Source organism: Theobroma cacao, chromosome 6, assembly GCF_000208745.1.
Source record: "Theobroma cacao cultivar B97-61/B2 chromosome 6, Criollo_cocoa_genome_V2, whole genome shotgun sequence".
NCBI classification, from domain to species: Eukaryota; Viridiplantae; Streptophyta; class Magnoliopsida; order Malvales; family Malvaceae; genus Theobroma; species Theobroma cacao.
The window spans coordinates 21,750,154-21,872,038 of NC_030855.1; the positions used below are offsets into that span (position 1 = coordinate 21,750,154).

The following is a 121,885-nucleotide window of genomic DNA, read 5'->3' on the forward strand; positions in this document are numbered from 1 at the left end:
AGGCAGTGAAGGAGGCTTTGTGGCTTAAAGGCTTGGTTAGTGATCTTGGTTTTGAACAAACACAAACAGTTGTGTTTTGTGATAGTCAAAGTGCTATACATTTGACTAAAAATCAGATGTTTCATGAGAGAACCAAACACATCCAAGTAAAGTGTAACTTCGTTCGAGAGATTATTTCTAAAGGTGAGATTGTAGTAAAGAAAATAGCTACAGAAGAAAATCCGGTAAATATGCTAACTAAGTCAGTTTCTGGAATAAAGTTCAAGCATTGCTTGGACTTGATCGGTGTTCGTAGTGCTTGAGGCCCTTTGGGGCATTGGCGGTGTTGACAGAGATTGGTTCGTAAGGTGGAGCTTGGTAAATTCAAGCCTAAGGTGGAGATTTGTTAGGATAGTCTTGAATTGTGTTTTAATTAGGATTGTTTAATTCTAATTAAATTAGTATACCTTGTTAAGATAGTCTTTAAATCTAGTTAGATTAGAATAACAATTCCTAATTCTATTAGGATAAGATTCCTAATTATATTAGTATAAGGTTATTGTATTTGATACTATAAAAGGACCCTATGGGTTAAAGAATAATAATCACCTAGATTTAGAGAGAGTGATTTAGGTGTACGTGGGATAGGGGTTATGAGTTTGAGACTGTTTCTTGTAATCTCCTGATTTTTTCTCTTAGTGAATCTTTCTCTATTGTTGTGCCCGTGAACGTAGGTCATCAAAAGACCGAACCACGTAAATTCTTGTGTTATTGTGGTGTGCTTGATTTCTTTCTTTTTTTATTCTATTGATTGGGTTAGATCTTGGGCAATTCTTTAGAGACAATTCCGTAATTTCCCAACACCAACTCAGATGAGCAAAAACAAACAAGTACTCAAAAAGAAAGAAGGAAGAAAAAAAAGAAAACCCCAGAAAAAGAATTCACAGAGATTGAAAGTGAAAGTCAAAATGAAAATGAGAAAGGCTGGCAGGAGGGGAGTGGGTACGTTACAAATGAAGTAAAGGCAAATGAAAATGGCCATTGCGGGGGACAAGTACACAGGACAAAAAAAAGAAAAAGGAAATGAAAGAAAGACTGGGTAGTACAAAAGCAACAGTAAGAAGTGAAATAATGATTTCATTTCATGGGGGCTGAAAATTGCTGACAGAAAGAAAGCTCTCAATTACTGCTTACAGTTAGCTTTTCCTTCTTGATATTTATTTTTGTTTTTTATTTTTTGGCTTTCCCCTTCACGAAGACCATGACACGTGCTATGGTCTGGAGAGTGGAGAGACTCTCATCAAAAATATCCTCTCTTTCTCTCATCGAGAAGTCAGCCAACGCATTGATAGATTACACGCCCTCTCTTTCCCTTCAGACCATGACACGTGCCTTTGCCTCACTCCTCTCTCTCGAGCCTGTCACGAAAAAACTCTGTCATCACCACGACCCACTTGCCCCCCTCCCCCTCTCTTTCTTTGCATAGAACAACTCAAAACTACACGGAACTTTTTCTTAAATTTTTTATTTCTGATTTTGCCATTTTTCATGATGGTAGTTGTAGAGTACTACTGTCTACTCACCCATTTTATTCGCTTCTCTTTTGTAATTTTTGTTTAGTTTAATGTTAGATTAGAGGAAGTGGGGCAGAACGGGTGATTACATTAAGGCTTGGCTTCTTTTTAACCGGCAAGTGATTGAACGTTGGATTGCGAGAACACGCCTTTGGGTTAGAGTTTTTTGCCTTTATATGGTAACAGGAGATGTTTTTTTTTTCTTTTCAGATTTGTTTTTGGTATTTGGGGGTCGTAAGGGGAGACATTACTATGATTTGGATAAGAATCATGGTACAAGGCCACGACCATCATTTCCTCTTTTCCCTTAATCTCCCTCACAAATCCTTTGGCCTTAAAATAAGACTAAAAAAATCTATTTATTTTTGAACTCTAGCGCATGTGCTGGCTCCTCTGTGTCCTTTGCTTAGCCAACTTCCATGCCCTACTCATTTTTATATGGAAAAACAAGATAGTAAAATGGACCTGGGGTCGTACTCAGTACAGAAATAATGGAGGCCATCATCTTTTGCCTTAGTTGGATACAATATGTGTGGCTTTTGGTTTGAGGATTTTCTATCCCACTATCGATTTTTATGCACTTTCAAGTTTTTGGAGCATTCACCCTAAGCTAACTCAAAAGTTTCTTCACCTTTTAGAGGATCCATTTTGTGGTTGGTTGGTTGGTTTCAACTTTATGGGGTTTTTAATTATCCTGTTTGATTCATGTATCACTAATACAAGACCAAACTCCAGCACAAAGGATTGCCAATTTCACATTCCTTTTCCATCATGGGATCTTCCCTTCCATGGAAATTACGTATATAAGATATACAAAAGCTAACAAATCAGTACAATTAGGAAAAATGTTAACATAATTGGTTCCATAAAAGGAGATTTAAAATGGGATCCCATAGCTTAATCATCACCAGAGCTTCAACATGGAAGAAAGTTGGATAATCATTTGTACGTCTATTGTCCAAATGAGAGTTTCAGATGATACAAAATGATCTCAATCCAACTTGGCTGGTTTCTCTTAGCTTTTATAAGTACCATTTCGTTGCCAAAATCAAGAGCTGGTACGTGTATTAATTGTTCCTTAGATTCCAAATTACGATCTTGAAAAGGTCAATGAGGAGAAATGAAGGGTACAGAGAAAAAGACGAGACAGGTTAACTTCTTCAGCTAGCATTCTTTAGTCCAAGTGGGAGTCCAATATATCTGCTAGAGAACCCTTTTTTTTGTTTTTTTCTATTTTTTAACCTTAAATTGACATTAACTTTTTGAAATATTAACAGACTGTACAAGCATGTTGTGCCCATATATCATGCATGTGTGAGATAATATTTCTTTTTATCTAGTTATTTGTTTATAATAAACCAAACACATAAAGTATAATATAGATAATATATAAGTCTTAAGGTGTAAAATTAAATTACGAAAGGAAGCCTTAATTAAACACGAAAAGAAGGCCCAAAACAAAACAATTTCCCTTTTTTAATTATATATATAGAGAACAAATGAAAGATCCATCTTTTTCCTTTAAAATGGTGAATCAACACAATCGTTTACTTTTATTTTTGCTTCAAATAGAACTGAGATTGACTCTGAAAGAGACGAAGGACAATCTACTGTTAACGAAAATGTTAATAAATACTTATATCAATGTCTAATGTAGTCCTCGAATTGAAAATTTGTTTAATCATCTTATATAACATGATTATACAACTTAATTAATTTAATTTACGTTGATTAATAGACTTATTACTATCGCCATTGAGTGAATTTTTTTTCTTTTTTAAGGTTACACACACATTTATATAAATAAAAAGTACAATTAATAAAATAGATATGTATTTATGACATAATTATTATGATAATAAATGAACGATTGAATAAAGAAAATGAATCAACAAACCATCATAAATTTGGAGAGACTTTAATTTAGATTAAATTCATACATAATGAAATTTTAACAGATGATCTTAAAGTTTCAACCTCTTTTTGTTAAAAACCTCATTTAGGAAATGTATATCTTTATGCTTATTTAAACATATATACGTAAGTGCTTACATATGTATTATCATTCATTAGCATATGCCAGGTCATTGAATGTATTGATATATTATAAATTATTAATTCTATTAATAATTTGATCCATCGTGTTGCACAAAGCTAGAAAGTTTGGATACTAAATTGACAAATTTTCCAATTAAAATTGCACCTAAGACATAAGTTCGTCCCCACTAATGCTTTTAGCTTGTATGATAATCAGTTTCTATTGCATATATACGTTTTTCTTTCATATAAATCAATCATTTTTATTGATATACGGATCCACTTGTATATATTCACATGATCATTCATATTTTACATTAAAAAAAAGCCAAAATATATAGTTTCCAACCCAGAGGTGCCCAGACAGAAAAATGTTGGGGTGCCTGGATCAACTGGTCTCCCATGCTGCTGCTATTTTGTTTGCCAGCAAAGGGATCATAGTGGGTTTTGCCTGCTTCCATGACCCATCAAAATTGCTTACCTTCCTTATTATTATTATTATTAACATATAAAGAGTTGGAGGCAAAAGAGTCGCATCATTACTGGTACGGACAGATAGGTTTAATCACATTAATTAAATCCTTAATGCCCTCAAATCTTTGCTTTCAAAATGTTTAAGAGGCTTTTTAAGTGACCCACAAAAACATCTCTTTTTTTGTTAAAAGTTTTTGGTTAGTTGGGACAGTGAGTGAAGTTCGCAAGTCGACATTTGGGGTAGTGGGGGGAAGAAGACCTTTTATTTTTACATAAGCTTTAGGAAGCTTAGCTTTGTGCTGCTCTACTTTCCATTATCCTAAACATTAATCCCTGAGTCTTATCATAATTACTAATACGACCATCACAACAGTCAATTAGGGTTTCAAGGTTCTAATTATTAATTAATATATTTTTATTTTTATTTTATGATTTTAAAACTAGGTAATATGCTATTTTGGCCCTACATTTATTTATTTTATTTTTGTTTTAGCTTTGTTGATACTAAGTTGTTTGAATTTGGGTCACCTTGGCATAGTTTAACTTTATTTTTTCACTAGGCAAAGGCAAATTTTGTTAAAGGAAAATTGAGAAAAAAGTTTCCAACCAAGTGGGAATGGATGAATTACGACCAACATAGAAACATCCCCTCCCAAAAAGGAATTAGGTGCCAAAATCAGAACCCCAATCTTTACCAACCAAAGTTGTCTAATATTTTTCCATCCATTTGAGTGATTTTTTTTTTTTGCTTTTTTATTTGTGAATATTAACGATGAGGCGTGAGTAGAGTTTTTAGAAGAAATTCATGAAAGTTTCAATGAAAATAATTAATAAAACATTAAAATTGTATTGAAAAATTAAACAGACAGATCACTTGAGTAAATGAGTAAGTATTAACTAAAAAAGATATTTGTATACACCGAATATATTTAATTGTTTTATAACAAAAATTGACACTTTGTAGAAAGCTTTTGAGGTATGCTTTGTATCACATGTCGACAAATGTATATCTTCACGAATAAATTCAGAACTATCTCTCATTTTATGTCAAATATTAAACTAAATACCCAGATTTCCACCCCAACACCATTTTAACTCTAGTTGAGATTCAATTAGACATGGCGAATAACACTGGTAAGATTATAATTAAGAAAGTTCAGAAAATTTTAATAAATAATATCACCCATTTAATCGTTTGTAGAGTACAGCTTTTAATTTTCCACCAGCATTTTGTATTTTCTGACATCAACTTTCATTTAAAGCACGGAAAAAGCCAAGCCTCAAACTTAAATCTTAGCCAGAAGGAAGAACCAGGGATCAAATATTCGCCTTAATTCTTTCAAAAGAAAAAATTTTGCCTTAATTATATTGGTTGGGCAAGGTATATTCCCCCCTTTCCAGTTGTGCGTTAATAATTTGTCTGTCTCAAACAGCCTTATCGCACACAATAATGAGAGTTATATATATGCGAGCTACATATCTAAGTATATCTGCATAATTTGAATGTGGTGGCAATTTTTTATGACCTTCAATTCGACCTTGTACCAAAGTTGAAGCATGATATTTAATCTGACTATAACTCTTACTTATCTGCAAACAATTGTTTTCATGTGTCCTCTCTCTGAAAACTGTGATGCCATGGGAAACCTGCAAGCAAATCTGCAAATCTCTTGAAAGAACCGGCTGGTTTCTGTTTTTTTTTTTTGTAAATCTCGTCAGTCTCTTTTATTATCTTTTGATTCCTCAGAAGGTCCTATCGGTTTCCTTTTGGGAATAAGAAATTGACTTGTCATTTGGAATTGCCAAAAATAAGGTGAGGGAGCATACACGACTAGGAATTTATTTTTTCAGAGAAAGCAGTTAAATTCAGGCTTTACTGAAGGATATCAGATAATCGCTGGGGAAATTAAAAGCAAAGTCTGTGGGTACATAGTTACTGTATATGCAGAGTTGACAGCTGAGATATATATCTGCAGTTCATACTTCTCATCAGTTCACGGTTCACAGTCCACGTATACTTAATTTGTATTGTTGGGGTTGGCCAAAATATATGATATACTTGGAAATTTAATTCCTACGGCGCTGAATTCAATTTTGATCAGTCAAAGACGGTGAAGATAATTAATCAATATGCAAGTGTTTTTATAACTGTACCTAAGACTTTCATAGATGATCGTCCATCATTCATAGATTTCTACTAGGGTAAATCATGCAATTTCGAAGGCTTCTAAATCGGAGAAGATGCATATGTGTTTGATGTGTGACGATCGATCCATATGTTATCTTCTTAACTTAGTTGATGCATTATTCATCTTTCACTGCACTAAATCAGTAATTTAATGGTATATTTGAAACTTATTTTTCTATATTATCAGGCATGGCCTTCATCATGAGTAATACTGCATGGTTTTCCATGCAATGAATTTCTGCTGTGTGTTTAAAGGGTTAAAAATAATAATAAAAAAGAAAAAAGCAACTAAACATGCACATTATCATGTTCATGGTTAGGTACACGATAAAGGATTTTTTTTTTTTTGATTAAGTTTCAATTCTTCACTTTCTTCTCCTTTGATATTCCTATTTCAATTTTTTTCAAGAGATAAAAACAATAGCATGGAATTCATCTAAAAAAAAACATATCTCATTGGCATATAAGATTATCTGTGCTTCTTTTCTCTCTATTTTTTTTTTTTTTGCTTTTATGAAAATTAGTTGTGTTTAGGTGAAGGAGAAGATTTATGGCTGTTTGTATAATGACTCTTGACATTGAAATAAGTGAGAAATATTTAGAGATACCATCAAACCAAAACTGCAGTGCCTGCCCTCAACATTTTGAGACTCTTAAAACAAATTGCTACTTATCTTTATATGTGATTCACCTCTTTTTTTTTTTATTGTTGGTTACAAGAAGGAAGCAATGCTATATATATCTAAAACTAATGTTCAAACAATTATCAATGTCTATATATTTAGACAGTTTACAAGTATAGACTTTCTCAAAAGAAAAACAAAAATGAAAGTAATTAACAAAGGCAAGCCATCAATTTATTGGTACGTATTCCTCCTTAATTTGCTTTTAACACTGAAAATCTTAATGGGAGATAGGTTATTGCCTCATCAATGGTGTCTCAGCCAATTTATATATAAATATATTAAATCAAATGTATATGGTGAAGAAAGAGCCTTTGCAAAAGACAAAAATTCATATTGCAACTTCTGTTTCACCTTTCAATTCATAAATAGAAAATTTATTGTTGTCATCATCAAAAAGAAAAACGAAATAAGAGAAATAAAAGGTGGGTTAGATATAAACCTTACAAAAAAAAAAAAGAAAAATAAAATTGATGTTGATAACACAGAGTTATCCAAGAACCCTGTACCCCAATGATGTGTTAATATAGTGAGAAAAAAAATAAAATTAAGATGATGAAAAGTATTCTTCAATTCTCAAACTTCTCAATATCAACATGTGGTATTGTTTGTTTTTTTTTTGAAAAGCATGTGGTATTGTATTTTATTATATCTTTTTAATATGAGAGGAGACATTATGGTTTTAAAATTAATTATCATTTTTATTTGAATTTCACAATTCATTGTTGTTACTTAAATAGTGTAAGAAATTTATGTAATTAAAGGAAAATAAAGGGAGAAAAAAAAATGAAGTATGTAATAATAATAAAATAAATAAATTTATAAAATGGAAAAGAATGAAGGGAATGGCAAATGAGTAAAATGAAGGAGGGAAAAGGGGCAAAGTGTGGAGAGGAAGGACACATATTAAAGATTGGAACGGCGCAGTGTCCGTCCTTTCCCGATAAGCCCGGTGATTTGCTCGAATGGGGATGAAATGAAAGCCTTTGTTGTTCTCTTTCTCTTATTTTTCTCTTCTTCACTTTAAACCTCATATACACAGCAACCCCCACTGCCAAATATCTTCTTCTTTTTCTTACCTTACCAATTCCCATTTTCTGGGATTTTTTTTCTCTCTTTTTGTCTGAGGTCTCTCTTACCAAACTGCTCAACCCTAGCTTAGCTGTAAGTTTTTGTGCAATAAATTTCTTTGTATGAAAATTCAAGTGAATTCAAGAGCTTGGGTACTAATGAAAGTTTAGTTTTTTATCTATTCCTTTTTTTGTTTCACAACTTTGTAGGGAGCTTAAAGGAGATGTGAGACTAAGGGAAAAATATAAAGAACAAAAAAGAGAAAGCCAAAGAAGCTAGCTACCCCATTTTTTTTATTAGTTGGAAGCCCAAAGAAATTCTACTCCAAGGTTCTTTCTTTCTTTCTGTCTCCTTCTCTCTCTAGATATAGCAATTTTGTTACTTTGGGTGTTTATTAAACTTTGTTAATTTTCTCTTTCGTTTTTTTTTTTGAAGCGAAAATGGACTTTGATTTGTAAAGCTTGTGTTTTTGGAAAATTGTCCTATGTATAAAAATGAAATCTTTCTTTCTTTTTTTTTCTTTGCTTGTTTTGAGATTCAGGAGCTGATCTAAAGTTGCTATCTTTTTAAATGAGCTGAAAATTACAGGTACAAAAGGCTTTAGCTTTTGTATGAGGATTTAATTGGAGATGGGAATTGATAATACAGTTGACATTTATTGAGAAGCTAATTACTATAATTACTCAGGAGTTTCTATTCGTCTTGGTATTTTGTTGTTGTTGTTGCAGGTACTGATCTGTTTAGAGCTGAAGCTTCTTCAAAGTAGCTAGCTGTGAAGAGTTGCAGATCTGTGTGGCTTTGGATTCTAAGTTGTACCATGGTCTATAAAGATCTGCTTCACTTCAATCAGTGAAGGGAAAGAAAGAGAGAGAGAATAAAAATAACAAGTACCCCTATTCATTGTCTGAGAACTCGACACCTGTAACAACAGCCAACATTGTTCAAAGTGAGCAAAAAATTTTATTTTTTGTTTTGCTTTTATTCTTTGTTGGCAATTTCAGAAACAGCTTATTTATTAATGGGGTTTGCCATTTACTAGTCCTTTTTTAAGCTAAATAGTGGTGGTGGTGTCTGCCATTTTTAGGGTCAGCTGCAAGGAAAAGCTTTAAATAAGTGAAGGAAGAGAAGGAAGAAAGGAAAGAAAGAAAAAGGGTTGGCTCAGATCGGCGAATACTGCTTTCTTTAGCTTACTTGTGAAGCAGAAAAGAGAGTGTCTCAGATTCAAGGTATAGAGCAGGCTATACCACATGCAAGGAGCTTTCTATTTTCAACTTTTGTTAAGGGCTTAAAGTCTTCAAAAAGATTTTAGGTTTTTATAAGGTCTTTTAGCCCCTTAAGCGCATATAACAACCGATATAGCAGAAGTCAGATCTCTCTTAGGATCTCAGGCAGGCCTTAGCTGTTGTGTTGCAATGTCCAATGAGTTACTACTTACCACTACTCTAAGTTTTATCTGTGCGGTTAAACTTAAAACTTGTAACAAAAAGCAGTTTGTCAAATGTATATTGTACGTATATTTGAAGCATCAGATGCTTTTACCTTATCTAATTTTATTTTTAATTTTTTTTACTTTTCTTTGCAGGCTGTGGCTGCCATTTTTCAGGCTTTGCTTTTGAAAGCACTGCAAAAAGGTTGAACGAGAGAGAGAGAGGGTAGTCTCCTGACTTAGACCGTGATATATCAAAGCGTAAAAAAAGGCCTTTTATCACTATATAGCCAAAGTACTCTCTGTGTAATCGTCATCAATGCATAGGACATCTCAACCCCACCTTCACTTCTTCCCTCACACCACCACCATCTCCTCCTCTTCTTACTCCTTCTAACATTACTCCAAAACTTCAGATTTTCTCTCTTCCTCTTTAGAAGTGCAACAAACAAAAAAGGAAAAAAATAAAAGAAGAAAAAGGTAGGGGGGTTGTTGTGGGGGGAGGTTTTGCGTTCTTGGTTTGTGAAGAAAGGAATGAAAGTGGTATGGAGGTGGAGGAGATTCAGACACAAGCCTGTAAGTTCTCAAGAGTTGGAAATGGAAGAAATGACTCAAGCAAGATAGGTCAGAAAGTTAGTGACAACTACCCTGATGATGAAGAAGACGGAGAACTGAACAAAAGGGCCGGTGCCAATGGAGGAGGAGGAGGTGGTGGTGGTGGTGGAGCTGACACTGCTGGTACTAATCGGCTTCGAGGTTGGCATCATTCTTCAAGAATTATTAGGGTTTCTCGAGCCTCGGGTGGCAAAGATCGTCACAGCAAGGTTTGGACTTCAAAAGGGTTAAGAGACAGGAGGGTAAGGTTATCTGTCACCACAGCTATACAATTTTATGATCTACAAGATCGATTGGGCTATGATCAGCCTAGTAAAGCTGTAGAGTGGCTAATTAAAGCTGCTTCTGATGCAATTGCGGAGCTTCCTTCACTTAACAGTTCATTTCCTGATACACCAAAGCAATTGAGTGATGAGAAAAGGGCAAGTGGGGGAAATGAACAAGGGTTTGACTCAGCTGAAGTAGAGCTGGATGGTGATCCAAACAATTACCAACAAAATCAAAGTCAACACCTTTCTTTGTCCAAATCAGCTTGCAGTAGCACGTCCGAGACTAGCAGAAACTCGGGTTTATCCCTTTCAAGGTCTGAGATCCGTGTAAAGGCCCGGGAACGAGCCAGGGAAAGAGCAGCTAAAGAAAAGGAGAAAGAGCAGGAGTCCCGCATTGCACATCACCAAAATGTGAACCCTATTTCTCAAAACTCTTCCTTCACTGAGTTACTTACCGGTGGTATTGGCAGTGTTGGCAACAATAATGCTAGTCCTACAGCTTCAGCACATCAAAACCCCAATGGGGAGCCTGATTTTTTCCACAAGGCTAATACTGCCAGGCAGTGGCCTGGAACTCCAATGGATTACTTTACCTCGGGGCTCCTTGCACCATCTTCTTCTTCAAGAAGTCATCATTCTTCAGGATTTCCAGGACAAATCCAACTAGGAAACTCTTTGCCACAATCAATATCAATATCACCATTCAATGTGTCGGGTGAAAATCATCAAGAGTTGCAGCATTTTTCGTTTGTTCCAAATCCTGATCATCTGATCCCGGTGGCAACAACACAGCCGGGGCCAGGGGGTGACTACAACCTTAACTTCACAATCTCTTCCGGCCTTGCTGGTTTCAATAGGGGGACCCTTCAGTCCAATTCTCCGTCTTTTTCGCCTCACCTCCTCCAGAGGTTTTCTTCTATAGACGGATCATCACCCTTCTACATTGGTACACCACCAGTGGAGAATCATCACCACCATCAGTTCCCAGCTGGATTAGATGGCCGCTTGCAGCTCTGCTATGGGGATGGAAGCAGGAGCTCAGACCAGAAGGGAAAAGGAAAGAACTAATCAGTTTCCTGAAAACGTCTCCTCTAGGCACCATCTTTTCTCTGGTAAGCTGAACAAACAACCTCATTTAATTGAAGTTCTCTACTACTAGCATTTGCCATTCGAATCTATTTCCTTACATTAGCTTTAGTTTTATTAATTAGGGTCTCTATTTTTGTGCTTGTTTAGCTCTATAGCTGCACTCTTGACAAGGGTTATTTTTCATTTTCCCTCTCATTTGCTGATGTGTAACAGTTGCTTTTTGTATTTGTTTTAGCTTGCTTTTTTGGATTTACGTGTTGTGCTTGTGCATAGTACCATGAATCGCTTCACTTTCTTGGTATGCATAAAGAAGTCTGCCAATGGGGCCTTTTTTTTTTTGTGGGTGTTACGTATTTTATTGTCCTTTTATGATTCCTGCATGGATTGCTGTGAATAAGGATCGGCTGGTTGTCCCCTTGCTTGTTCTCTTCCTGGTTCCCTTCTCCCTAACATCTGCGAGTCCATGCCAGGTGTTAGTTTCTTGGTGGCTAAACCTTGCTGGGCACTGAATAGAACAATTAAAGTTTACTTTTGAAATACGTGTGACTTTGGTATAGCTTCAGAACCTTAATTTATTTTTGCCTCAACAGCAACCACATGGCAACGGATCAGCTAACTGTCAGGTTTTTGAGTTGTTAAATTGTCTAGATGATTAGGAGTAAATTAGATCTGGAAAAATGGAAAAAATCCATGCACGTAAGACCTCGAGCTCTCAAACTTCAAGAAACAATGGCTGCCTCCAAGGTAAGTGTTTTTCTATGTTTAGAAAGGATGAATGCAGATTTTAATTTTATATTGTTCTAAATGAGCTGTCACTGTTCTTACAGTAAAACTTAGTACTAAAACAGTGACAAACAGACAGAAATTATCTGTAGTTTGAATTCAATTAAAACAGTAAGCTTGAATTTCAAGTTGCAAAATGATAATTATGCTTCACTTGATATCCAAAATACATCTTTACTCTAAGGTCTAATTAAATTTGTAAGATCTACTGTCAAATCAAAATTAATAATGACCAAAAAGTTTAATGACAGAAATCAATTACCAAAAACTTTCTTTTAGGCCCCCCCCCCCCAAAAAAAAAAAAAAAAAAAACGGATCAACATAAGAAAACAATGATAAATTGTACTACTAGAAAAGAAAATCTCACCTGATAAAGAAATTTGTAAATAAGTTTCTATTGAAGCTAATTAAGAAATTCTGCAGATAAAGAATTGTAACAGAAGCTGAAATTCATCATCAAGTAAAATGTTTGAGTTTAGGGAATGTATGTGGTACATATAAAAGACTAAGAGTCACTCCTTTTCCCTACTTCTATGTGTCTATTACTGTTTATCTCTACACTTACTTTATAATAGACCGCTAAAGATTTAGGAGTGAAAATTGTTGAAATAAAATGTAAAATGCTTCCTATTCTAGTATCAGGTTTATGGTAGAGGACAGAAATGAGAATGGTGATGGACATAAAAGGTAAGATAATTTAGCTATTACAGCTTATGTCCACAACATGCTCTTCCCAGCAAGTTTATATAGTTTTAGTTCCCACAATTAATAGCACTAAAACAATACAATCTCACTCATACTTGTAGTGGATATTACAAAAAAAATAAAAAAAATAAAAATTCTATGCTAGTAACTATGGATAAAGGAAATTAGAAATTACTACTAGCAGTAAAAATATGCCAAGTTTTCTATTTTAAAATCTTTATTCAGATGAATCCCTTAAATTGCTTCCACCATTCTTAACTTTATTCAAGAATTTCCTTGACCAAGAAAGAAAAAAGGATTACTTCTTTTGAGAACACATTCCACTCAAATTTAAAAGTTGTCTTTACAAGGGTAACTTAGAGTGCTAGCTAGGGTTGTTTCTTTTTCAATTTTTGAGGCTATAAAGGAAAATAGTAAGACTTTAGATTGAGATTAGGAACTTGAGGTTATTGATTTATCTTACATGCATCATCTTCTTGATGTTTTAGATGTTCACATTCTATTGATTTGGCTATATTTTCCAAGGGAAAAGAAACAAAGTGATGCACTTTCTTGAAATGGAAGAAGACCATAAAAGCTCTTTTGGTCTTAGGCATTTGTGTGTTGTGTTTTGTAGCTTTTGAATAAGGCTGAACAAGGTTTTCTTCTTCCTTTTTTTTTTGTTTCAGAGAAAGACTTTCTTCCAAATTAGCATGTGGTTTTAGGTATATATTTCACATTCTACTAGCTTAATATTTTTAGCAGAAGCTTTACTGAATTGTATGTACATATGTGGGTGTTGTAATTAGAAACATGAACATTTTGTGCAGCCATAGCTCAATGCATTATGCAAAACAAGTTTGCTTAAACTAGTAGTAGTAGTTCCATTATTGTCTGAGTCACAGCAGCAAAGCTGAAAATTCAAACAATTGAAATGGAATCATAGTTAATTAGCCCCTTTCCTTGGTGTTACATGCAATAGAACCAAAAAAAATAAATAAATAAAATAAAATAAAATGCTAGCTTACCCCATAACTTCGAAAATATTGTGACAGCAAAAAAATAGAAAATCATATGGAGAAATACTTGTATCATTGTTTCTGGGGTAGAATGGAATGAGTCTATGTAAGAAGCATTTCAGATATACATAATCAATCAAAAGTTCTTGAATTCTATTACTGGTATTCATTCTCTTAACATCTATTATTCTTGACATCTATTAGGAAAGTCATTAACTTTACATGTGTTAGGAGCATAATATTTGTCCTACATATTGCACATAGCTTATGCTCAAGACTCCTAATATATGAAAAACTATAAAAGGAGAGGGATTGCTTGTTATCATCTACTTTTGAATTTGATTTTCAGTTAATAACTTAATAAGTTCAAGAGTAGCAAGAGATTAATAATTCATTTAAAATAAAAAAGCGTCCAAACTTCACAAGCGCTAGCTGAAGTCACTCTTAGGGTCAATGGAGTTAACTTATGCAATATAAAATCTCCCCATTATGTTATCAAAGTTAGATGCTAGTCAAGGCACATTATGTGAAGACTAATCAAATGCTTTTTCCATAGCTAGAGTATTTAACCTTGGATAATGCGATTGAACCATGGAATTCTAGCTTTAATGGACCTTCTGTCGAGTTGAGAATAACTTAAATTCAATGTAGACGGATCAATTAGAGATAAATCAAGCCCTACGGAATGTGGAGAAGTGTTAAAGAGATTCTAATGACTCTGTGTCATTGGATTACAAGACTTTAATTTTGCAAAATTGATGACTATTAAGAATACACTTCCAACTTTTTTCTTTTCATCTTGGGTTAATATTCAAAGTCTAATTATTCAATTTGATTCCAAGGTAGCAATTTCCTAAGTGTGATGAAAAGCTTAGGTCATGGAATAAATGACTCATCTTTAATGAATTAATAGCTTGTGAAAATTTATTGGAGATATTATTTTGGTGCATACCATTCGAGAAGTCAATGTTTATGTTGACCCTCCTACTAAATTTGGTGTTGATTCGAACAGAGGATTAGTTATAATAGGGTTATAACTAACGTTCGACACTTATCAAGGGTACATTCTCAAGTTTGTCCAAACACTTTGTACCATTGGGAAAGTCCCACTTTCTGATACAAACTGTCGATAATTAACTACTGATACATTTTAAAAGAAAATGATGATGGAAACACATTCCAAATTATTGCTTGACGTGCACCAAGATTCCTCTTTTCTAGGAGTTTAATTCTCTTTTTCTTCTTCTTTGTACCACGTACTACTTTTGCCCAAAAGACCTTAGCAATTTTGGTTGTTGGAGAAGAGAAAGAAACCTTTTTTGTTGCCAAGAATATTTAATCTTGGACACCCAAATGAAACAAATCAAGTCACATGAAAGGCAAGTTTAGATAGAAGTGGGGTTGGACCAAATGGAAATCTTCTACTCTTTTTTTGTGCCTTCATTGGTGTCATGTTTATATCATCATGCCAAGTGTCCTGTGATTTGTGATTGGATAAAGCTCATTAGGTAACAATGTGCAATAGTTGCAGCCGGATGGGATTGGGACCCAAAGAGAGAAATGACCTTTCCTTTTTCTATTGTTTTAAGTTTAAGAACCTTGATTGAATGACACATTCTCTTCCGCTCTTATTTGCATGAAGACATCTTCACTGATCACCATCACCAAAGAAAAGAAGCCAAACAAATAGTGAAACGAATTATTCTCCTTTGAATCTTTGTTGCAACTTGTAAAGAAGAAAACAACAAAATCTTTACTACTTACCCCTAGTCATCAAAGTTAAAAGAGTAGTTGGTGCCAAAAATACTTAGAAATTCCATTTCCAGCACCAAAAGGTTCTTTCAAAAAATGTTACAAAGTTTCAAGTCTTTATTTTTGAGTGGTGTTAATTATCAACAGCTATCCAAAACCTCTCCTGACAATCCCTATTTTTTCAGTATTACTTCCAAATATGATATCATGTTTGGGATAAGTTTCTGCTTTAGGGTTTGGGGTTGTTATCGTTGGGGATATGTTCCTGCACACAACTGGATGGGATCGGTTTTGTATATTTGGGATATATTGCACGTAGTATTGGCAAAGTTTTGAAGGCCTATGTAGAGTTGCAACATTTGCCACCGCAAGTTGGCAATTTTTTTTCAAATTTAGTATAGTAATGAACATCATAACTTTTCAAAAAAAAAAAATCAAACATTTCACTGCAACAACATTCACATTTATTTATTACTAAACAAAAAAAATATAACTCTTTATTGTTATTATTATTGCAACATTTCACTTGCACTAGGTCATCCAGCATGGGTCGACCTACATGCAAAAAAGTAGTGTCACGACACCACCTATTCATTGAAGGGTAAAAGTTTTCTTCTTGTTATATTATTTATACTAGAGTTTTATGTAATTAATCATACTAATGAACTCACCAAGTTTTTTACAATTTTATGGGGGTGGGTCAAAGATTCCAAGTCAAAGTAGATTTATCAAAAAATAATCTATATACTAATACTTGAGTACTACCTGGAAAGATAAAAAAATTTCCTTTTATAATTTAAGATTTTATTAAAAATGTCCAAACTTAAACTACGCTTTCTAAAAATTCAAGTCTTTTGAGATCCGTAGTGATGCTTCTTTTTCTCGGTCCTTAGATGCGTTTTTCACTTTCTCAAAACAGCTCGTCTGGACAAACTTCACTTTAATTATGACACCACTTAGAGAAATTCTTGAATCCACCCCAGCTCATCCATAGCAACATTTCACTTACACCAATGGCTATGATGAGTTCATGGTTGGCGGAGAGGAAGGTAGCATTGAAGTGTTGATTTGCTCAGCTTGCAATTGCAATAGAAATTTCCAAAGAAAAGAGGTTGAAGGTGAGCCTTCACCCTCTTCTTGTGACTGTTACTCATCATATAGTCCTCATTTGAGCAGGGTTGGGAGGAAACTCTTCTTAGGTCACCACGAGTATTTAGTCCTCATTTTACCCTAAAAGAATAACTTCTATTACCCTACTACAACCCTATTGCATGTCGTTACTTGGCGTGTTTCATCCAATTAACAAGGTTGTAGGATATTTGACATGATAATATAAACAAGGCACTAATGGGACACAAAAAGAAACAAGGGATTTCATTCAGGTTGGATCCACATGGACCAAATGCCAAGTCTCTCTCTAATGCCGTTTAGGAGAAGATTCATCATAAATAAAAATACTATCGACATCTTGTGATACCTCATCTCAAATAAGATGTGAATGTAATTTTTAAGACTTATACAAAAATTTAAATCAATCATTATTAATGATTGGAGCTTAAGATTTTTAAGGTGGTATGGTTTTAAGCTTGAAAAGTTCTTGGATTAGTGGTGTTTGGACCCAAGTCCTTACAATTGATATCAAAGTATGTGCCAGCTTAATGTGGGCTTGCACATTACATTGGTGAGATCTTAATCTTGTGGAGTGAATTGTGATGTGTGGTCTTGATGAAGACATCAAGTATTGGAGTAAGTGAAATTGTGATACCATATCCCATCTTAAGACTCGAAAAGTTATTTACTTAGTAGTGTTTGGACTTGAGTCGTTATAGAAATTGACTAAAATGCCTTATAGGAAGAAGCTTGAGTTATGCATTAAATTTTGGGTGAGTTAAATTCCTTGGCCAAAGTGAACTTCAAAGTGAGAGGTTGTGTGATGCATCTCCTCTTAATGGGATGGGAAGGGAGATCGTTGGGCACATGGTTCATGTTGATCCAGCTTATGGCATTTCAAATTGACTTTCACGTGATGAGGGTTTGGTTGTTACTTGGTTTTGTGTTTTGGTGGCTAAGATTGTGTCAAAAATCTTACAAGTGCGATTATGAATAAGAAAAAGAAAGAAATTACCGAGAACGTTGGTAATTTGATGTGATTGGCCACACAAAGGAAACATTCCAAGTGATGTGAAAGTCAAATTATGCGAGTGGATTGGACCCATATGGGTCACGTGCTCAACAATCTCCTCCTCCGACCTTATTACGTGTTTTGTTGAAAGGTAGGTATTTCATTACATGTTGACTAAGATATTGCTCAAGAATAAGCTTGAATTATGCAGTGACTTAGTGTAGACTCCTAGGACAAGTTGAACTGCAAAGTGAGAGGTTGTGTAATGGATTTTCACCTAATGAGACTGGAAAGGAGATTGTCGAGCCCGTGGCCATGCGAAACCAACCCCACGGCAGTTCAAATTAGCTTTCATGTGATGTAAACTTTGCCTGTTACTTGGTTTCGTTGTTGAATGGCCAAGATTGTGCCCTTAATATTCTTGGCAACAAGGGTTTCTTTCTTTTTCTCTTGATCATAGTCAAAATTGTAAGGGACTTTTGCAAGCTTGTTTTGTGGCACTAGGGAAAAGAGAAGGAGATAAAAACTAAACATCTAGGGAGGGCTATTTTTGACACTCGACAAGCAGTAATTTGGAAGGAGTTTGTTAAAGTGATTTAGGAGTGCATTAATTACATAGAATTAATGTGTTCAGCCTCCTGGTAGTTTGATCTAACAACGCAATCTCAAGAGGTAAAATTCTAACATTGTTTGAAATTATTGTGGGTTTCAAAGTTTGGATAAAAATTTGTAATAAGAATATCGTATCAATTTTTTGATGGTGGACATATAATCAGCTTATCTTGTGATTTTTTCTTTTACGTCGAAATATTATTCACATAAATTTAATGTAATCTCTTTATTTTTGTTGTTATTGATGCGTAATTAATTTATTTACTTGTCACTTGGCAAGTTCATATTTTGCTTGTTTGTGTTGCTTAGCTGCTTGGTTATCTTAATGGTATCATGTGAGTTAGTTGGATGTAAAGTATACTATTACATCTAGGGGGACTCAAATTTGAATTAATTGTCCGAGCCGCTTTCTGTTACTCTAAATGGGCAGGATTCCAGTTTTAATTGTATAAGTTCCTTTTCTTTTCGAGGAAAGGCAGGAGTATGGACGCAATAGACAGTTGACAGTTATAATAACTAATTTTGTGCGACATGTTGCTTAGCGTTTCATTGTGCAGCTTTGGAAGTTGTGCAAGGTTAGTAGTGTACTTTACCAGTTGACATCTTATGCAAGTAGGCGTGTGGAAAGTGCTGTTTTATTCCGTTAGACATGCCCTCTATGATATTGAAGAGGTCAAAGGATTTATTCTTGGAAAAGTGTGTCAGGTGTAGTGAGGAAACTTTGAAGCATGATTTTCCTGTACTTTACATGAGAGTATAAAGAGTCATAGCATAGTGGCTTATGTGGGTTGGTTTGGGTGAATGATATGCTTCGTTCCGAAATTTAGCGTATCAATTAAAGGCCAGAAGATGTTTTGGGGGATCAATTATCTTGAGAATGAGCGTGCAGTAATTCTTTAGACTGCTGCAAAAATTGAACAGGAAAGGCAAGCCATTTTGCAAAATTCTGAAGGGGCAAGAAGGTTAATATTTTCCTGTAAATTTTCTTTGTATGGTTTGCAGCTATGCAAAGATCCCAAGAGTGGATTGTTCGATTTAGAGAGGAAGTTTATTGGTGATAGTAGTTGCTTTTGCAAAGGGGGTGGTTAAACTGAAGAATCTTACTGTCTAGTGAAGTGGGGACTTGTATACTATTTCATCTTTCACCTATTTAGTGTGAACTAGGTTTTCCCAAGTTCATTTCTAAATTTTCTTAGGTGCTGGTGTGTGTTTGGCGTGGAGGAATGGAATAAAAAGCAGCCCCTTTGAGTTAAATGTGAAATACTTGGGATGAAAGAAATAGGCAAGTCTATGTCTTCCTTTTTCCTCTCTGCTGATGCAATAGCTAGGTTTATACATTGAGTGCTGACACTGTTCTATTCATTTTCTCCTTACTTCAATGTGGATTCAAGGCGTAGTAAGTCCCCAAGACAATTAGTGAAATGGAATTTCAGTACGTGTTCCTATGCTTATGCTAAGATTTTATTTATTTATTCATCTGTTTGTGCTTTCCTTCACAAGATCGTTTGCAAACTCCATGGTTTTGCTGCAATTAGTCCCTCAATTGACTATTAACTATAGAAAGAGGTCATATTGAAACTAGAACTGGTTTAAGGTTATGAGACTGAAACTTATCTTTGTTTGTTGGGGAGGAAGGAAACTTAACTCATACAATGGCTACCAGACGATGTAGAAATGGAAATGGCACCATTGAACAAACACTGCCAGAAACATATTGACTTCACTCTGTCTTTCTCATGCACACTTAGCTTAGCTTACCTTTTTGAATGCAGTTGTAAATGTTTTACATAGGCAAACTGTTTACCTGCATAAATGCAAGATTGTGATAAGGAGGAATATATAGAAATCTATGTTGATTTCAGTGTAGTTTATTTAGAGGGAATACTGGTTGAAAGTCATAGTATCAATTCTTTATGAAATTCTATTTAACCTATCCAAAATGTAGCCATCTTATTTCAGCTTATGATTCCACTTCACGTCATAAAATGGCCAAAGCATTAAGCTTGGTGTTGAGCAGAGAGCAATGTATGTAAACTACCAATTTATTGAACATCATGCATGTTTATTTTCACGGTTCCAGTCCAAAGATTGCGCCTTGCCAAGTAGCTCCAGTTTCTGATAATGAAACAGTGTCACAAGCACCTTGCAGTTCCTTTCTCTTCCCTATTTCTACCATGCATGCTAACTTTTGGTGCAAAATTTTTGGATGCAGGAAAAGCAAAGATGGAGGAAGCAGTGGCAAGCTGTGAGCGAAAGCATTCCTTCCTTCCTTGCATTGGGTGATACCTTTGTTATTGTGCTTCTAAAATTGTTAGTGTTTCTGGTTTATCCGTTTTGAAGTCATTCCGCTGGCACTGGCGTATTGGGATATATTTGTCTATGCGTGCAAAAAGCATTGTGTGTTTCCAACAAGTATAACAAAAAACAATTCGATTGAAGTTAATTCTTTTTTTTTACCTTTATCTTACAATTATTCTGATGAAACTGCCTTATATATTCGTTGAGAAAAGTGGCCTTGTCAATGAATCTGCCAGCAGTCACAAACCGTTCTTCCTTCACACTTGTTTCTTCAAAACATTAAAACCTTATTTCTCTCGTGGTAGCTAGCCACAAAATGGCAGCTCCCATTTGGAGACATGCTTGAAGACATTAACAACTGTTTTGGTGATTTTATGTATGTATATAAGAAGAGTTATTTGTGCTTCTGTTGATAGATTGGACATGCAGTTATTAGATCAAGTACAAGCTTTTTTCCTTGCTTGTAGAGCAATACCAATTACCAAGAATGACTTTTCCCTTTGGAAGCAGTATAATTGTTGCCAAAAATACCATCTTAGGCATTTGTTGATGCTGGGGAGCAGCCATTTTCCCAGGCTTAAGCCCGAGCCCAAACACAGGGTCTTCCTATTGAACCACAAGCCCATTCTCTATGTTGCTCGTTTAGACGATTAGAGTTTTTTAAGTAAGGAATTTGACGCGCAGAGTATGGATTTTGATGTTTTGAACAGAAAATTCATGTGTTTATCATTGAATTAAATATTCATATATGACAATTAGACGTTTCATAAATTTGTCGTATACTTGTATTTAAGAGGCAACCCCACCTGTCCATCCCTTACCCTGGTTGTGAAACAGCTTTCTTAGCTGCTAAATTAATGCAATATATGTATGTCCATCTGATAGCAGTTCTGAATGTTTGAGCTCCATAATATGTCATAATTCATTATGGTCGACTGGATATCACATGAGCTTGTACTGAAATTGGGAGCTGCCATCATTGCAGTTACTGAATTTCACGTGAGCCCAGTGAGCACTGAGCAGTGACCATAGATTCTTGCTTCGACTAGCTCGGCCTCTTTCAAGTACCAATTCCTTTAATCCTACGCTCGTGAAAGTGACGTCTCCTTTAATTCATAAAAGCAAGTAGCAGTCACTACTAAAATTGTTGTCATTCCATTTGATATACGAAACTTCACAATTATGACCTACCGGTAAACAATGAAATGAAGAGCAAAAAAACAAAACAAAACAGGGTTATTTTCACTTTTCAGTTCTCCTTTCACCGTTTCCAAATCTTTTTCTCAATTTACCCCTCAAATTTTTTCTTTGGGTTCATTGAGTTTGAGTTGATATTTTTGGTACCCATTTTTAGTATATTGAACTTTTACCTTCTTTGAGGAGATTGTGAAAGATTATAGACTTAGCTGGTAAGCAATTTCATTTTGGACAAGGATTGATGCTCGCTTGTGCACATAAGAATACATGAGGAAATACTTCCTAAAAAGCTGAAGAAGCGAGCATGACCTGTCTAGAAACGCTGTCGATGTTACCATTTCATTGCATTTGACAACAGCCTTTCAGGCGAAACAGCTCCCATTCAACAACATACTTTTTTTTTGTCTTTGTTTTTCCTTTTGATAAGCCTTTGGTAAGTAGCATTTCTTTTCGTGCTTTTGAAAGAGCTAAAGCAACTTGCTTTTGCATAAGCAGCAAAAGTGCTTGAAAAAAGAATTATTTTATACGTGACAAAGGACCAGGTGCCATTCTAGCTCTTAATTTCTTTTGTAGATTTGCTAATGAAAAATGAGAAGAATCGTGGAGACTAAAGCTCATTATTTAGCATTTGCTGAAGGATTTGTACACATGGAGTGTGACTTTTGCATGTAAAAGGGACATGTTACAAGGAGGGGAGGAGAGGGAGATCGTGTATGAGAAAAAGGTGAAAATCAGGAGGCACACTGTATAATAATAAGAACCCACCTCTAATTCAGTGAGAAGCAGTGATTCAAAGTGATGCTCACTTTATAATTATATGTTTCCAGAAAAGAAAGTGGGGTGCGTGAGGGAGGGACTGATCATAGAATAAATTATCAACTATTTTACAAAATAAAATAAAATTACGTGTGCATTTTCAATGCGCGTGAGAATTGTTTTCCTTAGTGTGTTTTTATTGTTAATTATGATGATTTCCACTACTTTTACCTCCCTTACAAAGCACAACCACTGCCGGCTGAAAAACGAGCACGTGGGCCGTGATATGCCATACCTGTTTCTGATGTGATAATTTCCCCACTTCCAGGCCTTTGTCCATTAATTGGGGAATATATATATATAGATTAAGCCCACTATGACATCTTCATCAATTCTGTCAAGGCTTTGCTTTCCATTTAGAATTTGTTCTTTTGCCAACATAAATTAAAAAACAAATAACAATGCAGAGATATATGTGTATAAAAAACATGAAGGAAGGATAGGATGAGGAAGAAAGAAAGAAATAATATATATATATATATATATATATATATATATATATATATATTTATGTGAAGGCCCAAGTCAAAGGGGGGATGGGATGTGAGTTTGTAGCTGAGTGCAAGAGTCCAGAGTTCATTCACGTGGATTGTTAAGTATGCAAGGGGAAGAAAGGTCATGTGATAAACAGATAAAGGAAGAAGCAGAACCAGCTAATTAAATGAACAAAAAAATTATAAAACAAAACAAAGGGCAATCCAAGTTTTAAAGCAAGTGGTGAATGGCAACTGATGGTTTGGGTACAGCCTCACCCCCAATCTTTATTGCAACAGATGAAATAATATTCATCTGTCTCTTTCTCTCTCATGTATGATAAGGAAAATGTGGAAGACTATTGGCTGCTTCTAGAACTGTTAACAATATTCGACTGTTCAACTAGTATAAAATCATGGTGGTCTTCTGAGAGAAAAATCTGATGGGTGGAAAGTGGAAACCCAAAAAGAAAATAAGAGTTGGCTAGTGAATGCCGGCTGGAGAGTAGACTTTGCCCACTACCAGATGATATTTTCTCAACTGATACGTTATCTCTTTTCCTGCTTGAAATGGTTCTCAACTAATAAAATGAGACTCCCAAATTCCTCTTATGTTTTTGCGCCAGATTGCTCTGTGTTTTATACATAAATGACTTTGATTGTGCTAATAAATGGAAGCATTTAGGGTACCTAGAATCTGTTTTGAACGAATTTATGTTCTGGCCTTCTCCTTTTGGGATGATGGGTTCTGGCCGTTTAATAAATTGCTTTGAGTTTGACCAACAATGATTTGGGCAAAAATTACTAAACGATTTCTATTAAAAGTAACGAGTAACAGCTTTCCTGGGTAAAAAACATATCTAGATGCATTCCTGAATAATAGTCAATCAACAACTGCCATTAGCATGATCAAGATGAAACTATCTCTTCTTGACCCTCTTTCCTGGATTAGTTTGGGCAAACATTGAACTTGAAATGACTGATAGGATAAAAAGGTTGTACCACCTTGGCGGTTTTACCTGATTATTTAATCTCATAGTCCACGCTGCAATAAGATATATTGGCAATTAAAGCTTCAAGAATTATTGATAGCGAACTTCGTTGAAACAACCATGAACAGAACTGTATCAAAGTGCACATCATATATCTCTCATACACTTATTTTCTAAATTCGATGACTTTTCAATCGCCATAATGGAGTAAACAAAAACAAACATCAAATCCAGTTTGACTATATCATACCACAACTTATCATCATCTAAACAGTTGTCCACCCACTGTTTCATTATCACCAGTTTTATATCACAACTAATGCAATGATAAACCTTGCAACAACATCACAGTTCCGACCTATACCAGACTACCACACATCCACAACATCTGGTTAAAGTTAAACCCCCTAAAGAGTTAGCAAAGATAAGACTAAAGTATCCATGACACTTTGACAAAAGTATAACAAATTTATCAAGACATATTAAAAGCTAAGTGCAAACTACATTTCTTGATGAACTTCATAAGTATAGAACATAAAGCATGACATCTTCATACCTACAATATTCACATATAGAGGGATTGTAAATAAAAAGTAAAAGACTCCAAACTCGAAGCTCTTACAACATCAATCTAGTTGCAGGTGTGCACTCTTACAAGCATATGCCTGAAATAAAAACAACCAGCAGATGCATTTTCGGCTATCAGTTGAAGCACAGAAGCTAAAACTCTTGCAGTGCATTATCAACATGCATGTATTGCTTTCAATGGCGGTCCAAAGCAGAGTTTGGCTTTCATAGGACACTGCCCTGAGATTAAGCTCCAACACAAAACAAAATTGTTGTCTGATCATCAGCTTTCCAAGAGCATGCTATCCCCTCTTCCCTTTGACCATTGTGTTTGACTGCTTTCCCTGAAAAATGCAAAATGAACTTTAAATTCATAAGAGATACATAAATAAAATGGTAATGCAAGCAGATCCAAAAACTAAAAACAGCAGGAAAATGTCAGGCATGTGAATGTTGGGGTACCACATGCATTCCGTGATGTATCCTTACACACCTGTTTCAAGCAAAAGATTTCTCACAACTCAAATGCAAATGGAAATCTAAACCCCTATTCACCACCAAATACAATTATGCTTGCTTTCCCCTCTAATCACATTAAAAAATCATACTAATCAAAATGATCAAGAAAAGGGTAATTTCAGCTCATACATATGCATTACCAAAAGCCAACAAGAGCATATTTATAGCTTAAAACCATATAAAAAAGGTCTAATGATGAATGAGTAAATGCCTACTAACAGCATACATATGCAAACAACTTAACCTCTTAAGTATAACCGAAACATGGAATCAATTCATATGAGGCATTAAAACAATTTTCATAGCAGCATAAACAATTGAAACGTCAAAGCACTTTTCGAAGAAATTAATCAGCATAGTCCAGTATATCCGGAATTTGAGACTTTTACCTTCACAGATCAGTAAGCGGACATCAAAACGAGTTCATCTCCAAACAATAAGTCCTTCTCTTAACTAGCATCTTAGCCGCAGTCCCATACGGCTCTTCAAAAGCAGTTGATAACCAAGAAGCATCTGAGACCTCTTTTTTTGAAGCAGATTGTTCACTAGGCCTAATAGCAACCAAAGTAGCACCTTTCAAAACAACCCCATCAGGCAATTCCAAATATGGAGCATACCATAGCCTCATATTCAACGCAGGCACCAGCGTCCTTTTCGAAGCAGAAGAAGCTGATAATGGCTTCACTCTCAACTCCTCAAGCTGATCCCTATTCATACAAAGCACCCCTTGTCCATCCGCATCGGTTAAAACCAAGCTATCCAGCGTCTTATGATCCGCAATTATCGGTTGAAGCAAATAGTGCCTTGCTGACGCTGCGATTAACGAGCTAATCGTCCAAACAACCCTTAATTTCAAGCCTCCGTTAGTATAAAACGACTCAGGAATACTCCCATTATCATCGCTGTTGCCAACATTTGAACCGCTGGTAATGTTATTGTTGATGCAAAACCCATCGTTTCCACACTCTGACACTTGCAAATGCACGTTGTTAATAACGGAGGCAGCTCCAAGGATAACGCAGTTATCAAGAGTTGATCCGAAATCGGCTCTCCATTTCAACAGAACTCCGTCATCAATCCCTAGCTCACCGCTGGGCAATTCGATTCGGAGAAAACGAATCTCGTTGAAATTTCTAAGTACTTGCGTCGGGGAATGATGGGTGACCCCACCTTGGTCCATTTCCCCATCGTCATCACCACCGGGACCGACGGATAAGGAAGAAGATGAAGGGGTGTTAAGAGTTTCGTTGAGGGTGGGCCGTTTTGGGCCGAGGAATTGGCCCAAAGCTTGGAGGGGCTTGACAATGCCTCCGAAAACGAGACGGAAGAGGTTGGAAAAGGGACCGGTAGCACGGGATTTGTCGGAGGAGGAGGAAGAAGAGGAACAATCGTCGTCGGAGATGACGCAATCGACACGAACGACGACGTTTTCCACTTGCGGGACGAGGGAGTGGAAACGGCGCGAGACAACGCAGCATCGGCCGAGAGCTTTGACGTCGCCGATCTTGTTAAAGACGAGAAGGAGAAGAGAGTCAGGAAGACGGTCGACGTGATCGATTGGCTCCGGATGGATCCTATGGATCGGATCTGAACGAACGGAAGACATTTTTTCCCCTTTTTTCTCTTTTGGATTAAGTTTCTGTCTAACGGGAATTCTTAAATTATCGTTTGGGAGAGGAAAGGGCAGAGGAGTGGAGTGGTTAGTTGGGGGTAGATCTAGGGGGACGGGATAGTGGAGGAAAAGTGGTTTTAAAAGAAAGGGGAAACGGGTGCTTCGATAGGGAAGAAATTTGATTGAGAAGAGGCAAGGGAAAGAGACGGAGAGAGGGAAGGAGGGAGGGAGGTGAGGGTGTGATGTCGTTGTTTGTAGGTGGAGGAGGGAATGCTAGGATGAGATAGATCCACGGTTTTTGTCTTTACACAGAGAGAGAGAGAGAGAGGATGTGAAGGGGGAGATGGGGATAATAAAGAAAATGAAAAAAAAAGGTGTGAGTAAGAAAGGGAGAGAGTGAGGGAGGCAGGAAAAGGCAAGGCCAAAAGAGAAACAAAAACAATTGAATTGAAGCTTCTTTTGCTTCCTTTAATTTTTGGTTTAAGTTTTTCAGATTTAATTAATTTGGTATTATGCTGTTCAATTAATTAGATAAGTACTTTGTATCTATTTGTTGAATATTGAAAATTGGGGAGTGTGGTGAGTAGTAGTAACTCCTCGATTTTTTTTAAACAAAAAAAAAAAAAGGAAGGGGAGGGGTTCATTTATGAAATATATTCACCTCCCCTATCACCATGACGGGGGATGCAGAAGAATCCTGTAATTACTCAATTGCAGGACAAATCGCAATCGATTCCTTATCTTAAAATAAAGTTTTTACTTTGATGGAGCTCTTTCTCTTTTTTTTATTAGATTATTTAAATAAATACTATGTAAAAGCAAATTTCTATATATACTGCTAATCCAAAACCAAACTATTCTCACGTCACATTACCAACAATATCAAGGAATATTATTTTAATGAAATTTACCAAAAATCAAGTGCATTATTGAGGAAAAGGGCATCATAGTATTTAGGGGGTGGTTTATATGACTGTGCTTTCACGAGACAAAGCAAAAGGAAGGTGATAATACATTAAAAAAAACACAAAACAGAGGGAGGAGATCAGTTACCAAACTCCCCTATCGTAAAATTGGAGTTGTTAAGTTGACTTAAAAGGTAATTAAAGTAGTAGTAATGAGATACGGGTAGAGTGGTAGGGGCAGCAAGCCAAGTGAGCAACTTGATTTTTTGTAGGGTATGGCACAAACTAGCTAGGCCAGCCCGATTCTCTTCTTTTTTCTTTTTGCTTTTTTTCTCTTGTTTATAAATACTAAAATTTTAAAAACAAAGTGTTATGTAAAGCCCAGTTTTAAACTCTAAAACGGGCCTAGCCTAACATAAAATTCGAAATTATAAGAAATTCAAATCCCTTTTTTCTTTTTATAATATAATTATTTTCATTTTGCTCTTTTGGTGGGTGGTAATAAGTTCATAAAAAATGGGAATTTTATTCTGTGGGCAATAAATGAAAGACTATTGCCAATACATTTTCTTGTATAAAGGGGAAAAGACTTATTCCCTTTAATGTGAATTCCATAAATCCCATTGCCAGTCTGACCGCTAAATATTCAAACAAGGAAAAGTCTCTTGGTTTATTTATAAAAGACCTCTTCTCTCTGCATGTTTGTTTGAGAAAAAAAAAGGAGGTCAATAAATTGAATATTTGCAAACTGGTCCTTGTAGTTATCTTCGCACTGCTCAATTACGTTGACAATAGGAGTTGGCGAACAAGTTTGACAAAAACACCAAAACAACCTTTTATTGCATCAAGGCCGAGCCTATTACATCCAAAATTTCCTTGTAATTTTATAAAGGGTTTTGGGTGCGTTAAAATTGTTCTATCATATGCCCAGATACAAAGCAGCAGTAACGCACACAAAAGAGGACACAGTACTCTTAAGAATAACAACAAGATTAAGCAACTGCTGCATCGGCATATAATTGGTTGGCGTAGAATTTTGAATCCGTCCGAGGTCAGGTCCTGAAACCTACCGGCACCAGCAGCCAGCCATCAACCCTGTCAAATTCTTGTCAGCCAACTGGACTTAGCAACTCCAGATCATTATTTATATATATATTTCATTGTATAATTTTGTATAGTTATTGCTTAGGTGAACCAAGTAATATTCCCAATCCCAACTATAAGTTCATTAGTTGACGTCCTTAACAGCTACGTACCCAACACAATTTTACTTTGAAATGTCCAAAACTTAGTTTTTTTTTTTTAGAGTAAAGTAATTAAAAACATTGATCTGTGGAATAACTAGACAATATGTTTAGTGTAGTACCAAGAAAATGACGATATATGTTAAGGAACTTGGCAAAAATCGGAGGAGGAAGACGACGGAAAATTTACAAATTGTACAGACAAAAACAAAGAAAAACAATCCACACCAATTCTTTACAAATTAGCTTTATAATTAAGGATGGGATAATGGAATCAAAGCATGAGTAGAATCGGGTTCCATTCTTGAAAGAGAAAAAGAATATATCTATTCCTAATTAAGTTTGAGCATATATTCGAAATTACTTTCAAAGAGATATTTTAATAATTAAAATTTAAAATTCAGATTTAAGAAGAAAAGAAATAAAAATATATATCATTTGGGAATCAGCATATCCTTGCACCTGAGCTATGATTTAGGTGGCAAATTAATAATTAAAAATAATTATGATATATTGATGAACCCATGTAATGATATATATTCTTAAGCATTTTGTATAAAATTTGATGAGTTGGATTTAGATTTGGGTTTCCTAATCATAATCATATAGTACAACCTGTTATTGGTATATTTCCATTAATGTATTTTGTATTTAATTACTGTTTTTTAATTGAACATATCTTAAATAATCAGATTGATGAGTTGGAGTTACATCACTGATGCAATCAAGAGATTTAATCATTTTGTGCGCCAACAGCCAGAATTAAGTGCTTCAAATTCTTCTCTCTCATTTATTGAATTGTCCCCCTTCAAATGAAAAGGAAAATCCATCTAGCTGTGATCAAGAGTGATTTTTTTAAAAAAATGTGGTGAATCTGATCTGGAGGCTTAGATATCATGTGCAATCGTGCATTAGTTTACCACTTTAGATCTGATCTCTTGATTAGAAATAACTAAGTAAAGACCCACACGTTGTGGCACATGTGTTCATGTTTTGCATGCAATGATAAAACCCATAGAGCTTGGGATTTGCCTTTTGTGACTTTTAAAGCGAAGGACGAAATACCGTGATGTTCCGTACAGGTAGAGTTAAATATAATCTGATTTATTAAAATTCACATTCATTACGTGTATTTGGTTTAATAATAAATGTATTATTAGGATGATTGTTTAAAAAAATGTTGATAATTGAAAGTTAAAGTGCTGATAATTGAAAAATAAGAATTATTATATAGAAAACATAATAACCAATAAAAGTGTAAATTATGGGTGAAAATTGCCCCTTTCCAGCAATTGCCTAGCGTCTTGACAAGTGTCACTTTCAAGTTGAGCGAGTCTCCATTTTTCTAAAATTATTGATTATGAGATAATTAACTATCATGATTTTAAATTAGCATAATATATAAAAAAAATTTAAATTATTTTAAAAAAATTTAAATAAATCGTTGTATTTTTATTAAGTTTAATTAAATTTATATATTTTTATTTTGAGTCAAATAAATTTTTAAAATTAATAATTAATTTAATTAAAATATCATTTGTCATTTTTTATCACGTGGTGTTGACATGGAATGCTAATACATCATAATTGATAATGATTTGACATACAAGTATATCATAATTAATGATGACATAACATATTAATTTAACATGATAACATTACTATGTAGTATTTTTCACTCATCATATCAAAGCTATGTTAGTATCATGCGGATATAAAATTACAAGTGACATTTTAACTAATGACAATCAGTCTATCATTAATTATAAATGCTTATTTGATCTAAAATAAAAATATAGAAACTTAATTGAATGCAATAAAGAATAAGAAGTTATTTCAATTTTTTTACATAATTTAAGGACTTATTTGAGTATCATATTTTTTGAATTCCATACTTGTCACATGTTGAAAATATATCTTAGCATGTATGTATACATATTCTTAAAAAGTTGGATTCAATTACCTTTTCGCTGAAGAAAATAATTTAATAAGAACAATTAGTGTCCTTAACCAAGGCATCTGCTTGTAAATTCATACACTATAACATTAATTTAATCACATCCAAAGTACATGGATTACATTTGCTAATCATATTCTTAAGTCTATCAACTTCTAAGATATGCATACAATCACGTCCATATGCTCAACAAGATCTCAATTCATAAAAAAAATTAAATAAAATAAATAGTTGCATGCAAAGTCAAATGTAAAAGATGTGCAGTCAATTTTATATGCACACCAACTTGATCAATCAAACTGTTCATGTCACCAAGTTAATTAGTTCAATTTAATTTGGAGATCTACCAACTTTTTTTGCTTCTACTTATGTATTCTAAAAGCATAACCCAAGTTAGCGAAAGTCAAGTGTAAAGAAAACGAAAGTTTTATATAAACTCTTTCTTTGTTTTAATTCTAATGATCTCTATCATATATATATATAAGCTAAGCAACAACATGATCTCGGCATTAATTTGTTGTTAAGTAACATCTCATTTACTTTCTTCATTTCTTGTTGTTGGCTAATGTGTGATTAAGGATGCTTAAGTGGATGATTAAATCACTGATTCCTCTTTCGGTAGTGCCCATCTCGATCTTTGCAATGTGTAGTTTAGCTAAAAGCGTGATCATTAGTTAACTAATGAAAAGCATGGTCGATTCAACTCCATTTTTTGAGGTACAATTTAACTACCCTTTCGAATAGGGTCAATGATTTCTCTGTTTCCTGTGTCCATTTAGTTCTCCATAAAAGAGATATTGTATGTGTATCTTTCTAAATAAATGTTGCTTTAGTTAACTAAAAGTAAAGTTTGCGCAAACTATCTGTAATCTAAACGCATGTAAATTATCTTTCCCGCAATATGAAGGAAAACATGACACAAGGATTAGGTTTGGCATTGCTTTTGATCTTAAATAGTTCTCAAGTTTTCTGTAGGAAGTCTCTTCACACTGCTACAACACATGAATAAAGTAGGAATCACCAAGAATTAGGTAAAAACACAACCCTTTTCCCTTTTTCTTTTCCTGTTATTTTCTAGTTGAAGTTATCATTCACACACTCATTCACCTACATAAAAAAAAAAAAAAAGAGAGAAGAGAAAACTATTGGTGTCATTTTGCTTGCAAGTGTCTTATATATAAAATAAAAGTTTTCAAATGGATGTTGGAACTCATTAGTAGGATTAATCTGAAACAAATTTATTTTACAAGCATGTGACATCACCATTCATTTGCTATTCTAGGTAATTTTAGTTATTGTTTTGCTAGAGTGAAGGATCAAAGAATTGGGAGCAATGTGTTGCTGTGATCTAGGCTTGGGAAACATATCCTTTCTCTGTATGAAAATATATCATGCTTGATTCATGAAAATCTAAGAGCTTGTTGACAGATGCTTGTGGATTTTATTTAATGATACATATATATCAGGCAAGGAAATATTAACACCAGCCCCATTGCTCAATTAAAAATAGAAAAACCAACCAAAGGGAGACAAAGTTCTCCTTTAAAACCCCACCAAAAGGTTCAAAACCCTCCCACTTGAGTCGATTGATGAGGCCTCTCAGATTGGAAGACATTGAGAGATTATAAAGAGCATTAATGCAAGCAAAGATGGCTAGGGGGAAGGAATTTAATTCATGAGAAAAAACAGTTGAGCAATAAAAGATGTGATAATCAAATCAAAAGCAAGTCGATGGGGGAACAAACTTTGCTATAGCACGGAGAAATAAATAAATAAAACAAACACCCGATTATAAGCTTTGTGTTTGGCATCAAATTGTGGAAATGATAATTTGTGCCCTGCTCCCATTTGATTGCTCCTTAATCTGACTTTTAAGTACTCATCATGTTTCAATGGGTCCCTCTGTCTTTTTGGAATGTATAGTGACCTTAGCCTCCGTAAGGACCTTTAGTTAAGATTTTGGAATGGTTTGCTCACCCCTTGTTTTTTTGACAACATGATGATTATCTTAAATTTGATAAATAAATGTGGCACCCACTTAGCATAATTCTCCTCTATATATGACCATGATAGATTATTAGGTGATGTTACATTGTGCATTTCCTATTATTCATGGCCACAATTTAATCAACAATGATGTGACAATGCCAAGAAGATGTAATACTTCACTTGGAGCCAAATCTACATTCAAAGAAATGACAGAAACATCAAAGATGAAATTAATATTAATACAATCATATATGGACCGTCTCTTAGGAGATTATAATTTAATAGGCAAAAACCTAAATTTGGAAGAATAATAATATTTTCCTAATGGAAATTGTGTTTAGGAATATTGGTCTTATATCTGATTTTGCATTTCTTGGATCCCAACAGCAGAGGCAGATTTCATGAGTATTCCAACTTGCAAATTTGCAATCTCAAGAGATTGGTGCTTTGAGTCCACTGCCATTTACAGGGGAAGTAGCAATGTCCAGAAGAATTAAAGGGGGTTATGGGAAAGACAAGCTAACCCGTTGAGACTGGGAAGAGAAACTTGAAAGAGTGGTCCCCCCTTTCTCTCCGTCTTTTTTAAGATTTAGAAGGGCCCAACCCAAGGATTGTGATGGACCAAATACAGTTTATAATAATATTGTTTCCGTTAAGGCCTTTGTTTTAGTTGCTAACGGCCTCCTCAGAAATGTGTATTGTAATTATTATATTAGCTTTTGGTTGCTTAAAGAATTGGCATCAACTTAGCAATGTTGATTTAAAGGCAGAAAAGAAGTAGAGATTATTGAATGATTGATTAAATTATAAAACTATGGAATGCATTAAGTAGAGTTATGCTGGTCAGTGGTCCTCCATAATTCTCCAGCCCTTAAAATGATGTAACAGCGCAAGGTAATTCCAGGGCCCAGTGTTGGGTGGGAAATCTGATCTCATATTTTATTTCAATTAATTTGGATTTTATTGAAGTGAGTTCTGAAAAAATTTTTGGTGGATGCCACTGAGCAAGATATGAAGGGTAAATCTCTCTGTAATTTTTTATTAAAACTTAGTTAATGAACAAATGAATGTTTACCTCCAGATGGGTTGCAGTGGAGTTTATGAGATGGAAGAAGATTATCTCTCTTATCGTGTAATTCAATATCTTCTTGAAAACTTTGATTATAGTACGCTTGAGATTTTAGACACAGTGACAATTATCGTGTGGGTGGATCAGAATCTCGCCTACCAGACTTCTTGATAACTCTGGCAGTTTGGTAATGGCAACCTGCTTCTCGATTCTGATAAATGGCATCATTGTTGTGAAATTGTGTAGTGCAAGCATATCTGTTGGGTTTTCTCTGTTCATTTGCATGTTTCTCAAGTTTCCAAGTTGGCGGTGAACAAAAGAAAAGGAGGAGAAAGAGGAGGTTGGGATGGGATAGCTTGGATAAAAAATGATATGAAATGATCATATAGGTCCAACTACCAGAAATCCTCTTCATTTGAGTGCAATGAGACATGGATAGACTCAAACTAGAGCTTGTTGGTAAATGTATCAGCAGGGAAATTGCAACTTTGACTGATGATAATTGATAACTAACAAAGATTCTGAAAAGTTCGAGGACGTCAAGCAATATCTTTGATCTTTCCCTGGTGCACCAAAGCCGCAATTTCTGAAAATGATGCAAATATTTGTGTCAACCCCATCACCGACTCCATGCTGCACTGTATTTGGCAAATTCTTGTGCAAGCCAGTGGCAAAAATAGAGCTTCTTGATTTAAATTCCTAATCCATGATAACCTGAAAGATCTGAATATTCTCTGAGAGCAATCTTTCTGAGTGAGTTTTGAGGAGGATTCATTTCTCAGTTCTTGCTTTTCATGATTCACTACCAAGATCTTTTAAGGTAGCTCTTTTCAGTAAGCTTCACCGCTAAACGAGTCCCCACTCATTCATGATCAGAGAAGTCAGTCCCCTCATTCCCACAAGATCAGGTGAAATAATGAGGCTCGTTCCCACATTCATTTCTGTCGTTGTCTGGTAGCTGAATTGAATATTTTCCTGTCACGAACAATTTTGTCAGAAGGAAAAGAGGTCCAAACGTTTTTCCGAGTCTAATGTTACGGCACAAATTTTGTCATGCAAAAGACTGTTGGCTGCCAATGCAAAAGACCTAAAAAGATGCTTGTAAAGTTTAGTTGAATCCATATTCTTGCTCTTTTGTAATGGAAATTCGAAAGGGTTTCTGCTTTCTAGCCATTCAAAGCAAATGCACAGTTGAAGTGAACATATTTGTTCTCGGTTTGAACATGCCTTTGAATATTAGAATCTCCCCACATGACCACTATAGATCAAATGATGAAGAAAGTAAAGAAGCATAGGAGAGCACGTCTCAACTTGCTTCCGAGGCAAAGCCATTCCCACACACGAGAGCAGCATCTAGAGAAATCATTGACACTCACCTACCCGGAGGTGTGGGATCAACACTTTAAATTCCCTATTAATGGTGACGAGTGCAGGGCAGTCTGCTATGTACATTTGCACGCGCCGAAAATGAGTGGATATACCCAAACTAAATCATTACGAACAAGATGGATTTGCCCATTTCACTAGGCAAACCCTCCAACATCCATACCTACAAACAAACAAATTATCCACTTAAACAAGAAGCAAAAGAGGTTGTAATTAAGCAATTGAGGGAATCACAGGATTCAAGTCACTTGAGATCATTTTGTAGGTTTAAATCAACTTATGACATAGCAACAGATTGTGGGCTAACAGAGTTACCCATCCAAGTGAAGCATCCTTGAATGATCTCTACATGGAAATGAATTAAGGCTATTCTTCTCTTTAGTGAGCAAAACTATTACTTAATGGGAAATAGCTCCCAAAAGGAAAGGTTAAATTTGCTACTGTTATGGAGCCTCCATATCAGTGAGATTCCTTTTTGGTTTTGACAATCAGACCAATCTAAGATTCTCCGTCCTTATTTGTGAAGATTTACTCACAAAAGATAATCATCCAGGACCCATCTATCTGACCACTTTAAAGAGTATAAGCAAAGTATTTAATAATATAATCAGAGAGTTATTGAAGGTTTAGTATAAACAAGCAATAAGGGCCAATCAGCTTCTTGAAGACAAATTAATCTGATGATTATGATTTAAAGTAAAGCAACTAGTTCTTCGGCCAGAAAACAGCGAAGACTTATCCAACAGGTGTTGCAGTGTTCACAAAACGATGATGGAAATCCAGCTAAGATTGTTTAAAAAATAATGTGTAAACAATGTTCAGCTACAATATGCTGAGTTTTCAAGGTTCCAGTAGGGTTGATACAACAATGTAGAGTACAAAAACACTATATAGAAAATGCTGTCTTTTGTTTTATAATTACATAACAACCAAGGATTTTGCAATCATTTGTCTCCCTCATGTTTCCCTAAACAAAGAAGAAACATATCTTTGCATAGGTAAATGATAAACGTTTACGGACACACGTGTACACATACATACACAGACAGTTGTAATAAAACATTGCAGCGATACTGGTTCAATAGGAGACCCACAGAAAAGCAAACTCTTGGGGCTACAACTTCTCCAGGGCCAGTATTGATCGCATTATCAGGTGGCTAGCTACTGGTCTTGATGAACTAACCTAGTTCTTAATACATACAGCTACTAAAGAGAAACAGAAATCAAACAACTAGAGATGTCGGCAAACATAGAAATGCTATTTGATTAAACAGTGCCAAGATCTTACATAAACAGATGAGTATAAACAATGGCAGCTGAGCATCGGTTCTGGTCCAGGCTCTGAAAGTGAAAGCCCCTGACTCCAGCTATTTACACCACGCTAGTGCCAAAATTAGGTTCTCATTCTCATCCTAAAGACTGTTCTTACTATCCATATTCTCTGAAGTAACTTATATAGCACATAAAATAAGTAGAAGTTTCACTGCGTAATATGTTCTGCTTGCACATAAGCCTTAAAGAAATAGTTTTTGATCCATATATTAAAGAGCTGTACACATTTTTGAGTATTAAAAAAAAACTTTTATTTTTGTGTTTAAGTCATTTAACAAAAGATATTGCTGATATTAGATAGCATATAATTTTCATTGTGTTGTTGCTAAGCAGTAAAAGATAAATCATTCATCATTATCCAGACTAAGATGAATGATCTCAACGTCTTTAATTTATTTCAAGAAAAAGGGGCACAGGAGAATTGAGAATCCATATCCAGGGATGCACATATAGAAACCCGCATTTAACATATAATTCAGAGATCTTTATCTGAAGAATCATACAAGTTTCGCCCACAACGATAACAAATAGTAGCTGTAGTTGGAGAATCTTTTGGCTTGGTCTTCTGCAAATTTGGTAAATCAAGTTCCAGAACATCTCGCAGCACTTTTGATCCTTCCTGGAGCTCATCCGGACTGAGAATACAGGTTTAGGTCATAAATTATTACACAAATAAAATTAGACAACATTACATGCCGATTAAGGGCTCTTAAAAGGTATCGTTTATCAACATGTTGTTAACAGATAAACTATAGGTTAGGAGAATGATCAGGTCTCAAACCAATGTAAGTAACCAGAAAAGCATTACATCAGAGGTAGTCAAAAATACTTGATCCTATTATTTCACTAAAAATATGAGGTACTCAACAAGCATTCCTCCTTACCTCATGCAAAGCGGAGGAGTCAACCGTACAATCGTGTCATGTGTGGGTTTGGCTAGAACTCCTCTTTCTTTCATCTTTAGACAGATATCATATGCCGAAACAGGGAACAGAGTCCTGCTGTTGAACTCAACAGCAGTGAATAAACCCCTTCCCCGAACTTCCTTAATGTAGTTTGGAAATTGCTCCTGAATCTTAAGCAGCTGATGCAAAAGTTCTTGTCCTAAATGGGCAGATCTGCAGAACAGTATACACAAAAGTAACATAATCCATACATCCGTGGGCAGAAAAGGACAGGGGGAGGGAGGAGAGGAAGAAATAGATGAACAGCAGCTATGTATAGCAAAGCAAGCCAGGTTATTCTTGAAGCAAATTTAATGCTGAAATTCCATTTCCATAAGTCAAATTCAATTTTAATTGACTTATGTGATCTTCATAAATTCTTGAGATATTGATTCTTTTTGGAAATTGACAAAGATAAGAGAAATTTAATCTGCAAAGGATCACAGTGTCTTCTCTCAGATTATGATATTGACAAGACACATCTTGGTTAATGATGCTGCTAAATTAATTCCTGTTATTCAGAATGTTAAGATTTAAATGTCACATGAGATTCAAATCCTTCTTTGCCTGTTGGGTTTTAGTTGTTTTAAGATGTGGAATTCTCTCTACATTTTGATCTAGCCTAAATTTTCATTTATACTAAACTGTAAAAGATCAAATAATTTCCTAAGAAACAGCATGATTTTCAAAATTTTCTTCCTCGTATTTAATCTTCATAATGCAACACTGGGCAGGAATAATTCAATACCTCTCAGCAAGTTTCTCCTCCTGGATTACATCTAGTGAGGCAATGGCCACTGCACTGGCCAAGGGATTTCCCCCAAAGGTGCTGAAAACAAACAACAATAAGAGTGCAGTGAGCCTTTGCAGAACAAAACAATTGTATCACAATTAGCAGAGGGATCCAAAAGAAACTTTTGGCATTGAAGACAGAATTAAAATGGAAAATTAAGAGCTTTTGCAGTCTCACAGTCACACATATCATGAAAGAAAAACCACCAAACCTTTTTGACAATATGCTGTTTAATGATGAAAGTGAGACCATTAAGTGAGGATTACTAGGGATAACTACAAACCTTCCATGTTCTCCAGGTCGAATGCAAAGCATTACATCTTTGTCAGCAAGCACTGCACTTACGGGTATTACCCCACCACCCAAAGCTTTTCCTAGTATCTGAATGAGTCAACCAGTATTAATTGTTCAGAAGCATACTAGAGAAGTTTTATAAAACTCTGGAGTTGGTTACTATAACATCTACATTGTTTAACAAGAAAGGCAGGTAGAAATAAAAATTAAACATGAAATAAAGCATATTCAATACTTCACTTTAGTGGTAACAGTAGCGGCAATATGAGCAATTCCATGCCGGATTGTTATCATTCAACTTGCAAGTTTCAGTAGTAATCTCACCATTCTAATCAACTTAAAAGATTTCTATTTTAAATGCCAAAATTTAATACAAGGGAAGAGAAGAATTAGCTACATAAAACAATCAATCCATAAATGAGCAGAAAATACATCTATATTGATCCTCAGAGTAAGACACTGATGCAATCCTAAAGAAAGGGAAAGAAAATGCTACTAGTTTTAACAACTATAAACAATGTAAGGAAGCCACAGAAAATTTCCATATTCTCAATCACCTGTCCAGTTTAATCAAAGGAATTATGAATTATGTTTTCAATTTTCACAATCTGCATATTACCATGGCTATGTTGTAATTGTTAAATTAGAGAAATCTATTCGAGAAACAATTTATGCATATCAAGTATGTGCATCTGTGTTTGGAAAAGTAAACTTGAGATAGACAGACTGAGTGAGTGCAATAAAATGTGTTTGAGGTGTACAACCATCCTGACTCACATTGCAGCCAAGTGCTGCAACTCCTAAAACAATATACACAAAAGTACATGCAGATATTTGATTTGCAGATCAAAACTTTCAATCAGAATTTCATTACTCAGTTTCAACTCAACCTTCTACAAATTTCAATATTTATTTACTTTTTTCTTCCTAAAATGACAAAAAGGACTAGATATGCTAGATGTGCTGATTGATGGCTGCTTTACTAGAATATCTGCAGAACTCAAACGGCAAAAGGTTGTGGACCCAACACTCAAAAATTAAGTGAACCATAGGAACCAAATAGTGTTATATTCACATGAAATAGTACCGGAATTTCATCAAAACTAAAAGTTAAATATGGCCTTACTACAACATCTGGGCGAACTTCTTCCCAATCACAAGCCAACATTTTTCCTGTCCGTGCTAGGCCACTTTGTATCTCATCAGCAATCATTAGAATATTATATTTTGAGCAAAGTTCTCTGACTGCTTTGAGATACCCTTCTGGAGGTATTATAACCTATCAATGAAAAGGGGGAGAAAGAATAGAACAATATTGTCAAAAGAATGAAGGGATGAAGGCAATAACAACTGAACAAGGCTTTACTTGAAGCAAAGGTTCTCCCACCACCCATCATGAAAAAGGAAAGAAGCTATTGGTTTTTTTTTTTTTTAAATCTCTGTGGTCTCTGAATTAATTGAAGATTGGGTTATAAATCAGTACATTATGTAATATTCTATGTCAAAAAAGACTTAATAAATTTGTAAATTGGACACTTGGTGAAAATTCTAACTTGTTAAATGACTATATGTATCAATGAAAAACCTAATGGTAGAGAGAACTCTCCATGAAAGAGGTCCCAAGTTTAAATCTTCCTTCATTAAATCAACTCTCAACGAACTAATCATGCAACTGTATGAGATAGTTTGGCTCCTAACTATAATCAAGTGGGTAAAAAAACAAAGCTAAAACTCTCATAAGTTGCAAGTTAAAGTTAGCAAGACCAAAAGATGAATAGACTCCTGGCTTACTAAAAGTTCGCAGATCTGCTAAACCAAATGCAGCAAAACCTGGAAAAAACACTCAAGCCCATTCAAAGTACTTCACAGTCCCAACCACAAAACATTTGATTCTAAACTTACACCAGCCTCTCCTTGAATAGGTTCAAATAGAAATCCTGCTATCCTGTGTCCATGTTCTGCACTCATAAAAGGAGTAAGTAATGTGTTAGAATAAAAGATACTTTCATGTTTAGCTTCTTTGTTTTAAGAAGAAACTGTCATCTGCATATTTCAGAACATCAAAGACAGATTATTGAGACGGGGTGAACCATGTAATCCTCCAGAAGAAATGAGGCCTCTTAAGCATCTTGTAAAACATAAACTTAAATAAAAATCTGGAGTATTCAAACCTTCAAAGATCTTCTCAAGGGCAACATCATCACCAAAATCAACTTTAACATGACCAGGCAACAATGGCCCAAATCCTCGAGTAGCCTCATTGTCACAGCTCATAGAGATGACAGCCAATGTACGACCATGGAAGCAGCCACAGCAAGAAACAATGATAGCCTGCATATGCCCAATTTTTTACTCACAGAAAAAAAAAACAAAAAACTCAAAGAGGTCTCATATATCTCCATGTTCCTGGTATGAGTAACTACCCAGAGAGAAGACTAACATTATACCAACATTAGCTGCCATCCAAAATCATGACTGCTTTGTTACTAAATCAGATAGGAAAGGAAAACCTCAAGGTTTCTGTCTCCTAAACTACTTCTACATTTTCTTTACCTTATATATTACAAAAGCAATTGTGCATGAGATCCATCTCCTTATTTTTTTCCTTTTATATTACAAAAGCACTTTTACATGAGATCCATCTCCAATTACAGTCATTGGATGAGTAAAATAGTAAATACATGCAATCAGATGCACCCCACTGCCTACCCCCCTACAACAAGGAAAATAATGTGCTTTTCCAATTAATGGCCTTATATTAGGTAAGGGGGTTTATTTGCAACACAAAGAAACGCCAGTTAACAAGAGTAAAAAGATTTACCTCATCTTTGGGAATTTTTTTCTTCTCATAACCCCATTTCCTTGCCAACTTCAGAGCAGTTTCCACTCCTTCAGCACCAGTATTCATGGGAAGCACCATTTCATAGCCAAACATACTTGTCAGACGCTCTGCGAACACTGGAAATCTGTCATTGTAGAACGCTCTGGAGCTGAGTGTGAGTCTTTCCGCCTGTTCTTGGAATGCTTTGGTGATCTTTGGATGACAATGTCCCTACAGTGGGAGGCTATGACGATTAAACTAAGGAGGAAGTTAAATTCAAAGTGTCAAGTAAATTTGCAAATCTTTAGATTTAGTTTCTTTTAATCCATCTTTTGACTGTATATGGCTTTTGGCATGAGCAACCCCACCCCCGGCACATCTGCTGAATAAGAAGAAATGCTGACTGAAAGGACACAGTAAAGTGGCACTTAAAGGTGTACAGAAACTATAACATAAATTTACATGCTATTATACCTGATTAACAGCTGAGTAAGCTGATAGAAAATCGAGATACTTCTTGCCCTCTGGATCCCATATGCTCGATCCCTTTGCTTGAGAGAATACAACAGGAACTGGGTGGTAACTGTACTTGAACCAGAAAAGTGATTGGCTAAGTCTATCATCAAAAGCAGGCAATAGCCCACAATGTAACATGCCAAAACATCCAGGGATACCTACTCAAAAACTTTGAAAGCATAAAATGACTGCCAAAAACAGAGTGCTTAAATTTCCGTGATATGGTGCAGAATGCCAAAAGGTTAAGATATTCAGCATCCATCTTGCACATTCAACATCTACCTTGAATCTATTTACCAAAATGTAATTACATTAAACAATGAAAAGGACACTTCAAGGAACTCTAAGAGTAATTTCCCAATGAAAACGTTTCACGGCTTTCAATTTTTCACATTGAAACTGAAATTCTCAAAGGTTCTCTATAAAAATTCATTAGTGCAATCAATTCAGTCTGACGTGCCATGGATAACCAGAAGAAAAAAGTTCAAGAATTTCAAGAGAACTATGAATATAAGCAAACTTTACAAACTTGAGCACGCAAACCAATTGAAACAATTATATAAAAGATTCTTCTCCGATATTCAATCGTTCTAACAGGAAAGATCAACCAAGGGAAAAGCTTGAAGCTAACAAAGCAAAACCGACAGACCCAAAAGATGAATATTATAAATTGATAGTAGATATGCTTCAAATCAACATAATTAAAACCAAGAAGCCAGAACAAGGAAGAAAAAAGGGGGCGAATTGCAAGAAGCAGAGAAAGATTAAGCAAACACAGAGTCCTCAAGGGTAAAATTAAATAAAAAGGAGAGAACGAGAGAGAAGAAAGCTAACTTGTGGGCACTATATTCGTATTCAAGGTTGATGAGGTGGTTAGAAGAAGAAGGTGAAGACGAAGTGCTGCCTTCAGCGACAGCACCATAGCTCCTCCTGCTGGCTCTGCTCACTCTGCTTAACAAAGACAGTAACGGTTTCCTCGTTGCAGCCATTTTCCGGTGACACAAAATAAAAATTATGGTTCAACTACTGAGGTTCCTAAGCCAGTGGTCAGTTTAAAAAATATGTTGCCTTTTTGCTTAATACCGAAGTGGAAAAAAACTGGGATTGTGTTAAATTATAGTGCAAAACGCGAACTGGGATTGTCTCTCTCCTCTCTGTTTTCCAGGATTGTCGTTATGCTTAAGGTTTTAAGCCGTGACATTGAAACACAGTTACATACAGCTCTCCCAGCTTTGTAGGAAACCAACAAAACCATCCCATTCTTTTGTTTAGAAAAACTCAAAAAATCATATTTACCCTCCGCATTTACCTGTAAAACAACTCTTGAGAAGGAATTGAAAAAGGAAAAGACTTCGAGAAAAAGAGAAAAAAAATTGAAGGATAAAGTTTTAAGGCAGTTGCAAAGTTTGGAGTTGAATACACGTAAGATTCCATCCCAAATAGTCCACTGAAGTTTTTTATTGGTACAAGTTATCACGTGTACTAAAAGCCAGAGCGGCTGAGCTGAGCCCTCCCTCACGGGCATGCACTGATGGCTTGTCAGTAATTCAAGTGGGCTCATGTTTTAGCTTAAGATCTGGGTTGCTCGAGCCACAATTACACAACGAAAGTGATTGTACCACAAATTGCAATACACATTCAATGTTTGATCAGCTAGGGGCATTTAAACAGATAACCAAAAAGGAAAATCTTTTACAGAAAGCAAAGAATTTTTTAACTTCTGAGAAACCCCTAAAATCTTGACATGAAGAAGGTATGTCTTGACGGTGGAGTAGTGCAGACAACAGAGGATGACATTGGAGTAATTTACCAAAGAAAACACAAGAACCAAACTCTTTGGTTTCAGATGCTAAATGAACAACGCTTCTGAGTCACAATAAGAATGTGGGTGCATGATGCATGGCTAGATTATTCTTTTAGTGCAACTGTTATCAATCAAAGAATGAAGTGAAAAAAAAAAACGCATGAACAATTTCCATCAAAGGATCTTCTTTCCCAAAAGAGCAAAAAGAGCGTTTCATCAAAATTTCTTACATGGCTAATAACTCTTTCATGTGTTCATTTACAAAACATGATCCCAGAACCAAGAAAAACAGCTCTGAATCCAATCATAAACATTCCAGCTGAAGCTACAACCTTGAACAGTACCACTAACATGTCTTGACATATTTACAAAAATTTGTCAATATAACTTAAGACTGCTATCAAAGGGCCCTTAGGGCAGGGGTGGTGTGAACTGCGAATGGTTCTACATACCATCCAGTGGCATCATTTTAGTAGAATGAATATATTCTTGCTAGAAATAACGATCAACCTAAAGAAAGTCCTAGATGACAAAATAATATATAGTATAAAGTTCGGAAAAATATTGATCTTAATATAGGTGGTTCTAAATATAGATGCTAGAGGAGAGTAAGTGATCAGTCCTAAACATAGATGCTGGAGGAGAGCATAAAATACAGACTAAGAAGCCAGCCAATGGTTTAGAACAGAAGAAATAGAAGAAAAGAACTCAGTTGCCTATTATAGCAACCAATCATGCGGTAAAAGATCAATAGCAATATGGTTAATTGACATAGAGCAAACAAACATCACAGAATCATTTGAGATATGGCACCGGCAGCCAGAATTTCAACATGAAACAATGACTAGCAGCCACTAGAAGCCCCAAAGGATTCAAACTGCTGCTGGATGACACCATGAGAAATGGGAGTAGGATGCTGGTGTAGCATCACTGAAATGCTAATGCAATCCTTAAAAATAACTGAACCTTGGAAAACTGGTGCACAACAATAAAAACAGCAATCCACCTCAATTTTATTGTGAAAAATAAAAAGCAGCTTCACTTTGTTATCAATTGCAAGGGGGGTGGGATGAGATCAGTCAGAGGTAGAAAAGAAAGATCGAAAAACACTGCAAAGAAAAATGACATAGAAAGAAGGGAAAATGTGTTGTCTGGGGAAAAAATGTCAGGTCCAGACACAACCAACCACTTATATCCTGTTATATATTCGTGGCATTCTAGGAAATAATGTGATATTTAATGAAGCAAGCATCACTATTGATGCTTGAGCTACGAAACCATTAATATTGGTATCTGACATCCTAATATAAGGAATTTGCAAACAAACTATAAAATGCAGTGATTCCTTAAAGCTAAAGCTCAACTATTTTTCGATTTTAGAAACAAGGTTGATGAAATGTAACCAAGTAATTCTTGGAACAGGAGTTGTGACTTTAGGACCACATGTATTTCCTGTTTGATAGGAAAGGTTCCGCGGAGGGCATCTCTATTCAAGGTGAGGAAATCTCTTCACAAGCCACGTACAAGAGCCAAAAGTAAGATAATGAGATTTCAGTTCACTTTCTCAAGCAGAAAACAGTTCCAGATGCAGGAGTTATGCTGAATTTCCTATCAGACATGCTGTGAAATTCGCAGCAGTAAATGATAATCGAGGTATCAAGAGAAGCCCAGAAATGAAATAGTTGTATGAGATAAAAACACATTCATGGTTCACTATTTTCATGATCCATCCATGAAGCCAGGAACACAGCAAAAGATTCAGAATAGAGAGAAAGGGATGGAGGAAGTGCTTCACGAATTGTCAATAGTCTATTTATTTCCAGGGTATGATTTCCTTTTTCTTTTGAAATTGCACTGCAAACTGACCAAGGAAAAGATGGAGGAATAATCATCAAGGTTTCACACTACCGTCAATAGGAATATCCTTCTATTGAGCAGCTGAGAGAAGAGATGGAAAGGTAGAAATATAATAAATAAACATACTATGAATTCGCCAGTTACGGTCATTGAAATATTTCTTGGCGCAAATATTAAATTCAGAGTATAAAATATTGGAAATAAGAAGGATGCCCATACTAAGAAAAGACAAGATCTGATATAACAGCACCAAGGAAAGAAAGATCCTAAAGCGTTCTAAGATATTGCAGAGAGAGAATAGTTTAAGCAATGAAGATGCAACCTAACTCCCATGAATGTTAAGCCAGCAACACATCTTCCAGAATGATCTTGAAAGGCACTGCTATGGAAGAAAGAAAAGTGGTCCAGTTGAAGAAGACTAGAACAAGAAGCCATCTCCAAAAACCAAACCTAAGGGAACTACCAAGAGGGAACATAGGAGGGAGAAAATTCCAAGATTTTAACTATTCACCTTCAACTACCAAGAATATCTATAAAATTCAGGTGGCCATTATAAATGCCTGAATCAAGTTTTCAGCTTCACGCTTCTGCTGCAGAGTGCCTGTTATAAGAGCAACACGTTCCCCTCGTGAGGATTTGGATTCAGAAATTTCAATCATTGCCCCTGATATCTGAAAGAAGAAAAGGCAGCGTGAGAATGACATTCAATCAAGTAGATTTTTAAAATATTGTGGGGAAAAACATGACAATATCTAATGTCATGGCCACACTTAGGACTAACAGACCAGTGATGCCACATTAATTTTCACAAGGGATAGCGAACAACTTAATCAAAAAGCATCTGCCTGGAAGAATACCGACATAAGCATACATAAGCTATTGAAAGTGACTCCATAAACAGAGATCAGCTTTCCTACTTTATGATATAAGAAGAATTTCAGTAAATGACACAAAATATTCTCAAAACTAAACAAAGCATCCAAATTCAAAACAACAAACCTACCAAATAAAATGTGTAGTTATTCAAATTTTTATCTTCATTCATATCAATATTAGGCTAACTCTTTAGCTAAATGATCAATGTAAAAATATAAGGTTGGAAGGCAGGCTGACAATTGATAAACCAACCTTCCTTATGTTGGTTAAATTGAGCCCTCCTTTGCCCATCACTTTACCGACCGCATTAGCAGGGATCAATATTTCAAGAGTTGAAGATGGATGCAACCTGTATAAAGACAATAAATTAAAGACGCATATTCAAGGAGAAGGTATAGAAGTCACAAGAAAGAACTTTAGGCACAATTTCTAACAAGCATGATATACCCACCCTCCATAGAGCTTCGATGAATATGAGGACATAGACCCATAGCCACTTTCGCCCATCTTTTAGAGAGGAAGAAAACAAACATGTCAAAGAAAAAAAGAAAAGTAAAACTACAAGTAAAGACAAATTCTAATATGGCATTTAAAGAAAAAAAGAACAATAAGAAAATTGCTCAGCAAAACACAAGGGAGATTGTGTGTCAGAAACAGGTAGCCAATACCTAAAAACTAAAATAACCATCACAAAGCTACCCTGAAATCACATCCCAGCTCGAAGCTACCACAAATTCAATAAGGAAATGAGAAGCTGAGAGCAAGCATGAAAGTGAGACAGGGAAACAGATTTTCATTGGTAAAATGAAAGTTCCAAATTCATCACTAACTATTAAATAAAACTCAACCATAAAACATAAAAAGGTAAAATACCCTCAGCCCCTAATTCCATATGGGTTCATTAATTTTCGAAATGGACAGTCCACCCGAAAAGAATATTTTGCGCTGGACACATAAATCCAACCGTAAATGTTTTCGTTAGTTTGATGATGTGACAATTTTGAAAAGATAATTTTACCCTTCATTAATTTTAAAAATTACTACACTACATAAACTTAAATTTTTCATTTTTATTTTTTTTTCCCATTCAAAAAAAAAAAAAACTCTTCCTTACCTCTTGCTGCAGCTGGAGTGCCAGATCTGGCTCCTGCTGGATCTCCCTCCCCTACGCTCCGCACTCCCCTGGGAGCGCAGATCTCACCCAAGGGAGATCTGTGCTCCCAAGGGAGGGGGGAAGGGGAGGGGTGCAGCTCCCCTTGGGAGTGCGGGGATGGGGGGCATGGCTCCCTTGGGGAGCGCAGGGTGTGGCCAGCCGACGTAAGGGGAGTGCCGTCGGCTAGCCTGAAAAAAAGAAAAGGAAAATAGTGAAAAAGGGAGGAGAAAGAAGGGTAATTTTGGCATTTCATATTTGCCCATTAACGTCATTTATATGTTTGAGACAGATTGTCCATTTCGAAAACTAATGGACCTGCATGGAATCATGGCTAAAAGTTATTGGGGTGATAGTATTTTACCCAACATAAAACTAAAGCAGCTTACTACAGGCATGCCTGAATTATAATACAAGAAGAATTGAGGTCTGAACAAGTTATCCTTAGAAAGTGTATCATGCATTTCATTGAACCTCAAGTGAGTATCAATAGATAAAGATGTGAGATCTCAAAAGTAACACTATTATAAAGATGATGCAAAAAGATGTCACCCATGTTGAGCAGGACATGAATAAGGGGGAAAAAACCAGAGTTATGAAGGTAGCAGTAACAACAATTCCACAATTACATACCGGCAAGGTTCCATATCCATAAAGGCTGCTTGTAGGAAGCACACCAAGGCCACTTCCACTTTCAGCTCTTTGATCAAAAGCCAAAGGAGGAACTGGAGGAACAGAAGGCAAGAGAGATGGCACTGCAAGACTGGCACTGCTTGAGTAGAAAGAATCTGCACCTACAGAAGGGTTAGGACCACTGTCCTTTTCTTTCAAAACATCATCTCGGAGCCTTAAAACAATCTGTATAAGCGCATCTCTCACATTATTAACTTTTCCAGCAAGCTACAAGACACAGAGTTAGCATAAAAAACTGTTCCAATAGAAGGAAGAAAAATATCAATCTTCAATATATATATATATATATATATAGAGAGAGAGAGAGAGAGCAAACCTCAACGAGCTCATCATTGGCATCAGCACACTTTGGCTTATTCCCTTTTGATATACGAACATCAGCTTTAGTTCTCTTCCGAATTTCATTTATAATAGAACCACCTTTTCCAATAACACAACCAATAACCTTAGATGGAACAAGGAGCCTCATAGTCACAGAATTATCATCGTCATCATTAATCTTCCCTTGCAGCAACAGAACAGCTTCAACAGCCATGGATTTTAAATCATCAGGTGACTGTCAAGTTAAACAAGGCATATTAACACATGAGAAAACAGAAAATGTCCAACTATTTGATAAATTGCAGATAAATCAGTACTGGAATCCAGACTAGAGAAATTCAACTAGAGGCATACCTCTGTAGCTGTGACAGTGATAATACACTCATCACGATCAGCCTTTGTATCATCAACCTCGATACGAGCACCACTTGCCTGCCTTATACTCTTAATAGTACCCCCTCCCCTGCCAATGACACGCCCAATCTTGTCAAATGGGCATAGTACTCTGATTTTTAACTCTTCAGATCGAGATGCACCACCAAAACCAGAAACCACAGGAAGAGCAGATGAATACACAGGCCAGGTACACCCTGTATCAGCATATCCCTGAAGATCTGGCACATGGGTGGCACCCAATATTGGTGGAACTGATCTAGAAGGTACAGTAGGATCTGGATTAGGATATAAGCCACCTGGTGGATAAATAGGGACATCTGATGGGATTATAATGCTTGGAGCTGGAGGAGCTTCTGCCACAGTCGTCTCAAGAGGAATTTCTTCTCTTGGACTGAACTTGTACATGATTGCAGAAACAGCAAAAAGTGCTTTCTTTACAGCCTCTGGTTCACCAGTTATCTATTCACAGGAGAGAGGAAACACTGTAAACTGATTAATGTAGAAAAAAATAAATAAATAATAAAAAACCGGCATAAAACCACCATGAAGAGTATCATATATGAACATGAAAGCATTGCTTTTACTGCACATCAGAGATCCATTATCTCAATCAGATCTAAACTCAACGAATTTAGCAGTAGAATTGGCTCACACACAAAGCTTTAACATCCACCTAAACAAGCTATTGAACTTAAAAAGTTATTGAGGCTTCAACTGCCACTGCAACAAGGCAAGAAATGAAGGTTAAGGTGCACATGCTGTCAACACTTAAGATGGATTCAATTCTTCATAACAAGTGCAACCTGTCTACGACATTATCTACATTTCTTTTTTAAACTATAGACTGTAGTTGATAAATTGACAAGATCCAACTTTGAGTAACAGAACAGTAAAAAGGAATCTACAACAACCAATTGTTGCTGAATATAAAATAATCCAAATAATCAACAGGAGGCATTCAAACACATCATCAAACATGCCAAAAATAAAATATTTGCAAACAACACAAACCTGAATGAAGTTGTCAAAATCCATGGCACATGAATGATTGGGATCACCAGCATCCTTAGCAGTAACCTTAATGATGGTCCTGGTCTTGCCCCTCAGTTTCTTAATAGTTGTGCCAGCCTTACCAATGATATTAGCAGATTGGCTAGATGGGACGAGAATTTGACATTCCTCCCCATACCTATCTGTCCGTTTCTGATCAGAATCCCCTATGAGAGCCACAGCATTTGCAATTGCAGCGTGAACTCTAAGAAGAGCATCCTGAGCAGCACATAACGGTTCTTTGTCATTGAATTCATCATCTACCTCAACTTCTTCCTTATCCTTAACATAACAATAGATTGTTATAACCCTATCCTTGGCACCAGGATATGGATCAACCACCTTAACCTTTGCCCTCGTCTCCTGCCTAATCGAATTTATGACTTTACCACTTTTACCAATGACACTTCCAATCACTACATCAGGGCAAAGTATTCTATAAACAACCAGTTCATCATTGTTTTTTTCATTTTTATCATTCAATCTTCTCTTCTGATTCCTACTATCCCCATCATTATCTCTTTGTCCTCGATGACGCTTAGCACTCTCACCCATTGTTTTGGAATATAAATCAACTGCTGAAATCATAAACTAAGTCTAAGTCCAAAAGCAATCAAATTGAGTTTCAATACAATGCAAGTAGAAATAGTTAACATTCACAGTTTTTTTTTAACAAATTTTAAGCTTTCTTTTCATATCAAAACTATCAGCTTGAGTTCTCCCGTTGCTTTTCACTTTCTATCAATTCTCAGCTACTATACAAATTAAAATAAAAACCACCAAAAACCTCAAAGAAACATCATCTTAATGAAAAACGAAGATACGCAAAACAAAAAAAGAATCAGCTTTTAACCAAATAATATGGCAACTAGAATATATAACAAAAAAGAAAAAAGAATATATTGATTAAAACTTTGTTCCCATGCGAATAATTTCCATTGAAAATTTAAAGGCTAGACAGACACGAAAGATGGGAAAAAAGTGCAAAACCCTATCCAAAAAATAAAAAGGAAAAGACAAAGGAATGGAGAGAAGCGGAAAAAGGAGATTTGAAGGGAAACCCATTTTGAGGAATGAAGTGAGAATTCGTACCAGAGAGAGATTCAGATAATGAGACAAGAAAAACCCTTTAGAAGCAGAAAAAACAGAGAGGGGATAGACAGAAACAGGGAAACCGGAAGCTGTGCCCTTCAGACGAAGTTTCCTTGGATTCGCAGTTAACAAGAATTTCCCAGTCAACAATTTTTTTGTTACGTTGGTTTTTTTTTTTTTTTGTCAATGCTAAGGAACGGTTTTCTGATTTTTTTTTCTTTTTCTGATTTTTAAAAGAAAAATTTCCCAATTCAGTGGGCCGGGCTTAGATCAGTCAATTGAAATTTTCAAATCCGGAAAGCTAGATGCTCGAGGAGTAATTTGCTCATAAATTTTCAGAATTGATCCAATCCCATTACTGTTGGGCCAATTTACCCATTCAAAGAAGTCCAAAAGCCTCTCCAACAACCCAAAATCTGATGAATCACCTGTCAGTTCCGTCCGTTCCCCCAATCGTCATCTTGTCTTTCCGTCTCTCTGTATATGAAACACCCCCAAACAATCATTCAAGGTGAAGAATTCAATTATTCTTCTTTCAATCTTTTCCTTCTCTCTTTGGTAAGTCACTGCTCCTTGTTCCTTTTGTTGATTTATTTAAAGGGTTATATATATATATATATAGAGAGGAAAGCTATGCTTGTTTTTTATCTTTAGCTTTACCTAAGTAAATTCTTTTCCCATTTTCTGTATCTGGGTTTTGCTTTGATTGAGTGCTAAATAATTGTTCTTTTTCTCTCTTCCTTGGTTTTCATTATATGCTTGTTTCTTTTATTGTTTTGTATGTTATTTAGGTTGGTTATTAGTGTTAGTATATTGTACCGTTGCTTTTTGTAGTTGTGAAGTTGGGCAATCCATAAAGTAATTAAAAGCATCTTTTTTTGGTGGTTTCCATTGATTTTATGAAGTGGGTTTTTGAATTCATCATCATTTTTATTGCATTCCTGTCAAGTTAAAAGTTTGTAGCAAAGCTTGCTCAACTTCCTGCATTGGTTGTATGTATTTAGCATGTAGATGATAACTAAGCGTCTTGAAGTGTCTTTGTTCTTTTGGCTAAAATCTTGAATAGGTGATTATGAAGTATAAGGTCTTCATTCTGTTATCTTCCCCAGATTTTTTACAAATTCCATCCCTGTTCCATCTAAACTGTTTCACTGATTGACACGTTCATTGGTTCCATGGCTAAAATGCACCCTATCCTTGTGCTGTTGCCATCATTGTAGACTTCAAATTTTTTTAAAGAACGCAAGGATTTTCATTTTTCTATATATGCTGTTTAAGGTGCTACCCTTCTTATCAATTATAGCTTCTTGGTGTTTGGTTTATGGTCATTATTATGCTGAAAAGCTGTGAATGATATATAGTTTTATCCGATGAAAGGGTGCTATCAGTCATTAGCTTGTTCGTGCATTTGACTGTCTTACTAAACAAGCTAATAACAAAGATTCATTTTCTATTATTTGCACCTAACAGTTATTTATTCAAGTGCACTAGCATGGAACAAGAAGTAGGGGAATCCTTGATTCAACTGGGGAGCTCAGATGATCCTAACTCAAGCAGCACCGATCCTGTAACTCGAGTAAGGAAGCTGCTGTTTCGCCGTATGCTGGTGGGGATCAAAGATGGAAGGTTTTTCTTGGGCACTTTCCACTGTATTGACAAGCAAGGAAATATCATTCTCCAGGATTCAATAGAGTATCGTAGCACCCGACATTCCTCTCCATCTCCAATGGAGCAACGATGCCTCGGTCTCATTCTCATACCTTTCTCTTGTCGAACATCCTGTCATGTGGATTGCTCCATCAATGAACAATTGTCACTGCTGAAGGTTTAAGGATTGAGACTCTGTGTTTTCATTGAATCTCTGTTTGAAAGAAAACAACAGTTTTTCCTGATTTATGATTATCCTTTTGTTGTTTTCCTGGAGGAGTAATTGTAATTACTTTGTTTTCAATGGAAGGGAATATGATTGGTGCACTATAGGGATTTCATGGTTAATGCTTGAAAATTAGTATTAATTGTCATTACGATTTCTTTCTTAGCATTATGTGTGCACACTCAATCTGTTGATTGGCTTCTACACTCATTTAACCTGCATTTACATTATCTATATGATATCCTTTGGTAGGCCAAAAATGAAATAAAGGAGTGCAGTTATGGTCGGTAATCTAGATAACAAGAACCATAGGCAACTCAGAACAATATAAAAGGAGAGATTTGGAAAACTGGCTAGGGATGGCAAATCATGGATTACAGCCAAAGTAGTAGAGATACATGTCTGTCAAAATGCCCCGAGGTATGGTTTCATCAACCCTATGTCTCGCACTGTACAAATAAATAGATCAGATGAGCTCTTTTTCAGGAAAATCTATGGTATTGAGAAAGAGTCGTTTGAATTGGGATTTTCTTGTGATTCAGTTCATGTCATCATTTGGAGTTAGTGAATTTCGACTGTAAAATTGTTTAGGCTATCTTTTGATCGCCACCATGAATCATATTTGACAGTAGAAATGTCACTGATTCTATGATCGTATTTCTCCAAATCTGAGGCAATATTTTTTGCAATGCAATCAATCAATAGAAATGACTAACCAAAATCTGTAAACGAAATTTTATTCATAAGAAAACCAGAATAAAAGCCATAATTAAACCAGATAAAATAGCAACAGAGAACTTCTCCTAACTATTCCAACCCCATCGTCTTCTTCACCGCCAAAGCAAATTCGTAAATCTTTTCCTGGTCGGCTATAGACTTAGACACACTGTCAATTTCCATGCGCCTTTTCGCCCATTGCAGCAGAATGGGACACTCTGCTTCGATGCTGAATTGGCCACATTTCTCGTAGGCATAGAACCAGCTGTAATGGGACACAAGTGTGACATCTAAGAACCCCATTGTTTCACCTCCAAAGGAAGGCTTCTCTCCAAGCTTTTCTTCCAATAGCTTCAAGCTCTCAATGAACTCCACTGTTGCCTTCTCTTGTTCTTCTCCTTTGTTCATCCATATCATTTTTCCCCAATCATACAACTGCCACACAAATCAAATACTACTATTAATGAACAAAAACGAATGAGAGAAGGCTAAAAAAAAATGAAAAAGATGAACTTAAAAGCCATGAGTAACAGAAACACTTTCTTTTCAACAAACTCAGCCCAAAGCCTGGCTTGAGCTTGCTGGTAAGGATCAGAAGGCATCAAAGGGAACCTGTCCTTCCAAATTGCATCGATGTACTGGATAATGATAAGGGATTCACAAATGGGACGACCCTTGTGAATTAAAACAGGAACCTTTTTATAAACAGGATTGGACTCTACGAGGAGAGGGTTCTTTTGCTCTAGCAAGTTTTCTTCCTTGTACTCGTACTTAATCCCCTTCAGGTCCAGGGCGATTCTCACCCTCATCCCGAAAGGACTAGGCCAAGAGTCCAAAGAGTGACACCTCCTCTGCCATTGTTACAGATTGTTAGAATTCAAAGAATATAAAGAATTAACAAAGCATTGTATGAGGATTAAAGCAGTGAACTGAACGTGTGTGAAAGAGAGTTGGTATCATGCCAATTCTGCATTGCCAACTCAGTCTTTATTTTGATGAAACAAACCTCTTCTGTCTTCTAATTTTTTCTTCTTTTGCCTTTATATTTCTACTTCTATCAGTTTCAAATTTGAAGATTTTGGTTTTAAAACCACATTCTAAATTGAACAACATTTATTGGCTGGGGTTTCCATTGATAACTCTTAGGTCTGGCAAGAGAATCAATAATGGGAAATTTGCTAACGATTGGAAATAAATATGGAAGAGAAGTGTAGGCCTAGTAATCCGCACTTTCCTCCATTCCAAGCTATCATGCAGTCATGCAACATGAATGGAAATTCTTTTGGTAAATGCAATATGAAAGGAAAGGACTAACGCCAGACTGTGTTTTCTTTTAAACGAAAACAAAGGCAATATACACATAGAAAGTACAATTGGAACAAGCTATATATATATTCACAAAAAAATTCACCCTTTGATTCCAATGAAATTACGAGTAATTGTGAGTACTCAACCTATTCAAACTTCAGCTTATCTAGCTCTTCCCTGCAATTACAACAAATCATACAAAACCACAGGATGACACGAATAATATATAAAATGAGTGCATGAAGTTATACAGACCGATTAATTTTCCTTTTAAAACTTTAGAATTGAGTTTGTTGTAGAGGATGAGAAAACTTAGTTTCCAACCCCAGAAATGCATTCATATGATCATATCTTTTCTCATTGTTTTTAAGGATGGTTTTCTTCTTTAATTATTTAATCACACACACAAAACAATTTCACTTGTTTCTAGTCTGCAAATACTGAAAAAGGATGCTTAGTTCCCATATCACTTGTAAAACTGGCCAGGTAGGCTTGCCATGCCATTTGTATGAAATTTAAGTAGAATTGTCATACCATTTGTATTAAAAGAAGTTAATGTTGAGTAGTACTTCTTGGCCTTAATACTTTGGATCTAAAAAACCCAATTATTAACTGCCATAGAACATTATATTTAGTCGATGAAAAGAGAATAAACAGAATATATATTGTAATACCTCTTTAAAAATGTCATTCATCAATTTAAAAATTATGCGTTCATCACAAAATCCAGGCTTGCGACTATATAAAACATTAGAACTTGTAAATGGACCGATGGTTTCTGCCAGATGTCTCAAATTTTAAGACCAATTGGGATATTTTTCCTGCATTGCTTAATTATCCCTGATAATGCTCCAGATAATACCCAGAGCTATTTACAGCATAAGAGATTAATCAATTTACTATCACCTTTTTCAAGCCAAAATATTGCTATCAAACTTGTGCTGCTTGAAGTGTTTGTTTGATTACAGAAGAAAAATTTTGATCAAAACCTGTCACTGTACGGTGTTCCATATACAATAAGATAAGGTACAGTTCGCACGACAGTGTCGATTGGTATTGCAAAGTTCACACCAGAGGAAACTCCTGTCCCTGCAAGATGGTATAAAACCAATAGAATGATTTTCAAACTTTAGGATTGTATCAATCAATTTCTTTGCAAGAAGGAAAACTATGCTTGTCTTGAGATTATCCGTGTTGAGATTCTGCCAAGTGCTCCTTGACCAGCTGCTCCTTTTGTAATTGTACAGAACAGGCTCTTCTCAAGATAGCTTCTATGCCAACAGGAGTCTCCAACTCAACGTTTAAGACTCCCCATGGCATTACAGCTTTTCATTAATAAAAACTCATCTTTCAAAAAAAAAATTCCATTTCATACCAAAGGCATTTCTCTTGGGAAACAAGGACTGGTTCATGTCATTATCTAATGTCTAAGTGTTCTGGAGGATTTTTAAAAAATCATGGCCTTGGATTTTATATCTCAAGACTCAGATTGCTTGCTCCATAGGTCACAAGTTATAAACAGTAGCATGATCTCCTTACCTTTCCGAGTGAAAGTTGCTGTGTTAACTCCGATGACATGGCCATAGGAATCAATCAACGGTCCACCTGAATTGCCTGCACAGACATGGTAAATAACAGCTGAAAAAAACTTAATGACATCTGTATATTTTCTTCAAGAAAATGATTATGAACCAACCAAATTGATGCAAAGTTGAAAGAACCAAAAAATTAAAGAATGGTTTGAGAAATTTATTTTCTTTCTGTAAAATATAGACCACTGTGTAGTTCACCACTTCTTATTGATGTATTATCAAAAGTTGGTTTATTTTAGTAACCTATATCCAATAACAAAGAAGATGCAATTGCAAAGCAAGAGAATAATGCTGTTGAGGGTCTGCAACATAACAGTATGCGGGTATCATGGGTACGTTGAGCTTACAAATGCAGTCATCCATAGAAACCAATACATTACCTGCATTAATAGCAGCATCTGTTTGAATTGCTCCTCGAATAGCCCTTCCATTTGGGGAAGGTATCTCTCTGCCTAATCCACTAACCACCTGCACTATTTGAATATGACAGCAGAAGATTATCACATTTCTGAATCTTTAATTATTCCATATTGTTGCTTTCTAGTAAGCTATCTTCTGTCCCAAGCAAAGGAACTAGATTCAAGATTGTTTTCCTTACATTTTCATAATAAGCAGCAAGTTCAATGGCCTCTTACAATTATGTTGCAAGAACCACCACAAAATTCTTTAATCAACTCAAATTTAATAGGGGATCAACTAATAGAGTAAGGGTTCGTTGTTTTAACAAAAAACAGTTCAACAGCTATGTTGTTTTTGAACAGTTACCCCAGTTGTTAGAGTGTTCTCATATCCAAAGGGATTTCCAATGGCGAAGCAGCTCTGCCCCACACGTAAATCACGAGAAGTACCGAGAACAACAGGCTTTAATTCATAGCCCTCAACATCAACCTGCAGATAAAATTATATTAACCATTTTCCAAACACTTGCTCTTAGAAAAATAACATAATTCAGCATTAGTAAACTATCATTGACAGAAGCACTCTCGGCATTTAACATTAAATAGCTTTAACACAAGTGCCAAGATGAAGCATTCCTACTAAATACCTTTAAAACAGCTATATCATAGGCTGGATCAATACCAACAATTTTCCCTTCTTTGTAAAAGCTAGTGCCTCTAGCGTCAACTAGAAACACCTGAAAAAATAGGCATCAAATTAGACAAGCAGCCATAATACTTGGCAAAGGTACAATGTAGTTCATGCCTTGGCTGACCGAGAAGTGCAATACAACAACGAATTAAAGGATAACTAGGGAAGGACCAAACCTTACAACGTTGTAACCCACTTTGGTCTGTAGCCAATTTATCTACAACATGGTAATTAGTAACCTGTTAAATATAAGGAACAAATAATGTGACAACAGTAGAGTTGACATCTATGTATAGTCTAAAGACATTATAATTCATAGGTAGGAGTAAGTACAATTTATTTTGAACCAGGAATGCATCAGATTATAAAAAAGATATCATCATCAATATTCACATTGTGTATTTCCATCTAATACTGCTCTTGCAGCATCTCAAGCAAGTAATTATAGGACGTTTCATGGTGATAACAACTATGTTTAAGAAGTTAAATGTTTGAATCTAAGTTTTCATGGATTTCTTACATAAATATAGAGGACGCAGTCCATAATCTATAAAGCTATCATTCAACTCAGACCTCGGAATCAAAAGAAAGTGAAGAACTGGGGAAAGGGGGGAATAAAAATAATCACTCTGGTCAGTAAACTATACTGAGAAACCCACAGGATCATCAGCAAAATTATTTACAAAAAAAAAAGAAAATAGCAACCATATGGATATTGTATTACAAAATTAAATGTTACTGACATGAAACTAAAAAAGATGATAAAAACAGTTGTATGAACTGCTCTACGGAGAGAAGAAAAACAGAGAACAAAGGAAGAGGAAAGTTACTTCATTCATCAGTAAACACATAGTATATATACAAATAACACGTGGTTAACCCCTGTTTACAAAGAGGACAAGTGTTACTATCCAAAACATGCACTATGACACATCAGAAGTACTGGCATATCTCTCTTAATAACCAGTACAATGAAGCAAAATACAAAACAAGTCGACAAGTTAACGTCGATGCATGCTTTAACTCTAACAGTTACAAACAAAGGACGGAATACCCACAATGTGGCCAAACTTATCCCAGATAAAGCCCGAACCTGTCCCTTCAACTTTTGCATCTTCATCCTCAGCAAGTGTGACTTCCTGGGAAGAGCTCTTTGGGATTTTTGCTAACTCAAGGTCTTTTATAAAAACAACCGAGGGTGAAGTTTCCTGCAAGAATCCCAGAAATAAAACAAAGTAAAATCAACAAAAGATAATTGACCAAAATGTAGGTCATTTTATGACAGAATTTGAACTGCATTTGACAATTTCTTCAAGCTGCTAGCAGAGATATCCTAAACTACCTACATAACAAATCCAACTGCTAATTCCATGATAATAGAGGCTTGCAATCACCATATCAAATAGGGCAACAATTCAATAAATATATCTATGATAAAGGACCAAAGCAGTGTTCAAAAGCAATTGGAACAAAATTTTGTGCCTTAGGATTAGACTTAACTTCTTTTGAGAATTAAAAATGAAGCTCTTAGTTGGACCAACAGAAATAAGTGAAGTTCATCGCCAAAAGAATCACATAGAAACTTAAAATGGGGTCATCATTCATCAAATTAGCAGAATAGATACAATTTCATAAACATGAGAAAGATCATAGTCAATTTTTCCCATTAGATGCTACACTATTGGTGAGTAAATTAGCAAAGAAACTCAACTAATTACAACCAGAAGGAAAAAGAAAAGAAAATTTTGGGTACCTGAAAGAGACGAACAATTCTATCTTCTTCTTCATCAAGTTCCTCATCTTGTTGTTGGAGGGCAATAGCAGAATATAAAGAAGAAATGGGATTAGACAACTGAAGTAAAGAAGCCACTGCAACAGTTGAACCAGAGACAATGGCTCTTCTTCTTGTAATAACTAGACTCTTATTATCTGAAGATTCTGATGAAGAAGAAGTAGTTGTAGTTGGCAATGGAGATGGGAGCGTGTGCAGAGAAGCCATCACCACCATGTTATTACAAGCTTCCTGTAAAGTTAAAACTGAAAACTGTTTCTATTTTAGCTGTTCTTGGGGGATAAGGTGTGCTTACGTGCAGTCGTTTCAGACAGTTTCATAGTTGGCTTACTTGGCAACTCCAAAAAGGAGAATAATAAAAAAATGTCAAAAAATTTTTTTTAAACAATCCATGAAAAGCTTAGATTCTTTTTAATTTTAATTTATACAAATTTTTTCATCAAAATTTACTATTTGATATTTATCAAAAGTTTATGTAAATTATATATTTTTAAAAAAATTATCTAAAAGGAAAGAAACATAAAAAAGTCAAAAAACAAATAAAAATAATAAAAGAAATTCATATTTCCGTTTTACTTTTTTCCCATTTTAATAAGTATATGATTCCTCCTTATTCCTCTTTTTCTTCTCCCAAAAGAACTCAAAATGTTTTAGTTCACTTTTTTGTTAAAAATAAATAAATTCATTCACTCAATGTATATTCTTAATAGTGCTTTTTCTTAACTCATTTTAAATTAAGTTATTTCTATTTGACGATAATTCAAATAAAAAAATAAAGAATAAAGGAGGAATCAGAAAATTAGAAAAGGTTCAAAAACTAAAACCCTTTTTTTAATTTTGTTTTGATTCCCTTTTTTCTGTTATTTTCTTTTTCTTTTGTTATTTTGTTTTCTTGCCTTTTTTTCAAATTTTTTCTCTTTTTTGCTCTTCCCCTTACTTTTCCTTTTCAAATAAAATCACTAACATATTCATAAAACCATAAATCCCTTTAATCAATATATTACTAGTTGATTACTCGCCCATGATAACGAGATTAAATTTCGTCAAATAAATTTAAAAGATTGTTGTTGTAATTTATTTTTAAAAGTAGTTATATATATTTTTTTAAAATGCTCGAGTGTAGTTATACATATATATTGCATGCATTAACATATTTTATTTTTTTATTTTAAAAATATAAATTGAGAAATTTTTAAATTTGATGATTTTTTATACAAATTAATTTAAATTATAATTTTTTAAAACTAAAATATTTTGGAAAAATAAGCATAAATAAAGAAGAATAAAACAAAAGAGAAAGAGAAAAAATACGATGATAAAAAGGTTTCATACTTTTTTCATTATCCTTTTTCTTCCTCCTTTCTCCCATTGTTTCTTTCACCAAAAATTTAAAACATTTTAATCACATTAAAAATCCAAACATCTAGATGAAATATGTACGTTTGCAAATTTTTTTCAAAAATAATTTTAAATCGCATCTTTTTTTTTAAGTATTTGTTTGAAAATATTTAGGGAAAACAGTAAAAAAATAATGGACGGAGGATACAAAGAAAAAGGTCCAACTTATTTTAAAGGAAAAAATCAATGAAAATATCAAGACATATATTTTTTTAATTATATAAGATATAAATTTGTTTATCACATTGATATTTTTTAAAAGTTTTTTGAAATTATATTTTTTAAAATAAATTAACTAAAAGGAAGAAAACATAAAAAGGTAAAAAAGAAACATGAGAAAACTAATAAGAATTATAGAAGAAATTCGTATTTTCATTTTACTTTGTTTCCCAATTAATAAGTATATTATTCTTCCTTAATCCTCATTTTCTTTTTCCAAAAGAGTTAAAAATATTTTTGATCAATATTTTAAAAAAAATCATTGACTAAATATATATTTTTAATAATTTTTTTAAGTCATTCTAGATTATGTTATTTTTATATAAAAAAAAAGGAGAAATAAAGAATAGAGGAGAGTAAGAAAAATAGAAAAGATTTTTTTATGACCTTCCTTTTCTTAAATTGTTTTCTTTTATTTCCTTTTTATTATTTTTTATTTTGTTTTGTTGCCCTTTTTTTAATTTTTTTCTTCTCTTATTTCCTTTTTTCCTTACTTTTCCTTTTGAGATAGAAAGATCAAAGTACCCTTGATTTTCCTTAATTTCTTTTTTTTATTATATATAGATGCTGAAAAAAACAATGACTCTGTGCGCACAAGCCCAAGCCCAGCTCAACCCAATCATGAACTCAAGTGGAAATGGGCTCGATCCAGCCTGGTTTAGTTCCATCTGCTCCATTAATTAAAATCCCTGTGAAAATCCATTCAAATCCACGCAGCAAGCCAGAAACAACATTCTCTTTTTCGTTTGATACATGTGAAAATCCATTGTTGTTATTAATTTCTTTGGATGGGTAACAATGTACTTTTAATTTCCAACACGTGTCTTACCCCTTACTAACAAAAATAAATGCTCCTATAATTAATGGCACATTGTCCAGCTGGAGAATTTAGATTGTTGTTAACATCCTGAGTTAATTGCATTATTTAGATCGGATGACTACGGATTACCGAACAGGAAGCAGTCAGTGTTGGCATTTTTAATGTTTATGTATGCATCTCGATATTTAGTTCAATATGCTCTCTTATTCAGAATTAAATTCAAATCTTTCTTCTTTCAATATATATATATATATCCTATATTCCTCCATTTGTATGCCGTGTCTTATCCAGCTTTACAGCTTTGCTCCAATTGATTGCTAAAGTGGTAACGCATTGACACATTGCTGAAAGTAGATGATCAGCTTGACCAGAGATTGAAAGGCATCCAAAATTTCAAATGATTGAGTTTACTGTCGTCGACAGCCGTGTGTATGTGTATATAGCAAGTGTAAAATGCTACGTACATTGTCCAAATGAAGAATTATAATAATGTTGTCGGTTGGCAGGTCCAACATTACTTACACAACCCGGATCGCTCTGATTACGCGATCGACACACAATTTGTTGCTATATATCGCCGAAGGCGAAGGTTAATCAGAAATTCTTATAGAAAATGGTTCATGCGACGTGTGAGGTTTGATCACCGCTGCAAAACTGCATCTAGCCGTACCAATCCAATATGGGAAATGATGGAAATTGGCTTCTCGTTTATCTCTTTGCTATACAGCTGACAACGTGCAGAACAAGTTGACCCTTATACAAGCAAATATATACTAGGTTTTAATCTTGACTATAGTGTCAAGCATAAATCATTTTGATGTTGAAACTGCATCGAAAATAGATGAATGGAGAACTATAAGACTAATTTAATTTCCCTTTTTCGTTTAACATGTATTAAATAGCACCAAAGGAAGATTTCAAGAAAAGAATCATTATGTTTTGTTCATGGCTACCTGGAACTTTGCATGTCTTCCCCTTGTTTGCTTCAGTATCGGTCTTGCCAGCAGCCTTGTGTTTTTTCTCTCCAAAAGGTCATAATGATCATTATTAATCTCGTCTTGACCAAGCCTTTCATTTGATTGATAGGAGTGGTTAGCTTCTGTATAAGGACAGCTCCCAAACGGAGAAATAGCCTACATTGTAACGTGTGTTTTTTCCTGCCAAATTAGACTTGTGAGGTGGCGAGAAAATTGCCAATAAAAATTCATTGCTGTAAAGAAAAGTAAATTCTGAGAAAAACCCTGCGTACCGTGAGATTTTAATTTTAGCAGCTGCAGTGGTGTTTGACTTCCATGGCTTTTAAGTCCTGAATAGAAGAAAGCAATCAAATGGGTAATTTAGTTGGTGGATCAGTTTCATCCGGGAACCATGAATTTTTTTACATAAAAAGAAAAGAAAAACCGACAGCAATGAGACAATCAGCTATGGAGAATCTATGAACGTGTTGGAATATTATTGGTGGAACTGATAGTATCTCAATTGTGGTGTAGATTTTCAGTGCCTTTTTCAGTCCAAATCAATTAAGCGACAACAAGGGTACACGTACCAAATCCTCATTCACAAGCCTTTTCTAGGCCCTAGCCACGCCAATGTATAGCCACCGCAGTTTTCTTTGGTTTTACTTTAAGGTAGAGTTTACAATTCGCGTATTATAAATGTGTTAAATATAATTAGATATAAAATATATTAAGATTAAATAAAAATATGACATATTTAATATTTATATTTTAAATTTAAAATATATATATATATATATATATATATTTACTACACGTATAACACCACATAATATAATTAATACGTTTATTAAATATGTCACTATATGATACGACACGTTTAATACGATTAAATAAAAATATTTATAATTAAATATAATTTTATTATTTAAAATTAAAATTTATAATTATAAAAATAATTATAAAATAAAACAAAAATAATAATAATATAAAATAATCACTAAAAGTTAAAAATTAGGGTATAATTACTTATATCCTTTATAAAATTAAAAATTTTATTAAAATAATTATTTAAAATTACTTATATAAGGTTAAAATAGTTTTTAACTATTAATTTTTAATAGATTAATAAATGTGTCACGTATACACGTTTAAACACGATAACACGATTAAACACAATAACACGATTAAGTAAACGTATTTTAAACGTGTTTGTCGTGTCAGACACGTTAAGATACGAAAATTTTTGTATCTTAACGTATCAGACACAAAACACGTTAAGACTAAACTCAAAATCTGTTTAACTCGAGTCTTCTCGTATCGTATTAACATATTGTGTTCAAAATTATCAGGTTTACTTGGAGGCCAGTGCCTGGACAAGTTTTTTCCTTGATTTTTCTTAAACTATGGAAATAATTATAAGGATGATTTCTGTTTTCTTTCTAAGCATATTTTAAACAGTGTTTAGTATTTAATTTAATAATTAATGCATGTACATATATCATTGATTAAGGTATCTTTAATTTTTTTGGTAATAAATTAAATAAATTAAATAAAGGATATTTCATATAGGAATTTTTCGTGACCCATTCTGGCAAAAGGAAGCTGTTATTTTCGTCTAAGATTATCATGTATCCAGCAAATAACATCAATTAAAGGCTACATAGACTCCTTGGCTATACTTTATAGAATTTATTGTTATATTTTTGTTGATTATTATATTGCACCAAGCAAGATTTCAAATCTACTGAGAATCACATCACCAAAACCTAAAGTAGTTGGTGTATCTTTTGAACTTTCGCTTTTCACTTTTTTCTGGGTAAAAAATATTTATGACTCTTTCAACAAATTAATGGGAAGACATCTCTCGGATCTTACTGTAATTGGAATAAAAGCAGTTTCTGTATTGATATTTCTCTTATACTGTAGGGGTAGAAATGGCCTCGCAAATTCATCTTTTTCTCAATTATTTGTAAAGAATATTTTCAACTATTCAGACGTCACAATCATAAGGGCTAAGTTTCAGTTAGCTTTTGAAAAATAAAACCCTACTAAGATTTAGGAGAAATTGGCCGGCTGCATGTTCATACTATAAGACAATTCTGTATTTTCATTTCATAATTATTTTCCTATCAAAAACAGGAAATTGGTTGGCATTAATTAATATCTTGAACTAATTTCCAAACTAGATTCATCCTAATAAAAACTTTAAAATTCACACAATTGAAATAAGTCAACAATTAACTCATTTAATGAACGAATATTAGATAAAATGATCAATTAAGCTTAACTCAAGCTGTAAAAATATTTAATCCGGGCGAAATTACTATCTACTTTCACTTGTACCAAAAAACTATTTTAGAGGAAGAAAAGGGGATAAATAAAATTAACAAGAATGTTTATAACTCAAAGTATAATTAATTAACATCAAAGTTTTCTTTTCCCCGTTCTTTTGCCGAAACCCCCAAAAAGTACTCTCCACCAGACCAATAGCAGAAGAAGTTTAAATAATATATAGGGTTTGACAATGTCCTGTATTCTTCTCATTTTCCAATTGCTGGGAAGGAAAATAATGCAAATGAGATCATGACCTTGCTAAATCTATGTTTTAAATATTTTGAAGCTGCTCTAATCCCATTATTTTAATGTTTTGCGCATGATTTTTTATAAGAGCCTAGCTAGAGAGGAGGAAATATAAATACCTATATATGAACGAATTGATTGATTGCTTTCTTCACACATGTCTTTTCACTATTAATAAATAGAAACTGAAACATGTTATAAAATACAACTGAAAGAATAATTATAAGAGAGATATAAAAAAAGTATTTAGAAAGAGTAAAAAGATTTTATTTAAGTGTGTGTTTACAAATGAAGTGAAGAGGCCTATTTATAAACTAATAACCCCTTATCTATATAATTTATGAGATGAAGATAATATTAAGCGATTAGATGGATTAAATCCTAACATTGATCCAATCTAATTTACATTCAAATCTAGATATAAATAACATAAATAGATATTTACAAAAATATTCTTAATACTCCACTTTGAATATCTATTGTATCAAAAATATACCTCGTTAAAACCTTATAAGGAAAAAACCTTATAGGAAAAAAATTCGAGTGAAGGAAAAATGGTACATAATTCTTTTCAAGAATACGCTTTTGAAATATTGCCTCATTAAAAACTTTATCAAGAAAAACCCAATGGGAAAAACTTTGATGAAGGAAAATAAGATAGTGCGTATTTTATTCCGTCTGATTACTGCATTATAGAGATCTTTGAAATTATGCATTCCAATATTTTATACCAACTTTTCAAATGTTATAATAGGAATGACTTCGGTAAACAAATCTGCTAGATTGTCACTTGTCTGAATTTGTTGAACATTAATATCACCATTTTCTTAGAGATCATGAGTAAAGAAGAATTTTGATGAAATATGTTTTGTTCTATCGCCTTTAACGTATTCTCCTGTTAACTAGACTATTCAAGCAGCGTTATCTTCATATAATGTTGTTAGCATTTCCTTTTTAATTAGCAAGCCACACGTTTCTCAAATATGTTGAGGTACAAATCCAAATACATTCACAACTTGCTTCATGAATTACTAAAATTTCTGCATGGTTAAAAAAAATAACAATTATAGTTTGTTTTACAGAACATTATAAAATAGTCATACCTTCATATGTGAATAAATAATTTGTCTGAGATCGAGCTTTATGTGGATTTGATAAATATTCTGCATCTGCATAACCAATTAAATTTGATTTTAATACGTTTAAAAATTGTAAACTCATATCCATTGTTCCTCGGAGATATCGAAGTATATATATAATTCCGTTTTAATGTCTTTGAGTTGAAGAAGAACTATATCTTACTAATAAATTTACAGCAAATGATATATCAGGTCATATATTGCTAGCAAGATACAGCAGTATTCTAATTGCACTAAGATATGGTATTTCAAGTCAAAAAAGTTCTTCATTATCTTCATAAGGTCGGAAAAGGTCTTTTTTCACATCTAATGACCTTTCAACCATTGGTGAACTTAAGAGATGTGCTTTGTCCATATAAAATCGTTTTAACACATTTGCTATATAATTAGATTGATAGAGAAAAATTTCATTTGTCAATGTTTAATTTGAAAACCCAAACAAAACTTTATTTTTCCAATATCTTTTATTTCAAATTCTTTTTTTAAGTAATCTACGGCTTTTGATAACTTTTTCGAAATTTCAATAATATTCAAGTTATCAACATAAATAACAATTATCACAAATTCAAATCTAAATCCTTTTATAAAAACATTTGTGTATATAGGATCATTTTTGTCACTTTCTTTCAACAAATATTTACTAAAGTGATTATACCACATGTATCAGGATTACTTTAATACATATATATTTATTTAATTTAATTGAATAAATTTTTCAAAAATTCAAATTTTGTACTTCAGGCGATTTAAATCCTTCAAGATTTTTCATATAGATATTGTGTCAAATGAGCCATATAAATAGGTTGTAGCTACATTCATTAAACGTAATTCAATTTTATGATATATTGTCAAACTAATTAATATAAAATTGTAATTACATTCACCACAAAAGAATATATCTATTAATATTTGATATTAGATCTTTGAGTAAAATCTTATGCAACAAGTCGTGTTTTATATCTCATAATCTTAATTTTCTCATATCATATTTGTACTAATACCCATTTATATCCCACTGATTTTACACCATTTGGTGTATGAACTATAAGTCCAAAAACTTCATATTTTGCAAGTGAATTCCACCTTGATTGTGTATTTACACATTGGCCAATCATTTTTATGTCTACATTCTTCAATAGATGTAAATTCAAGATCTTCATTTTTCTTTCATTATATTGAGCGCTATATTATATACAAAAATATCATCGATGTTTATTTCATTCCAGTTGCACTTTTCCTATCATGATATAATTGATTGAGATCTTTTTATTTTCAATGATTTCGAGTATTTGAATTTCTTTTGAAATTTTTATCAATTATATCAAGGGTTTCTTCTAGAGTTTCTACTTTCTTTTTCTAACTATCTTGAATATTTGTTTATTTTTCTTTTTCTAGGATTTTATCTTTGGAACAGATTAGTCTCTACGCTTTTGGCGTTCTTTGTCTTACAAGGACATCAATGCTAATAAGAGTATTTGCAGTTGGTATATAAGATTTAGTTATTCTCTTCAGGTTAGTAAATACGTCTGACAATTGATTTATTATATTTTACAAAAGAATTATCTTTTAAACTTCAAGTTCATATTAATTTGTGCAAGAATCAAAACTAGATAATGATAATTCATTCTGAAAATTTTCTTTTTTCAGTTGCTTATTTTCTCTCCCTAATGTTGAAAAATTGATTTCATCAAAATGATAATCGACAAACTTTACCATGAATAAATCCCTTATTGATAATTTTAAATATTTAATTACAAATAAAAATTCATATTCATCATATATTCCTAACCTTCTTTGAGGACTCGTCTTTTTACATTATGGTGGAGCAATTGAAACATATACCATACACCCTAAAATTCTTTAATGAGAAATATTTGATTTTTGACCATAAACTAATGGTATAAGAGAGCATTTATAATAACTCGTTTAGTCTAATGCATACAAATGCTTCTGTATCCAAAATGGCATGCCCCCAAATAGAAGTTGGGAGTTTAAATTTCATAAGTAATGATCTTACAATCAGTTGGAAGTATAAAGTATTTGATAAATGATTCTACAAGACCATTTATGTATGAGCATAAGCAACAGGTTCCTCAATAGTTATTTCAACTTATATGCAATATTAAAAGTTTAAGGTATAAATTCACCAGTACTGTCAAAACGAATTGTCTTAATTACATAATCAGAAAAATATGCTTTCAAACAAATGATCTGAGCAATTAATCTTGCAAATGTCAAATTGCAAGTTAATAATAAGTACACATTGACCATTTAGTCAATACAACAATTAAAATCGTAAAATATCAAAATGGTTCACATGGTGGATGTATGAATTTACATATAATCTTGAATATATTTAAAAAATGTAAGGGATTCCATCTCAATTTTAACTAGTGATGGACTTATAATTAATTTGCCTTTAAAGCATGTAGCACATGAAAATTCATTAGATTGAAAAATCTTTTAATTTTTTAATAAATGATCGCATTAATTTTTAATAATTTTTTCCATTATTATTGATCTGGGATGATCCAACTAGTCATACCAAACATTAAAATCATTAGTAAACTTCGGGTTTATTATAGTATAAGTTTCAATTATTCTAACATATGTATAATACAATCCATATAACAAAACGGGTAATTTTTTTTTCAACACATACTTTTTACTCGAAATAATAGATGTAATATAAAGATATTAAGTGTCTCTTTCATTTGTTATCTCAATATAATATTTATTCAAACGAATATCTCTAAAATTTAATAAATTTCTTTGAGACATTGAAATAATATATCCTTTATTATAAAATTTATTCTTCAAGGTACCAAAATATTAGCCTTTTTGGAGTCTTCAATTAATCTTATATTATTAGATATTGTATTGACATTGGTTTCTTCAATTCTCAAGTTGAAAAAATATTTCTTGTCTTTAAATATAGTGTGCATTATAGTAATGTCTGCTAGACATATATTGACATCATGGATCTTGAATCTAACAAGGCGAATATTTATATTTTTCTTCAATCAAAAAAATGATATATATAATAAGAAATTCATAAGTTAACATAAAAGAATAGTAAATACATTAATAAAACATATAATAAGAACATATCATTTAAATATAATAAGAACATACAAAAGCATCTTTATAATATAATTATACTAAAATATACCAATTGATATTAAGTTCATTTTCACATATTTTCCTTATCAATAAAATGATCAATTCCTTTTTTAGGATAAGAAAATCAACAATGGATATTCCTATTACTAGTCATATAATTAATTCCTCTTTCAGAGTGAACAAACATCTTGATGTGCTATATCAACTTAGCTATAGTTAAAATCATCACAATATGTTTTAGTCTTCAGTGATGCTTGATAAAATTTAAGACGTATAACAGGTATGTAACCAATAGTCTTTCAAGCCACATCAATGATAATACGTTTTCTATATTCTTTTTATTTTTTTCATTTTTGTCTTTTCATTATTTATTCACTTTTAGTGGGTTGAAAGAATCCATCAACGTTTATTATATTAAAGTATCCATTCACTTTTGGTCTTTTGGTGGGTGATCCAATTATGATGGGTTATCCACTTCTAGTAGATTATCAATTTTTAGTGAGTTAGTGGGTTAAAGCATTCATCTACTTTAAATAGTAAAACTATCTATTTATTTCTGGTGGTAAAATTATTTATTATCTTTAAAATTAAAATAATAATAGTGTGTATTATTATGACGATCTCTTTCATGTTCATGATCATAATTATTAAATGATGTTGCATTTATTTCAAGGAATGGATAGATTCATAACTATAACTATGATTATTAAATGATATCGTATTCACTTTAGGAAATAGACGAATTTATAATTTTTTATTAATATCTCATTTATCGCATTCACTTCAAGGAATGAATTTTCATGATTTGTCATTAATAGCTATATAATAGCAAATTCACATTCCAATCAAGCAACAAAACATAATATATAATACATAATAACAAAATCCATATAAAGGTTGATTTTTAGGAAATTGATATTAAGTCACTTACTTGATTTGCTACAACCAGAAATTAAAGACTAACCATTGAAATCCTTTTAATGCTTTAAGATGATGAAAACAAAATAATACCAACACTTATCTGATTTGCTAAAACTAGAGATTAAAACCTAATTATTGAAATCCTTTTAAAGCTTGAAGATGATGAAACAAAATAATTTTAAAACTTGAGAGATAAAAGGATCATGCATATAACTGAAAGAACAACTATAAGAAAAATATAAGAGAAAATATTTAGAGGTAGAAAAAGTATTTAGAATAAGAAGATCTTATTCAAGTGTATTTACAAATGAAGTGAAAAGGACTATTTATAGGTTAAAAACCCCTTATCTAAATATACTTTACAAGATAAAGATAATACTAAGAGATTAAATAGATTAAATCATAATGTTAATCTAATCTAATTTATATTCAAATCTAGATATAGATAAAATAAATAGATATTCACAAAAATATTCATAACAATATATTGTTATTTAATAATTACTTATATATTAACTAGATATCTATATTATAATTTTATAAAAAAAACCAATAAATTGTAATCAATTGGCTTCCAGTTCTTTGATTTCTCTCTACGCTTTCTTGAGGGCTTTCTTAATTCAACAAATTAAGTTTTACTCCATTGGAGTCATTGTTTCTCATATTTATTTATGCTTATTGAAACTTATTATATTGTCAATTTGCTATATATTTTATCCACCGATCTGCTAAATAGTAAACATTAGTTTTAATGACTCGATAAAATCCATCTCCCAAGGGCCTCACTATTGTGAAGTGTTAAACAGAGAGTAATTATACCGATCTCATTAACACTATATATATTATTTGCTTACCCATGGGTTATACACTTACACTTTTGTGAAAGACAAAATCCAAATAAATCCGTTACTGTATTTTTTATATAAAATAATTGATGACATGTGATATTTATAACAGATCAACAAAGTTATTCTAGAGTCCTCCCTTTCTTAAAAATTAACTTAAGCATTAATTTAGGGATTAGACATAACAAGTATATTGCAATAAAACAATAACGTAACTTTAAATTAGTACAATAATTAAAAAAATCAATGTTAACTACGACTCAACTTAAAATTATCAAAAACAAAGATTTGATATGTTTATATATCACATTTTCCGTTCTTTTTTTCATCATACATTGATGTAACATGAATTATTTCACTCAATCATTCACTCAAGAATTCTTTCAAAGCATATGAAATATATAAATCAGATGCATGCTATACATCAATAAAACATATGCCACGTTTATAAAGATTTTTTTTTCTATGTGACAATACATATGAAAATGAGCTTAACACTGTATATATATGTTTTAAAAAGCTGTACTTCAAGAGATGTAAGGTTGAAGCCTTGAAGGGTTTGGAAAATGGAATATAAAGGTTTGCTACTTTTCCTTTTTTTTTTTAATTTTAATTCTGAAGATAGATGGTATTATGATGGTAACACCGTACCGCACAAAATTATTCCTTTATGCGGCCTAGATTTTTTGCAATTCTATTATATTGAATAGATACAAGTCATGGCTAAATTATAAGAGGCTTGAAAAGGAAAAATATTGAAGATGATTGAAAAGAAAATTCTTCTTACTAAAGTCCAAACCATTTACACCGACTTGCTACTTTGTGAGGGAAGATAACAAAGTGGGAAGACAAGCCTCAATCGAAGGCACATAGAGGGAGACAAGAAAATTGGTACTATTACAATATCTCCTTCCCTCAGAGTCCTATTCGTATTCCAAAAATTGGCGGGTTCTAGTACCAGCTTGAAGCCTAATCTGCCTGTTGAACTTCTGAATGAACTCTTCTACTCTTCTGTTTAGTTCCTCGTCCGACATGGTCGAAAACTCGTTCTCTTCAGCTGATGACTCCTTTTCTTTTGCTCTTGCTTCATGCTTTTCGGTCTCTGACCTCTGCAAAATGTTCTTCTTGTCATGGAATGTAACACGTTTCACTTTATGAGACTTGCTTCGTCGGATAGTTTTTGGTTCAATCTTCTTGTTGACCTGAACCTGATCACAAGCTTCGTTATCAGCTTTCATGGGATGTTCATGTTCTTGCTGGCTCTTCGCTTGGAAATTGTCAGTGGGATTTTCAGGTTCAATTTTGACAACTTCCAATATTCTTTCAGAGGTTTCATTCATTTCAGCTACAATATCTTCTTTCTTCTCTTTCAAACTGGTCTCTTCTTCCTTCGGTGTGCTCTTCTTCACAATTTCGGGGTATTGTGAAACAAATGAAGGAGAAGCAGCACTACTTGCTTGGCTATGCGACGCATATTCGTCATAAAGGTCATGTTTCTCTTTGGAGGAAGAGTAAGCACCATAATCGGCCGCAATGATAAGGATGAGAGTGTTGGAAATAACAAACCAAAACTTGGTATTGTTGAAAAGAGCTGAAGGAGAAAGGCTGGAGATGTAGAAGATGGAGATATAAATGACAATGGAGAAAAGAAATGCAAAGAAGGACATTCCCTTTGCCTTTTGATAGCTTTTAGATTTGAGGGCTTTCACTGGATTCTCCATTAGATTTGCTGATGGTATAGTCATCTCCAGCTAGATGAGAGAGTGTGGAAAAGGAAGGGGCGACAGCTAGTAGGTGGTATCGGCCTATTTGAGGACTTAAAGGGACTTGGGATTTGAAATTGTAGTAGGTGAACGTCCAAGCTCAGAGGGCTTTTATAGGGTTCAAGTTAGCAAATAATTGAACGACCACAATCACAGATATCTCCTACAATTTCAATGTATTTACTTAGTATGCCCTATCACTTTTCTTATCATCGACCAATTATACGATAACTATTGCCAAAAAAAAATTTTTTGGCTCAACCAAGGAAAGATTTTATTCATTGTAAGGAGAATTACAACAATATCACCCATTAAAAAAATAAGAAAAAAAATACTCCATGAAAAAAAGAACTACTAGCACATCATAAAGATATAAGTCACAATACACTATCACCGTATCAAAAACTATTTCATAATTTATGTTAAAATAAAGAGAAATCAATAAAACCGTGTCTCAATGATATTGAAAAGATCTTAAAATCTATAAGAACCGTTTTTAATAAGTTAATTACTACTTTTTTTCCATACATCAATTATACATGAAATTGTTAAATAGTTGAAAAGTATCTTTCCATGATCTGAGTCTATTATTCATCATGCATAAAAAGATAAGACAAGCCCACATATGAGGAGTAAATTTATTTAAAAATAAGATTATTATATGTTAAAACTTGAATAAGAATAATCTTTATGGATGTAAAGTAATCATCTCAAACGATTGTTTTTCTAATATTAAGTAAACCAATCAAAATTTGCATATTAAAAAATTAAAAAACAGGTTAATTCATAAGAGATCAATATGAGCCAACGACTTATAAAACATTGACTTAAATTTTTTTTCTAATTAAATACTCTATGATTCTAATTATGAATCTCAATGATTTTGAGTTTGAGGCCTGTTGTTAAGTAAAAAATATAGAAGAAGAAGAAGGAAAAATGACCCCATGAATAAGACCAGGAATGCGTGTTTTCGGCACTTATATTTCACATCACCGGAACAATTATGAGCGAACTCCCATATGCAGCCAAAGGAAATCCGGTTGGCAGCATTGGTCTTTATCAATTTGAGTCAAATTGCAAAACAAGTCAAATAATATTTGCCCTATCATCATAAAACAACATCACAATGAAAGGTGGCAATCCAAAGTTCAATCAAATTGTTTGGGCTTCTTTTTTTTTTTTTTTGTTGCTCAATGATAGATCCGTCTCTTAAGAAACTTCCTAAATTTTATTGGTCCACTCTAACACTAAAAAAATAAATAAATTATTAAAAATAAACTCTAATTATTCATAATGTTATCTAAAATTATCATACTCATACGAATGATACATGTATTATTGTTTTACACACTATTAATTTTCACGTGTTACTTTCCCATTTTTGATCCCACAATGGCAAACCCTTTATTTATGATGATCAGAACTAAATCAAGGGCTGCTGGGATGACCTCGTACACAAACACTAGAGGTCCATCTTTTCTCCATGATTAAGCCGACCTTCGTGCAAGTGCAATGTAACTTGGAGTTTCCATTGTTTGATTGCTTCATCATTTAACCTTTCCTTCTTAACAAAAAGAAGCTGAGTCTCCAGGTGTAAGCAAAATTTTCTAGTCATAATTCTTCTCCACAAGTTTGCAAAAGAAAAAAGAAAAAAACACCAAAGCCTTCCTGATCTTGAGCACATAATGGTCGCCATGGACCCTTCTTTCACACCTTTTAATTTTGTTTTTAATCCACAATCTTACACATAGTCTTATCGGGACGACCCTCCTAGGAGTGGATCTCCTTTTTGTAGCCGCCAAGTGTTGGGTCCCAACCCACTCGGATGCTTGCCACGTGTCTGTTAATCCAAGGTGCACGACACCAATTTTTTTAATAATATTAAAAATGGGGTTAATTTAATTTAATTATCACCATCAATCCGTATAATTTTCAATGATTTATAATAATGGGATATTTGTACTTATAATAATGGAGTACCCTATCAATCTCATGACTTTGTAATCGTGCTTATCCCCATATAGTCCATGCTTGAACTTCACTTTTTATTTTGGTCCTTTGAAATTTGTTACCCCTCCTTTGTTAACTTGTTATTATAAAATTCTAAGCTTGGGGAACAAGGGCTCGTGGGATGGAAGATTACCGACTCCCATGGCACTTGATTATTGGTTAATTCTCTCTTTCTTGCGTGATCAGATAATGAACAAGATCATTAAGATTATTAATCATGTTTAAGCAATAGGGTTTTGTAGTAACCAAAGGAACACTCCAAAGACAGCAAGACAAAGACCAGTTTCGTGTGCTTAGTTATTTTATTTCTTTTGTGCTTTATGATTACGGAAGAGAAGGCTTGATTTATGGTGCAGCCTTTTAGAGCTTCATGACTCTAGTTAAAGCTTTTTAATGGGGGCAAGAGTGTTCTGGAGAAATATTCGATGAGCTCATCGTGTCTAAGCTTTTACCCTACTGAGTGAATATTAATACGAGAAGTTGTAGTAACTTTATCTTCACATTGGCTTAAAGCTGTCGATTTTGTTATGGAAAAATGAACGGTCATGAAAGATAGGCTGCTTATCGACTTGGGTTTTCTTGTCCTCGCTAGAAACCAAGGTGCAGTTTGATCATAATTAAAATATATGGACCCGTTAGAAGCTGATGCTTTGGCTTTTGTAATGGTGACGTTTAATTTTATCATGCAAATCTCTCTTCTCTTTTTCTTGAATTTCACGGCTGAATATTACACAATAAGGTTATCATTAATCAAAACAAGATTCTAATTACTTCTATGTGGCAGGTCGAATCCAGTATCCCTCACCTCACCCTAGTCCAATATTATAAATACGTTTTTTTTTTGTTTTTAGCTTTTCAATAATTATTTTAAGATGTATATACGTGTGTGTATATATATATATATATATATATATATATTGATTTATTTAAAATAATGTTAAGTAAATAAAAAATAAACAAATAAATTGAAGGAACTTGTGTTTTTGCGTATCGTTTCAGTAAAGAAAAAAAAGAGATAATGTATACAATTAACTATTCTTTATGTACATTAACAAGAAACATGCACAAAATTCTCAAGTAGTCAATTGCAATTTGCAAGTTGCAAGCAAAGGGGGTGGGGGCGGGGGGAATTTGTCTCGGGGTGGATTAATCGGGGACAAGAAGTATAATCCCGGCCTGTTGTCATCCCTATTCACGTACATGTAAGAATTGGAAGTTGATTTGTACTTGGGTCATGTATGATTGCATTATCCATATTCCATATGGATATATCATGTGTGAAGTCACTAAGTTTCAATTTTCATCAATTCTTCAAAATTATTTTTTCAACCAATTTAGAATTTTTTCTAAAAAAATCTAACACAAGTATTTAAGCAATGTGCTTCACGAATGGTTAATTTTTTTTTCTTTTGTTGAATAAATAGTTAAACTATTTTAACTAGAGGCGGGCCTTGCTGAGTCAAGTTGGGTCATTTTGAGTCCAAAAAATTTTGGATCATTTTTTATTCGAGCAATTTGGATTTGGTACTCAGATTATTGAAGTCAAATTATTTGAGTTCAAATTGTTAATTATTTTGAAATTCAATCGAACTGAATTTGAACAAAGTATTAGGATTCAAGTCATTTTGTGTTTGTCATTTCGATTACTTGAGTTGCTTAATGTTTAAATTATTTTTCATTTCCAGTTCTTTTAAGTTCAAATTGTTAATTTTCTTGATCAAATCAAGTTGAATTGAGTTCAAGTCACATGGATCCAACGAGTTTTTGGAGATCAGATCAGCTTTACCAGCTCTATATTTAGCTAATAATCTTGTTTAATTGTTAATGTAATATGGTCTAGTAATAATACGTAGAATCTCTTTGAAATTTCTAGAGATAGGAGGTATAGCGGCATGTTTTTGCTAGACACTTGAGATTCAAAACCGACCATAAAAAAATTTCCTATGGCAAATCCTTTAACCTCGTATAGCCCACATCTCCACACATGAACAATCGGGTCAAGGCCCACTCTGAAAAACCCCTTTCGGCCGACTGATCCTTGTTAGGTTTAGCAGCCCACTGTTGGCGAAACCTGGAACCGTTCCTACATAGTCCACACCACTTGTTTTCTTCATTTGCCAAGGCAAAATTTCTACTAATGCAGGAATCTGGCATTGAATGTATTATCATTGCAATGTTGTAGGCAACTCCTCTGCTGAAATCGGGATAATTAAAAACTTACATAAGATTGATTCTAACTTTTGAATTAAATAACACTTTAAATGAACAAAAAAATATTAAATACTTTAATGATATTTTTTGTTTGTTCGTTTTTCTTTTGTATATTTTGCTGTTCCATGATCCATCCATCTATATCAAGAAAAGAAAAGCATGTAGGGTGGCTTGCAGCCAATCCTCAGGGCATAGTGGTTAGAGAGACCAGAGCCAGAGCCACAGGGGGAGGGAGAGAGAGAGAAGCTGAGAGAGGCAACTGTAGCTCTGCAAAAGCAATGCTTGTTATGTCGGCTTCAGGGATGATACTGAGGAAGAGCCATGTCAAATCATGATTAAAACTAAAGCCTTTTTTTTTTTAAGTTTTTGTGTTCCCTGAATATCTATTTTGACCCTCCTGACAATTTGTTCCTCTTGTAGTAACTCTGTCTGTCTTCTCTCATTTGCTCCTTCATACATGCAAAAACCAGCACTATCCTTATCTCACACTACCATTTCTGGAATGCAAATGCTAGACAGAGACAACTTAGGGTTTCCCAACAACAGCCTTACAGACACTGACACAAAGGGTGAAGCAGTAAACTGGTAGATATTCCTTTACTTTTCCTTCTTTCTGCTACCAATATTTTTTTCAGGAAGTGCTTGTGGAAGAGAAAGCAGACTGTGATCTCTTGGTTCTAAAGCTACATTTGACATTTCTGAATGCTTATATTTGTGGGTTTTGGTACTTCTGTTTGTTTCTTGCTCTTCTCTCATGGCTTCTCTTTCTCTTTTCCTTGTTGGCTTTGGGTTCCTTGTTTTGGCTTGTGGGGCGATTGCAGTGCAGAGAAACTTGGATGAGAGTGAAATGGTGATGGAGGAAGGGGAGCTGTTGGGGCTTTTTGATGTTATGGGTTCACTTCTAGAGGAACCTGGTTGGGCTGAAGTGCACCCAGAGCCATGCACCGACACTCCATGGCCTGGTGTTGAGTGTGAGATTGGTCAAGACCCTCCAATCTTTCATGTTACGACTATTCACATTGGCCCTGATGTTGCGACCCCTCCTTGCAAACCTTCTGCTAAAATATCAGATTCCTTGCCCAAACTACCTTACCTGACAACTCTCTCTATTTTCAATTGTTTTGTAACTTCACAAGTTACGCTTTCTCCTGCCTTATTTGGTTCACTTTCTTCCTTGGAGCATCTATCACTTCAGTCAAATCCATCCCTCTCTGGAGAGGTTCCTCCAAGCTTAGCGAAAATTTCTGGGCTAAAGGTCATAAGCTTGTCCCAGAACAATCTACAAGGAAATATCCCTCGCGAACTTGGTGGATTAGTCAACTTGGAGCAACTTGACCTGAGTTACAACAATCTGAGTGGTGAAATTCCTGAAGATATTGGAGGACTGAAAAGTTTAACCATTTTGGATTTAAGCTCGAATGGCCTTGAAGGGCCGGTGCCATTTTCATTGGGTCAGCTTCAACGTCTTCAAAAAGTTGATTTGTGCTCAAACAGGCTTCATGGACGGATACCTCCAGAATTTGGGAAGCTAAACAGGTTGGTTTTGCTTGACTTGAGCCATAATTTCATCAATGGGCCAATCCCTGAGACTCTCTCAGGTTTGGAGCAGCTACAGTATTTAATATTTGATTACAACCCCATAAATGCACTGATGCCTTTATTTGTGGGGTCCCTCAAGAGGCTTGCATCAATCAGCTTTTCCGGATGTGGGTTAATGGGCCCAATACCCAACTCCTTGTCTTCATTGAAGAATCTGACTGCCCTTTCTCTAGACAACAACAGCCTCACAGGGACAATTCCTCCAAGTTTAGGGTCACTTCCAAATCTAGACCAGCTTAACTTGAGTCACAACAAGCTAAGTGGGGAGTTACTACTCTCAGAGGAGTTCATTAAGAGACTTGGGAAAAGGTTGGATGTTAGAGGAAATAGTAGGCTATGCACAAGCTACCAGCTATCCAGGAAGAACATCTCTACTTATCTACAAACCCCAGCTTGCTTGGACACAGAAGGAATAGTTGACAACAGGACTTGTCCTGAAGAACAACCGGATGATTTCAAGGGCAGGAAGCCATATTGGTACTATGGCCAGACGAGTTCACGTGCTCCTTTACAAGATCCACAGTTCATTTCAACTTGTTTTGTTCTTTTTCACGTGCTTTCCTTTTTGTAAACATTTCTAATATTTTGTCAAAATATATTTTGTCCTATGAAAACTAAACTAACCCAAAATTGATTATGAAAATGAAAAAACTATATATGATGTTTGGTATGGGCATTGATGGGTCATTTTCCTGCTGGAAAGATGGACAGCCTAGGGTACCAAGTTGGTGAAAATTTGCAGAAAGGCGTTTACATCAGTGGTTGAGGTGAAGTTACATGATATGGGGCCGAAAAGTTTTGTATCTGGCTCTATCTATCTATCATGGTATCCAGTGACAAAGCTCCATCTCTGATTGCTGGTTCATCTGTAGCAGCCTTTCAGAAAGAGAAGCAAAAGTGAGTCGGATTTGATGTTTAATTCAACTGCATTTTAGCCTTTTTCACAGGGAAAAAGGATATGGCTCTCTGTACTTGATCTTTAAGAGAAATATGGATGGAGGGTAATGTCTCAGGATTATTTAACAGCCCTGCTGGAAATAGCTAAAGCATCATTGTCCTCCTGGATTCAAATGGACCACAGTCACTTTTTCACTCTGTTAACTAACTACGAATATTTGAACCATCCAATAATAGCAACTGCTATGGTATTTGCTTACAACTTCTAACAGTTATTATGGGTTCAGATCCCTATCTACTCTTGCCTTCTTTTTCTCATTTGAGATCCCTCCAAACAGTACTGTTCTTATATATGCTTATGTATGTTACCATTGAAGAAGAGCCACACTCAAGTCTCCATAACCTGCATTATTTTTTGGGTTTACTCATTCTGGAACATCGATAAAAGCTCTTGGCTTACTGCTTCTTGATGATTCACCATAAAAAGAAGATACTGCTTGTTCATGACATTGTGGGGGTCGATTTGCCACGTTTTAATGTTTTAGCTTATCTCTTCTCCTAGAGCTTCGGCCCTCCCCTGCCAATCTGGGCCTCTGGGCTCTGCACCTACAAGAAAGACACGAATCTCCATTATTTTTCATTTCTTTTGAAGTATTCTTTTTCAAAAAAAAAAAACCAAATAAGAGGTCCGATCCAATCCAAAGTGGGAAAGCCCCATCTCAATTTCTTTTAACTTAGAAGAGGTAGAGCCATGTGGGATAATTTATTCAATAACTAAATTGAGTTAAATTATATATTTTTGTAGTTTTAAAAAATTAAATTCAACTTTTTTATATAATACTTAAAAAAATTAATTTTTAAAAAATTTCAAATAAACTTTTATTTGTTTATTACGTTTAATCAAATTTTTATATTTTATTTTAAATCAAATAAATTTTTATAATTATCTATTAGTTAAATATTTTAATTAAAACGTTATTTATCATTTTCTATATCACATGACAATGACGCAAAAAGTAAAATGTCACACAATTATATTATCATATCAGATTATCGTTTATTATGACATATCAACATATCATGTTAATATCATGTGACACAAAATGATAAGTAACGTTTTAACTAATAACAGTCAATTATATAAGTATATTTAATTCAAAATAAAATTATAAAAATTTAATTAAAAATAATAAAAAATAATGATTTATTTAAATTTTTTAATAATTTTCAAAAATTATATTTTATATAAAGAAATTCTAAATTCATTTGACAAAAATTTATCATAAAATTATAATTTTTGAAAACCTAAGGTTACGTATCATTATAAAGTAAATAATAGTGTCTGGCGTAGGTTTTTAAACCAAGGGACTGACAAATCAACCTTACGATTGCATTTCAAAAAAAAAAAAGTCAACCTTACGATCAGCCCACAGGATTGGACAATGTCATTGTAAACAATTAGAATTTTATAATGTAAAAATGGAACCCAATTGGCCATTTGCATCATTAACACTTGAAATTCGGTTACCCAGATTTTGTCAATTTTCTCTCTTTATTTCCAATTAATTAATCAGAGTCCTCGTTGATATTAGCACTCTGTAATTAAACTTTACTCTGAATGTCATTTCCCACATCGCTAGTGCCAATAATTTTTGGTCTGAGCCTGAAGAAGATATGTTATAGGAAAATAACACCCCATTTTTGAATATTAATAGTAAATCAGAGAACTGTCAAGAGCATGTATTCTCTTTACGTAATCCATTTTCCGTCTCTGGCTTCATTTGGCGTTATGACTTATAAATTTCAGCATGAAAACATGAATGTTTGGGCCCCGAGGGAAGATAAAAGAATTCGTTTCGATAAGTACAAAGAAAATTCGTAAAATAAATGTTTATATTTTGTTAATTAATTACGTAATCTTTTAGAATCCCAGCCATTATAGAAAAGACTCCATTAAATCATTAATATAGGCATGTAATAAGTAGCAAGTAGTGTTTGTCGCTGCCACGATCCATTTCCACTACCATCAACATCAGTACTCTGTTTCAAAGAAAATATTTTCTAGTAGCAATTTGTACATCTTCACATGTTTTGCTATCATAAATTATTTTTATTCCATCCTCTGTTTTTCCTTTGAAGGAGAGGTACAACTTAATGACCACTGCAGGGGAGAACATTGCACTACTATTGGATGAGGATGAACTCAATTGCACCAATGCCGTGTTCTTTGATTAATTCAATTAGGGTTCTAACTCATAAATAATTGGATAAGTCTAATCCAATTTTGCTTTTTACTTCTTAGGCAAGCCATGCAATTGCGGGTCAATCTTTCAAAAGAAAATAGTATTGTAATCCTGTTTTGTAGGAAAAACGAGAAGAAAATAAAAAACTAAACTTAACGTAGGACATTATTGCTCTATCTTCATTGAATTTTGTGTGGCGTGGCCGACTCTGGTAACACATCAGATAGTCACTTCAAAAGACCACATGCATCGGATGCCCGTGAGGAACACTAACCAACAGATGAAAGCGATCGTTCGCACTCGCACTACTTCGGGCGTTGACAACATAAGAGTCTGATGTCCAAGTTTTGCTTGTCACTTTGTTTGTTTTCATGGTGAAGACATAATAAGGTGTATCTGCGCATAACTTACTCAGATATGTGCGAGATACTAGAAACTTCATACTTGGATTTTGATGGTCTTACCTTGTGGAGGAAAAGAAAGAAGGTAGCATTAATTTATGTTGATGGTCCACATTCAATCTCCAAAATGGGAATTACCATATGAAGGAGGAGAAAATCATCTTTTTGATTATCTGGCATTTTGCTTAGATGTGTAATGTTTCGGCGTGTGTAGCCACACACGAAATTCCACATTGTTTAATTTTCTGAAAATGGTGGCTATATATATATATGAGCATAGTTTGAGCAATGATAATCAACACAAAACGCTCTCCACACAAGTCTGACATTTCCATAACACAGATTTGGCTTCAAATGCTCGCCTTGAAGAACCACTCCATATAACTCTCTCTCTCTCTCTCTCTCTCTCAATTCTAAGCTCTACCCATTTCTTTTCCTTTTTTTGTGTTTTTGTTTTTGTCTTCACTTCCTTTTCTTTAATATTGCCTCTTTTCTTTAATATTTCCTCTCCATAACATATTAGTTGTTTGTCTCCACCATTATCTCAACTCTTTCACTTTAGCTTGCCTTTCTCTCTCCCTCTCTCTCTCTCTGTCTATTGGTGGAAGTCCCCAAGGTCTGTTCTTTCCTCTTCATTCTTGTTCCCTTCTTCTTTCCTGGCTACCATCTCAAGTTACCCTTGGTTTAGGTATTTGTCTGATCATAGTTTTGTTCCAAAAACATAGTCTGTGTGATCATCTTTGTATATGTAATGATGGGTTTCATCAACTGATCTCCAGTTTTGTTTAGATAATGATTGAAAATTTTTTCTTGAAGTGAATTTTATCAGATCATTCAATTTTCAGTTAACTTCCAAAATTTAATCCGTAAGTGTAATATTACAATCTTGTGCTTTAGTAGATAATGAGTTTTATTCAACAGAATTTAAGTGGATTTCAAACTTTGCAATCACTGGAAAAGTTGGAGAACAGTGCTAAACATGACTCTTGATTGACCCCCATGGGATTTTTTTGGCGCAACTGATGCTTTTTTGTTTTTATTTTGCTTCTGTACATCTCACTGTGGATTAGTCTAGAGATTTCTTTTTGATTCTGCTATGCAGGTCACTCTCATATTTGACCTTTATTTAAACTCTCTTTAGATGTGAACTCAGAATGAAGTCAATCTGATACATATCCTTTTTGTTCTTTCTGGAATTCAGATTATTTTGGGTTAGCACAAGTATCTGTAGAAAAGATGGAGATAACTAATGTTACTGAATATGAGGCCATTGCAAAGGAGAAATTGCCCAAGATGGTTTATGACTACTATGCATCTGGTGCAGAGGACCAGTGGACTCTTAAGGAGAATCGAAATGCATTTTCTAGGATTTTGTAAGCTCTGTTCATTTACAAGTAAAACTACTAAGATGACTTTTGAGCTTAATTGTGCACTTGCATATATGAGGATTATTTTAGTCTTAAAACAATGTACCATACTTCAATTTTCTGGCAATCTTGACTTTGTAGCTTGAGTTTGATGGTTATCTTTTCATTTAATGATGCTCATTACTTTTCATGGAAAATAGGTTTCGCCCCCGCATTCTTGTTGATGTTAGCAAGATTGACATGACCACCACCGTCTTGGGCTTCAAGATTTCAATGCCTATCATGATTGCTCCAACTGCTATGCAGAAAATGGCTCACCCTGAAGGTATATGCCCCTGATTTAGAATCATTTGTTTTATTATTAACCTTGTGATGGAATTGTTTGAGCAATTAATGCTCACGCATCAGACTGAGCACATTCATCATTTGTTGCCGGATATGATTAGGCATACATGATATATTGGCATTCAATGGTGGTGATTTCAGAAATAGAACTAATTTATAGAAGGATGATTTTTAGTTGCAAAGCAGTGAAAAAAAGATTAAGCTTTCTCTGCACAAATAGCATCAATTATGTATGAAATTTGCTTGTAAATACCTATGATTGTTCATGCAGAAAGCATTTACTATCGGCTTTGCAGTAAAATCAAAAAATCAAATCAGATGAATGATAAGTGCTCTGAGTTTTAGGTTTTAGCTTTTAAAATAGAATTGTTCGATCCCATGTATACAGCTGGTAGTTGCATTTTCAAGGATTCACAGCTCTTTCTAATTCTCTAAAATGTTTAAGTGAAACACAAATTTGAGATTCATGTATATGTTTTATGCTTGTTTTGGTTCTTCTAGTGGAAGAATTGTGCCTGTTTTCTTCCCCATCTGATTTCTCTCTTCTGGGCTACTATTTCTATGCCAAAAGAACAAAATAGAAATGCATCTTTGTCTGAATGTTAAAGTGTGTTTCTTTATGCAGGAGAATATGCAACGGCCAGAGCAGCTTCAGCTGCAGGAACAATTATGGTTTGCTTCTCACTATTCCTTTATCTTTGCTTTAAAACTGAATTTGTATCTTCTCACATTGGCCATGCAGCAGAAGCCTGCTTTGCTCTGTCAAATCAATATTTCCTTTGTTTATTCATGTTTCCTTTTCCCCTCAGACACTATCCTCATGGGCTACTTCCAGTGTTGAGGAGGTTGCTTCAACAGGACCTGGCATTCGCTTTTTCCAACTCTATGTGAGTTTAAGAGATCATCTTAACACTGCCTACATTTTGTCTTGCTTTTGAGCATTGTGACATAATTGTCTGATTTTCAAACAGAACCTTAATAAGATAGTTTATATAATCTATAACAGGCTTTACATTTTATGACTTCTCGCATGGTGAATAGAAGATCACTAGAGTTTCAAATTATTTTCAAAATATGCACGAAATGCATGATAATTCTCAGATAAATACCACATCATCTTCCCCCATTTTCCTGAAATATTCTGTTCAAAGTAATTGCAAAATTATGCCTTTGATTTCTTTCCTAGCTAAACCTCTTTGATCGATGAATGTTTTTCTCAGAATTTCCCAAAAACTTGTAAACAAATATGATTATTCTAATCCACATCGTGTGGCCTGTCTGCCACTTTTCTTAAATGCACTTGTTTCCAAGAAACTGAATAAGTGATCTTTTACAGTGTTCTTTTACCTTTTGATATCTTTTTGTGATCAATCATTACTGCTTATTGTCCAGGTATACAAAGACAGGAATGTGGTTGCACAGCTAGTGAGAAGAGCTGAAAGGGCTGGTTTCAAGGCAATTGCCCTTACTGTGGATACTCCAAGACTTGGCCGGAGGGAAGCTGATATTAAGAATAGGTGAGCTTCAAATGCAAGTATAACTTTTGAAATGGGGGAAAAGAAGGAATAAAAAAGGAAAGAAAAGTTAGGGAGGATGTAGTTTTGACTTCATGGTGTCACCATGAAATGATTTTGACAACTGTGCAACTAGGTTGTGTATTGATTTTGTTCTCTGCGATATTAGGTATTCTGAAAAGAAAAAGAATAAGGTAACAATCTATCAAAACAAAACTATTCTACTATTTTCAGAGAGCACTTATTTCTTGGATAAACTCACTTGCAGATTTACTCTGCCACCATTCTTGACTTTGAAGAACTTTGAGGGTTTGGACCTTGGCAAAATGGATAAGGTAAGTGATAAATGTCTAATCAATCTCAATTTAAATTATCCATTTACTTTGCCTGTTTGTTCACCTAATGGTGGGATTATCTTGCAGACCGATGACTCTGGACTAGCTTCATATGTTGCTGGCCAAGTTGATCAGTCACTTAGCTGGGAAGTAAGATGCCTCTTTTTCTTTATAATTCACATTGTTTAATTGTAACAAAGAAACCTTTTCACAATTTTTCTTTCTGGCCAATAAAACAGGATGTAAAGTGGCTTCAGACAATCACATCGTTGCCAATTCTAGTGAAGGGTGTCCTTACTGCTGAGGATAGTAAGCAAGCTCACCCTAAAGAGACAACCAACGCAATCCAACTTCCTCTTTTCATTTTTCTCATGAAACACCACTTTGCAATGTTAATAATGCAGCAAGGCTAGCTATTCAAGCTGGAGCTGCTGGAATCATTGTGTCCAATCATGGAGCTCGCCAGCTTGATTTTGTACCTGCAACAATTATGGCTTTGGAAGAGGTACATTTCCCCTTTTTGAATCATTAAGGTCATCAAATCAATGTGTTGTTTAGAATTTCTCACAACTTCTCATGAAGCTTTTGTGGCCAATGTTAATGATGTCTTATTCTGCATAACTTCTATCTCCTTTGATTCTTTCCTAAAGTGTTCCTAACATATTATTTCTGTATGAGTACCCAACCAATGTTCAAATGACTATATTTTTCATTTTGACTAACTTTCATTTTCTGATTTTGGTGATGTATTATATACAGCGAAAACATCAACCATAATTGCAATTTTTCCAAAACACATTGTACTATTTGACATTAATGATTTCTTGAGCTAACTTACAGGTCGTTAAAGCTGCACAAGGCAGAGTTCCTGTTTTTCTTGATGGAGGGGTTCGGCGTGGAACAGATGTCTTCAAGGCGTTGGCTCTGGGAGCATCTGGAATATTTGTGAGTATTTACATTTGAGATATGAAAAACGTTCATTCAAACAGCTTGCCCTTCCCTGTAACTTCTCCAGGACATATCTAGCAACCCCTTTAGGTTGGGTGCTGTTTATGTCCACGTAACTGCTGAACTTGTTCCAAGCATCTATGGGCATTTAGATTGCTAGATTTTATTAATCTGTAACATAATTATCAAAGTCTAGTTAAAGAATAATAATCAAGCAGCAGGTACATATACTGGCCACTACTTCTTGAATTGAAATTTAAGTCCAATAGACCACTGCTTAGAAAATATTAACCCATTAATCCTGTTTGTATCTCAACTTCAGATTGGAAAGTCTGTGATTTTCACTGGCATAAATTAATTCATAGATGCTGTTTCCTTTTTAGATTGGACGGCCCGTAGTATTTTCATTGGCTGCTGAAGGTGAAGCTGGTGTTAGGAAAGTGCTTCAGATGCTACGGGATGAATTTGAGCTAACTATGGCATTGAATGGTTGCCGCTCACTAAAGGAGATCACCCGCAACCACATTGTAACCGATTGGGACCAACCTCGTGTTGTACCCAGGTTATAAGGTGAAGGTGGTCTCTATGAGATTGTTCATTGCAATTGGAAAAGTTTCAAAGAGCCTATCTTGTCATTAGAATAACACATCTCAGATCCAGTGCTTGATAAAAGTACTAGATGTCCTGAAGAATTTAGCTTATGTAAAGACAATAAAAGTATTATTTTTATAAATGGCTGCTCTTTTTTCTCCATGCGTGGTCTGTGAACCTGGACTATAGTTCACCTTTAATGAGGAATTTTTTTGGGGGGGAGCGGGGATTTGAACACATTCAATATGTAGAAAATGGGCTTTGGCTTCAAAAGTGATGGCTTACTGTTAATATTACTAGGATGGAAATGAATGCCAAGCATTGTCAATGAGCTGCCAGGTTGCTGAGGCCTTGCTAGAATGTATAAATCTGTACCTCGTAGCAGGCCCCTTTGTTCATATTCTAGGCCCGAAAAATCGATTTCCTGATTCAAGGGCTATCGCTGTCCTGGTTATGATCAATTGTAATCAACACTTTTGTCCCAACAAATGCTTTCAATAGTGACAACTGACCAACTTTCAACAGCTTTTGCCACTAGTAACATTCTTGGAAACATCTGAAAATATAGTTATGGACAAAGCATACTTGTGAAACTTTTGTAATCTATCCTTGGTTGGTGAAACTCCAGGGCACCATCGTTGTTTCTTAATCGTATCAGCCAAGATTTTGGTCTACAAAAGATCTAGGAATTGAGAAAAGCTTGATGATAAGGTATGAAAGGATAGGTTAAAGAGCGAGCTCAACCAATAAGCACATGAAAACGTGCCTTACATCATGCATTAATATCCCATCACATCTATTCATTTAGCACAGAGCTTGGATGCAAATTAAACGTTTACAACGTTTTTGCTCTACATAATTATGTTTTGACTTTATTAGTTATCTTTTCATGTGCAGTAACATTTATTTTGAACGTTTTTGCTCATTATAATCAGAAAACTTGTTCAGCGGGGCAGACCCACTTTGAGTGTTTGCCTATACGTTTTTCCTGCATATTACTTTGTAATTGCTTGCAGTTTGTAACTTTGTAGCAGATTCCATCTGCTTTCTTTGGCTAAATACAAAATTTGATTATCCAAAAGAAAAAGAAAAGGCATACATAAGGGAAACATGTTACAGAATTGAACACATGCACTTGCTAATTTTAGGCTTAATGGCAAGTATATTGTAAACATACACATTTAAATGTGACAACTAAACATAAATATAAAACATACTGAAAACCATAATTGAACGCAATTAAAAAGGAAAATACGACAATGGGCCAGCCTAAAAATTTTTCAACAATCAATAAATTCATAAATCTTGTATCATTTTTCCAACTTGTTGGCATAAATTTTCTTGGGACCTACTCGATGATGTTTCGCCCTTAATTTCAAATCCATCAAAAATTCTGAATACCACATCTTCCGGGTAGTTTCCTTGGCATTTTCCATGACAAAGAAGGTGCAATCCAGATCATGAAGCTGGGAACACGACGCCTGGTTGGAATAGTTTCTTTGTAATTTACCATTACGCGTTGTATTCTTCCAACCCATTATGAACGATATAGTACAAACTTAGATTGTGAAATATTTGTTCTTCTTTGAGTCGGCTTTTAATTTTGCTGGCAATTCAGGTCAACTTGTTGGTTTGATATCTTATTAATATCCATGTTTTTAGCACGAGAGGGCTATAGCTGTAGCTGGTTACGTTTTGAGTCCACACAATCTCCACTAGCTAATAATCACTGTGGCCGACTGCATGTGGACCTTCCAACGAGGTCATATCCGGTTATCTCAATCCTGTACATTTGTTGATGAATAAAAATTCATTCATCCAAGTATAAACTTATTAATTGGATATTAATTGATCATAAATTCATTTAAACAATATTTTCCATTATAATATAATTAATGGTCAAAGTTTTACTGACGTGAAGATAATTATGACCATGTTAGCAAAGTCTGACATATCAATATCACGTTAGCAAAAATAATAATAAAATTAAATGACATTAGAGAAGGGATTCAATTGTTCAAAGTCTCATAATAGAAGAATTAAATTGATATTTTTGAGGTAAATAGATTAAATTAATGAAAATCTTATAATACAGAGACTTATTGATACTTTTACGTATGATTAATTAAAGCTCAAATTAATTTGAAATAATGAAGGGAGGATTCTAAAAATTCAAACCCTGTTAGTCAACAATACAAGGATATTGGTAACCTGCAGCAACAAACAAACAGGTACCAAATCCATAACCTTTTGAAAGTTGAATTTCATAAATTTCCATGAAAGACTGACTGGTTTATTAATTATTTTTTGACTGAATTAGCTTATTTGAAAGTATATTTGAAATGTGAAGTAAGATCAATTAGAGATTAGAATGAAAGATGAGTTTGCATAAAGAGCTAGTATCTAAGAGAAAGGCTAAGGTGAGAGATAAGGTGGGGCTAATGTACGTTTTGAAAATTAGAACTTGACGATAATGGAGAGTGGAAAAGTCCGCTTCCCGTAGCCTATTACCTTCTATGGGCCAACTCATGCGAGAGTAAGATTTATGGAAAAAAATAAATTAAAAGAATTGCATATATTGTAGGAAAATAATTACAAGAATTCTTATATATATATATATATATATTTATATTTGAAGTATTGTCTGGATATAATATTTATACATTATTATTTAATTACATAGTGTCATTTTATAAATATGTAATAGTAAAAAATTTAAAATTTTTTCAATATAAATATTTTGAAATTAGGAGTATTTTTTTTTTAGAATTTTTAATTCTTATATGTATTTATTAACAGATAACAATATCTGATTAAATCATAATGTTTATAAACTATACATTCATAATACATTAAATATATATATATTTTTATAATAAGATATAAAAGATAAGTTTAAATGTGTGTGAATACACACTTAAAAGATTATCTTTACCATCGTATGAAATTGGGAATAGTTTTATTACGAATATTCAATTTATTCCACCCATCTTGCTCTTTTCATAAAAAAAAAAAAATCAAAGAAGCAAATAACTTTTCCCCCTTTCTTGTTGATATTCATGAAGTATCAACTCATGATCAGAATTATTAGTGATAGATCAAGGCGACAAGTTATAGAATTTCTTTCAAATAATAAAATCCAACCAAAAACTACCAAAATCAAATCGTTCAACATTCTAGTTGAAGCAAATATGAAAGATCTTACCGCAATTTCAAGCCAAAGTTTTGTATATAGATTTGTTGTAAATGATGGAAATCAAAGAATATAACAAAAGCCAAGCAACAACCAAATAATTAAACAGAATATCTGGTCACAGAAAAAGCAAAAAATATAAAAATAAAAATAAAAATCAATCAACAAATGTGAAATTCACGGTCTTCAAGCTGCTCGCATAATTCATACGTATATTTACATAATCGTAAGGAAACAAAGAAAGAACCAGCTCCCAGGTATATCCCACGGGCCTGTCGTTTCCTGGAAAGGCTTAGCAGGACATTGCTAGCCAAAAAGATAGATGAGGAATGCAGGGATTGGTATCATTAATGGTATGGAGACGTAGATTGGATCCGATTCTTTCGTTTTTGGAGGAACCGTTGGAGCGATCTCTTCATGGTCATTCCAGTATTTGGGCTGTATAGCTGAGATTGTAGCGTTGGTGAAGCCGGTACCGATCCCGAACCCGTCGGAGTTGTTATTCTTTCATCCGTTTCTCGGTTTGCCAGCATTAGAATGGCTCTTGCCTGCGGTTATTCCATGTAAATCAATAATTAATGATCTATTGAAATCTCATAAGTTCTGTTTCTAGTGGATCATTAATTTACATGGATTCAATAAAATTACTATACGTTTTTGACTCGTTTCATAAACTAAAATGAAATCGTTACCTAAAGAATATGTTGAGAAATGCAAATTAAATAGTCTTTCCGTGTTATATCAACTAATTTACATTTTGGGTAGTTAGTCAAAAATAACTCATGATATTAATTAATCGCCAAGGTAGATAAAATATGCCTGTCAAACTCGAAATGCCTGAAATTGTCGTGCTCAAATTGGAGGTCAAATCCTGTATGTGTCTGTATTTGTATTAAACACCGGCAACTTCGGTGAAGCAACTATGTCGGCATGCATAAGAATTTTGACAAAGACCAACCAAGAACTCAAGCAAATTTACTACTGCTACAACTAAAAATCTTTTTTCCTTTTACTTCTTCACCCAATTCTAATGCATGAATTTTTTTTCTAACAGTTCAACTAGTAGCTGTACTTAATTATCAGATATGCAGAAAGCCAAAGAGGGGGGGAAAAAAGGAAATGAATTAATTAAAACCAAATTCTTACCTGGAGCTCTGTAACATCACAAACACAAACTCTTCCATTGTAGAAAATTGTTAGCTGTTGCTGTTGGTTTTGTGGGCTTTCGCTGCTCTCTTCCATCCTTCAATCAGACAAAACAAAAACCAGTCAGATACTTGCAGTATTCGTTTCTTCTAAATGAAAACTAATGTTTATACAAAATGCATATACAACTACATATGAAGAGAAGGGTATTCCATACATGTCGTGGTGGCCGCCGGAATAACTAGAAGGAAGGAGGCGAAGTTCCAAGCTGCAGTTTCGTCTCATGGTTGAAGATGAAGAAAACAAAATTTAAGCACTCTTGTTTTATCTGATATACTGCAATGAGAGAAAAATCAAATGGCGTGGGTATGGAGGAAGAAGAAATGTTAAATTGGATGGGCAGTTAAGAAAGAAGAAAGGCTATATATAAAGGTGTAGTGGCGTTGTGGTGGGCACAACGTTTTGAAAGCAATGTTCGACACGTAACGCACAGAACCTAGACACACTAAAATTAAAAAATAAAAAACAGCTCTCAAAAAGAGATCAATTTAAGCACGTGGAACATGCCTTTTTGTAGAAAAAACAAAATTTTCTGCTTTTTCCAATTCCATGCATCACAAAGACCGCCTCCTTCTTAATAAATAAATAGTGGTAAATCCATTTTTCCAGATTTGATTGTTCTTTGGGCCTTCCAGTTGTGTTTGCTGCTTTCATATTCCTTGTACAAAATCCACGTGCTTTTGAGTCGGCAGAAGTCTCCACTTTTTATTTATTAAAAGTATTTTTCTTTTTTATAATTTTTTACTAGACTTATTGACTTTTTTTTAGAAGGGTTTTATACACAATTGTTTATACTTGACACCTGTCGAATAACAGAGAAATGGGCCGGGTATTTTTTTATGATATTTAAGAAAGTTGTTAAATTATTTTAAAAATTTTAAATAAATTAGTATTCTTTTATAACATCTAATTAAATCTTTATATTTTTATTTTAAATTAAATTAACAGATTCTCATGATTAACAATTGATTAATTATTATTAATCAAAATGACACATCATTTATGCCACATGAGGGACGGATGCTTGTGTTATTATGAGGCTGTGGCGCCTCAAAATTTTTAAAATTTTTAATCTATTATATATTTTTTCTTAATGGCTTTCTAAAAAATTTTTAACTTTTATTCCTTTTTATCTTTGACCTCCAACAAAAGTTAGTTAACTCCACTTTTATGCCACATGATATTGATGTGGCATACTGACATATTAAGAGAAAAGTAACATTACTTGCTGATATGACATGATAATATGATCGTGCGATAATTTCACACTTCACGTCAACATCACATTAACGTTATGTGGATATAAAATAACAAATTTTATTTTGACTAATGATAATTAGTCAACCGTTAATCGTAAAGTCATATTTGAATCAAAATAAAAATATAAGAGCTTCATTGAATTTGCGATTTATCTTTATGACTAATCCCAATTATGCAATAATATTCTCACTGATTTTTAAAAAATAATAATAAAAGCTTCATTAAATGTAATAGAATAATAGAGATTTATTTAAATATTTTTAAATAGTTTAAGACTTTTTAAATTTTTTTTTTGGTAGATAAATTGTGGGCTCTCGTCTTTGTTTTAATAGTATTAAACAATGAATTAGGTAAAGATTAATGTAGAAGATAACGATCAAGAGTTTTCTTTAGTATTTTAGTTGCTTAATAATAACGTAATCAAAGTTAATTGCTAGGTTGAAATCCTTATTGGGAAGTTAATTTTTTATTAGGTGAATGAAATAAAAAATAAAAATCTATATATATATATATATATACTTTTCTTTTTGACCAAAATTCTTTATAACTAAAATTTAGTTAACAGCACACCGGTACGATGTAAAAAGCTAGTGATGCATTTATAACATATATATAATATTCAATACAAAACATGTGCTAATTTAGTGTCCATTGTTATAAAATAAATCTTAAAAGAATAATTATAAAAAAATATTAACGAAAGTATTTAGAGGGAGATAAAGTATACAGAGGGAGTAAGAAGACCTTATTCAAGTGTGTATTTACAAATAAAGTAAAAGAGCCTATTTATAAGCTAATAATCCCTTATCTAAATTGAATTTACAAGATAAAGTTAATATTAAGAGATTAGATTGATGGATTAAATCCAAATGTTCATCCAATAAAATTTACATCCAAATCTAGATATACATAGTATAAATGGATATTCACAAAAATATTCATAACACTCCCCCTTGAATATCCATTGTATCAAGAATATGTTTCGTTAAAACCTTATAAGAAAAAAAACCTCATAGGAAAAAATCCAAGTGAAAGAAAAAGAGTATATAATTCTTTTCAAAAATATGCTTTTGAAATATTACCTCACTAAAAATCTTATTAAGAAAAACCCAATGAGAAAAATCTTGATGAAAGAAAAGAGTACAGTGCATATTTTACTCCTCTCGATGACTGCATTATTTAAGATCTTTAAAATGGCGTATTTCGATCTTTTATACCAAAATTTTAAATGTTGCAATAAGAATGGCTTTGGTGAACAAATCTGCTAGATTGTCACTTGACTGAATTTGTTAAACACTAATATCACCATTTTCTTGGAGATCATGAGTGAAGAAGAATTTTGGCGAAATATGTTATGTTCAATCTCCTTTAATATATCCTTTCTTTAACTGTGCTATACAAGTAGTATTATTTTCGTATAATGTTGTTGAAATTTCTTTCTTAGTTGATAAGTCACACGTTTCTCAAATATGTTGAGTTACAGATCTTAACCAAACACATTAATGACTTACTTCATTAGTTGCTAAAATTTCTACATAGTTGAAAAAGTAGCAACTATAGTTTGTTTTATAGAACGTCATAAAATAATCGTACCTCCATATGTGAACAAGTCATTTGTCTATGATCGAGTTTTATGTGGATCAGATAAATATCTTCTATCTATATAACCAATTAAATATGATTTTAATGCATTTGAATAATATAAGCCCATATCCATTGTTTCTTGGAGATATCTAAGTATATGTTTAATTTTATTCTAATGTCTTAAAGTTGGAGAAAAGTTATATCCTGTTAATATATTTATAGCAATTGATATATCAAGTCATGTATTGCTAGCAACATACATTAGTACTTTAATTACAATAAGATACGATAATTCAAGACCAATAAGTTATTTCTTATCCTCATGAGGTAAGAAAAAGTCTTTTTTTTTTTCACATCTAGTGACCTTACAACCATTGATGAACTAAATCAATATGTTTTGTCCATATAAAATTATTATAACACTTTTGCTATATAATTGGATTGATGGACAAAAATTTTATTTATTAAGTGTTCAATTTGAAGACCCAAACAAAACTTTATTTTTCAAGGTCTTTCATCTCAAATTCTTGATTTAAGTAATCCACTGCTTTTGATAACTTTTTAGGAGTTCCAATAGTATTTAGATCATCAACATAAACAGTAATTTTCACAAATTCATATATGAATCTTTTTGTAAAAACACATAAGCATATAGTATCATTTTTATAACCTTCTTTTAATAAATATTTACTAAGACGATTATACTACATACGTCTGATTACTTTGATCCATATAAAGATTTATTTAATTTAATCAAATAATATTTGTAAAAATTCAAATTTTGTGCTTAAGGCAACTTAAATCATTTAGGGATTTTCATATAGATATCATTATCAAGTGAACCATATGAATAGGCTGTAACTATATTCATTAGACATACTTTAATCTTCTCATTTATTGCTAGATTAATTAATATAAAATTGTAATTGCATCTACCACAAGAAAATATGTCTCACAATATTAGGTATTTGGGTAAAACTTTGTGCAACAAGTCGTGCTTTATATCTTATAATCTCATTTTTTTCATTTCGTTTTCGCACAAATATTTATTTATATCTCACGGTTTTACACCATTTGGTATACAAACTACAAGTTCAAAAACTTTATGTTTTGCAAGTGAATTCCACCTTAATTGTGTATTTTCATATTGGCCAATCATTTCTATATTTACATTCTTCACAAATATAGGTTTAAGATTCTCATTTTCTTTCATAATATTGCATTATATATTATATACAAAACTATCATTGGCATTTATTTCATTTCAGTTCATTCTTTTTCCGTCATGACATAATTGTTTGAGATTTTTTCATTTTCAATAATTTCAGATATTTGAATTTCTTTTAAAATTTTTATTAATTATGTTAGGGGTCTCTTATAGAGTTTTTATTTCCTTTTTTTGACCATATTGAATATTTACTCCTTTTCTTTTTCGAGGATTTTATCTTTAGAATCAATTGGTCTCCATGTTTCTGACGTGCCTTATCCTACAGGGACATCAATGCTAATAGGAGCATTTGCATTTGGTATATAAGATTTAGTTATTTTCTTTAGGTTTGTAAATATGTCTAGCAACTGATTTACTATATTTTATAAAAAAATTATCTTTTGGACTTCAAATTTATATTGATTTATGCGATGACCAAAACTAGATAATGATAATCCATTTAAACAAAAATTCAGTTATTTTTTCTCCCCTTAATGTTGAAAAAATTGTTTTATTAAAATGACAATCTACAAACTTTGTTATGCATAAATTTTCTATTTATAATTCTAAATATTTAATTACGAATGGATATTTGTATCTAACATATATTCGTAACCTTCTTTAAGGATTCATCTTTATGTATTGTGATGGAGCAATTGAAACATATATAACACACTTAAAAATTCTTAAATGAGAAATATTTAGTTCCTGACCATAAACTAATCATATAAGCGAGAATTTATAATAACTGATTTAGTCTAATGCATAAAAATGTAGCTGCAACTACAATGGCATATCCCCAAATAGAAATTGTTAGTTTAAATTTTATAAGTAATGGCCTTGCAATCAGTTAGAAGTGTTTAATAAATGATTTTGCTAAACCATTTTGTATATGAACATAAGCAACAAGTTCTTAAACAGTTATTCCAACTAATATGCAATACTAAAAGCTTAATATATAAATTCACCGACATTGTCAAAACAAATTGTCTTGATTACATAATTAGAAAAAAGTGCTTTCAAACAAATGATTTGAGCGATTAATCTTGCAAATGTCAAATTGCAAGTTGATAATAAGTATACATTAACCATTTAGTCAATGCATCGATTAAAACTGTAAAATATTGAAATGGTTTATGATAGATGTATGAATCCACATATAAACCTGAATATGTTTAAAAATGTAAGAAATTCAATCCCAACTTTAGCTAGTGATAGCCTTATAATTTATTTACCTTGAGAGCAAGCAGTACATGAGCATTTTACTAGACTGAAAAATCTTTGAGTTTTTCAATGAATGATCATATTAATTTTCAATAATTTTTTTTGCATTATTATTGATCTAGGATGGTCCAATCAATCATTTTAAACATTAAAATCATTAGTAAACTTCTGGTTTATTATGAGTTTCAATTATTTTAATATTTATATAGTTTAATCTAGAGAACAAAGCGAGTAATTTTTTTTTCAACACACAGCTCCTACTTGAGATAATAGATGTATTAAATCTCTTTTTCATTCGTTGTCTCAATATGATATCTATTCGGACGAATATCTTTAAAACTTAATAAACTTCTTTGAGACTTAAAAGAGAATAACACATCCTCTATTATAAATTTTATTCCTCAAGGTGGTAAAACATTAGCTCTTTCAGAGCTTTTAATTAATCTTGTACTATCGGATACTGCATTAACATTGGTTTTTTTCGTTGTCAAATGGGAAAAATATTTCTTGTCTTTAAATATAATGTACATTGTAGCAATGTTTTGCTAGATATATACTTAGATCATAGATCTTGAATCCAACAAGATAAATATCCATATTTTTCTTCAATAAAATAAGATATATATAATAAGAAATTTACAAGTTAACACGAAAGAACATTAAAAATATAATTAAAACACATAATAAGAACATATCATTTAAATATAATAAGAACATATTAAAGTATCTTCATAATATAATTATACTAAAATATACTAATTATTATTAAGTTCATTCTCACATATTTTCATTACCAATCAAATCATCAATTCTTTTTTTAAGACAAGAAAATCAATAATGGATATTTTCATTAGCAATTATATAATCAATTCCTCTTTCAGGGTGGACAAACATCTTGATATACTATAACACAAGATGTTTTAGTTTTCAGTGATAATTGATAAAATTCAAGACGTACAACATGTACATGATCAATGGTAAATACGTTTTCTATATTCATTTTATTCTTTCCATTTTTGTTTTTGCATTATTCATCCACTTATGATAGGTTGAAAGTATTCATCCATTTTTGGTGGGTTACAAGTATTCATCCACTTTTGATGGGTTACAAGTATTCATCCACTTTTGATGGGTTATCCACTTCTCATGAGTTAGTGGGTTAAGGTATCCATCTATTTCTGGCGGTAAAATTATCTATCCACTTCTGGTGGCAAAATTATCTATCCACGTCTAGTGGCAAAATTATCCTTAATTAAAATAGTAATAGTGTAAATTATTATGATGACCCCTTTCAGGTCAATGATCATAATTATTAAATAATTTGGCATTCACTTCAAGGAATAGATAGATTCAAAACCATGATCATAATTATTAAATAATATAGCATCCACTTCAAAGAATGGGCGGATTTATAATTTTTTATTAGTAGTTTATTTGTCGCATTCACTTAAGAGAATGAATATTTATGATTTTTCGTTAATAGTTATATAATAGCAAATTCACTTTCTAATCAAGGAATAAAATATAATATATACTACATGATAGCAAAATTCATATTAAGGTTGATTTTTGAGAAATGAAAATACTCAAAAGATGTCAAGTCACTTACTTGATTTGTTACAACAAGAAATTAAAGACCAACCATTGAAATCCTTTTAAAGTTTGGGATGATAAAAACAAAATAATACGAAAGCTTGAGAGATTAGAGAATCATGCTTATAATGTGTTATGAAATAAATTTTAAAAGAATAACTATAGAAAAATATAAATGAAAGTATTTAGAGAGAATAAGAAAATCTTATTCAAGTGTGTATTAATAAATAAAGTGAAGGTACCCATTCATAGGTTAATAACCCCTTATCTAGATTGAATTTATAAGATAAAGATAATACTAAGGGATTAGATAGATGAATTAAATCCTAATGTTCATCCAATCTAATTTACATCTAAATCTAGATATATATTATATAAATGGATATTCACAAAAATATTCATAACATCCATAAGATAAGAATATTCTTTGATAACGCTTTTAATTACTTGATATGTATTCAAATTTTATAAAAAAATTGTTGTCCTTAAAAGCAAATATAATAATTAATGCATGCTACTAGGGATAGAAAAAATAATCAAGCTAAGTATCTTGATTGACAAAATAAATAAATAAATCACTTTCCATAAATTTGTTGGGTAGACTTTCACTTTTAGACATGCATATGGAATGTGAAATTCAATGACCACAAAAGAATATAGCATGAGCTTTTTCTGCCACTATGCCTTCCTTTTGCAAGTCTTCACTTCCAAGTCTCGAGTAGAAGGTTTAAAAGTTAAAATTCTCTTGAATCTAGTTCAAATGATAAAAGATAAAGTGAAATTTGAAATGGGTGAATTTATGCTCTTCTTAACTTAGCACATACATTTATTATGTGGTGCTAGATGCATATAAGAAATGGTGAATGATTAAATATTTTCTTTAGGAACATATGGTGAATGATTATATATAATATTTAATTTTTCATATATAATATACCATTGATTGAAGTTTTGATATGGTATGTAATTGAGGCTTTGCACAAAAATAGGCATATCTCACCAACAAAAGAAGAATCTTACCTTTCCCAATTCAATTACAGTTTTTCCTGAAAGTGGATCGAAACATTTCCACATCAGGCAAGAGAGAAAAGAAAATAAAATAAGATAAAAAAAAAAAAGTGATCACATTTATAACATCCAAACTTATGAATTGGGTTAGGCCCCCATATGGCAGAAAAAGGCAAAGAATATCAGGTTTTTGGACTATATATCTGCAGCCAGACAATAAACGTGTGTCAATTTAAAATTGAATGTGCCATTCAATGGTTACCAAATATGAGCTAATTAATTTGATGTTTTATTTTAGTCAAAGTTTACGAATTTACGTAGAGAATTTATTTGTTAGGTAAAGAACATAACATTTTCAATTGGAAATAAATGATGACAAAGGTTTCACCATTGAAGGACCAATCACATTTTGTTCTTCAAAATTAACTTTTCAATTACATCATATAAATTTATCAACTTAATTATCGATTTTGATTTTGATTTTTAATTTATTATTTAATAATTTTTCACTTAATTCATAGTATTAATGGTCAAATAGCTTCATGAAAAGTATTTGTAACTGTCTTATTCATATCTATATCGTGAACCTTACGAAATTTCATGATTTCAATCACATTGAAATTTATAATCTCAAGCATGGGTGACGTGCTAAACTTGGGCATGAATCTAGATAGCACTTTACAAACAAAGATATTTTTCGTTATGAGTTAATAAATTTCCATTGCCTTGTAATAATATCTCACATGTTAGAGAGAGAGAGAAAAGGAAGTTGCAATTACAAATATTTCCACGTGACCAAAAGCAAAAACCAGTTGGCTTGTGGGGATCGTTCTGGAAAAGAAATGGGGGGATATTGAAGAATTTTTCAATTAAAATGGCTGACCTACACTTAATGGTATTATCTACTTATCTTTCTTCTACTCTCCTTTGCCATGTGGCCCAAGTAAAGCAATCTGATTTCTTTTCTCGATCTCTCCAAATTCAGAATTTCATTTATAGCATGTGATCAATGTTATTTCATCACGTGATTCTTTTTGAGGTCGATCTAAAAGTTGATGGTGGATGGTTTTGTGACGAGGTCCTAAACAGAGGCAAGCAAACCAAATATCTTGCGCCTCAACTAAATATGATTGCACCACTCCTTTAACACCCCGGCAATCAAAAACTTATTCTTCGTACAAATATAATTTCTCATGTTACTTTCATGTTTTTTACATTTATTATTATTCGAAAAAAAAAACTTTTGAATTTAGATTTTTATATATGAAATAAAATGAATTTATCATTATTAAATGAGATGTTCGGATTGCTACAGATCGTTTCGAAATTTATCTAATTATTACAAACCTCAGTTATTTAAAATCAAGCGAGTTTTAATAGACTATTTAATTTTATAATAAAATCTTGTATAAATGAATTTATATATATATATAAATTGGTATTTTAACTTGAATGTCAAATCAAACAAAACAGGTGGGGATGAACACTCAACCCACTTGTTAAAATTAGAAACATTTCAAAAAAAAAAAATCAGATGACAAATTGACTACCAAACAAGAAAACACTCGAGAGACGAAAAAAGAAAAGAAATGCAAGCTTGCATGAAAATTGTGGAAATGCTACAAGCAGAAAAATTAGGAAGATATTTAAAAGAGAGCGAGCAAACCCCGTGGCGCTTTCACGTTCGGTTGGGTGCACGAAGATATCACATGGGAGAAAATGCTCCTGTCCTGTCCTGTCCTGTCCTGGCGTGGTGGTCCCAATCGAACGCCGTTCTTTTATTTCATTTCTCACTCAATCCTCGAATCATGATCATCCTGACCGCACAGAATGGTTTCCCAACTGTCAAAATCTACGGCTCCAGTCGCCCCCATGTTTCATTGTCAAAAACATTGGACGAAGGAGGTTTAGTCACATCTTTGGATTAACAATGTTTTTCAATAATAATGATTATTAATTTTTACCACGTGTAATGTATATAAATTTTTATTTTTTTATTTTTAAAAAATAATAATTAAATATAAGATATAAATATTTTAAAGTGTAAGTTTGAATGAATAATTAGAATCTTGTAAAATTAAATACAATTAGAATTTTTATTTACAAATTGAATGTTTATAGTAAAAGTAGTTAAAATTATAACTTAAAAATATCTATTTTCATCGATAAAAAAACTTTCAAATATTCATATTTTTATATATATTATAGATAATTAATAACAATATACTATAATATCTATAATAACTATTATTTCTTATTTATTATCTAACATGGGAACTAAGTTACAAGGACTTTAGATATTGGACTTTTGACCTTTCATTAGAAGAACATAGAGATTCTGTGTTAAGTCAATTTAAGTTGTTTTTATAAAGGAATTTTTGAAATAAATGTATTATTAATTTTATATAGGAAGACATGTGAAAAATAATATAAAATCACTTGTAACATATTCAATTACATGTGACTTGACCAGAACGATTCCTTGTGGGGGAAAAGCATGTTTGGAAAGATGTCAAAATTTTTGTCTGCAAAGCAAGGATCATGCGACTGCAAAACGTTTTCATCCTTTTTCTCAGTTTTGACATGGGAAAATGACGGACCATTATACACTAAGTGGGGCCAAAATATGCACAGCTAAAAAGCAACTTGTGTCAATGTGGGTGGTTAACTCAAAAGGTGGGGCACGAATTAGATTAAGATGGGAGTTTAGAAAAATTAAAATAATAATCATGTGTAACGACCGGGGCTATTCTTTAGTTTTGGAAATTAAAATAACAATCCCGTGTTGTTAAAACCATGATTTTGAAAGCAATTGATTTTTTTTATAATTAAAAAAAATTCAAACCCTATTTATTAAATAATAAATTATACATCAACTAACAATTAAATACTCGAATACTTGAAAGCAATTGATTGATCTCTTCGTTATTCAAATAGAATTTTCAGTTACCAAGTATATCCTATGCATTGCAGGGCTGTTCACCATTAACTAAATTTGGAACAGTAATTTTTTTAAAGAAAAAAAGAAGCACCCTTCGGCACAAATGGAAAGTCAAAAGATTCGGAAAAGAGTTTGGTGAAGCCGAAAGCAAGTCCAAAGGATTACGTCTAGTTCTAATGCTGGTTCGATGGTTCCAATTTCCCAACCGTGATCACTACCTTGTCCATTCAATCCAAAGAGAAGAATCGTTTTGAAAGAAATCAGCTTGTTCCAGTTGAAATTAGGGTCCCATGAAAGTTAGGGAGTTAGGCTGAATTTTGTTTGGTATAAATCATGCAACAATACCAGAGGCATAATGTTTTTGTTATGCTGAGAAGGGAAACTGAAAATCCTTTTCTTCAACCTAACAAATCTTTACAAAGGTTTCAATTATGGATGATACATACATTGAATAATGCAAAATAAAATCTCCACCCGTTTTTAAGGTAAGAGAACATATTTATAAAGCAACAATTCCATCTGCAATTCGACCAACCGGATACCAGCCATGCCTAATTCATTTCAAAAGATGAGTAACATGCTTTGCAAGAACGTGCCATTGTTCATGCGGATGGAAAAGGATGACTGCGGAATCCAGAGTTGGGGGTAGGCTCTTACCATTTACGGAATAACATATCATCTGTCATCTTGATGCTTTTGGCAGGATAACTGCAAGGAATGGTCACATCACATCTTGATGAAGCTACTTACCTGCCAATATGAACGTAATTTGCTAAGTTTATGGCTCCTTGAGACAAATTTGCAAGGAGTCTCATACTCCATCAACACTTCATTCTAAAATGATGGCAGAAAAATGCTATATTAGGTCAAAGCATATCATTTAAAAGGTGAATATAAATTAAGAAAAAAGTGAAAAGGAAACAGAAAGAATAGCTATTATTAGGTTGATTGTAAACGCCAGCCAAATAAGACAAACCATAAATTCCATCAATTAGGTTTAGGAAATCTTGAAGGCAGGTTTAATTTTGATGATAATACCCACTGCAGCTTCACAAGAGCCTTACCCAAAAATAGATTCGGGAAATGCATGCGGGTTTATATCATACCAATGTTGAATGCAAACATTTATTAATTCATATTAAGCTCAAAGGAAATGATATTGTGGAGCACTCTCCGTTGCCTGCTTGAAATTACTCTCAATAGCTACTAATACTCTGGAGAAACAGCAGAAACTATTGACTATGATGATAAACATTAACCTCACCCATCTAAAAATGACTTCAAAATGTGTATTTCCATATTGTGTGATGTCCTAGTCCTTTAAGATTTGATGTGACTGCAAGCAGAACTAGTCATCTATAGTTCTCTAAATATGGAATGGAACTGGCAGACGTTTTCTCTCAACAAATTGGTAACACTTCTAACTATTCTCCTTTTCTCTCTGTTTAATTTATATATTTTGTTGTAGGTTAAAGAATTTATTCTCCTTTCTACTTTCTTTCAACCTCCATTCATGGGATTAGAGAAAATAAAAAAAAAAATTCAAAAAATAATCTTCTTTATAAGTTCAATTCAAAAATATCATTTTTTTATAGTTTTAACTATTTTTAGTCAATTTTTGACATGACTTGATAATAATACCCTTTAAACAATTTCAGATAAGTTAAAATCGTTTCAGTTTTCTCTATCCTGCCATCCAGACAAAAATTTTAAAATTAAATCTCGATTTCTCTCTTTGGTCAAATACCGTCTATCTCATCATTCAGAAATGATATCAAGTTCTTTCTTATTTTATTTTATTTTTTTAGATAATAGATCTTGGGGTTCTCAAGGACTATGAATAGCGATTTTGCTCTTCTATGGTGATTGCAGGCAGTATGATGAATTTGGTAATTGGATGCTTTCTGGTGATGACTTGTTTCAAAACTTGTGTTGCGATGGAGATGCCTGTGTTGATGAGTTGGATCAAATTGGTTAAGATGATGGGCTCAGGAAAAAAAAATAGCTGAAGTATGTTTGATGGGTTTTATGGTGGTTCACGGTTTTATTGTATCTGAAATTGGGATGATTGTTAAGTATATTTGCTAAAGATTTTGATTTTTTTTATAAGATTTTTAATTAAAATTGTTCAAAGAATATTTTGTAAAGGGAGTATATTTTGTTTTTGCATAAAAAGAGTGAGCAAGGCCCTATCAATAGGGATTTATTTTGTCTTACTTTGGAGAGTTATGGAGTTTTGTAATTTATTTTTTATGAAATGCATAATTTCATGGCTTAGCAAAAAAAAAAATACGTGTTTTATGTTCTTGAGTTTATTGATTTATTCATAAAATCTCAAAGTTAAAGAATTGAAATTGATTAGACTGATTTTTAAATATTACGAGATTGATTTTTAAGCATTACGTGACTTAATCACTGTGTGACTGATTTTTAGGCATTACGTAATTAATTTTAGACATTACATGACTGATTTTTAGGTATTGTGTGACTAATTTTTAAGTAATGCCTAAGTCACACAATGTCTTACTAACAAGTCACGCAATACCTATCAACTAGTCATGCAATACTTTATCAGAAACTAGTCACATAATGTCTTATTAAAAACTAGTCAAGCAATATCCAAAGTCAGTTACGTAATGCCTATCAACTAGTCATGCAATGCCTTATCAAAACTAGTTACGCAATACCTTATCAAAAACTAGTGACGCAATGCCCAAAATCAGTCACGCAATGCCTTATCAGAAACTAGTCACACAATACCTTATCAAAAACTAGTCACGCAATGCCTAAAATCAATCACGTAATGTTCAAAATCAGTCACGTAATGCCTAAAAACTAGTCACGTAATTTTCAAAAATCACTAAAACTACTGAATTTCATTTAACAAGATCAATAACTTCAAACGATACACCATATTTCATTTAACAATATAATTAACGAATATGAATATTCAAAATGTTCAAAAAAATTTTTTCATATATCAAAAATCATTCTAAAATGATTAAAAATGCTCTAAACGCTCACAGATTTTCTTCGTGTATCAAAAATTACTCCAAAATGCTCAAAATATTTAAACATTTTTCTATCTGATAAAAGATACTCCAGAGATGAATAGTCTGATGAAAAAAGCTTAAAAAATATGAGTCAGTTTGAGATACAGACCTAAACATACTTGACCTGTTAATAAGTTTTGGGTTGAGACGCGGAACCAAATAAATGGATCGATTTATTAAGAGTAATTTTGTCTAAATTTTAATTCTCTTGGCTAAAAACAGTTAAAATTATGAAGAGGTCTATTGTCAGAAACACGTTATACATAAAGCCCATTTAAAAAAAGAAATTTAAAAGAACCCGAAAATAAATTTCATAAATATTTGCACATCTCTGCCAGATACAGAGTGCATGCCATCTAGATTTGTACCAAATAAAACAATCCCTTTTAAAAGAACACTCAAATAATAATAAACTTCAAGGCAATGGGGGCAAAAATCACTTCAACAAAGTGGCAAAACATGCAAGAAGCCAAGAACCCTATGAAACAATGCAAAAAGAAAGACAAAGTTGTTTAAAATTGAGAGTTGAGAATAGCAAGATATAAAATTTAGGCAATTAAGCTCTTCAAAAGCAAGATTTGGCCACCTCCTATAAATTGCCTTATGTGAACAACCAGTAGTACATGCTTCTTTTCTACAAAAGAGAAAAGACTCCATGACAGTTAACATATCACACTCATATACCACAGTCTAATAATAGATCATTATTTCTTCTTTTGATTGGCATGCAAGCCCAACATTACTTGTAACAAAACACAGTGGTGGAGCAAAGTGAAAGAGAAAACAATGTCACCTTACATACACGGCCAAGAAAAAAAGCTCACTCATGGCATTCAAGTCCATGGCCACTTAGCATCTCTCCATACAAACAATCGTTCCCCATGATTTCTCTCAGCCACAATTCCTGGACAACTTCCTCCAACCTGCATGAATTCATCTTTCTTCTCTCCCACTGCTCGACAGCATTGCAGTTTTCTATCATGCTTCAAAGCTTCCTCCCTGTATGATGGGTTAGTGTACCTTGGGTGTTGTATGAAAGGCACATTTTTCCACCATAGCTTTATAGCCTGAAAAACATGGTAATTGGGAATGAACACCTAATAAATTCTAAAGCATCTAGCAAATATATTTTAGTCCAAGCTCCGGTAGAATGAGTTGACAGGGTGTACATTCCTAATGGCAACTGTAAAACCAATAGTCACTCAGGCTCGGGGACATATCCAGGTAAAACGGAGACAAGTTGCATAAGTAATAAACTAATCTCAACATTATAAGCAACTTGTTATTTAGCAGGTAAAATTAAACTTTATGTTACAGCCTCCAAAATGCATATTATTTACCACACAAGACGCCAGTTGAGATAGCTTATACAGTGTTAGGTATTGCAATTTTTATGCTGATATATCAACTTGGCACTTAGATGAAACTGGGTATGACAGTGCAGCAGGGTTGCGACCCAGGAGAGAGTCCCGAGGCACCGAGTTAAGGGTGTAAACTTGACATTTAGTAGGTTAGTTGATATAAAAAACATCATACTCATAAGGTTTTAAAGAATTAAGGTTCAAATAAACAAGTGTTTATGCTTGAGAGTAGTGAGTATGATCCTCTTTCATAATTGAAAGAAGCAGTGTTCTATCTTTATACCAATTGGTTTTTTTAATAAATAATCTGTCATTTTCTCAAATAACCCTAGCATTGGGTTCAGTTTAGTAAACTTTCAAGTGATACTCTAAAAGATTACAATCAACTTGTTCTGTTCCTGTCACTTTTTTTGCTATCAACAGAATACAGCTAACACGAAGGTTTCAGACCAAAAGCAGGCAAACTGATATGCTATTCCATTTCGATAATGTTTTCTTGAAAGAAAAAGGAATATGTAAAAATAAGAAATCAAACTACCCTGTAAAATTCGCTAGACTGATTTAGAGTATGAATAGGTCTCAAGGTAGACACTACCAACAAAGAAAAATAAAAGCTCATAAAATGATGGTAAATAGGCTGAAAATACTTTTTCTATCTACATAATTGCCTGAAGCAGTGGAGAGTTAAGTGAGATAAGTCCGAACTCAGATCAAGCACCCAACCCAGACCAAAGATCAGAACTTTTTAGTTCCACTTACATGCCAATATATCCATAAGGCAACCTTATGAGGCATCAACCAGAAAAATAGTGCATGATCATGCACCAATGCTGGGGAGATTCTTTTAGCTTTCAAGGTAGCCAGAAAATAGTCACCAAGCTCGGGGTGTTGGACAGAAATTGCAACTAGTAAATTATCCCCAGGAGCATTTACTTTAACACTCCAATTCCCACGCATATCCTGCACATTTTTTCAAAGATCCTAACTTGTTTTGGAGAAGACACTTTTCTCAATAAAACAAATAATGAAACAAGCATTCCAAGAATGTTGCATGATAAAATCAATGTCAAGATAAACCATAAGAGAAACCACATCTTCTCAAATATCTAGAACATATACATAAATTATTCACCATATTTATACATCCAAGCTGGAAATAAAATTTCAAAGAGCAATTTGGCATCACTTATTTATAAATCCAAAATTGAAAATCACTGAAATACTACTATCAATCATTATGAGATGTAAACCTTAGCAAACTCTATTTTAATAGATCTACGTATACCCATCCTGGTCCTAATCCATGCAGTTCTAGCATATAATTTTTTTTTTCTCTTTATTCAGTCAGAAGATAATGAGCTGCCCCTGGACCTATCTGCATTTTAATAATACTAACAAACTCATAACCACACATGATAAATACGCCCATGCTTAATTTTCTTTTCGACCAAGCTTAAGCTTGAATTCAGCTTGTACATGGTAAATTGTCAAGTGGAGCACAAAACAACACTATTGTTTGGGTTGTTGCCTCATTTGCATTCATAAATCCCCATCCCCCATACCCACAAACGGAGCAAACTTCTAAATTGATTTAGCTAAGGATGATTTAGCTAAGGATAGTGTCAACTCGTGAAATTGATTTAGCTAAGGATGATTAATTTACAAAAAATAAGGCATTTAGATGGGCACTTACCATAAAAGGGCTCACATGCAATGGTTTGGCCACTAAATCAGAATTTGGGTCCAAGACAAACCTAACCCTTTCGCCCCACGGTGTATTTGTTACCTAAAACAATAAATCAACAGCAATGTCAGCAAACACCCTAGTAGAATGCAGCTAAGCATACAAAAATACAACTTTTTTTTCATCCCTAAGTATACAATACAACTTCTAGTCATATTTTGATCAGTTCTATTACTAAGTTAGACTAGCTACTTTCTTTTTCAAGTTTTACAAAAGTTTCCAATTAGGTGCAAATTCAACGCAGAAAATACAGACCTCAGCAATGCACTTCTTCAAAAGCTTAGTGGATCCCTCCAAATCATAGCAATAATATAAACTCAATGGATTTTGTTCATATCCCACGCTTGGAGGAATTGTTAGTAGAAAACTGTCACAGTATTAATTCATTTCATAAATTTTTTTCAAACATTAAGATAAACAAGATAAAATAAAAAAGAAAAAAGGGAAAGAAAATTCAGTAACTCACACTGGGCCGGTGGTTTCGGCAGTCCTACGAGCCTCGTTGGCGGAAAGGTGGTCGGGCGGCGCTTTGGGAGCGTTATCGAGGTCGAAGAGAGCGTAGCGGACAGAGTACCGGAAGGAGTGGCGGACGGGGCGGCGTCGCTCGTGCCATACGGTGCCCTCGTAAAGAGAAACGTGTTCATTTTCGGTTGTGGAGAGTGGAGGCGGGCGGCACTGGCGCGGGAGTAGGAAGCGGAAGGGGAGGAGGAGGGAGAAAGCGAGGGAAGTGAAGAAGGCCGATAGGATAGAGCAAAAGAGATAGAAGATTTCCATTTTCCCGTTAAGTGACGATTGGTGGTTGGAGGTTTACTTTTATTTCGGATTGCATGATTGACGTCATGGCAGCGGCTGATTTTTTTATATATATTAATGCAAACCAATCAAAAGAATTTTCCATAAAAATTTTCTAATGAATTTCATTATTTATAACTGAAATTATTATATAATAAACCGTATGGAATTCTTTAAGATTAAGCGAATTGGTGCATTGTGTGGTTTGATCTGCCACACTTAAACTATCAAATATTTTTAAAAAATTAATTAAAACTAACTAAACATAAAAAACGATCAAACTGATAATTCATAAATTAATTTAATTTTAAATTAATAGATCAAAATTTTATCACTTTTTTAACAAATTATAATATTAAAACTAATAAACTTTATCTATAATTATAAAATATAAAAANTATATAATATTTTATTTTATTATATATATAAAATTAATGACACAACTTATATATTATAATATTTTAATTTTTATATCAAAGTTTGTATAAATAATAACTAATATTATAAAAATTAAGACGATAATTAAAAAAATTATTAAGTGTAATCATATATATAAAGTAAGTTATGGTAATACTTATGTATAAATTAAATATAATTATATCTATAATATATTACTTTATTATGTATGTATGAAATTAATGACACAATTTATATGTTATAATATTTTATATCAAAGTTTGTATAAATAATAACTAATTATAAATAATATATTATAAAAACTAAAGTGATAATTAATAAGGTTATTAAGTATAATCATATAAATAAAATTTATTATAAGTTATAGTAATATTTATATATAAATTATATATATAATGTTTATACAATTATATATATTTATATATATTAATAACATTTTATATTACGAAACATTATTAAAGTGTAATAATTATAACATATTAATATGTAGGATATTTATCATTATATATTATAATACTAACATATAAATTGTAATATTTAAAATATATAACTTGTAAGTTTATATTAATAAAAAATTATAAATAAATATATATAGCTAAAATTAAATTGTTATGATTTGATTTGTATTCTTACATATAATAAACTAATATATTTTAAATATATTATTAATTAAGTTTACTATCAATTCTTCTTAATATATATATAAAATATTATATAAAAAATTTTTTTTAGTGAATTGGTCTAAAAATTTTAAAATCGAGAATTGACCAAAAAAACCAATTGGACTAAATATTTTGAACCAATTGATCTAATGAATCAATTAAATAGACTCATTTTACCTAAATCATATTTAATTTTACTTACCTGTAACTCTTTATACGAGCCAGCAGCTTCTTCTTCAATTCAAGAGGGCCTCCGCCCAAAACAAGCTTTGCACTATTCAACTCCAAAACAATGATGATAGTCCAATTTTTCACGCATAATTTTTCCTTGTTTTACATACATCAATCATATTTATTGCTACACGAGTTTCACTCTGTTATTCACGTATAATATGTATCACTCCATTTTATTCGGACTGCTTAACGAAAATTTGAATAAATATAACCAATTTAAATATTTATTTTTATTTTTTAAAAAAGTTTGGATTAATGTCATTTTAGGCTTTAAACTTAATTTGTTCAATGGACTTGGAATACAATTTGTTATTTGGGTCCAAAGCCCAACTTATTAATGGGGTTTAAAAGCTCTCAAGGGTTAATACTTAACAGGCCATTTGGGCCTTGGACAATCTTGAAAAATCACACTAATAAAAAATAAATGAAATAAAAATTAAAAAAATAATAATAATACAAATCATGCCCTAAGGTCAAAATCAGTGCACCTGTCGAAGGCGTTATCTTCTAAAAAGTCAAATGCCAATATTGTTGGAAGTTTTCGCACAGTGCTCAACATGCTGACGGAAAATTTTTTTACCGTCAAACTATTGGAACTTTAAAGGTTAATATTGGAACTTTACTGAACTATGGTAATTGGATGTATTAGGGAGCATTTGTGTAGGGATTTGTCAAAATAGTATAATACTCCATCACTTTGATAAAAAAAAAAAATCAAATTGGATGCATTAGGGTTAGAGGTTAAGAAACTTTGAAAGATCTTACATTATCATCCCATTCTCATGGGAATCTTTGCATCTATTGACATGGTTCAATAAACTAAATCACCTAAATTCTTATTTGTTATTGTTTTAAAAAAATAAAGCTAAAAGAAATATATTATAAATCTTTTAAATTAGAACATGAATAGCAATCCTTCTATTCCATTTGCTTTTTTCATGACAAAAGAATTTTACTAAACAAAAACCAATTTATTTTTCTAATAAAAAAAAAGGAAAAGAGGAGAAGAAGAATGAATCAATAATGGATCTTTGTACTTAGAAATTGTGAGCTCAGGAGCACCAGATGACTGCCCTACTAGAAACTAATTTCAACCACATTAACGAGCTGCTGGTTAGGGTTGTTAGTTGGTCTAAGGACCTGGTGGGTCACCAAACGATACACGTCATACACAAACCAGAAAAACCACACGCTCTGTTATCTTACACCCTCAATTTCATCGAATCGAATCTCCCCACGTTTTGCAAAGGAGGGCAATTTCGTAACCCAACTTCCTTTTTCCACCCTCGTGTCCGCAATCCATTCGAACATGTTGAAACGTCACAGGTGAGCATCAATACCGAAGCAAATAGTCGTCGATGAAAACGAAGCCCTTTTAAGGTGTGGTGGCTCGCTCTCTTGGCACTTGAAATAAATCGCCCAACGTAAACTAAAAATTAATAAAAGACCCTCAAATTCTCCGCCCATTTCGATTTCCTTTTCACGTATAAATTTCCACTCTCCCTCTTAAATCCATTTCCATTTCCATTTCCTTTTCTTTGAAATTAAATTTCATTTTTCATTATCTTTTTGTTTTTCGCGGGTGCAAATCCAATGGCCGCGATCTTCCAAGGAGTTGGAGCTGCTGCAGCTTTATCGTCGTCACCGTCCAATTCTTTTGATTCCAAGAAGTTGCTTTTCTCTCCTCGTAGATCCTTCTCCGGTTCGCTGCACTCAATTTTTTCTTCGATTTTCTACTGGTTTCGTTTCTTTCTTTTTTAGTTAATTTTCTTTTTGAAATTTGATTTGATGCAGTGAAGAAAGGGGCGAGCGTTGTTGTGGTCAGATCTGATGGAAACGTGAACTTGGATTTGAACCCTAGAGGTCGAAGGGCTCAGCAATTGATTGCCAATGCAGTTGCTGTAATGATTCTCCCTTTTCTCTTTCATTTTACATTTTGAATTTTTTTTTATTTTGTGTTGTTACTAAATTTGATTGTATTTTGTTAATGTTTCAGACCAAGGCTGACAGCTCTGCAACTTCTTCATCTTCAAAACCAGGGTATGATTCTAATTTCGATTTAAAGCTAGCTTTCGAATTAGTGTTGCATTGTAGTCCGCTGCTCAATTTTGTCTTTAAAGATATGATTTTTATGAAAGTAAAAGGCAAGTAGTTAAAATAACAACTAAATTGTGTTTTAGTGTCTGGTGGCGATATGAAATATGTTGATTTTAGTACTACATTATTAGCATTGGTTGGCAAATGTTGTTAAAAACTTCGCTGTCTAATGATATTCCTTGAAGATAACATCAAAATCTTTTATTTTTTGTTCTGTTGTTTTTTTTTTTAGATTTTTATGTATTTTGGTTTTCTAATCAGATTTCTCCATGGGCATATTTGACTCAAATGCTGCTTCTTTATTAGGTTTAATCACATAATTCTCACATGTATCTTATTCTTCAGACTTTTTAAATACAAGTCTGAGAGATACCATTGATACCATAGTTTCTAGCACGTGTGAGGAATGTGTGTGCTTAGATAATTTCCTGTTTGAGATGCATGCTTAACAAAGTCTTTAACCTCATGTTGTGGTGTAAGGTTTGTGCATTTGATTCCATTCACCCCTTTGTGAAATCAATGCTGTCTTTCATAAGTGAACTATTTGTTGGTATCGCTATGTTGTAGTTTGCTTACTCTTTTTCATTCATGCCTTTGTTTTGACAAGCATTGTTCTTCGCTGTTGTAATCCTGCAAGTTTTAGTGCAGTTACTGAGCTATCGCAGACCTGTTTTCCTTTTATTGTTGTCAAATAAGATGCCAAATGTGCATTGTTTACAAAATATATTTCTTGATCCATGTTTCTTTTTCCATTTAGTTACTTCTACATTATTTCCGAAACATGTAATTTTTTCTTGTTATCAAGTAACAGTAACAAGATTGCATATACTTAAAATGGTTTCAAATGAAATTCAAATAAAATTCATTTCTAAAGGAAAACCTCATTGCTTATTTCCACTGACGATAAGGAAGTTTTTCTCCTTTAGTTAGTAGCAAAGTTTTTGGTTATAACCTTATAGGAAAGGGCTGTGTGTGTGGTTTTATATGTGTCAAATGTGAGTGAAAAGGGCATCAGTTGAGTGTTGGATGTATGTATGTGTTGGTGTATAATGTCTCTGTTTTTGTGTGTTGCAATGGCATAATATTGCATCATCAAATTTCTGCATTCATACTTGTTTGCATTATCATGTCTTTTGTTTTTTCTATTTTCTTTTAGGAAAAATGTTAGCACTATCATGTCAATATCACTTATCGGTATTGAATTTAACTAGATCATTATTTTATTGCCAGACATGAGCTTTTACTCTTTGAGGCTTTACGAGAGGGCTTGGAAGAAGAAATGGAGAGGGATCCCTCTGTATGTGTCATGGGTGAAGATGTGGGTCACTATGGAGGCTCATACAAAGTGACCAAAGGACTGGCTACAAAGTTTGGGGACCTTAGGGTGCTTGACACCCCTATTGCTGAGAACTCCTTCACTGGCATGGGAATTGGAGCTGCTATGACTGGTCTGAGACCAGTTGTTGAGGGTATGAACATGGGATTTCTCCTCCTTGCTTTTAATCAGATCTCCAATAACTGTGGTATGCTTCATTATACATCTGGTGGTCAGTTTACCATTCCCATAGTTATTCGTGGACCTGGTGGTGTTGGACGTCAACTGGGGGCTGAGCACTCTCAACGCCTTGAGTCATATTTTCAATCAATCCCTGGAATCCAAATGGTTGCGTGCTCAACCCCTTACAATGCCAAGGGCTTAATGAAGGCCGCGATCAGAAGCGAGAACCCTGTTATACTTTTTGAGCATGTTTTGCTTTACAACCTCAAGGAGAGAATTCCAGATGAAGATTATATCTGTAATCTTGAGGAAGCTGAGATGGTAAGGCCTGGAGAACATGTCACTATTCTAACCTATTCACGGATGAGGTATCATGTGATGCAGGCTGCAAAAACTTTGGTGAACAAGGGTTATGATCCTGAAGTAATTGATATTAGGTCTCTGAAACCATTTGATCTTTACACTATTGGGAACTCAGTCAAGAAGACACATCGTGTTCTTATTGTGGAGGAGTGCATGCGGACTGGTGGTATTGGTGCTAGCTTGACTGCTGCCATCAATGAGAATTTCCTTGATTATTTGGATGCTCCAATTATGTGCTTATCTTCACAGGATGTGCCAACACCATACGCCGGAACATTGGAGGAATGGACTGTTGTTCAGCCAGCTCAGATTGTGACAGCCGTTGAGCAGCTCTGTCATTAGTTGCAACAGCAGAAATAGTGACGGCATAATTGAAGTTTTGTTACTTTTGTTATGTTTATTTCTAAACAAGTTCTCTCGCAACCTTGTTTTTGAAATCTAATTTCTGTTTGTTAGCAATTTGTGTTAGTTAAATCTTGCAAAAGTTCATCGAGTTGAGGCCTTCTGTTTGATCCAGTTCTTTCTTCACTGAAATGGCAAGTGAGATCTTGTTTCAGCAATAGTTACAGGTAGAGTACTGGAAAATAACTCTCCACTTCCAGTTGCTCTGTCACATTACTAGTGAGATAAGCCATGTAATTCATTTTGTCTATTTTTTCCTTATGGAATGTGGTGTGGCAAAATAATCTCAGTTATTTATATCTTTTTATTATTGTCTTTAAATTGCAGTGGTTATCACTTTCAAAAGTAATCACCTCGTGGCGGCATTCTAACTTCTGAGTTGTCTGCTCAGGTTTCTTTTATTGGGCCAACATCTAAACTGGGCTCTTTTATAGAGTTTTGATTTGAGCAGAAGCTAACTCATGCTTAATATTGTTGGTTCTTTTTCGTTTTTAGGTACTTAACCGAGGGTTCTCTGTCCATGCTAAGAGAACCCTACTCGATTATATAAGATCAATGAGAAGCTGATCGTGATGTTTTTGTAGATTGGGGTGAACCTTAATGTGAATCATTGAAATTTGATACGTCAGATATTTTATAGTAACTTCTGTTAAAGCTGTATGCCCTTTCTTTGGGATTACCAAGTTGGGGAGGGAAACTTAAAACTTATTTAGGACATTTGGAAAGGTGACGTATGGCTGCTATCGTGCCATTTCAATTGCCATAAAGCTGGACTGTGTTTTACTTCCTCCTTTTTGCACTTTCTATCATTAAGATTAGATGAGATTAATTAGTGGATTCAAACAAGCATGTTGAGTGGCTTCTGCCAACCATTGTGAAGGATTCATACCCTGGAAAATGGTCTTGCTGAAGCAATATACTAACGACAGTTTGCCAAAGGATCTTGACACAGTAAAAAACGTTGGGTCTTTGAAAGCTGTTGCATGAATAGCTATGTTTTTCAGTGTGTCAGCTAGTACATGCATAACAATGTGTCCAGCAGTCGAGGAAAGCAATCATTACAGAGATTGACAACCTCTTGCTTTCTTGATTTGCATTCAAATCTACCCATGTGGAAGACATGAGGAATAAATCAAATTATTAATAGACGGCTAGATATTTCTTTAAGAGATAGGAGGCCTTGTTTTTATGTCTGAAGTCATAGTGCTGGTTCTCGATCCAGTTGTGTTGTCTTGAATCTTGATTCCATAAAAATCTATGGCATTCTATGTACATGTATCAGCATTAATTGTTTCTGTCAAAAAAGATGAGTTGATCTTGTTAGTAGTGATGGGTGCTACTTTGCTGGCTTGATTTTCAACCACATACATATGCATGTGGGCATCTGCAGGGAGCAGCAAAACCGGAGCATGCTCTCTTTCTCACAGTAGAAAGCTATACCAGTTATGTCGGATTGTCCGCTGAAGAGTAATATGAGTTCCTGATATACTGTTTACTCTTTCACTTTTGGTTCAAATGTTTTGAGAAAAAGGTCGCTAGACAGCAACACATTATTTAAATTATGCCCAAGTTTTATACAAGAATACAAATGATTTCCATAATCAGTGTGTCTAATTTATTCATCAATGCCAATATCTATGAAGCAGTAACAGTTTATGTCGGGTTGCTAAAGATGTTGGAAAGCAAAGTGCAACCAGTTTTTAGGTTGATGATTTTTCAAATCTCACTCCTCATCTGTGTGTCGACTATGATTCCAGCTTGGCTCACTCATCTTTTTCAATTTTTAGATTGGTTACACTTGAACTAGCCCATGCTCTATCTGTATTTACAGATAGTAAATCTAATATTCCTAACTCCATGAGTGGCTGCTAGTGTAAACAATAAATGCAGCAAATCCTTTCTTCTCATTTCATTTCCCAGAGTGTGCTCAAACAAGCATAAGCATGTTCACCCGCATTTGTTTTGATTGCATGTGAGTGGTTTTATGTTCTGACATGGACATCATGGGTTTTTTGCAAGTTGCAAGCGCTTTACAACTACTTGTCTTGTGCTCGTTCCTTACTGTAACCAGAATCAGCGTATCAATGGTAGGTAGAACTAATTAAGTGCATGAGCAAGAGCATGAACATGGTTACTATACAGCAAGGTTTCTTCTTTAAAAGCAGCCGTTTATGTTTTAGCTTCTGGGACAGAAATCGTTTTAAGATATGATTCGTTTCTTTTGTTCCCTGCGTTTCAAATCAAAATCGGATTTAAGTTTTAATTTCTTTTATGTGTTATTAAATTTTTTCCTGTTCTATGTTCCAACTTCTTGGCATTGACTTGCACCCCATCATGGTAATAGTTTTCAATTTTTTTTTCCTCTTGGTCTGTTATTTTCCTAGCACATGTGCCTGATTGGCTTACTTCAAATAAAATTAAGCTGCTGCCTGCTTGCCATGATCTTTTTTCCTCATTTTTATTCACCTGATCATATATCAATTGGACATTGCTACTAGCCAAAGATATTAGAGAGTATATGCTTTTGAGATGGATTCATTGATTGGGCCGAAACTGGTGTCTGATGAAATTTAATAGCTCATGCTGTGTTGGTTTAGCAGTATTTTGGTTTTCAGCTGAATTGTAACATAAATTAGCTGGGAATTGTTTCATTTTTAATTGAAGATGCCACTTAGTGGTAAGCTTTATGTATAAATTATTCAAGATTTTTTTGTCCCTGTCAAAAATAATTTCTAGTAATTATTGTCCACTTGTTCTGCTAGTCAGTACCAGCAAGAACAAACAAGTAGAGAAAGGTTGGTCTAAGAGTCAATAATATTTAAGACTGACATATTTTATCAATGATTCGTTCCCATGCAAAGAGCTATCAACTACAGATAATCAAAACAAAAAACGTGCTCATTCTTAATTAAAACTCCTGTCTCAAACATGCTTAAACATGTCCTTCGTACACTTGTTGCTGTCCAATGATCCATGCATGAATGACGCAGTGCCGTGTTCTCTGTGAACACTCAGAGTCTCAGACTCACAGCCTAATATCATTTCTTAGCTAACTGCTGGTTCTGAGCAGATCAGATCAGCAAAGGTGTTAAACACATATCAGTAAGTGCATGAACATGAATTATCAAACAATGCTCCTTTAAATCAATTCAGGCAAGATTGGCCCCAGCAGCAGTCTAGATATGCATTCATATCTACCCATGTGAAAGACTCGTGGAATCCTGTGATTAGTTGGCGGTAGATGTTTGGATATGATATGTTCTTTTTGTCATTAACAAAATGAAATTTATTTATTTTTTTGCTTTTCCTGTTTATTGGTAGAATCTGCCTAAATTTGTCTTTAGCAAGATTCGTTCGACAGTGTCATATGATACCCTGTTCCAAAGACGGCCACCTCCTCTAGAAATCTCTCTAATCACCTTTGGGATTTATTCATATGTGCCATAATCAAGCAAACTGTTCATTTTGTTTTTGGGTCAAATGGTATTCGAAATTAACTTCTTGAATTGATGAGACTAAACCCTCTTCATATATCATCATGATTCATGGATAACATGGTATAAAGCCAGAAACATTGTACTTTTTGTGTGCATTAGGCATGTGAATGGACCATGTGCATAGCAAGTTGTGGGTGTTGGGATGCATGTGGTTAAGGTTGGCATAAGTGAATCATGTAGGGGTTATCAGTGCACCAGACCTGCTGACCCCCTCAAGAAAGTGACCCCTCCTCCCTCCAAAAAGAAATTGTTTCTCGTGGTTTCCAAGTGCCTATAACATGCACAACGGGGACCAATTTTTTCCCCTTAGGTTCACCATAAAGTGAAATGCATCCATACCATTATCCCATTTCCATTGCTGATGACATCGTGGGCCAGAGACAAAGACTGGTGTGAAGATAAATGTTAGCTGTTTAGGGCTTGAAAGCAACCTCAACGGTCTTTTCTAGCCACCCCACATTTTCAAAATGTCTTCCATAAATCATCTCAGTGTTTTTAAGTCTTGCTGAGGATTTGTTAATAAAGAAATGGAGGAGATGAGGGGGCCGCGGGGCTCACACTGTTGAAACCTGTTCTTGTGGATATCAGGATTAGGGCATTAAAACCATTTGCAGCATCCCAAGAAAGTTGTCTCTATGAAATATTATAACTTACCTGACCATTTATGTTGTTTGCTTATTAGGGCTTGTAGGAATTTGTGGGAAAAGGTTGCATGGAAAATGACCTCTACTTCAACTCAACTCTCTTGTAAATCTCTTTAATACTCAAATTAAGTTGGGAGGAAATAATATTTGAAGATGAATTTCTTTTGGGTTGGTTGGAATATTATTCTCTGCTTAATTTGCTATTGAAGATCTTTTATTACTTGATTTAAATAAAATTCTTGACGAAAATGAATATTTAATTTAAAATCACTTAATAATAAATAAAGATTATTGCTATACAAGTTGAAGGTCCAAAACTATGGTTCCATTTTTACCCCACTTATTGATTTTACGTTTTTCAAAAGAAAAAAAAAAGATAACGACATTATTTTTTAAATTTCAAAATTTTTAATATTTTTAATTTAATTAATGTGTAAATTTTTTGTCATCATTTTAATACTTTTCTTTAAGAAAACATATTCTATATCTACCATTCCTTCTTATATAAATATAAGGTTAATAATCAAATTTACCATTTTACTAAATTAGAAATTTTCCAATTTATCACTTTATTTTTTATTTTGATGCAATTTTTGGTGCAAAATTACTATCATATGATGGAAAAGGAATATTCCATAAAAAATCCCAAAATTCTATTAGCCCTTGTTAATGTGAAAAAGAAAATAAAAGTAATAATTTTTTTTACAAATAAGCCGATGAGGTATCATCTAGCGCCAGACGGCGTAAATCCGACTTCAGAAGCCGAATTTAGCTTCTCTAGGTCGAATCTGACCTTGAGAAGCAGCCAGATTTAGCCTTCCAAGTCGGCGGCCATGGAGGCAAACAAAGAGAAAAATGCTAGGAAAAAAATGGGAAAAAAAAAATGATCTTTTTATATTTTTACTAACAAATGGTTTTTAGTACAAATATAATTTTAATGTTTAGAATATAAAAAATAAAGAAAATGATTATAGATTTTTGCAAAAATACAAAAAAAATGTTTTTAAAATATAAAAAATATATTTTCTTGTTATTAATCCAATAATTTATCTAGTCAGAATCTATTAAAGAATTTTTTTTTCACATTACAAAGAGCTAACAGATGTTGGGATTTGTCGTGACGTGCGGGTCCGGGAACCCGTCCGCCATACGCGGGGCGAAAATTAAAATCACAAGGTGTGGGAGTCGCCACCAATCTTTTTTATCTGGGTGTGATTGGTCACCTATTAACTCGATTCTTAATCGACGAAGTCCTAAATTAATTTTAGGTCATTCGAAAGAACGAGAACTGATCCATGTTTTTTTTTTTTTTTAGAGATGGGTTCGGGAGTGCGATTCCGCACGGAGAAGGGTTAGCACCCCCGTAATGCCTATTTCATAAACGGTACCATTTAATCTTAAGTTATCTTAATATAGTCTTTTCTTAGTTTAATCCCTATTTTTATTAAATATAAAAATTTTTATTGAATTGTCAGACTGAGTTTTTCGCTTGGTCTTACGTATGCATATGATGCAAGTGTAGAATGATGTCGTGACTTGTTTATTTTAAATGATGGAGTCGGCAATCTTTTATTGGAAAATTATTCGAAGACTATCCCAACGCTTTGGTGAAGTTTCGAAATTCTCCTCACCTAGAGATATCCCCGGAAGAACTCGTCTCTACGAGCTCCTCGGAGAAATCCCATCATCAGAACTCCCGCACCATTTGCAAGATAAACGTGGCATGCTATGACAAAATAAAATGATGATATCTACATGAACACGTTTTATTAATTTAGTTAGTTCGTTATTCATGCGATAATATGTTTAATAATTTAAAGTGATTTATTTTTTATATTTTATATTTTATATATATTTATTTATTTATATATATACTTTATTTTTTTGATCATTTAAATCCATGTTTGTTGGTCAATTTTTTTACTTTTTTACAAAGCTTATCTAAATAATTAATTAATTAATTTAA

General features: G+C 33.5%; 12 protein-coding genes, 1 long non-coding RNA gene and 1 pseudogene across 22 annotated transcripts; 5 read left to right on the forward strand and 9 right to left on the reverse strand.

Annotated features, from left to right (window-relative positions):
• LOC18596471 (transcription factor TCP2) lies at positions 7,861 to 20,839 on the forward strand. 3 transcript variants are annotated; one of them, XM_007024968.2, is made up of 6 exons: positions 7,861 to 8,099; positions 8,216 to 8,335; positions 8,735 to 8,952; positions 9,091 to 9,232; positions 9,589 to 11,428; positions 20,590 to 20,839. In XM_007024968.2, the coding sequence occupies exon 5, from the start codon at positions 9,978 to 9,980 to the stop codon at positions 11,382 to 11,384; it is 1,407 nt and encodes a 468-aa protein (XP_007025030.2). In that variant the 5' UTR covers positions 7,861 to 8,099; positions 8,216 to 8,335; positions 8,735 to 8,952; positions 9,091 to 9,232; positions 9,589 to 9,977; the 3' UTR covers positions 11,385 to 11,428; positions 20,590 to 20,839. The 3 variants fall into 3 exon arrangements, with proteins under 3 accessions (XP_007025030.2, XP_017978880.1, XP_017978881.1); XM_018123391.1 differs by having other exon boundaries at positions 9,097 to 9,232; XM_018123392.1 differs by lacking the exon at positions 9,091 to 9,232.
• On the reverse strand, positions 24,416 to 27,177 carry LOC18596472 (F-box protein At5g46170). Its single transcript, XM_007024972.2, has 2 exons — positions 25,629 to 27,177; positions 24,416 to 25,064 (listed from the first exon to the last, which is right to left on the reverse strand). Exon 1 carries the CDS (start codon positions 26,843 to 26,845, stop codon positions 25,652 to 25,654), a length of 1,194 nt encoding a protein of 397 aa, XP_007025034.2. The 5' UTR covers positions 26,846 to 27,177; the 3' UTR covers positions 24,416 to 25,064; positions 25,629 to 25,651.
• Positions 37,004 to 43,462, reverse strand: LOC18596474 (ornithine aminotransferase, mitochondrial). Its single transcript, XM_018123814.1, has 10 exons — positions 42,936 to 43,462; positions 42,060 to 42,168; positions 41,586 to 41,816; positions 40,936 to 41,095; positions 40,667 to 40,722; positions 39,891 to 40,043; positions 38,754 to 38,851; positions 38,426 to 38,506; positions 37,618 to 37,851; positions 37,004 to 37,368 (listed from the first exon to the last, which is right to left on the reverse strand). Exons 1-10 carry the CDS (start codon positions 43,088 to 43,090, stop codon positions 37,209 to 37,211), a joined length of 1,437 nt encoding a protein of 478 aa, XP_017979303.1. The 5' UTR covers positions 43,091 to 43,462; the 3' UTR covers positions 37,004 to 37,208.
• On the reverse strand, positions 44,117 to 51,541 carry LOC18596475 (KH domain-containing protein At4g18375). 3 transcript variants are annotated; one of them, XM_007024977.2, is made up of 8 exons: positions 51,341 to 51,541; positions 50,210 to 50,823; positions 49,157 to 49,657; positions 48,798 to 49,037; positions 48,422 to 48,688; positions 47,090 to 47,145; positions 46,891 to 46,987; positions 44,117 to 46,433 (listed from the first exon to the last, which is right to left on the reverse strand). In XM_007024977.2, the coding sequence occupies exons 2-8, from the start codon at positions 50,801 to 50,803 to the stop codon at positions 46,302 to 46,304; spliced, it is 1,887 nt and encodes a 628-aa protein (XP_007025039.2). In that variant the 5' UTR covers positions 50,804 to 50,823; positions 51,341 to 51,541; the 3' UTR covers positions 44,117 to 46,301. The 3 variants fall into 3 exon arrangements, 2 of the variants coding, with proteins under 2 accessions (XP_007025039.2, XP_007025038.2); XM_007024976.2 differs by having other exon boundaries at positions 45,818 to 46,433; positions 50,210 to 50,826; positions 51,341 to 51,518; XR_001928530.1 differs by lacking the exon at positions 44,117 to 46,433 and adding an exon at positions 47,753 to 47,979 and having other exon boundaries at positions 46,969 to 46,987; positions 50,210 to 50,826; positions 51,341 to 51,522.
• Positions 51,734 to 53,361, forward strand: LOC18596476. 2 transcript variants are annotated; one of them, XM_007024981.2, is made up of 2 exons: positions 51,734 to 51,898; positions 52,824 to 53,361. In XM_007024981.2, exons 1-2 carry the CDS (start codon positions 51,824 to 51,826, stop codon positions 53,169 to 53,171), a joined length of 423 nt encoding a protein of 140 aa, XP_007025043.2. In that variant the 5' UTR covers positions 51,734 to 51,823; the 3' UTR covers positions 53,172 to 53,361. The 2 variants fall into 2 exon arrangements, with proteins under 2 accessions (XP_007025043.2, XP_017978948.1); XM_018123459.1 differs by having other exon boundaries at positions 51,797 to 51,898; positions 52,811 to 53,361.
• LOC18596477 lies at positions 53,937 to 54,788 on the reverse strand (annotated as a pseudogene).
• LOC18596478 (protease Do-like 5, chloroplastic) lies at positions 56,029 to 60,010 on the reverse strand. The gene is made up of 8 exons (XM_007024983.2): positions 59,673 to 60,010; positions 58,978 to 59,127; positions 58,096 to 58,158; positions 57,876 to 57,965; positions 57,596 to 57,718; positions 57,211 to 57,298; positions 56,778 to 56,852; positions 56,029 to 56,327 (listed from the first exon to the last, which is right to left on the reverse strand). Exons 1-8 carry the CDS (start codon positions 59,925 to 59,927, stop codon positions 56,221 to 56,223), a joined length of 951 nt encoding a protein of 316 aa, XP_007025045.2. The 5' UTR covers positions 59,928 to 60,010; the 3' UTR covers positions 56,029 to 56,220.
• On the reverse strand, positions 72,478 to 73,584 carry LOC18596479. Its single transcript, XM_007024985.2, has one exon. The coding sequence runs from the start codon at positions 73,458 to 73,460 to the stop codon at positions 72,639 to 72,641; it is 822 nt and encodes a 273-aa protein (XP_007025047.2). The 5' UTR covers positions 73,461 to 73,584; the 3' UTR covers positions 72,478 to 72,638.
• Positions 77,861 to 80,481, forward strand: LOC18596480 (piriformospora indica-insensitive protein 2). Of its 2 annotated transcripts, XM_018122718.1 has the most exons (2): positions 77,861 to 78,284; positions 78,521 to 80,481. In XM_018122718.1, exon 2 carries the CDS (start codon positions 78,547 to 78,549, stop codon positions 79,867 to 79,869), a length of 1,323 nt encoding a protein of 440 aa, XP_017978207.1. In that variant the 5' UTR covers positions 77,861 to 78,284; positions 78,521 to 78,546; the 3' UTR covers positions 79,870 to 80,481. The 2 variants fall into 2 exon arrangements, with proteins under 2 accessions (XP_017978207.1, XP_007025048.2); XM_007024986.2 differs by lacking the exon at positions 77,861 to 78,284 and having other exon boundaries at positions 78,308 to 80,481.
• LOC18596481 (peroxisomal (S)-2-hydroxy-acid oxidase) lies at positions 83,327 to 88,235 on the forward strand. 3 transcript variants are annotated; one of them, XM_007024988.2, is made up of 12 exons: positions 83,327 to 83,593; positions 84,041 to 84,212; positions 84,407 to 84,531; positions 85,177 to 85,223; positions 85,361 to 85,438; positions 85,944 to 86,068; positions 86,334 to 86,400; positions 86,488 to 86,550; positions 86,640 to 86,709; positions 86,805 to 86,905; positions 87,241 to 87,345; positions 87,732 to 88,235. In XM_007024988.2, the coding sequence occupies exons 2-12, from the start codon at positions 84,076 to 84,078 to the stop codon at positions 87,915 to 87,917; spliced, it is 1,104 nt and encodes a 367-aa protein (XP_007025050.2). In that variant the 5' UTR covers positions 83,327 to 83,593; positions 84,041 to 84,075; the 3' UTR covers positions 87,918 to 88,235. The 3 variants fall into 3 exon arrangements, with proteins under 3 accessions (XP_007025050.2, XP_007025051.2, XP_007025049.2); XM_007024989.2 differs by having other exon boundaries at positions 83,327 to 83,455; XM_007024987.2 differs by having other exon boundaries at positions 83,432 to 83,527.
• On the reverse strand, positions 91,147 to 92,697 carry LOC18596482 (protein TIFY 5B). The gene is made up of 3 exons (XM_007024990.2): positions 92,496 to 92,697; positions 92,279 to 92,375; positions 91,147 to 91,680 (listed from the first exon to the last, which is right to left on the reverse strand). Exons 1-3 carry the CDS (start codon positions 92,561 to 92,563, stop codon positions 91,480 to 91,482), a joined length of 366 nt encoding a protein of 121 aa, XP_007025052.2. The 5' UTR covers positions 92,564 to 92,697; the 3' UTR covers positions 91,147 to 91,479.
• Positions 103,526 to 104,029, reverse strand: LOC108662479. Its single transcript, XR_001928343.1, has 2 exons — positions 103,813 to 104,029; positions 103,526 to 103,706 (listed from the first exon to the last, which is right to left on the reverse strand). It is a non-coding gene; the product is annotated as an uncharacterized LOC108662479 (long non-coding RNA).
• LOC18596483 lies at positions 106,756 to 110,124 on the reverse strand. 2 transcript variants are annotated; one of them, XM_018123967.1, is made up of 5 exons: positions 109,780 to 110,122; positions 109,569 to 109,680; positions 109,263 to 109,355; positions 108,329 to 108,529; positions 106,756 to 107,275 (listed from the first exon to the last, which is right to left on the reverse strand). In XM_018123967.1, the coding sequence occupies exons 1-5, from the start codon at positions 110,085 to 110,087 to the stop codon at positions 107,042 to 107,044; spliced, it is 948 nt and encodes a 315-aa protein (XP_017979456.1). In that variant the 5' UTR covers positions 110,088 to 110,122; the 3' UTR covers positions 106,756 to 107,041. The 2 variants fall into 2 exon arrangements, with proteins under 2 accessions (XP_017979456.1, XP_007025054.2); XM_007024992.2 differs by lacking the exon at positions 108,329 to 108,529 and having other exon boundaries at positions 109,780 to 110,124.
• LOC18596485 (pyruvate dehydrogenase E1 component subunit beta-3, chloroplastic) lies at positions 112,806 to 116,091 on the forward strand. Its single transcript, XM_018123843.1, has 4 exons — positions 112,806 to 113,120; positions 113,213 to 113,319; positions 113,415 to 113,458; positions 114,746 to 116,091. The coding sequence occupies exons 1-4, from the start codon at positions 113,012 to 113,014 to the stop codon at positions 115,716 to 115,718; spliced, it is 1,233 nt and encodes a 410-aa protein (XP_017979332.1). The 5' UTR covers positions 112,806 to 113,011; the 3' UTR covers positions 115,719 to 116,091.

Coding starts and splice junctions, on each gene's coding strand:
- LOC18596471 (XM_007024968.2), top strand. CDS start 9,978: ATGGAGGTGGAGGAGATTCAGACACAAGCCTGTAAGTTCTCAAGAGTT.
- LOC18596472 (XM_007024972.2), bottom strand. CDS start 26,845: ATGTCTTCCGTTCGTTCAGATCCGATCCATAGGATCCATCCGGAGCCA.
- LOC18596474 (XM_018123814.1), bottom strand. CDS start 43,090: ATGGCTGCAACGAGGAAACCGTTACTGTCTTTGTTAAGCAGAGTGAGC. Junction 42,169..42,935: donor TACGAATATAGTGCCCACAA/GTTAGCTTTCTT, acceptor GTTCAAGTACAG/TTACCACCCAGTTCCTGTTG. Junction 37,369..37,617: donor ACTCCTCCGCTTTGCATGAG/GTAAGGAGGAAT, acceptor CTGTATTCTCAG/TCCGGATGAGCTCCAGGAAG.
- LOC18596475 (XM_007024977.2), bottom strand. CDS start 50,803: ATGGGTGAGAGTGCTAAGCGTCATCGAGGACAAAGAGATAATGATGGG. Junction 49,038..49,156: donor TCACTGTCACAGCTACAGAG/GTATGCCTCTAG, acceptor TTAACTTGACAG/TCACCTGATGATTTAAAATC. Junction 48,689..48,797: donor CCAATGATGAGCTCGTTGAG/GTTTGCTCTCTC, acceptor TGTGTCTTGTAG/CTTGCTGGAAAAGTTAATAA.
- LOC18596476 (XM_007024981.2), top strand. CDS start 51,824: ATGAAACACCCCCAAACAATCATTCAAGGTGAAGAATTCAATTATTCT. Junction 51,899..52,823: donor ATCTTTTCCTTCTCTCTTTG/GTAAGTCACTGC, acceptor TATTTATTCAAG/TGCACTAGCATGGAACAAGA.
- LOC18596478 (XM_007024983.2), bottom strand. CDS start 59,927: ATGGTGGTGATGGCTTCTCTGCACACGCTCCCATCTCCATTGCCAACT. Junction 57,966..58,095: donor GTGGGTTACAACGTTGTAAG/GTTTGGTCCTTC, acceptor CTATTTTTTCAG/GTGTTTCTAGTTGACGCTAG. Junction 57,299..57,595: donor AGAACACTCTAACAACTGGG/GTAACTGTTCAA, acceptor CAAATAGTGCAG/GTGGTTAGTGGATTAGGCAG.
- LOC18596479 (XM_007024985.2), bottom strand. CDS start 73,460: ATGACTATACCATCAGCAAATCTAATGGAGAATCCAGTGAAAGCCCTC.
- LOC18596480 (XM_007024986.2), top strand. CDS start 78,454: ATGGCTTCTCTTTCTCTTTTCCTTGTTGGCTTTGGGTTCCTTGTTTTG.
- LOC18596481 (XM_007024988.2), top strand. CDS start 84,076: ATGGAGATAACTAATGTTACTGAATATGAGGCCATTGCAAAGGAGAAA. Junction 86,069..86,333: donor GAAGCTGATATTAAGAATAG/GTGAGCTTCAAA, acceptor ACTCACTTGCAG/ATTTACTCTGCCACCATTCT. Junction 86,906..87,240: donor CAATTATGGCTTTGGAAGAG/GTACATTTCCCC, acceptor GCTAACTTACAG/GTCGTTAAAGCTGCACAAGG.
- LOC18596482 (XM_007024990.2), bottom strand. CDS start 92,563: ATGAGACGAAACTGCAGCTTGGAACTTCGCCTCCTTCCTTCTAGTTAT. Junction 92,376..92,495: donor TCCGGCGGCCACCACGACAT/GTATGGAATACC, acceptor GTCTGATTGAAG/GATGGAAGAGAGCAGCGAAA. Junction 91,681..92,278: donor GTGATGTTACAGAGCTCCAG/GTAAGAATTTGG, acceptor GAATAACCGCAG/GCAAGAGCCATTCTAATGCT.
- LOC18596483 (XM_018123967.1), bottom strand. CDS start 110,087: ATGGAAATCTTCTATCTCTTTTGCTCTATCCTATCGGCCTTCTTCACT. Junction 109,681..109,779: donor GCCGAAACCACCGGCCCAGT/GTGAGTTACTGA, acceptor ATACTGTGACAG/TTTTCTACTAACAATTCCTC. Junction 108,530..109,262: donor TGCATGTGAGCCCTTTTATG/GTAAGTGCCCAT, acceptor AAAAATGTGCAG/GATATGCGTGGGAATTGGAG.
- LOC18596485 (XM_018123843.1), top strand. CDS start 113,012: ATGGCCGCGATCTTCCAAGGAGTTGGAGCTGCTGCAGCTTTATCGTCG. Junction 113,121..113,212: donor TCCTCGTAGATCCTTCTCCG/GTTCGCTGCACT, acceptor GATTTGATGCAG/TGAAGAAAGGGGCGAGCGTT. Junction 113,320..113,414: donor TGATTGCCAATGCAGTTGCT/GTAATGATTCTC, acceptor TTAATGTTTCAG/ACCAAGGCTGACAGCTCTGC.